The 144,179-nt window shown below is 37.5% G+C and overlaps 1 protein-coding gene across 5 annotated transcripts; it reads left to right on the forward strand.

Moving 5' to 3' along the window:
* Positions 1-14,189: 14,189 nt before the first annotated feature.
* Positions 14,190-89,729, forward strand: LOC149770780 (uncharacterized). Of its 5 annotated transcripts, none has more exons than XM_089949132.1 (13): positions 14,191-14,518; positions 47,094-47,156; positions 50,016-50,092; positions 54,177-54,238; positions 63,325-63,652; positions 65,167-65,469; positions 67,547-67,590; positions 69,786-69,870; positions 72,135-72,254; positions 75,079-75,189; positions 75,842-75,961; positions 81,095-81,112; positions 88,884-89,729. In XM_089949132.1, the coding sequence occupies exons 1-13, from the start codon at positions 14,403-14,405 to the stop codon at positions 88,892-88,894; spliced, it is 1,458 nt and encodes a 485-aa protein (XP_089805258.1). In that variant the 5' UTR covers positions 14,191-14,402; the 3' UTR covers positions 88,895-89,729. The 5 variants fall into 5 exon arrangements, with proteins under 5 accessions (XP_089805257.1, XP_089805258.1, XP_089805259.1 ...); XM_089949129.1 differs by lacking the exon at positions 88,884-89,729 and adding an exon at positions 82,733-84,443 and having other exon boundaries at positions 14,192-14,518; XM_089949133.1 differs by lacking the exon at positions 81,095-81,112.
* Positions 89,730-144,179: the final 54,450 nt, after the last annotated feature.

The raw sequence follows: 144,179 nt of genomic DNA on the forward strand, positions 1-144,179 counted from the left end.
CCTGCCTGCCTGCCTACCTACCTACATGCCTGCCTGCCTGCCTGCCTGCCTGCATGCATGCATACATACATACATACATACATACATACATACATGCATAGGAAGTGCATATGAATTGAATTGTAAGTCCGAGAAATGAGACTTGATTCTTGTGATATTTGTCATCATAAGGCACATACTAAAGTCTCAAATATCTACAAAACCAATACCAATAAAACTTGTGATCCCAGCTTCGTAGTTTTCCGGAACAAAAAAAGAAAAGAAAAAGCAAAACGTAACTAACTTCAAAACAGCAGAGAACCCCCTATAAATTGAAGCACTGCTTTCTAGATCTCACTTTTCTTCCTCTCCAAATTACTCTTAACGCTAGCTGATTCTGGAAGATTCCAAGGGTGACATTGGATGAACAATAAAACTTTTATTTTGTATATTTAGCACTTTATGTGCACAGAATATTTGATCTTTGACCTTTCTAATTGTCTTTTGGATAAATTGTGTTTGCATGGCTCGAGTTTTAATAATTTATTGTGATCTGTCAACTTCGTATTTACACTGAAAACTATATTCATATTTCAGAGGACCATCCCTTCCCACCTTATTATTTATCTTCCTTCCATCTTCTCCGAGCTGAAAAAGACATAATTTCGAACTGACTTCCGTATTCTTTAATCCTGCTTTTCTCTGGAATCAGTTTCTCACACTTGATGCGGAACCCTTGATCATTTTAATTTACCCTTTGACCTTTAATCACAACCCCTGATTTGCTAACCAAAACCTGTTTAAGATTAGAGAACGACCTGAGTTCTGCATTTCACGCACATGGCCTTAAATGAAGCTTCTCTGAGAATTACAAGTGTGTTCATCGGCTAAACACTACAAGATAAGATGCATAGATACAGTAATTACATGATACAAACCATGTATCAGCTTCCGGACGAGGGCAGAGATCTTCCGAATGATTCATGGGCAGAACGCTGCCAACTCCTCAACCTATTATCAGGAAGGAAGCCGGAAATTTAAACTGACAATTATTTTTGCTTATTTCCAGGTAAACTAGAGAAAATCTGTCTGTTTGGATGAAGTCTCAAGGAAGGTTTTACAAGATATTCTAAATATAAATTTAATTAAAAGAAAGAATTTTCTGGCGAGACCTCCAAAGGAAAACTACAGTAGATGTTTATTGTTTTTGAATGTTGTCAGAAGAATTTGAAGAATTCGTTTCACAGTTTTGCTTTAGAAAAACGTCGAATCTGCATTTAATTTGAGACATATATTTAATAAGGTTAATGGCCTTAAGAAAAATTACAACCAAAGCTGTACCGTACTATAGAGTGTCATGTTCGCGACGCAAATATTTTGCGTCCTCGATCATTTGTACTGTGTCGCGTCTTTTTCATTTCGGGTTGCTAAATTAAAGATTTTTAACTTTTGTTGCAGTTTTAGCAGATGTTTTTTTTTTCTTTCTTATCTATGAGGAAAATAACCCTTTATACTGCTTTCACTAATCAACCTATACAAAAAATGTTACTTTTTTTTAAAACACGGGGCTGTATATATATAGATAGATTCCTATTTTAATCAACCTTATGCATACTGGAAAAGTGGCTTCTAATGAAAGTTCATTACTTAATTGATGATCTTTATGGCAAGTTTGGCATACAAAGGAAGACCAGAAAAATGTCTTCAAAATACGTAATGAAGCCACTTTGTTAAATTATCTTTAAGAACAACCCCTATCCCGAAAAACTTTGTTGTTTTAAGTCATACACGGTCAAAATGTAGTCTTAATGTTTGGTTGGAACTGACGTTCGAAACACTAATTACATGTTCTTGTTGCACAGCCTTTGTACTCTAAAACAAATCTGTTATCCGTTGGTCTTATGATAGTGCTTAGAACGAAAATGATGTAGAAGAAAACCCTATTTGTAAATTAACGTAAAGATGTGAAAATCCTTTTCTGTATAGGTCTTTTAAATTTTTTCTTTGCAATTCGCATAGATTAAGTCTACCTTTTATCTGTAGTCACGCTGAGGTCTAAAAAAAAAAAGGAAAAAAGTCATCCTTCTGCTTGTGGCCAATTAAACTCTATTTTTAATAACACAGAAAATTCCAAGCATACTACTGTGCGAATCGGAACACGTGACTTTATGGGTTTCATTTCTCACCCAGCTTGTCCAATCGCCTATGAACACTTACAGTTCATTGAGGACACGGTCTGTTAATGTTAAAATGTACTCAATATTGCATACTTTATATTAAAAGGGCACAGTTTGTAAACTGTCTTGCATGTGTTGGGCATGTTACCGACAAGCGTGCGAGACCACTCGTCAAAATAACGTCCATTTGAGATATAAGAAAGTACACATACAATAATCTATTTTTTGCCTTTAAACTATTATTTATCACCATCATCAGTTTCAATATATCTAAGCGTTACTATAAGACTGTTTTTTGCAATTTTCAAATGAGTGTGTTTTTATTTCAAATCTCCATTGAATATTCCATATTTGAAGTTGATAAGTTCATAACGTCATACTATCATGACACGTGTTCTTATCTACGTCGTATACCGCTTGACCACAAAGAATACTGGCACATATTGTTCAGTTACCGCCTATGCGAATTCTAAGGGACACAATAAGAGTATTTTATAATTATAAGACAGTCTATATATTGATTGATCTAACTTTGTGAATTTCCTTATAAATTAAATGTAAAAGGCGAACATAAAATTGGAAACCAAAACAGTGTTAGCAAACAATCTGAAAAGGTTACTTCACAAACACTTTACGACCCCTTTCGAGCTGAATATGGCAGATAACTTGGAAAACGTTCACATGAACTCAACAGATTTGAAGCTGAACGGTTTTCAAAAAGAACCACAAGACTAAAATATCACGAGATGAAAGAATATATACACATTCAGCTATCTCAAACAGAAGGTGTAACCTTTTACGGTATTTCGTTCATTTGCCATAAAGGCATATATGCTTCTGATTTTAAAGCTGATGAAATGTGAAAGCCTGTAAACAAAACATAACGTCAGAATCAACGAAAACAGCACCATTCAAGAAAAACATAAAAGATCGTATCAAGTTCAAGAAGGTCAAGTCTTCTATGTATATCAAAGACGGTATGAAGTTCACGAAGGCAGAACTAGTATATCAAAGACCATATAAAGTTCTAGTTCGATCGTATGAAGTTCAAGAAGATCAAACCCTATCTGTATACCAAAGACCATATGAAGTTCTAGTCCTATATGTATATCAAAGACCGTATGAAGTTCTAGAAGATCAAGTACTATCTATATATCAAAGACCGTATGAAGTTCTATTCCAATCTGTATATCAAAGACCGTATGAAGTTCTATTCCAATCTGTATATCAAAGACCGTATGAAGTTCTAGTCATATCTGTATATCAAAGGCCATATGAAGTTCTAGTCAGATCTGTATATCAAAGACCGTATAAAGTTCAAGAAGATCAAGCCCTATCTGTATATCAAAGACAGTATGAAGGTCCTTTCCTATCTGCATATCAAAGACCGTATGAAGGTCCTGTTCTATCTGTATATCAAAGACCGTATGAAGTTCAAGAAGATAGAACCTCTATCGGTACATCAAAGACCGTAAGAAGTTCAAGAAGATAAAACCCTATCTGTATATCAATGATCGTATGAAGTTCAAGAAGATTAAGCCCTATCTGTATATCAAAGACCTTGTGAAGTTCAAAAATATCAAGCCCTATCAGTATATCAAAGACCGTGTAAAGTTCAAAAATATCAAGCCCTATCAGTATATCAAAGACCGTGTAAAGTTCAAAAATATCAAGCCCTATCAGTATATCAAAGACCGTGTAAAGTTCAAAAAGATCGAGTTGCTTAATATATCAATAGGACACAATCAAATATGGAATTGATTAATATCTCGAAATGCCCACGATCAAATATGAAATTTGGTCATGTTGGTTAATATCTCAAAATTTTATCATCAAATATAGATTTGGACAAGTTGCTGATATATCAATATGCCCACAATGAAATATGGAATTGCTTCATATCTCAAAACGAACACCATCAATTATGGATTTTAGACAAGTTGTCTAATATCTCAGTATGCCGACCATCAAACATAGATTAAGCACAAGTCGTGCTAAGTATTCCAATTTCAGTTAATCAGTTCACAATCCAGTATACCATATCATATGAACCTTTGCCAGATAAAATTGTTAACGCTGTAACAGCAAATAAAAAAATGAAACTTACATGAACTTATTTGGCAAATAACTATGATTTGTCTGGTAAATAACTATCATAGATTTTACCTGCAGACAAAATGGCAACAATAACGAAAGAGCATCATCAATACAGTGTATAATGCCACATTGAATGGAGCCGAGTTGTCGAAAGATAAAATCTGCGAAGCATGATAATTACACTTTCGGTGCAAACTTAACTGTGCTGCTGTCGCCCCGGGACATGGTTGTTCTCATACACACGCCTATTGGGGCATTGTACATGAGCATTAATGGAACAAAGGACAGCCGGATTTCTGTTTTAAAAACAAGTCAAAGAAAAATGTTGAAGTCATAATTACAACATTACAGCACGAAACGGTTCAAACGGTTACGCATAAGGAATGCGACGAGTAAACCTCGTCACCAGAATTGAGATGTTCCAGAGGGAAACACTGACGATGACGCGAAGTACAACATATAAAGAGTAAAAGAGAACTGGTTATCAATATAAAGATTTATCTTTATATTTTATCGTTAGACAAATGAGCGAAAAGACACCAGTGCCCCATCGCATGAGGCGTAGCTATGGCACACGGATGGCCTGGCCTCAGTGAAACTTCATGTGTGTGGGAAACATGCACCTTTTGTGTAACACCGATAAATCTCCCAATAACGAAGCCGATGGAGCGTGCCCACTGTACAAAGTACTTCATATTTTATAATGATCCTGGTTTTAGGTTGCAAAATGTCAGTGGCGTTAATGATGAGTTGGTTGAATAGGCAGAACAACACACACACACACACACACACACACACACACACACACACACACACACATATATATATATATATATATATATATATATATATATATATATATATATATATATATGGAACACCAGAATTGAGATGTTCCAGAGGGAAAACACTGACGATGACGCAAAGTGCAACATATAAAGAGTAAAAGTACATGTACATGTACAATGCCCCAATACATATATATATATATATATATATATATATATATATATATATATATATGTATATATGTATATATATATATATATATATATATATATATATATATATATATATATATATATATATATATGGGAGGCGTGTTATACATGGGTGGGATGGGGTGGGATGTTTGAAATACATCTGTTTCATCTGGTATCGGTGTTACTGCAGGTGGTTTGGTTTAATAAGAAGAATTGTTCCTTTAGTTTGTGGGTGTTAGTTCAATACTTATAGGTATTGTCGCAAAAGATATTAAGGAAACATTGCTTTTCAATAAAACAAAATAAAACATGATGGCATAACACATCTAAATTTCTCACAGAATTAGCCGTATACTGATTATAGAAAGTGGAAAAAGTGATCCTTAGAGATTTACAATACAACAAATTCAGTGGATAGAGTAGGTCGACCAAATTGGGTTTATTCCCACAGTTTCGAATTGAAACTCATTTTGCAAAGGTTGCTGTGTTATTATTTGATGAACAACAAAAAAACACAGAAATTAGTAACACGAGTGCTCTTAAATTTGACGCTGACATCCACTGGGCTAGATCTGAGAAATAGGCAAGATACAAGATTACACAGTACTGGTCTTACATTAGCTGACTTTGAAAAAGGTATTCACTTGAAGAAACAAAAAACAGGAAAGAAAATGCGGAAGCTCACAAAATGACTATTTATTTCGCTTCAGATGCTCCTGAGAACATTCGAAACATTCAACTAAAACCATTTATGTTTTAGTTGTTGTTAAATGTACCTTAAGGAACGGTGTGTATAAGGTAAATTGGGTAAGAGTTACTGACTGATAGGTGCAGAAAGGTATAAATCCTTTATTAATGATTGGTAACATTGGCTATCTTGACGAAGCATAAAAGAAAGCACTCAGGGGAACCAAACTAGGTTCTGCTGGTTGCGATTTTTTTAATTATTAGTATGGATGATCAAGCAACTCTCTGATCAAAGATTTCAGAGAGAATACCAGTTGTTAGTTTGTATTCTACAACAAGGAAAAAAGGCAGTGAAAACAGTTTCATTAAAAACGATTCATCGCAAATGATCCACACAAAGAAAAATGTTAGATATTTGCATCAGAAAAGAACAAACATAATCTTTCAATGATACTTGAATTTCCTTGTCAATACAAAATTGTTGCAGTCTGAAATTATTCCATCTCGCTTCCAATTTATCGGCTAAAACGACTTGTCTCTATCTCTGTGTGTGAAGGCGTTTTATAAAGTTTTAGATTGCCGTCTTGGACATCTGTCAACGTAAAAGTTCTCCAATTAAAACATTTCCTTTCATGATGAGGAGCTGTCAGAACAAAACTTGCACATGGTATAAAATTGCCAATGTGGATTTTGTATTCCTACAACTTTAGAAAACCCTAAAATTTACTGCAAAAATAAACAAATGTATTCGATACGTTGTGTTGTTTTTAACTCCAAATTTACAGTTGCTTTTGAGTGCTTTTATTATTTTATCAAGGCCTGGCATAGGAATTCTAAAATTTATATAGTTTTCATACTTATATTTTACATGTTTACGTCTATATTTTTTGTGATGCTCTTTGTTTTTCTCTCAATATTCCTTGACATTTTGCAACTTTCTTTCCTTGCTTTTTTATGTTGAGCCTATTTTATTTGCAAGCGAGGCTTATCAGTCACTTTTCCGGCGTTATCGTCGTCATCGTCAACAACAGTTTTTGGCAGGTTTTGTTTACATTTTCGTGATCTGTTTATTCTATCCTCAACCCCTACAAGTACGTTCTTCCTGTTTGGGATGAAAAATTGTGAAGCTAACATAGTTCAAAACTGGACACGCTCGCACCCCGCATTTACCTTGTGCTGATGGAGGCGGTCGTGTCAGGTCTGTGTTAAAGTTTATTCATTTGCTTAGATCTATTTTCTAAACTCCTTAATATATTCTCATCATCATTGACACGAATCATTATGAAGCTGCAATAATTCATACTGCGACATTCTTGTCTCTGTGACCGCAGAGTCAAGGTCTCATACAAAATACTTGCAGTAAAGTTCCGGTTCACATTTGTTTTAAATTTGCTTATATTTCCTAAACCCTTTCATCAATTTCATCATATTTGGCATTACTATCAAGCAAAGACAATTCGTTTTGACCTTAACTAAAAAAATCTCTCCTAACGGAATACTATTCAATTCGTCATTCAAAATATTCAGAACCTTTCTTATTCATATGATGTGGATTGAATAGTCGCTTATGTCATAGAACTTAATGTAATCCTTCGTGTTACTGTAAATTTGTAAAACTTTTCTGTCTCAACATCAATACACAATGAATCAGTATCAGATGTTTTCGCCTCATTTTATCTCGTATATTTTTTCATCTTATTCATATAGCAATCATTTCAATAACTCTATCACCGTACATTCAATTGTTCTGGTTAACTTGATTATCCTAGTTTTGAACCTAACCGGTATTCAGGCATCACCAACAATTATTCTCCTGGGAAATAATTGATCGTTCTGACACTTGAACAATTTATTTGTAACAATACAGAGTTTAAGTGTTTGTTTATTAACTCAGAGTCTCCATTTGTTTACCAAACATACATGTATTCATCAGTATGAGAAAGATTCAATCTCGACTTCATTTTTTTACCCTTTCATGTTGCCGTTTATGTGTGTATCATTATCAATTTATAAACCATATCTGAATGCAAAGTTTTAAGTTTCTGTAGCTTATGGTGCATTTCTCTTTGCATTACAACGTGCACATTTGTACTGGTACACTTGTTATTATCTATCAACTTTTTCTGCAACTGAAATAAATTTATTTTCATCTGGGCTTTGTTTCTTTGAAGCTGACGTGCTGTCGTGGAAATATTCATGCAAACATATGGGAATATCCAAATCCACTCACTGACATAACAATCGTCTACATCGGGGTGGGGGATGGGGGTGTAGGCCAGTGGAAGCCCAAAGCTCCCATCAAACACCTTTTAATTGTGAGGTGGCCCCATAATCTAGCTTTTTGGGGACCCTGATTTTCTAGCTACGTTTCTGAATTACCTTTGAAAATACAACACGTATCATAGTTATCTGTTATTTCTAAGAGATTCCGTTTAAGTTCATCTAATATATTCAACAGTTGCCCATTCAAAGTTTTTCTACCTGCATGCATTGGATTGTCTTCTGTGGAGTTTGCCAGCATATATGTGCATAACATGACATTTACTTTACTTCGCTCTGCATGAAGGTTTCGCAACTGTGCTTGTCGCCCCATATTTGTCCCAGTAGTATTCGTGATTTGCTTCGGCATATCGATGTGGTATCATGCTAATTCCGCCTCTTACTCCACTATGAATTATCAAGAACATATCAAAGTCTGGTAAAGTAATAGTTCTATATCGGATATAGTTAACCTTACATTACGAGTAAGTCCTCGTAGGGAGGGTCTACTTTATAATATGCAATACTAGTATTCCTAAATTCCTCAGAATTATCATAGAGCATCGACATTTCCTTCAAGACAAAATAGCTATGAAGCTCTCCAAGTGTTTCAAACTTAAAATGTTCAGTAATATCATGTACTTACAACATGAGATCATTTGACATTTTAAAGCGTTAAGTGATGAGTAAAACATGTCTATACGTGACGTAGCTGTTGCATAAACCTTTCAAAGATGTAGAAATGCTTTTAATGATACTTGTCTTTTAATGATACTTGTCTTTTAATGATACTTGTCTTTTAATGATACTTGTCTTTTAATAATACTTGTCTTTTAATGATACTTGTCTTTTAATGATACTTGTCTTTTCCGAAATAGTAGGTACCATATTCTCAAAATGTTTCAGTGTATCTGTCAATGTTTCATCACTTAATTTTTTTAATGAAATGTTATATAAACTGCCTCGTGACCTAAAAACCGTCTACACGATTAATTGTTGTTTGAATTATTAATTTTTGTCTTCATTCAAAGCTATCAACTATAAACTCCGTACTGATTGCAATATGTGTCTTATCGTTGTCCTGTGTAATTTGTACCTCTTCATCAAGACCAGGGGTGGGCAAACTACGGCCCGCGGGCCGCATGCGGCCCGCCAAGGGTTTTCATGCGGCCTAGAAACAAATCATTCACAATGACTTTGTTTATGTTACTTTGTTTATCAAATAAATGTGCTTCTTTTGAAGTATAAGTTTAAGTTTTCAAATATTACCAACATATTAACAACTGAAAATGAATTAGATGTTATTTAGAAAAACCTTATGTTTTGCTATTTCAAATATTAATTTACTTAATGAACTATGCGGCCCGCGACAAGGTGTAAATTTGTGTATGCGGCACTTGCAGTAGAAAGTATGCCCACCTCTGATCTAGACACACGTGTTATTACGACTGTTTACGTTATCTAGACGTGTTATTACGTTATCTAGACGTGTTATTATGACTGTTTACGTTATCTAACTTACAATCATGGACAAAAATTATGCACAAAAGTTAACTGAAATATACATAATACAGGTGTCTTGATCAACAGGTGGCTGTCATTACCAGACAAGATACGAAATAATAATGGCATGCATTACGAAAATTTCAAACTGCATTTGTGATGTGTAGGACCTCTATACAATGTTAAATGACGTGAACTTGATAAATGCTGACTTCCTTATAACACACATTTTGCGCGTGCAATTCGCCGTCTGTTACATTATTTTGAGTTACTTCTAACGAGCTAGATCGCCTTCATCATCTTCTATGAACATTTTAAGTCGTGGAATTTTCGATCTTAATTCTTCACACAATTTTTTATCAATCTAATATATATATATATATATATATATATATATATATATATATATATATATATATATATATATATATATATATTCTTTCATAATGAATAGTTGATTTATTTATTTATTTACTTATTTATTTATGTAATTAGTTACTTAGTTAGTAACTTGGGTCTTCAAGTGGTTGAGTGGTCTAAAGAGCTCACCGGTACGGATCACTACCATCTCACCTCTTTCTGCGTGGGTTCGAGTCTCGGATTTAGCCAAAGTAGGCATGTGAGAAAGCTTGCTAGTAGCTTCTCGTGGGTCGGTGGTTCTTTTTTGTGGTTTCCCGGGTTCTTTCTCCACCATTTATGCTGGACGCCATGGATAGCCTATCTTGTCCTGAAAATGGCGTTAAACCCAACAACAACTTAGGTACTTAGTTAGTTAGCTTTATGTACAATATTTTTTGTTACTATATTTTATCATACTTTATATATTTTATTATACTTAAGCGTTAAATATTTACTTATTGGCAAATAATTATCATATTTTTTATTCCTATATTTTCACATGTGTAAGAAACACACACACACACACACACACACACACACTAAATTCGAGAAAAAAATGCAGCTGAAGGCTTTGGTAGGAAACTAGGAGCCTCAGAGCCAATAATCCAAAACGACGAAAAAGTATTCTTTACGCTGTCTAAATGGAGTGTCACACAACAGCGGCTTTGCAATTTTCCCCGTCTAACAATTTTTATACAATTTTAAGCAAGCAATACGAAGACATACACTGTGTGATACAGGTCATAGCTGGGGTTCTTGGACCGATCCGGTGGCTTAGTGGTTAATGTACGATTTTTAGTACGCAATCATTAAAAATATGACTGAATTTCACTTTTATGTAGACTAAACAAAGAATTTTTGTTAAAACTAATGTCGAGATCGCGACAAATTTCAAAGGTCGCTGGGCAGCGATATGTGTGCATTAATATTGTTTCTTTGTAATGATGAATCTACGGTCGTGTGTTTATTTTTAAATACAGCATACATTTAATTACTTTGTTTCTGATAGTGTATTCCGTTATTATTAAGCCTTAAGTAGGAAAACAAAATGAGCTTATAATAAAAAGCTTACTGCATTTGAATGGGACAATATGAACTCGTTTTTTCTGAGTAATACTGTACTCCCCAAATCGTGCAGTACTACTTAGAAAAAAAAATCCAAAAACTCGTTCTACATCTCCTATACAACTGCATTAATCAATAATTATATTTTCACATGAGAAAACTACATCCTTAAATTTTCACCTGTAACAACAAAAAGTAGTACTTTGTGTACTAGAACAAATAAATAGAAACTGCCTTACATTTAAGACATGGAAACTAATCTTTGATAAAGAAATTTTCACAGACGAAGTTCGCGTCCCTTTGAAGTTATTTCCTTTAATTTCCTTGATAACAAAGACAAACACGCTGTGATACATTGCTAAATCGGGCTTGCATTGTTTTCAGACAGGGTCAAATAGTTTACGGAATCACAAAAATGTAGCTTACTGCGACAGATTCGGCCAACCCAATCATACCGCTCTTTTAGGTCACGTATATTTATATGACCATGCTATGAAAGTGAGGTGAATTTACGAAAACCAGTTGGAGTGAGAGTGTTGTGCGGAAGACTAAGTTTAATCTACTAAACTTCGATTTTGGATCAGGTTTGGTATATAATGAAAAGAAAATTTTCGCCACTGGTCAAAATATCATGCTTTTTGGTACCACATAATGAAATATATTCGGAGTTAACGTAGGTAAAGAAAATATCCGCCATATATTTTAAATGCCGTCGTCAATTAGATCATTACAAAGGTATTAATCTTCGTTATTATTATTATTATTATTATTATTATTATTTGCCAATAGCATTGTTTTCAATTTGACATACTACAATTACCAATGCTCGAATTCTTATATGTAAGAAGATAATATTCTCCTTATCGATTTCAGGTAGATATAGTTCGATACGAGGTCATTTAATTATGGAAATCCCTGCACAAAGAGGCTAACCTGATACGCTCCCGCACGATTTCGGTTAATTACAACCTTTGAATAATCAATGCGCTCTTATATGTGGAAAATTTGATTATTTAACCACAAGAAACTCATTGAGCCCTTCCAAAAACAGCCCACAGATTATAATTGTCTACAACCGCTACAGTAGACTAATGGTTGGAGCATCAGGATCGGTTGCGGGAGGTCGCGGGTTCGAACCCCTGGCCGAATCAGACCAAGTACTTAAAAAATGCCACTAACAGCTGCCTCGCTGTGCGCTCAGCATTAAGAGGTTAGTGTTAGGACTGGTGTCAGGATAATGTGACTGGGTGGGACATCATGCTACATGTCTGCGGCACGATGCCCCAGTGCTAGACATCACTATAAACTGCAACACTGGACCCAGAGTGGTCGAGTGGTCTAAAGCGTTCTCCATTACGGATCACTGTCATCTCACCTCGGTCTGCGTTGGTTCGAGTCTAGGATTCGGCCAATGTGGGTATGTGAGAAAGCCAGTAGCTTCTCGTGGGTCGGTGGTTCTTCCCGGGGTTTTCCCGGGTTCTTCCTCCACCATTAATACTGGCCGCCATGTGCTGAAAAATGGCGTTAAACCCCACAACAACAAACTGCGACACTGCAGACATCGTAGCGATATGAGTGAAAAATGGTTAAAGCTACGTTAAAATCTGAAGTACACTTACATAATTGTCTACCGCTCCGGTGGTCTAGTGGTTAGAGAGTCTACATCGGATGCGGAAGGTCGTGGGTTCGATCCCCGGCAAAGTCATACCAGAGACTTACAAAATGGTACTAACAGCTGCCTCGCTTGGCGTTCAGCATTAAGAGACTAGTGTTAGGACTGGTCGGCCTGGTGTCAGGATAATGTGAATGGGTGGGACATCATGCTACATGTCTGCGGCATAAATGCCCCAGTGCTAGACATCACTATAAACAGCCACATTGCAGACATCGTAGCGTATGACTGAAAAATTGTTGGAGCTACGTTAAAAATGAAAATCGCATCACATCACATAATTGTCTACTTTATCCGTCACTGGTACCGAGATTTAGAAATAGAGTGTTGCGCTCTTGCGAATCGTGTATTCTCATCGTTCATGATGTCGAGAACGTGATCGTGACTATCGAGACCAGTTGTCTTGAGAATCGAATGCAGCGTAAATTGAAGCAAACCAACCAGTCCACTCAACGTGCAACCTTCAAATGTCAGGCAATAATGGATTAATCTTTGTGCCCGCTTTTCTCGATCAGAAACTGTCCTCAAGTGTGGGTCTCATAAACTCCCGTTTGAACATTTGAACGCATGTATCGACTACCTTTAAACATCAAGCTTTTGGGAATCTTTAACTATTCTAATGAATCGTTTTATGATACGGTTTTCTCATATGAGAAAGATCCAGAAAATATTAAAAGAAGGACACGGAATTGAAGGAAAACAATTAATTATTAAATGGATGAGTATATATTTTGGGGTCCCACATGCAATGGGACAGCATACTTTCTTGCTACACGTCTGCTTCCAATATCACACATTTGTCTAGCGTTTTGAATTTAAAAAGACCTCCACATTTCGTCAGTAGAAAGCAGTATGCACGTGTAGGACGTTCAGATTAGAATCGGATGTATTAAAGAGGGAAAACATTTGCCGAAGGCACCGTTCCAGGACTCACGGTACTAATTCAACTTCAATAGTAAACATATGGAAACACTATCATATTCAAAATTCAATATTTTAAAATTTGTGGGTGCTGATGATGAGACCTATCTAACCTTGGTGCAAGCTTATGTGTGCAGAACACCATATGAGCCGCGGCATTTTGTTTTTCTACATGTGCATGAAACACGTAATTGATTCTGCACCAAATGAATCATGTGCTACTTTCATTCGTGAGTACTCCTGAGTCAAGCCTGTAAAAATACTAAAATTGCATCAGTAGAAATTTGTCTATATTTTTTTTAAATTACATATAGGATAAGCTCTAAAAAGATATTTTTACTAAATTTTAATTTTCATTATTAACCAATTATGGACCACCATTCAGGTAAATACTCCATTATTTGTTCACCCATTTCTAGACTGGTTCACAGTTCTTCCGTATAATTAGTACCGTGTGTCCTCCAAGCGGGCCCACGATAACAAAAGCGCTTATAAACCACAGCAAAGGCATTTCTCTACGATTTTACCGGTGATTCACTGACTTGCTCTCAAAATGGATTTATGAAAGTCACATGCTATCATCCAGTTCCCGGATTATTTATGATAGCATATATATCTGTATGCATTAGATGTAAATAAAAAGACAGTAAAAGTCCAATAATGTTGCAGTTAACACTGTACTGTACCTTTTGCATTTTATGGTTCGTTTTGGCAATATCGGTGGAGTCGAGCGGTTATTACGGAATCTCAAATTATTATTCCCAGCCAACTGTAAGGTAAGCAAATTTTATTGCATATTTAAAATTTAGAATTGCTCTGTATCTATAATCGCACGTACGTATGTGCAGTTTATCACGTTTGCTTACCGTGTGTTGTAAGATAAATGTTTACTGTCAAGATTCGATATCGTGGTACATCTTTTGCTCTGGCCTAGATGATTTTAATATATGTACACACCTGTTTTAGTCACGGAACAGAAGACAGGAATGTCTCCTATACCTTTTGTGGTTGACATCACTTTTGTTCCTTTTTAAAGGGATGTGTATGATAATCAGATTTGGCCAGCAGGAAACTACTTTCAGAAACTACTCTCTCTCTCTCTCTCTCTCTCTCTCTCTCTCTCTCTCTCATTTGTTTTATAAAGTATTTGATCTATACAAACATTTCACGACAGTGTCAGCCACAAAACGCTCTACATAAGGCGGATATGCGCCTATCTGTGTCTCCAAACCAAATGAAAATGAATGTTAAAATTAAATAAAAGCAAATATTACGATCTTCATTATTACCACAGGGACGAGAAAAAAAACTTTATACTTAAAAAATGTGGACTGAATTTTGTAATTAATTAAAAGTACACAAAATATCCCATTCCCCTTTCATTGGGCTTAAATATTGTAGAAATTGGGTATTTGGATTGTTAATGTTACATAGCGATATGTAGTTGCAAAAATGCTAAGTAAGCATTCCTGGTAGCAGAACTTATTTTAAAGAATATATATATATATATATATATATATATATATATATATATATATATATATATATATATATATATATATATATATATATTGCTTCTTCCACGATAAGGTATTCATTTTGCATTTAATTGTTAGTCCCACTTTCTTTGTTAGCATCATGGGGAAAATTGTTTATTTCCAAACTGTACGCAACCTCTGTGCACATATCAAACTTAACAGTTTATTTGGCCAGTATTTTGGTATAATGACGTCATATGTTCAAAATCTACACACGTATCTTTATGGATAGGTGAACAAATATTTCAGGTATTTTTTGTCACCAACAATTCTCTTGTGTGTTAAAGAATAAAGAGGTTAGAAAAAATGCAAAGTAAAAGAATATAAAATACAAAGCAATCTACAATCGATTGATTAAAAACACCTTGATCCATGCTTGCTGTAGGGAAAGATGATTTAAGCTCCGATAAAAGGACTTTTTTTTTCTGGAGGGAAGTGTTTGGTGTCGATCAAAATCATATAGAGGCTCTCGATCACGCAATGTTGAACAACTTTTGCTCTTTCAGACTTGGTATGCCCGGCATTGTATAAGGAGTCTATTATCAAAGCGAGTAATTCACATTATATGAATTGGTTTGATTGATCATGAATGGGGTTGATTCAGCCAATGATGAGGTGGTACATACATACATACATACATACATACATACATACATACATTCCACATTATAAAATAAACAGTGTAACAAAAAAGAATTAAATATTGTTTTTGCAGAATTAAATGCCATAAGTGTCCATTGTTTCGCAAGTTCATATTATTTTGAAGCATTTAAAAACTGAAGTATAAAAATGCTGGTGAAGATGGAAAGAAAATACATATTGCCAGGACACCCCTTTTTCTAATGTACTATAAAATTCATGTGTTTATTCTCTCCACTTATTTATATAAACACCGTTGACACTAGGCCGCTTTGATAGATAAACACTAGATATACGATGTACCTGATATACCCATGTACTATTGGCGCCAACCGGCGAAACATCATCAACCTGGATCGGCTGTCGCATGATGCGTCGCATAACCAAATAAACCTTGTTCATTTGAAATAATTGTTATAACTACAACATAAACCCTGATTTACCATAGCTTTATTGAGGTCTCAGATGTTCGAAGGTCTGCGAGCAGAATACACGTATAGCTACGGAAAGCATTTTAACGTCTTCTCTCGATCTTAAAGTATGTTTAAATTTGAATACGCATTTATCATGTTTCATTTCTTTTCATCAAGCACAAGGGCATCCTAATTTAATCCAACAAATTAGAAATGAGTTTTGTACGAAGATATTTTAGTCTCACTTGTGGTAATATTTAAAAGGCTATAATGTGTTCGGAACTGTCTACTTCGTATATTATCAATCAAGACACCCATGAATATGTGATGCGAATATGTAAGAACCATTTTAACACGCACCACAAAGGTTTAAACGAAAACAGTAGCAACAACAACAAGAATAACACAAATATGGTACTACTTTGCAGTCATTATCAAGACTCTACATCTTAATCAACTAGCACCTGGACTAAATAAAAGTGCTATTGAACTCTCTGTGAAATATTAGTTGTTTGTTTCTAAGGACCATATATAGCTGATTAAAAATCTAAACACTTGGTTGGCACTTCGTGACCACTTTTGTTTTGAGGTGCCATAAAACAGTACATACAAACACTCGCACATACATACATACATACATACATACATACATACATACTTGGGGCCCCGAGTGGCCGAGTGGTCTAAAGCGCTCTCCGTTACGGGTCACTGCCATCTCACCTCTGTCTGTGTGGGTTCGAGTCTCGGATTCGGCTAATGTGGGTATGTGAGAAAGTTTGCCAGTAGCTTCTCGTGGGTCGGTGGTTCTTTCCGGGGTTTTCCCGGGTTCTTCTTCCACCATTAATACTGGCCGCCATGTATAGCCTATCGTGTGCTGAAAAAAATGGCGTTAAGCCCTACAACAACAACAACTTACTTACTTACAGATCCTATTTCACCTATTATAGTGCAAATATTTTAACTGTCAGCAAAACCCGAAACTTCTTAAATGACAGATTGAAAATCTTATGTACATCTATTTTAAGTCTATCAATGGGCTATTTATGCGACTTCACTTTTATGTAATAGTGCATTTGAGAAAATATAAATAAATAAATAAATAAATAAATAAATAAATAAATAAATAAACTGATGTTATCCTATGGCTACTTGTCAATATTTCTTTCTAAGTACTAAATATGATAAAAACTGTTTCATATTGATGACGTTCGCAGTTTACCCGTCTTTCCCATAATATTTTGTATACGATCTGCTATTAAGTAACTGGAACGAAGGATAGTTAGCCTTGTTAAAAACGGCAACAGGACAGTCACTTTTCTGTCACCGCTAAGACTTTCAGCAGTTTCTTGTGGTTTTTGTTTAAAAATTATTTTTCATATATATCCTAAACCCCTTGATCAGTTCTTCACGTAATTGGCACGAGCAAAGATGAATGTTGAGACATCTCATTCTGCGACATTTTCACTTACTCCTTAACCTTGAAGTCAAAGCTACAGTCATAGGAAATCTGCAATATGGTTCTGGTCAAAGTATTTTCATTTTTTGTTTAAAATTTTCGAAATCATTGGATGAATTGTATCGATACTTGTGAAGAATCATTCTGAAACTAAGACAATTCACTCTACGACATGCTCTCTTTCCCCTTTGACCTAGCAGGTAATAAAGATCTCAAATGTACGTTAAGGTTTGCGTTGGTATTTGTTTTTGTTGTTGATTATATTTGCTAAACCCAAGGATGGATTTTCGTCACAATGTGAATAATTCATTATGAAATTAGGAGAGTTCAGTGAGCGACGCTCACTCGCACCTTTGACCATGGGGTCAATGTCAGATTTATAGCAAGTTTCCTTTAATATTCTCCTTCAGGTTATTTAAAAAAGTGTGATTGTATTTCCTAATTCTCTTGATATATATGGTACATACTTGAGATGATTCAACATGAAGCTGAAACGATTCATTCTGCAACATGCTTGTTAAAACCTAGACTACAAAGTCAAGGTTGCATATTTTACCGTAATGCACCGATTGTGGGCTTGATATAAGCTGCCGTCAAATGGTGCCGATTCGTTGGTATGGTCACATGCTTCTACTTTGTTTACATTTCGAAAAAAAAGCACTTAAAATTGCCTCTAATAACGGTATAATGGCGACAAGCCAGCATATATGCGCCTGTACTATGTATTATTTTTTTTTTCCAAGAATTTTTTTGATTTATATGATTATTATTTCATGGGGTCAAAATTCGGCTGGGTCAACCTTCTGCGTCCGTAACAGTATAACTGGATAAGACTTAGCCATCATAGCAAACCAGACATATAATCCTAGCTAGCAGATAGGCTCATTTTTAGTCGGGATACGCTTTTATTACGTTGAATATTTAGACACCAAAATTTACATTAAAAACGCCGATTTTCTTAAGTTTCCAAAATTGTTGACTGTCCTACTTTTTGGGTCATATTCCATACTAGTAAGTGTCAATAATGCTGCAATTATACCTTTGTTGACCATTCCCGATTTCAGCATATGAGGGTCATCAAGAAATACTAACACACGATCATCTACTGGTCTCTTCTTTCTTTGAAGGCGTCAAGTGCTCTTGACACCTTAGTTCTGAACCCGGTGAATGGCCTTGAAAGTATCAAAGACAGAGATACTATTGTTAATTAAGAAGAAGGCAGTGCACTCATGTCTGTGATTCAATGTGTAAATCACACTTTTTGTGTCCCGATGAATAAATAACCTCCATTCGTTGATGTCAACTTTGAGGACTTCTTCATTTCAAGAGTCAACAGTACCTGTCCATTATTCACCTTTTAGCTTTGAATAACAGAATGTTGTCCAAGTGGAATTTTCTATTCCTAAAGAAGACAGAAACATGTCCGTTATTTGATACAATCTTCTTAACATTTTATCTAGCAACTGTTGATCAGAATGGGCTTCATTATTTCTCAAGACAAGAGTGGCCTGTCATTTATTTGGTGATGTGGTGGTTTTGATGGTGGCAGTGGCGATGTGGTGGGGTGGTCGTATTAGTAGCAGTACTACTACTACTACTATTCGAAGTAATAGCAGTAGACTCAGTGATATATAATTAAAATCTATTTCTAACATAACTAATTTCATTTCCATGTATAATTAAACTGAGAATTGGTGGTGGTAGTAGTAGTAGTACTGGTAGTACATGTAAAATCAGTATAGTTATTAGTAGCTGAATAGTAGTACTAGTAGTAGTTGGAGCAACAACAGTAGAAGTACTATTAGTAGCAGAAGTATTACTAGTAGTAGTAGTAGTAGTAGTAGTAGTAGTAAACGTGTGGTCGAAGCTGACCTTGCTGTCTTTGTGGTATGCTTCCAATTTTGTTTCGTTGTCGTCACAATGATAATAAATTCCCTAACTTTCTTACGCACACTTCGCTTTGTAAGTCATTTCAACTTCGTCGTGACGACAATCATCCATGTCGTTGCTGCCGCCTGTCATGTTTCTAAATAAAGAAGTATTATATGGAGTTGACTAGAGGGACTGGGTCTTACATTTTATCGCTTCGTCTCCTTTCCGACTTGCCACCAACAACTTATTTCTAAAGTCAGGGGCGGGATAAATTTACTTAAATATGCTTACTGATGAATATCTTAATTTTAACTTTAATTTTCCCCCACACAAAGCTCCACACAGTGTTCTTCTACCACACAAAGCCCCACACAGTGTTCTCCCACACAAAGCCCTGCATAGTCTTTTCCCACACAAAGCCCTGCATAGTCTTTTCCCACACAAAGCCCTGCATAGTCTTTTCCCACACAAAGACACATATAGTCTTCTCCCGCACAAAAATCTTACCCAAACAAAACCCAATAAAATCTGATCAAGAAAACAGAAAAAAGAACACGTATACCATCAGGATTTCTTGTTTAATTAATATAGTTTAGCTTATTTGAAATATATAAATGCTGACTTTCTGAAACATGTAAATAACAGAGAGGCCTCCTTTCTTATAAGCTCTGTTGTCAAAGATTTAATGCTTGCAGTTTTGCTTGCTGATTACCCGTGCCATATTGGTTATGTCTGTGTCACACACACACACACACACACACACACACACACACAGATGGTGTACCAATTTCCGAGTCACGCCCACTTTTTCTGAATTTAGATGGTCAAGACCGGTAATAGTTTGCCAGTCATGTACCAGTTTATGGGTTGATTGTCTGTAGGTCATAACGCACTTAAGTGCAATTATTACTAATTTCTGGGTCATTCATGTAGCTAACTTGTCTAGGATTAGTGTTTATATAAGACAAAAGAGGGTTTATCTGAAATTGGTTTTAATTTTGAAACCTAAGTTATTAGTTCGAAACAAAAGACAAAAGTATAACATCGCACATAGACTATTTGTGATGTTACTATACTTCAAATGTGACTCTATCTTTTGCCAAAGTCACTACGCTTTTCACAAACTGCCTGCATGATTGCAAATTTTCTTGTTTTCATTTTAACTTTATAAAAGAAAACTTGTCTGGAACTATTGCGTCATAACGGCGTTCATTATTGTTTGTCATCTGAGTATTGGCGAAATATGCGGCTAACTATTGAACTAAAAGGAACGGAAACATGAAGTGCTTGCATGTGGTCTCGACTAAAGCTATATCTTATCTTATAATTGGTCAAATCTTCTGCACAGATGTAAATCTTTAAATACAATTACAGTAAAGGGTTTGTCCTAATTTTATCAAGTGGCGCATAATTTGGAGGAGACCTCTTGACTTCCGTGATATGCGCATCTCTGGAATGAATGTTATGGTCCATATGTCACCTAATGCCAAGAAAAACGTAGAAAAAAAGACGAACGTTCTCCCTATACTGTGTCATGAAGAAAGCTGAAGAGTTCAGAAATACATTCTAAGCAGCCCAGAAAGACGAATGAATTTCCTATTTCTGCTTTTCCTTACATATTCCTAGATTGTCTGTTTCTCTTTTTTTTTTTAAGTACAAAGTATTATTACGGTTGAATAATGCAAAGACCGGACGGAATCAACTTCGCTACCATACCACATTTAGAAACAATGCTGCCGCATTTACACACAATGTCACTAACTTAACACTCGAAATAGCGCTTAAAAATAGCACGAATACTCGGTCAAATGAGCAAATTGTATTTCAGATGAAAATTAGTACAATCTTCTAATTGCAGAGACAAATACCTCATTACTCTTCACGCAATACACTTTGCCGTCACAAATCCAGAGTTTTTGCTAAAATAAAAGTCACCGCAATACGATACCAATCAAATACCTGTATGATATGTATCATGCGAAACGACATAGCATCATTCCAATCTAATATAGGCTACAAGTATTAGCTTTCCTGTGTCGTAATTTATCTGAACTACCTGGATACATGATTGAAACGCGTTGGTGTATGGGGTAGTTACAGGGTTTAACCCAAAACAATTTCAGGAGAATCCGTATACCTTTTATCGTTAAGTATTTGCTACGTGTGGTCGGGCTGGAAGCATTCGTAATTTGGCAAAGGTTTAATTAAAATACTTTTGGATGGACAGTTATTATGCAGTTCCTGGAAAAGAACAAACTGGTATAGCCTCAATATCAAACAGGGTTAACCCCCTATATTTCACTTAAGCTCCATCTCTAGTGCTGCCATTATGACAGAAAATGCTTCATGCCTAACTGAAAAATGAAGGATGAAAAATGGAAAATTGAAACCCATTCCGTCAGTGAGGGGTGGGGGGAGATAAATATAAGCATGCAACCAGTCTTGCTGCCAGACGGATGCCTCTTTTGGAAAATTAATACTTGTTAAGCATTCGAGGCAGTGCTCTGGACCTCAGAGACATTGACAACGGTGAGATCCGCATAGGAATGCATGTGGGAAAGAAGGCATTAACATTTGATCTGTTCTAAATATTCGAAGAAAATTCATCCTCCTCCCCCATTTTTCTCATGTAACTATTCAACTGTGCGGTGCCAACCGAAACACGAACGCTTACTAAACTACGTAAAATGTCCCTACTTATTTGTTTCTTTTCTTAATAAGATAAATTTATCTGATTATTCTATCCTATAGGTCTAAATACCTAATCTAGTATAACACCCTTTGCCAATTTATCTTCTATTGGAACGAATTAACCTTCAACTGACTTTTAAAATATATGATTGAAATAGAATTGGTTTTGTGGTGTTTAACGCCATTTGTCAGCACAAGATGGGTAGTAAATGGTGAAAGGTTCCTGGCAAGCACGTTGGTTCAATCACATGGACTCGTATCGTTGCTTACAATCGACCTGTCATACATGTACTATATAATAGTTATTGCATAGTAAATGTATGACAGGTCAATTTTAAGCAACGATCCGAACCCCTGTGGGTTCAGCCGAGACTTTAACTCGAGAGGACAGACGTGAAATGTGTGAGTGATCTGTAAAGGAGAGCGCTTTAGACCACTCGTCTCCCAGGGTCCTTAGAAAACTTGTCCCCCAGGGGCTTTAAACCACTCGGCCACCCGGGGATCCTCAATGAGATAAAGATATTTGATTTTTATTTAGAGTTTCACTATGACTAATTGTTTGCCGGAGTCTGATACGACACCATATCTCTGGCACGTTTTAGACAGCTAGATGCAAGATGGAAGCGAAGAATAATTTTATTTCCATAAGTAGTTTTGCTGATAAAACACACGTTTGTAATGGTGTAGCTGTATACTAGATACTTAAATCGTGTAGTCATATTTGTCTTTTGAAAATGTTCTCAGATAGAACGAACGATGATTTATGCTATTTGGAACATGATCTTTGCATTATACTAAAGAAAGACAATTAATATACACACCTTGACAATGTTGATCACTTTGATCTTATTTCTCAAATTTTGTAATAAATTTAAGATATAATTAGTCAAAACTTGAAAACTGGAATACAATTCATGACTTTTAAGTCAGGTTAACACACCTTGCCTGGTATGCACTTAAATGAAATAAAGAATTATATCTAAATTGTAATGACTCTTTTTGTAAATATAAAATTGTAAAATTCATCATTCACATGAAAGAGATTTATTTTGTCTTGAACTGAATTTTTGAAGACACTGTTTCAGATGTAACTAAACCGAATGTTTTGGTCCATTTTACACACACGAGGGTGGTGTAACTCCAGCGTTCTTATTACGTTTTTTTTTTCTTTCTTCTTTCTCGCGGGATCGTGCGCTTTGAACAAGTCACCTCGGTTTATAACTGCACGAATGCACACTGCTCTTTTTTTATTACTAATTTTTACTTAACTTTCCAGAGTATATACTGTTTGGATCGTACATATCTCTTTTGCAGGTGTATAGAAGATGGACGCTTCTGAACTTTTCATTTATTGTCTTTAATTTATGCTGTTTAAAATGTGCTTTATCATTACATTTTGAGGGAAAGCATAAGGACAAAAATACATAAAAGCTTCAGAAAGCAATGAAGAATACCGCTAGGATTGGGTTGGTTTTGTGGGTTTAATGCCATTTATCAGGATTTGACAAGCTATATATAGCGGTCAGTATATTTCGTGGAGGAAGAATCAGAGAGAAGCCTGGGAAGTACGACCAACCCAAGGGAAGCTACTGGTAAGCTTTCTCACATACCCAGGTTGGTCAAGCCGAATGTCAAGCCCATGCGGACACTGGTGAGTTGATGGCGTTTTCTATTAAGGCGAGCGCCTTGGACCATTCGACCAGCCCCATAAGAATGCCGCATAAAAGAGCAGAACTCTAACAACTGGGCAACATGAATTGGATTGTTGCTTTATTTGAGAGATCTATGTACACTACAATAACATTTAGTTTCCGAGACTGCTTGATACGGTGACAGGTAAACGAAAAATTAGCTGTACCTTTCATCAACAGCAGGCAAATACTGATGTTGAAATCTGTATAGCAGATATTGTTAAGGTTTTAAACAAAAACATAAACTACAGGCATATTTTTCAAGACTTACCTCTGTTGATTATACGTGTTAAAATAAATAATTTTTCGTGCAGATTACCTGAAAGATGTTTCATTTAATTCAATCTTTTTGATTATTGACAACATCCTAGTAAAGAGAATTTCCTGGCTGTTTGTAATGCTTGCACATGTGGAATGCTTGCACATGTGGTCGTTGGATACAGGTGACGGTGGGGCCCCGAGTGGCTGAGTGGTCTAAAGTGCTCACCGTTACGGATCACTGACATCTCACCTCTGCGTGCGTTCGAGTCTCAGATTCGGCCAATGTGGGTATGTGAGAAAGCTTGCCAGTAGATTATTTTGGGTCGGTGGTTCTTTCCGGGGTTTTCCTAGATTCTTCCTCCAACATTTTTACTGGCCGCCATGTATAGCCTATCTTGTGCTTAAAAAGGCGTTAAACCCTACAACACGATGTGACCGTTAAGTCAAGAAACTGCTCACTCATGAAGCTATTTATTAAAAAATAAAAAATAAAAATTTCAGAATACAGACCATATATACGTAACGGCACAATTTGTTCACAAACGGTCGCTTGATAAAGTTATTATTAAGCATGAGTAAGGCTTTAAGCGTTATATAAAATTACACGCAAAAATTTCAATAACTGATTAATTTTTATTTTGGTTATATCAAACAAAAACTGCTTTTACCCCCACCCCCAATCTAGAGCATTTGTTAGGTGAAAGGTATGACCTATTTATATAAAAGGAATCAATAAATATTAATACCCATGAATTAAGGATTTACTGTGAAAACACCCGTCCTAACGTTATGCAATTAGTTCAAAGTTGGACAATATTTACATTTATCTCAATCTTGTACCATGGTTTCATCGGTTGATCAATAATCTTAAATTACAACAACAAAAGTTTATTTTACCGTCAAGTGGATCACTTGCACTTGCTCGTCGAACAGATCACTATTGTTGTATGTATTTAACATAATCTCCCTTGTGTTATGTAAACAAAGATGGTGCTGTTGTGATTCATTAGATATATTTGTTGTTGACTTAACTAATACATGTAAATAGTGTATATATATGTGTTGAAAAATCTAGTTGTGTGATAGACGTCGAGCTGAGCTCCCGTTCATCCCATGGAATATTGTATAATGGTGTCCAGTTAAGTTAGGCAATATTGTTTTCAACAAAACATGCTTAACATATTAACATTAAAACTGACCCAAAGTCCTACAAGAAAAATCTATCACTATGCTTTTGACTACTTGGTCGTTGTCGTCAACGTGAATTTTGTAGTAATTATTATCGCCATGATGATTATGATGGTCATCATCATCGTCGTCATCATCATTATCATCATCACCACCATCATCGCTTCCTTAAAGTTTCTTTATCCATCATCATTCACCTCCTCCTTCTCACCAACATGATCATCTTATCCTTCTTGTCTGTTTTTGAATATTTTTATTATTCGATTTCTTTAGCTGTCGCCTTTTCATGAGCAGTTCTTTTCCCTGGGTATTAACGGTGCTGCGGTTCGGTGAAGTAAATAAAATATATTTTACTAATACCGGCGTCATCTTCGGCGTATATGCATCGAAAGGTTGTCACTGACTGATAACCTCACTGCGTGTTTAGGATTATTTCTTCCAGCGTCAGGGGCAACATTTTTGAGTTCTGAGGATGGAGAAAAGTGGGTTACCTTTATACATAATTGCGTATTATTTATACATTCTTGTAATGGTTCTGCACTTAGTTCTGCATTTTATTGCTCCAGTGGCCTAGTGGTTAGAGCGTCCGCCTCGGATGCGGGAGGTCGTGGGTTCGATCCCCGGCCGAGTCATATCAGAGACTTTAAAAATGGTACTAACAGCTGCCTCGCTTGGGGTTCAGCATTAAGAGGTTAGTGTTAGGACTGGTCGGCCTGGTGTCAGGATAACGTGACTAGGTGGAACATCATGCTACATGTCTGCAGCATGATGCCCCAGTGCTAGACATCACTATAAACTGCCACACTGCAGACATCGTAGCGATATGACTGAAAAATTGTTAAAGTTAAGCTAAAATCAAAATCACACACACACACATACACACACACACACACACACAGAGCTCTGCACTTATCACACTGTGTACATAATGTTATATCCGGAATCATACACCATGGTAAGGGGACACATCTTGTGTTTTAAATGTATTTCTCAAGCACTGTTCACGCTAGAAGCATCGAACCTGATGACTGTATGCATCACTATAAGTATAAAAGGAATCATAAACGTTAATACCCATGAATTAAGGATTTACTGTGAAAACACCCGTCCTAACGTTATGCAATTAGTTCAAAGTTGGACAATATGTACATTTGTCTCAATCTTGTACCACGGTTTCATCGGTTGATCAATAATCTTAAATTACAACAACAAAAGTTTATTTTCCCTTCAAGTGGATCACTTGTACTTGCTCGTCAAACAGAGCACTATTGTTGTATGTATTTAACATCATCTCCCTTGTGTTATGTAAACAAAGATGGTGTTATTCTGATTCATTAGATATATTTGTCGTTGACTTAACTAATACATGTAAATAATATATATATATATATATATATATATATATATATATATATATATATATATATATATATATATATATATGTGTGTGTGTGTGTGTGTGTGTGTGTGTGTGTGTGTGTGTTGAAAAATCTAGTTGTGTGATAGACGTCGAGGCGAGCTCCCGTTCATCCCATTGAATATTGTATAATGGTGTCCAGTTAAATTAGGCAATATTTTTTATATTACAAAACATGTTTAACATATTAACTCTCCTGGTCGGTGGTTATTTCCGGGGTTTCCCGGGTTCTTCCTCCACCATTAATACTGGCCAACATGTATAGCCTATTGTGTGCTGAAACAACAATAACATATTAACATTACAACTGACCCAAATCCTAAAAGATAAATCTATCACTATGTTTTTCACGACGTGGTCGTTGTCGTCAACGTAAATGTTGTAATTATTATCGACGTGATGATTATGATGGTCATCATCATCGTCGTCATCATCATTATCATTATCACCACCACCACCATCATCGCTTTCTTAAAGTTTCTTTATCCATCATCATTCACCTCCTCCTTCTCACCAACATGATCATCTTCTCCTTCTTGTCTGTTTTTGAATATTTTTATTATTCGATTTCTTTAGCTGTCGCCTTTTCATGAGCAGTTCTTTTCCCTGGGTATTTCAGGTGCCGCGGTTCATTTATAAGCGTGCCAGATTCGTGGCCAAAAGGGTGATAGCTCGAATCTTTACCATCAGATCTGCCCAGGTCGGTAGACGTGGTACGTCTTTGCTTAAAGCCTTTGCTCCAGTTGCCTCGAGACTGCTTCTGTGCCATAAGATACCAAACTAAATCATTCGTCGCATAAATGTATGGCTGCTGAGAGCTAGGATACGTTGTTAGGACATGTTTCACAATCTGCATGAAATACGTGAAGCTGGCTTCTATTTAAACTTAAAATAATTTTGGCAATAGATATTGAACAAGATGTGCACAGAATACGCTATGTATCTGATACTTTGTCATCCATGGAAAGCTGAACTCTGGAATCATAGAGTGATTCTTTGATGTAGTAAATATCGAGTGACTTGTTCAACGTATATTTCACAACTTTTGCATCGTGTAGACCCGTAACGGCCTTAGTAAACGCGCGGTCCGATTTGGATCATTTTGGCCAGTCCCTCTAGACTTCCACGCGGTTCCCGATTTGGATCATTTTGGCCAGTCCCTCTAGACTTACACGCGGGGCCCTCTATGAGCATGGCCTTTGGATATAAACTTTTAAACAAGTTTTATATGATATTGAACTTCAACTCTTTTCCCATCGCTTTAAAATGACTTTCTCTCTATAGAAAGCACATTTGACATGACGGAGCGAGTTGGCCAAAATACTGTTATTCAACCACCCCAAAGTATTAAATTAAGTCCAATTAGAGACGTATGAATAAATCGGTAGCAATGCTAAAATATAACTAATTTAGTTTATTTTGTTAAAAAAGTAAAACACCGAGACTTGAACATAGACAAATCTAGCGGAGAGCAATAACCTTTAGTAAAGACAGATTGAAGGATTGTGATAAAGAGAAACGAACACGATTTTAAATGACATGCAATAAATAGACAAGATCATGACGTTTGTATACAGGCAGTTGTCGGAACAAACGGGCAGTCGGATTAACTGGATCAGACTGTAGTAGGAATTATGAAGAGAGGAAGAGGTGTCCTTTTAGAAAACCTTTAGTGTTCCCGTCCTTCTTACCCGTTCATCTGTCTCTCCTATTCTCACCATGTGGTGTTATGGGCATGAAATACACAAAGATACAAATGTGTATGTTTATCCTGTCCATCTAACCATGAAACCCATTTTACAAAATGTGCCAATTATCCCATTTACCACCTGGTTCTCTATTCTCCATTGTTTCTTGATTATAATCGCATAAACGATACCCCCGGCCATAATGACGCTTAGATATGAAATATCTACACCTGAATATTGAATTTATGCCAGGGATTCTCCACACGAACGACAGTTTTATGTATATGGTAATACTAACTCGATTTTATCTGTGCAAACAGTGTTTTAAATCCCTTCTATTTACTCTAGCAGTTTAATCCCCCCCCCCCCCACCAACCCCAACACGTCCAATGTGGAAACTCCAATTACTTCAAATGAGGACTAGTCTGAAACACACTCAGTAATGAAACAGATTTATCGTTGTTGTCAGAAAACCAGGTAACGACCCTAAGCCCAAAGACGTTATCTGGTAAGATAATCTTGTTGTGGTTAGCAACTTTTGTCGCCACTTAATTTATCGAAGCAATCAACTTAAACTTGTACCCAATGATCATGCTTGAAGTTGAATGAAGTTTCGAAATTTTTCAAAATTAATTGGCCTCTATGAAGTAAATGAAATATATTTTACTAATACCGGCGTCATCTTCGGCGTCTAAGCATCGAAAGGTTGTCACTGACTGATAACCTCACTGCGTGTTTAGGATTATTTCTTCCAGGGTCAGGGACAACATTTTTGAGTTCTGAGGATGGAGAAAAGTGGGTTACCTTTATACATAATTGCGTATTATTTATACATTTTTGTAATGGTTCTGCACTTAGTTCTGCATTTTTCCACTCCAGTGGCCTAGTGGTTAGAGCGTCCGCCTCGGATGCGGGAGGCCGTGGGTTCGATCCCCGGCCGAGGCATACCAAAGACTTACAAAAATGGTACTAACAACTGTCTCGCTTGGCGCTCAGCATTACGAGGTTAGTGTTAGGACTGGTCGGCCTGGTGTCAGGATAATGTGACAAGGTGGAACATTATGCTACACGTTTGTGGCATGATGCCCCAGTGATAGACATCACTATAAACTGCCACACTGCAGACATCGTAGCGATATGACTGAAAAATTGTAGCGCTAAAATCAAAATCACACAGAGAGAGAGAGAGAGAGAGAGAGAGAGAGCTCTGCATTTATCACACTGTGTACATAATGTTATATCCGGAATCATACACCATGGTAAGGGGACACATCTTGTGTTTTAAATGTATTTCTCAAGCACTGTTCACGCTAGAAGCATCGAACCTGATGACTGTATGCATCACTATAAGTACCACACCATTTCGCCAAAGAGGTCCCTGAAACCCACATTTTACATTTTACAGGCTTAGGTTATATTTCTGCAAATAAGATAGGGACACAGTTTTTTGTATGATGTACACTGTGAATATTAATACCGATCTAAATCTGTTTGCATTATACAATAATGTTCTTCTTTATTATTGAACAATATGTCAGTGTATCCCCTCAAAGTTACTCTCATGAACCTCTGCGCACTTTCTCAGTCTGTTTTTCCAGTTATGAAATGATATTTTGTATTCACTTTTGGCGTGATTATTCATAGACAGGAAAACTGCACTTCCAGCAGCATGATGGCTTTCAGATCGTCTGACATCAACGGTTCTTTGATTACTAGATTCAGCCAAAAGTCATTTGGAGACAACGAAAAATCAGGGCTGTACGGAGGAAGCTTCAAAGTTTCAGTGTCTTTCTCCTTTAGAATGACACGACGACAGATTTATCTGCCTGTGCATTGTCATGGAGTAGATTGATATATCGGGTACCTTTGCACGGACGGGTGGTTGTTCGCATCGAAAAACTAATCAAGTAAACTTCCCTAATAGTCCGTCTATGTCGAGGGATTTGTGGCTTCTGATCGCTTTCGTCTTGCTGAAACCTTATTTGCTTTCGAATCGGGTGTAAAATGGTAAATCCATGTTTCATTACCCGTGACAATCTTATTCAAACGTCGCTGGTCGTTCTGTTCATATGTAGATAATAGCTCTTTTGCGATTTCCCTCTGAATCTATTTTTGATGAGCCATCAACAAACGCCAAACACATATGGCACAAACCTTTCAGAGCTTCAAATGATTCTTCAGTGCAGTATATTCAAAACAGCTGACGAATTAAATGCCCATGATAACATAAATATTTTTTACTGTATATCGAACATCTTCATGAACTGACTTCTTCGCAATAGTCACTTTTCCGTTCACCAATTGATATATGAGCATAATGCATATACCACCATGTTTGTACGAGGGGTAATTGAGAAGTTCTGAATATTCTACTATAATTTTCTTGTTTCTTTGAACCTGTCATAAAATTTAATACTGATCGATAGACAAAATACGTTTCTCTAAAATGATCTTGAATCTGCAACATGTCAACCGCCTGCAGATATATGTCTGTGACGTAACATATGTAAATTAAAGCGACATAAGAATGTTAGAAACGTAGAATTAAATTAAATTCTGGCGCTCTTAGGGTACTCTCTGACTGGTTAATGTTTACGGATGTCATAGTCTCTCGTATTCTAGAACTTGGAGCTGGTTTCATCGTTTTAAAGATGGTCGTGAATCCATGGAAGGTGGCCCATGTTACGTAAGCTCGATGTTACTGCTCCAGATTCAACTTTTATGATTAATGAAATCCTAATGTAGTACAACTTTTGTGTTTGAACGTAAATATTTGGTAAATAAGAACTAACATTTATTCCTGATATAGTTCATTTTAGTTATTATGTGATATAGATTTAAAAAATATAAGACACATTTACGGAAAGTATATTACTTATCTCCCTTACATCGCCATCAGAATTGTGACACCAAAGGGAAACGGGACTCTCGTCAATATGTACAATTTTTGCATACTCCCAAGACTTATTAAAATGTGCGTGTTTGATTGATATGCTTGGCAGGTGCCCCCAACCCAATTCCTATACTGGTGTGATGCAATATTTTAAGGACGCTCCGTACATGGAATCATAGTGGTTTATCTTAAACAACTACTGATCTGGCTATAAGAGCATTCATTTGTTGATCTATTGTCGCTAGAACTCTTTCAGCGCCCCTCGATTTGACATTATTCGTGCCTAAATTGGACTAACTACAACTCGAAATTTTTTAACTAATGCAGATTTTTTTTTATAAATTAAAATTGCAATGCAATATCGCATCTCCCATAACAAATTAAGTAAACTTGCATCGTCATTTCCTTAAAATATTTTAAGATAGCTTGTTTGGTCCTCGGGAATAGTTGATATTAATGCGCTTCTAAACAAGCAAACTTCTGTCTTATAACGAGTGTGATGGATATTTAAAAAGTATATTCTTTACGAAATTAGACTCGACATCCACAAGAAAAAGAAATCGGATCCTTTGACAGGAAGCGACTTGCGCATGTAATATAAAACGTTGCAAAGCGTGGGAAATCAGATGATCACGTAACCTAAGGCAGACGCTGTTTTTTCTTGTATGTGCTTACCACGGAAATAAGAGAATGACATGTTCTTGTACTTGCATAAGGTTTTCAGTGTGAAGAAAATTGGCTAACCTATATATTAGTTAATATTATGGGGCTCATTACATTTGTATTCATTGCCATTTCTACCTACGTATTTCTATGAAATGCAGGCCTTAAGTGGAGTAGAACTGACCGTAACTCAAAATTGACCTAAGAATTATTGAATGAAAACTGTGAGTAATCAGATAACTGTTATAGCGATTATCGCCGTGACATAATTTGGTCAAGTGGCGGGGTTCCCGGTCTGGTTGGCAGAAGAAAAATAGTCATACATCATATCTGATTACAGAATTCGCGTATTTTCTCTATTATTTTACTACTAACAATGGTCGTTAACACATTAACCCCTGGAGCGTTTTGTTATTTTCGCCTGAAAATCAAGTAGGAAACATATTTTGAAAGCTATTTCTGAATAGACTCGAAAACACCAAATCCCCGGTCATCTTTCAATAACATACTGCCTAGTTGTGTTAGAAACATAATTTTTTATTGGCTATTTGACTCGCGCATGAACAGAAGGGTAAAAGTTTGTGTGTGTGTGTGTGTGTGTGCTAAACGGAGCCATTATTTTTGTATGGAGACCACTCTTTTTTCCAAATGCCCATCTTATCCTACTTTTTGCAAAGGTTCATCTGTCTGTTTGCAGTTCATACCGGTTTGCCTTGGATCTGAGACCAAAAAGTCTAAAATCCGGACACAAAATCGGATTCCGACTACCACGGGCGAATTTTGGGTAAAAAAAACGTCGGGTAAAAAATGAGGTTTTTTGATCTGTATTTTGTAGTGCAACTAGATATTCCAGATTATTTGGTATCATTGTAGAGCTACATCTGTCAACCTTTCTACAATACCACCCACTTTAGTGTATCATGCATGACCATGACGCTACAGAGCTCGGCAGTAGGCTACCACCTCCTGCCCCGTTAAGTCGTAGCTAGGGGTTAATGTGTTAACGTGTTATGTCTTGAATTGGCTGGTTCGGAATTCATCTTGGTGCTATAAATAGAATTTGACGTCATTTACCCACAAGATCTTGCGTGTACTGCCATACTGTATTCGGACAAACAGAACAACATTGGAATGTACACAATGTTGATGCTTACGCTGAACAGCTTCATATACTCTGTGAAGTGTGTTGTTCTACTCATATCACTGTGTACAGAATAACATCGTTTTAGGCTCAAAGATGTTCCGTTTTACTGTTTTCCTTTAAGTGTCATCAAAAAAGTTTTATATGTTGTAACATTTATTATTCTCATCTTGACTTGGCTGTCGCCATCTTTCGGGTTAGTCTCGACTGTTTATATCATTTTCGCAGAGAATGGTATTTTTTACTGTCCAACCGCTATATCGTTTATTTATAAGGAATTCCCGGCAAATTCATTCTGCCAGGACTTGCCTCCTTAGAAACTATTCGTATCCCCCGCCCCCGCCAAAAAAGTTACAACAACAACGCGCATATACGAGCAAAGCAATATAGATTACTGTCAATATTTTTGTTTTATTGCAATTGAAGAATAATTACAACCAACAATTTTATTTACTTCCTTTGAAACCGGGAGCCGCGTTGGTTAAGTGGTTATTGTGCAAGACCCAGGAACGAAAGGGTTCAGTTTTAGTTCGGATAGTTTTAAAGGCACTTTGTACACGTTAATGACTATATCATGCGGAGGAAAAGGGAGTTAAGCGCCCAAGGAAACACAGAGGCAGGCGACTAGCCTGGGCGGGTATCGAACCCGCGATTCATGGATTACGAGTCCGACGCCCTACCAGCTGAGTTAGCGTGGCTCATTATTATTGATAGAAATAGAAATAATAACTTGTTGCTCACGTCATAGAACAGGTCTAAAGAAATGTCATTCAGCTTGCTAATGTTATTAGATACACTCTTACTGCAATAGTTTTTAAAGCAATGTATTTCTGTTCACGACGTCTCCAACTCCGTCTATACTCGCGTACAAATTAAATCCAACCGTAAACAACATGGGACCGAAATCTTCCGTCCCATTATGCACCGTCAGATCGGGATCTATGGTGTTCATTAGGGCTAATGAGTAAAACTGCAAACTGCACAGACCCAGATCTTCCGCCGCCGACAGATCTATATCTATGCAGTTTGTTAGAAGTAATTAGTAGAACAAACAGCATAAACCCTCATCGAGAAGGCACAAAGTTTTACAGCAGAACATGATCTTTGCTGTTTGTAGTTTTACTCGACTTATAAAGCAAGTATATACGGCACCCCGATCTGCCTTCGTATTATGTGATGACAGATCGGGATAAGTGTTTTTGGCAGCTGTTAAACGGTATATAAGTGGATGACCAACAAATAACCAAAAGTTATCTCAAGTGAGGTAATCGTTAAAGGCTGTGAATTCATATGAACAATATAAATTGAATTTCACGTTTCATCACACAAAATGACCGCGTTAATCCAGTGGCATCATGATTTCAGGTACAGTCTTGTTCCCATGTACATCTTTTATAGACCATGACTTGACTATTCTCATTATCCACACGATAGCGGCGATATAAGGCATGCTAGGAATTTAATGTCAAAATAGTCTAAAATCACAAAATCCACATGTGGTACAGCCGATGGCTTATATTTTACAAAATGACCATTAGAAACATAATCACCAAAGTCTTGCTGTCCGGGATACAAGCCGCGATACATCGATATATCGATACATCGACACGGTCATTTTCCGTAATACTTCAACAAAAAAATGTTACACACTGTCCAGTGACGTACGTGTTGAAAATAATAAGACAAGAGCTAGATATATCTTGAATTAAGTGTGATTCGGATTTTTAACGTAGCTTTAACCAATTTTTTAGTCTTATCGCTACCATGTCTGCAGTGTGGCAGTTTATAGTTATGTCTAGTACTGGGGCATCATGCCGCAGACACCAGGCCGAACAGTCCTTGTACTAACTTCTTAATGCTGACCGCCAAACGAGGCAGCTGTTAGTACCATTTTTATATCATAGAGTCTTGAATATTAGCTGAAGGTGCGATCACCAGTTATTGTGTACTTTTACGAAAGTGACGTATGTAAGGTCAGGTTGTTTGCACTTGAAACATGCACAGTGGAGAGAATTTTGACATATCTCTATGATACTTTCATGTAATACGGCTGACATTTCCTTGGATATTGTATTTATGGAAACTGCACTTGACCGAAGCACACTGCTAACTAAAATGACTGCTCCATTGTGCTAAAAAAATCACCAGGAATTAGTCCAAAGTAAACTATCATTAGCACCTATTAAAATTGGGAAAATAAATTTTGCCCAACTAGACAATACCAGCTTCTGAAAGTGCAATGGATGAATAACCACATATATAAAATGTGAACGAAGTTATCGGCTCTTCTTTTTACAATTTACCTCTGAAGTCCAGGAAGTGAAAATGGCCAAGTGGAGCTAGCAGCTTTTTGAAAGGTGCAGCAAAACCAAGCTGTATACTCTACCCATATTACACCCATCAATCATACACCAAAATAAAGGTTCTTGGAACAATACCTAAGATATACAAGGTCTTTTTTAAGTAGCCAGTATAACCAGTGAAGACACCTGGGGAAAGTCTTTTTCTTTAAAATTCTAACCCCTATGCAAAATACGAAATTGTAGAGCGCCACTAGAACAAGGGACCGCAAATTATCGAAAGATATACATCAAACATGGCGCTAGATTTGCATTGATAGTGCCTACATAGTTTTGAATTAGCATACACCACATATTCTGATGACGTTTTTTTTTTGTGTGTGTGTGCACATGATAATAACACGAACCGATAGCGGCAAAAAGTTTAGCAATATGATTGCCCTTACATAGTGATAAAATCTACACTTTTATGCATATTGACCTACATCAATGAGGGATCATTTAAAGAAATAAAACTAATTATTTAAAAATGTACCAACGATGGCGTAAAATGGTTATTACTTTACAGTCCATTTGCCATTAAAATGAATGAGACGGACTAGCGTTAAACGTAACCTATTTTTATGACTTACTATTATTATTTTTTTTTATTCTTATTTTTTTTTTGGGGGGATCTGTTTATTTCACAGACAGGTAACGTTTACGTATCTATGATAGAACGGCTCTGTCAGCCGATATTACCATTGGTGGGAGTGGAAAAATCCTGACAAATACCAGCAATTTAAGATTTGTTTATTTTGGAGGCATGCGAAGTAGAACCAATTTTTCTGTTCCATTTGGAGTGTAACTGTTTCCTGTCCATTTCGACTCTCGTTTCTTTCGAGTTTTCTTCATCTCTATCCAATAGAGTTGGCAGTTTTAAGCTGGTTTTCTTCAAAACATGCATAAACCTGTCTTATATTTACTAAAATATGCCTACCTTTTGCTGAATTGTGACACAACATGCTGACCTCTTCTTGAGACGTATGACGTCTGCATTGGAAAATACGTAAATGTGTATCCTAACTAGAAAAGCCAGTAAAATAACTCTTAGATACAGCAAGGCATAAATAGGAAGCATAATGGAACTCTGAATCCCGCACAGAAACCGGTGTTTGTTTGATTTATTGGCAGTGAACAGAGATACTCACCAGGTATAGAATGATGGAGTCTGGCAAATGTGTATTGCCTGACACTCTATCTAGTTCGTGCTTTACATTCAATTTCGTTGCATTTCAGTGTTGATTTAAAAATGCATTCAGCGTCAGCAGTGGTGTATGCATTTTCCATTGCTATGATCTGTTACGAGATGATCTATTCTGAGACCTAATTTGACATATTTATAAGCAGCCAATATAAACTTCATGCAGCAAATTTAATGCCATTCTTAATTTGATTATTTACATTCCGGCCATAGTTATCATCATCGTAGCCATCGTCATCATCATAGTCGTAAAGAAGAACAAGAAATAACTCTAAATTGGGTGGACATAAAAGCAAAATGTCTCAGATATATCAGAAGTGGTCAACTAGATTATCTTTACTCCGATTGTGAATCGTCTACATTTTGCGGAAGATATCCCTCATCAATTCTTCTTTGTAATCTATTACTGCATTTTAGGATACTTTGCCAGGAGTGTTGGACGTGGTAAGTTGTGAAGTCATTAATTTATATTTTTTTCTGTCAAAATGCATATATTTCACAAGGAATAGTAAAACATTCATTTCAAATAGTCAACCTTCTGGTTATCTGAAAACGGCTATTATCAATTCATTGTTACTACTTCAAGTTGCCAGTTGGACTTCAACGACAGCGCTGCGAAGACGCTTGATTAGAACAAAATCCCTAATTCTACTCCTAGGCTTGCTGAAATTCAACCAGTCAGAAACCGCTATATGACTTGCCTGGAATTCAAGCAGTCAGTATCCGCTGTATGGATTGGCTGAAATTCAACCAGACAGAAATCACTGTTTGGATTGGCTGGAATTCAACATGTCAGACTGTATAGATTGGCTGGAATTTGAGCAGTCAGAATCCGCTATATCAATTGGCTGGAATTCAACCAGTCAGAAAACGCTGCATGGATTGGCTGGAATTTGCCAGTCAGAAACTACTGTATGGATTGGCATACAAGCTGCTCTCTCTCTCTCTCTCTCTCTCTCTCTCTCAACGCTGCTGCCACCAGACGTTTATGAGTTCAAAAATCTTGTTGAAGCGGTTGATCTTTTTTGTCTTATTTTCAAAAGGAATTCACAGAGAATAAGCAAAATGTAAATAAATTAAGGATTAAACCAGCAGATCTATAAATGTAATTCTTGATTTTGTTATCATTATATTTATAGGAATGGGGTAAAATTTCAAAATAAAAGTGATGTCACTGACAGCTCAGAACTCATTCGAAGAGGTAGTTCACTGGTATAAACCAATGCTGAAAACGGCTAAAGTGAAGAAAGAAATTTCTGCAAATACTGTCTATACCAAAACTAGCATTACATGGCCAGAAGGTCAAAGTACACAGTTAATAGATTCAACGCCAACAAAATGCATGTTAGCAGCCACCCAAGCAGACAGTGAAGCAGATAAAGCAAATGTGCAGTTTGAGAGTGTAGTAAATATCAGCTCCACCACTTCCATGCTACAACGAAAGAACATGTAAATCCAGAACAAGAAAAGAACAGCAAACCTCTTACCAATATCAGTATGGAAATTACGATTCCCAACTCATCTAATGAATGTCGCTTAAATTTGACACACTTAAAAAGCAGCCAACCGCTATCGTCTTAGATTTCCCCAAAGGATCAGTTTTGGGCGTCTCGATAGTAGTGTTTGCCTTTTTCGTGATAAGCTGTATAACTATCTACAATCCTGCCACAGGATCAAACTCGTTCTTCAATCTGACTATGTGCAACCCATCTCTTTTATTTGACATTTCTTTGAAGTTAGTGTGGACCTGTGGTGTGACCACTTTCCGGTGTATTTAAAAAGTAATATTCCCAAGTCTCAAGTGTTCGGGCAGAGATGGAAATTGAAATAGCCAGATTGAAAATCTTTTCGATCCTTCTCTGATTCAAGTCTGGCAGCTGATCGTTTTGACAATGTAGTTGATCCAGTACTCTATTTACAAAGATACTCCATGCTGTTGCTGGGGATTCAACTGTCCCATACATCAGCCCCCCCCCCCCCCCCCCCCCCCGGCCTGTACTGATACAAAATGACCGTTTAGGTCTGATATTACCTAATCATTAAATTGAGAAATAGGTGCAAAAAAATCTGTCTCAACACATCCGCGTACAATTTTCTCGCGGCTGATCTTGTGTTTCGGTCGGTTCAAATGTCCATTCGGCGACGTGAGCAGATTATTTCCGGATAAAATCGTACGTTTCACGACTTACCAATTCACATGGAATAACACAACCTTACATCCGGTCAAAATTTCGAATTGCATGGGTACATCTGGCTGCTACAACAGAAACCGCAACCAATCAGCTCCCACTTCCGCTCATTGGCTCAACTAAAATATTTGCTATTCCCAAGCGTGTCCATAATTGATGATGCATGCGATGACGACATCAGGGAACGGAAAAGGGTCATTCAACTTTTCAATGCCATTCCAAGAACTGAACAATCTGAATCTAAACAATACCGTATACACCGGTTTAAAGCTCTTCGTACGTTTAGAGATAGAAAGAGGAAAACATGAAGATTTTGTGTTTCTGTGTTGAACTCTCGACTCAATATTACATTAGTATGGAATATGGTACGAACAATCATTGTCAAAAATAAAAGCAGTTATATTAAACATTTAAAGACATCTGATGAAAGGCCGACAACAGTACCGGAAATCACAGATACATTGGCCGAAACTTTCTCAATCATCTCCTCACAAGAGAATTATTATAAAAACTACTAACGCTGAAGATCACAACCAACCTTCCATTTTGAGAGAGTTACAAAACTCTTTCGATTCAGCCCATAACACGTCAAAAAGGAACAGATGATATCCAGTATGAACGTCTTGAAACACTTAACTGACATACCATAAATGCACAAGTAAACATTTGCAATACAAATGAGAAACTAGCGACTTTTCCCAGTCTCGGAGAGAAGCAGATGTTATACTGTACACAAGCCTGGATAAGACCAAGTCGAACCTTTCATACTATAGTCCTATATCATTACGAAAATATGTAAGTGAAACCATGGTACGGATAATACATGATATAATAATCTGGCAGTTCGAAGCCAACAAACTACTTCCAGACATTCAGTGTGGATTCAGACGCCAGAGAAGCACAAACGACAGTCTTGTCAGATGAAATTCATTCTTGAGACTTTTATAATGAAAGAATGTATAGTTGCCTTCTTTCTTACTCGGAGGAAGGTGTAAGGGGCCGCTGACCTAACTTTCTCTCCAAGCTTTTGAAAGAAACTTCCGAACTAAAGTGAACAGCGCTCTTTCGGACAGCTATCCTCAGGAATGGATGTAGGGCAGATAATTGATAATTTTCAGTCGCCCTATTCAGAATCATTAGCATAGTGAAATACCTTAATCCGGGTACTGACTGCTTGTTATATGCCAACGACATTTTAATCTTGTATAGATCAACGATTTTACATACTATTTGACGTTAGGTACAGATAAGCATCAACAACGTACAGAAATGGGCAGAAAAATTTGTTTTAAAATATTCCCAAATAAAATCTAACTGTTTACGTCTTCCAGTTACATTGCTTGGCTTATTCCTGTTGTGGAGGAGAGCCAATTTTAGTGCCGATATTCGATGTCTAATAATCCTTCTCTCGCATATTAGATATCTCAGGGACAACTGTAAAAAAAGCCATGGATTTAATACGAGTCCTGGCAAACACAGATTAGGGAAGAGATCGGAAAGTCTTGCTCCGGTTCTTCATGTCATTAGTAAGAACTAAACTTGACTATGGTTAATTGTGTGCGGATCAGCTGGTAGATCTCACTCGATGATGCTTGATGTGAATCACTTACTTTATGTCTTAGTGCATTATGCTTGTTGCGATCGATACACAGTGAAAGACTTAATTTATGTCTTAGTGCATTTAGAGCTTCTCCTTTCCTACGCATCTATGGTTTAGTAGATGGAGACAAATTGTGAGTGGCACAAGGACACCCCATAGCACCATCTGGAAACAAATTACCAAATAAAACCTAATTTTTTACTCCAGAAATCGCGGCTATACTCATTGTCTTGAGATATATTGAAACCTTTCAAATAATTAAAGCAAAACAAAACAAAACAAAACAAAACAACAACAAAAAAAGAGGAAAAGACAAACAATTTTCAAAATATTTTTGTTTCTGAATCCATTTCCGCATTAAAAGCCTTGCAGAACGTCAGATTTGATAATCAGCTAATTTCCCAGATCTTACAGAAACATAATGTTCTTACACAAAGTATGAAATGTACTTTGTGCTGTTGGATGTTTAATAACATTGATATAAGGTGTAATAAAATGGCAGATAAGTCAGACAAAGCTGCCGTGCAGTCACCCATTTCCAAATGGACGTTTCCATTTACTGACTTAAAATATTATATAAATCAGCATGTTCATTATACCATGCAATACATGTGCAACGAAAACTCCACAAACCCACTATTGGAGAGTGGCATACCTCCTGTAAAAGAAATCGGAGAGACGAGATGGTATTGTAGCCGATCGTGTATCAGAATCACATACCTGACTCACGTATGTCTCTTGACAGGCGAACTTGGACCAGAATGCATACAATGCCAGTGTCCATTGACAGCGGAGCACATTCTGTCGAGTGGATCTATTTCATCCCTGTGGGACGTTAGTATTTTGACGCGAGCTGCTTGTACAAACTGTTAGAACCTACCACCACAGAATATTTTGATCTATAAGAAATTTTAATGTTTTAAGAATAGTTTAACATCTTTTCGTTATATATTTTATCTTTTCATAGTTAATGCTTACATTTATTTGGAAGAATTTAGCTTCCTAAATTATTGTGAAGTTCAGTTTTACATTTTTCAAACATGACCTTTAGTTATCACTACATAGCCACGTTTGTGTTATGGTGCCGTAAAAAAAATTACCATACATGCATGCATGCATGCACGCACGCACGCACACACAAGATGGATAATATCCATCTAGAGTGCCATTTTTGTTTTAAAATTAAAACTTCGCGAAAAAAAAAACATTTTTCATTTTTAACAAGATTTTAAAAGGATATATTAAAGAGTCTACTATTTTACCATTTGAAGACTTAAAATGGGATACTTAATACGATTTACTTGAAATAAATAGTTTCGCCTGTCGGAAGCGGGGCTTTAGCACGTATATTAGTATATTATGCTTCGTTTGTAACAGTCAGTGACTGTAGTCGAGTAGTTTCTTTGTGTGGTCCCTGGTGGCCGACCGGTTTAAGGCGTTCAACTTAACAGATCACTACCACAAATCACCTTTTGCCAGTAGCTTTCCGATGGTGGAGATGGTTCTTTTTGCGGTATTCCCGTGGTAATCCTCCACCAAATATACTGTCTATCGTGTATAATCTGTCATGTACCGAATGATTGGGTGAGAACCCACCACCACCAGAAAAGAAACACACTCAACACCCCAACCCCCAAGAACTAAACGTTTTTTTTTCTTCTTGCGATTCTTTAATCTTGCTGAAGACTATGAAGACAATGACTCTATTTCACCATTTTACGAAGATTCTATTGGACCGTGTAAATATATGTATATATCCTCTCCGTTATGGCATGTAATCCAGCTTAATAAACTCGTAACATTTTCCGCCTGACGAAGCGAGACCAATATAGAGTTTGATAGATAGGGCAAGTGAAATGAAGTACATGGCTAATTTACATCTGATCATTTTCAAATTTGTCCAGGGAGTGTAAAAAAATATTATTTAGAATGTGAATACTATCCTTTTTCATGCTAGATACAGTGTGAAAATATAATATAATAAACTATCAAAGCATACGGCAGGACCTCAATAACTACATTCCTTGATTTGCGTTTACTGCAGATGTCTACGTAAAACTGTAAATAATGTGAATTGTGACCTAATTTTTTTTTTGGACGTGATAAGAACAGCATGCTTGTAGATATGGCATGATCGTGGTTTGTACGTTCCTTGTAATGGTCTGGATAAATGTTTTTGTAAAGACTCATTTATAAAAATGTCAACACCATGTTTCCTCACCTACATTTCTGACAGAAATCGGTCGAGGTCAAGAACGTTTGAAATAAAAGGTTGAAAGAAAAGCTTTTTGGGCAGATTTGCTGAATTTGAGACGTTTAGTCGTCTAAGCTGGTTTATGAATCACGCTTAATGTTTCTCGTTTATGTATGCTCAGATAGATGTATGAATGTAGATGACTGTCAGCTTTTATCTCTCGAAATCCGTTTTCGGTCTGCAAGTCCATGTATTATATTTATGTCTCTCCACCAGTCCGTACGTATACTTACCTTTAACTTACACTGGCGTCAGCGGTGGCTCAATGCTTAGCGTGCTGAACTCATGATCGAAAGGTACGGGTTAGAACCCTATCATTGGACCAGCCTAAGTCAGCTACCGTGGTGTGTCCTTGGGCAAATACACTTTACTTCCATTGCCTCAGCACTAAATGGCCTACTCGTGCTGCTGTGCCGGAAAACACTAACAGACCAAACCAAAACCTTGAACGCACACATGTCTTTGTGTGTGGTGACTTATTACCTTTCAATGGTGGTTATCGATGTCTAGAGTATGATAGACCATGGTGTTATAGTCCGGATCGAGAGAATATTAAAATATGAAAGTGATGGATGGAATAAATTGAGACCTGAGCAGCGATATAGAATAGAGCAACATGAGCCCACGTATACTGAATACGAAAATGTAACTAATTAGGTGAACAAAATACAATTGTTTAAGACCATTTGCAGGTATTACAACTCTATGAGCTTAAACTTAGTAATAGAAAAGAGCGAAAGAGCGAAGGTCAAATTTGGTAACATAATTTGCATTTGCAATTTTGTCAATGCAGCCATCGATTCTTGACCATGGAAATAAATATGTTTTGGTCACAGTGTTCATTTTTCTATAGTCTTTGCACATGCGGAAAGTATTACCTGGTTTTGGTACAAGATTACATAGTGAAGTCCAGTCACTTTTACTAGGTTATATGAAATCACTATCCAGTAAATACTGAATTGCTTTTTTTCAAACATTCATGTTTGATATGTTTCATCCTGTATGGATGCTGTTTCAAAGGTTTGGAATCTACAAGTTCAACGTAATGGTAGATTTTATTTGTTTTTGTTGGAACATCTGGAAACAAATTATCATATTCAAATAATAAATGTTTTAGTTCATTCTATTCTTGTGGATGTAGATGTGAAAGTTTCTGAATTCCGAAGATCGGTTACTCGAAATTCACTACAGTCTGATTTCATTCCATCACTTAAATCCTCGCTGTGTTAGACAGATACAACTAAATTGACTGCGTGAGTACTAGGGCTATCTCTTTTAACATATTCCTTTAACATATTTATATGGCAAAAGTGTTTTATTTTCGCCTCCCTGGAGTATTAATGATAAAATATAAATCACTTTTTTTTCCAACTGTATAAGGACCATAGTACCTAGCTTGAAGAGGATTTGTAGCTATAGACAAGAGAACCAGAACTCTATCAACAGGTTGAAAACTCTTTTCGTTTTTATTTTTGTTATACCTTAACTTTTTTTGACTGAGTAGAGTGCAGATTAGTACTTGCAATATCACAAGCCTTTGACAACTTATATTTACAATTAGAAACAAAGTCTAGAAGATTAATTTCTGTGTCTTTATTTGAAAGAAGTTTCTCTTTTAACAACTTCAATGGTTAACGGAATACATTTCCAAAAACTGGTTCAAAGGTCATAAGGATTATTGAACTGATTCACTAACAGCAAACTCCAGTAAATGAACATCTTCGTTCCAATCATTTCGAGCATCAAACCGAATCATATGTTTCGAAGTTTGATGAAATCATTCTAAAGCCCCTTGGCTTTCAGGGTGATAAGCAGAAGACTTAAATTGCTGAATGCCTAATTCACGCATAACTTGCTGGAAAATTCCAGACACAAAATGTGACCCCTGAGAAGATTGGACAGATTTTACTATGGTTTTAGTTTTAATATTCCTCAAAGGAATTTCCTCTGGGAATCTTGTGGAGAAACACACTATGGTCAACAAGTATTGGTTGCCTGACTTGGTCTTAGGTAAGAGGCCGACACAGTCTACCATTATTCTGCTAAATGGTTCGTCAAATGCAGGAATAGATTGTAGATGAGACGTAGGCATCTCTTGATTGGATTTTCCTACCCTTTGACTAGTGTGATAAGATCTACAGTATATAAAAACATCACTTTCAATTTTCGGCCAATAAAAATGACTTAAGATCTTGTGATAATTTGTATTGATCCCTAAATGACCAGCCAAAGGAGTTTCATCGGCTAGACTAAGAATCTCCTCTGTATATGACTTAGGAATAAAAATTTGATAGTTCCTTGACCACTCATCACCAGCGGGTACCTCAGGTGGTCTTCAGCTTCTCATAAGGACCCCATTGTTAACCAAATAGCAAACAGGTATTTATATGGCTTCAGTTTCGCTAATAGCCCTCTGAAACAAACAGGAGATCTCGGGCTCTTGTTCCTTTTGAACGATAAGTGATTTTCTTTTGTCACCCTGATTAAAATAAAGAGAAAGATTTGTAAGAAGAGGACTACTGTAAATCAATGTGTCAATATACATACATACATACATACATACATACATACATACATACATACATAGATGGCCATTTTAACTTTCTTGACTTGAAGCGTAAACTATATTCAAAACAAATAGAAAGCCGATAAATTCTTTTATTTGTGAACTTCGTAAGTGCGTATACTAAATAAAGCATGTAAATTCATCTCTGTATTATTTATTTCAATGGAAAGTAAAGTTAGTGTACTGTGTTTGATTTCATGCATATTTTCAGAACTTACAAAAGCAGGCATTTTTAGCAGCTGTCTGCTCTTGACATCACACTGTGATCCTAATTGGGATAAACATAAATGTTAATTAAAGTAGATGAAAGAAATGAAAGTATGAGTTAACTTTTGCTACACTAGGAAAGTTGTTGAGAAAACAACTTTGTCCTGTGCCTTCCCCATTTTTAGCGGTGTTTCGGAACTCAAGAGCAGAACCCAGTGAAAACAGGCAAAATTAGCATAAATTTCATGAATCATTTTTGACCTCAGGTAGCAAAGTGTATTAGATAAAAGCTATTATATGTCACCGATTTAGAAAGATTAATCATTATTATCCGGGCATAAGGTCCATAAAATGTAGATGCAAGTATTTACATGTCTATCTTACTACCTATCATTTTACATATCTGTCCTTCTTTCGGGATTTTAAGCACTGTTGAATTCGAAACGAGTAAAAAAAAAAATACATACGCTTCTGTAACCAGCTAAAATAGTTTTGAACATACTTCTTTGGGAGTGATGTATTTATATACAATATCGATAATTAAAAAAATCATTCTGAAACAAGATTTGAAACTGCAGTGCATCTAAAATAATTAACATGGAAAGAAATGAAGAAACAATGAAGGCAAACCATTGTGATGAATGAGCATTTGGAAGAGATGTTGAAATGATGTTCAGTGATAATTCAAAGTCCACGTCCAAGTGTTGCGCTTAAACAAGAAGAGAGTTTTAAAACGGGTTCTGTGGGAAATAATATCAATGTGGGTACTGCATTTGAATGTCAGCCTTTTAATTTTGAAACAAGATCGAGTATCGTGATTTACCACATCCCCCCGTGTTTAGTTTATTAATTTCATTACTATATATATATATATATATATATATATATATATATATATATATATATATATATATATATATATATATATATATATATGCTTAAAGACAAAATCACAAAATACGCCGGGGGCCCCGAGTGGCCGAGTGGTCTAAAGCGCTCTCCGTTACGGATCACTGCCATCTCACCTCTGTCTGCGTGGGTTCGAGTCTCGGATTCAGCCAATGTGGGTATGTGAGAAAGCCTGCCAGTAGCTTCTCGTGGGTCGGTGGTTCTTTCCGGTGATTTTCCCGGGTTCTTCCTCCACCATTAATACTGGCCGCCATGTATAGCCTATCGTGTGCTGAAAATGGCGTTAAACCCTACAACAACAACAACAACAACAAAATACGCCGCATGGCCAGGAAACCAGTCAATGAATAGCTTTTAATGTGGCAGAATATACACATTTTCCACAAACATTTCTTGATAGTGTCAGTGTAGTTGAAAATGTACCATTTTGCTGAAACTTACATTTACGTTAAAGATATTTCTGAAAATCCACAAAATTAATACTCTATGAATAAAAAAGAATTCACAGTGTATATTTATATATCTATTTCAGAAATAAATGCATACGTTGTCTGAAAGAAGATGAAAAACCGTGCTTCGATTATCAAACGAGAAGGTGAGTCAGATGTCATAGACCTGAAGAACTTATTGGAGGGCCTGTTGTTCGTCGCCTGTCCGTCCGTTAGCGTAATTTTGATATAGTTTCTCCTCCTAAATTACTTGGAAAATTTTCCATGCAATTCCACACACACATTCATCCCATGATCTATTTTATCCTAAATTAAAATAGCATTGTTCAAAAATCAATAGCTACAGCAGCCATGTTGAAAATCTTGTTATGGCTACTTCTTCCGAACAGCAAGTCATATCGGCATGGGGTTTTCACTAGAAGATTTATTATGATATCTTAGTTGGTTCTAAATGAAAATGATGACGCCCGGACGTCAAATGTGGGCGCCAGTCACCATCTTACAAATCTTGTTATTTCTACTGCACCTGAATTGATAGACTTATCAATATTGTGGTTTCACTCAGATGCCCCGGATGATATATATTTGGTCTTAAATAAAAATGTTTCCCATCTCACATCTAATATGGTCACCACAGCAGCGATCTTGAAAATCTCTATGTAACGTCATATAAACTTGGGGTTTCCACAGAAATCCTTCTACTGTGTCTATCTGGTCTTACGTGAAAATTGTGCCAATTTGACTCCAATATGGTCACCACAGCGGCCGTCGTGAAAATATTCCTGTCGGTGCTCCTCGTAAATGGAAAATCGCTTCAAAGTTTGGCTTCTAACAGAAGACTTCTTAAAATATCTAGTTTGTCCTAAATGAAGATGGTGCTGATCTGACATCCATTATGGACACCATGGCAGCCATCCTGAAAATCTGGCGTCAATATCATCTCAAATATGACCGCTATAGAAACCGTCTTGAACATCTTCCTGTCGTTACTACTATTAGATGGAAAGTCGTATCGACATGGGGCTCACATCAGAAGATTTCTTATGGTGCGTAGCTGGTCCTGAATGAAAATCATGCCGATCTGACATCCAAGATGGCCATCATGGCTGGGAACTTGAAACTCTTGATATTGATGCTTCTCCAGAATTGTGGGTCATATCGACCTTTGGTGTTTATTATGGAACACCAGAGCTGTCTTTGGTTAAAATGTAATTATATGTTATATGTTTGTACATAATATAAGATCGAAAACACCTTATATAAAGAGGTTTAGATGTCGTCTAATTACAAAGGTACCGCATATAAAGGCGTTTGCACATAATTTATGAACAAAAGTACATCATATAAAGAGGTTTGTACATCAAATAATTGAAAGTTTCACCGTAAGACAGCTCTGGCGTTATATAGTTTACCAACAGACTGCTTATGCTATTTTGCTGGTCTTAAATTAAACTTGTGCCCGCAGACGTCCAATATTGCTGCCACACTGAATATATTGAAAACCGTGTTGATACTAATTTTCCTGAATGGATGGAATGCTCATATTAGCATGGGATTTACAACAACATTTATGATACGTGGTCAGCACTCGTGACACCTTTTTTAAAACACATCATTTCAAATCTAACCCATTATTATGGAAATATTTTTTTCAGCGTGAGACTTCTAACTTAAAAATCTGAACATTTGACAAATTCAAAACCTGGTCCAGAAAACATGTAGGTTAGAAGATTGTGTAACTTGTGCACTTCAAGGTACTGTTTATAGGTTACGGTTTTCATCTTTATTACTTCAAGGTACTGTTTATAGGTTACGGTTTTCATCTTTATTAGATTTTTAAGCTCAAAAGGTTAAGAAAAAAAAGATTTGCATGTTATCTGTCCAGGAATGACTCGGGTTTTCGGAGTAGTTATTTTACACCAGGTATCTGGTCCCTATATTTTATAGTTTATAATTGCTATATTTGATAGCAACGGTTCCACTGAACATGAATTCATTTTTCGAATCGACTGAAAGGACCACAAATATTCAAAGTTAAAAGAGTACTTTATATCTTTAGAACGTATCAGGAAAGTGAACTTTTTTCTTTAATCTCCTTCTCATTGCATGGAATTTATACCTAGTGAAATGAATTAAACAGCGCAATCGTACTGTCAATAATTAAATCTTAAAAAACGTAAATGTATCACAACCAGAACATTCACACGAAATTCGATATTTTCTTATATCTTACTCAATTACAAAGTCTGGAAAATCTATTTAGAAAGTTGTAATGAAATAATTTTTCTTTTGAGAATTTCAAGGGGGGGGGGGGCTTGTGTATGTTAACTCTTTTATCTTTATCGTTTTCTCCGTCACGTTTTGTTTCCGAACTGCCAACTAAGTTGAAGGTGGGAAGTCCGCAATCTGAGAAATACGCATTGACCCAGCATAATTGTTTGATGAGATGGATTTATCTCAAATGAGCTTTAATCAGGAATATATGCTGCTCCAAGGGAAAACATAATAGGCAATCCTACTATAAACGCTGATCAAAGTTTTATTGAATACAGAAATATTTAAGATTAAATATCCAATTGAAGTTGCAGATTAGCTGGATCTTCTATCCCACCCACCCAAAAAAAGAAAAAGTTTGCCTACTTTTTTCCCTTTTCGCGATTGTTAGTCCACAAAAATAATTGATGACATTATTTTAATTTCAAAAGCGTCACAATTGTATTCTCATTTCTTCAGGTTCCCTACAATTATAGGCTTGTGTTTCTAGTAACTGAGTAAATCGCTATTGATTTTTTTTGTATACTTGTCATACATTGCCTCTCCAATATCACTCAACGAACCAAGCAACCAGTCAATCGATCGATCAATCATTTAATCAATCGATTGATCGATCAATTTAGACAGACATATTTTGTTTACAAAAACAGTCCAAAGAATGCGATAAAGATTTTGTTCGCAGGGAGACAAAGATACATTCTATTTCTAAACTCTTCAATTTTCTTTTTCAGATATGTCAAGAAAAAAGTATGCGTACAATACCATGAGAGTTGCTGTCCAGGTTTCGAGGGTTCAAACTGTGAAAAAGGTGCGATCAAGACTTTAGATCATTTTGTTCCGAAATTTTAATTTGCAGATACATAATCAGAGATTACATTTTCATATTTTTGTCAACAAAGAAAAGTATCACTGAAGAAAATAAACATAGCACCTATAGAAACAAAAAAAAAAAAATGTTTAACGAACGTCATGTCTGAACCATGTACTGTGTTTGATTGTAAGGCCCGTCTGGGTCGGCTGCCTTACTGGTTGTTACGCAAGGCACTTTACACTCATTTCCCAGCGAACAAATCAAAGCCGCTTGAAGAAGAAAAAAAAAAACCAAAAAACGTCCTTACGGGGCTGAGTCCAGCTAAACAAAAATGGTATGAGTCTCTGATACACACAAAGCAGCAATTTTTCTTGTTATAGCTCTGATTGCACAAACTTAGCTGGGCAAATCGCCTTAAAGCAGACTTCGCCCAACCTAAACTGGGCAAAACGCCCTAAATCATATTTCGCCAAACCGAAAACCTTAAGGTTTTTGTGTAACTACGATGCATATCAGTACTTCTTACAGACTTATTATCGGGGTTTTAGGCGTTGAACCTGGACCCCTTGGCAAGTTATGCAGTTCTACAGATATGCCAGCAATCAGTGATGAGCCACAGCCAGTTTTTTGTTGTTGTTGTCATATTGCGCTTTGTTGCCATGAAAAAGTTGAGCGATAGTTATTAATGCAGAAGTTTGCTGCGTCCTCCAAGGCAAGTAAGCGTCTTACTCTGGGGTAAAGAGATCGAACACAGTTAGGTCATCTCAGTCAGGTCGTGAAATAATATCGGAATTAGCTGTAGGAAAATACACCAATCTGATGTGTTTGGTGATTTGTCTCTGCCTGAGTGCACTTCTTATGTTACGATAGCAAAGTCCGAGATTGTTTCAACTATGTTTTTGTTTCCTTCCGCCGCCATGTTGTTCCATGAGAACTGAAGTAGTAAGAACGAAGTTCTCAGAGGCGAGGAATTACGAAGAGTTTTCTTTCTCGATTTGTCGGAGAAGGCCGAGGTTATTCTGATTGGGGTACAGCAGCTATCTGTGCATCTTAAGAACTGGTAACGCGAACAATTTTTGTACCGTGGCAAACCGCGGTATTCTGAACAAATCGCGATACGTACCATGGTATACCGCTATGATATCAGGGACTGATAATGTAATCTTCTGACACTATTTAAAAATTTTATCTGCCAATAACTGCAAATATTCTTTGCAGTAATTTTTAGCAAAATAACATTATATTATATCCATCATATTATTTGGTAAAAATTAATTATCTTGAGATTAAAGAAAGAAAAACATATAAGGGCTTGAAAGAAATAGCACCCCTCAGAAAATTAAATGGTCAGTACCTTACAGCAGATGAATTTGCTATATATATGTTAATTGCTGAATAAGTTGTAATCTTAAAACTGCATCAAAAGTGGGATGATTAAGCGCACACTAACATCTGAAACCCTTTGAAAGACACTGGGCTGACATTAAATAGCATGTTCATAAAGACAGGAAGTGTTGACACTGAAGCCGACAATTTACTAGCTACGCTATTGATATAATAGGCTGGAAACATCCAGGCAATATATTTATCAGAGAGGGAAGTAAACATAAAACGCACCTTCTCAAGAAACGAAAACGTTTTAGTGGACTTGAGAAATTGAGTAAACAGAGAACAGAAAATAGCCGCTCTCTTATAAACAAAATACATGTACCAAACATATTGAAATACCCCGGTAAATAACTTAAAAGAACGATTTTTAAAAAAAATCTGAAATAGGTCCATCAGTTGGGATTATGCCCGAATATTTTTCACAATATCCCGATTTGTCACCAATTTGGCATACGTGACACGTGTTAAACGTGTGATTAAAGGGTAATGAATATAATTATATTTAAAATATTCAACATTAATTTGTGAAAAATACAATTTTGCTGTAAAAACAATAATTATTTGAATTATTTTATCACGAAAAACTGAAAACGTGCTGTTAAAATCACTAAATTCTTAGCAAGATTAATTGGGAATTTCCGTAAATTTCTTACTTAAGGAAACTATTAAAGTACCAGTACAGTGAAAATGTATCGTGGTACGTACCACCGGACAAAAAAACAATTCCGCGGTAAACCGGCAGTACGAACCATAACTGTGATAAGAGTATTAGGATGATCGGTTATACTGACTTCCCCTGATTCAGTTAAAAGAAAAGGTCTCACTGGACAGTTTATCTGGTGAATTTTCATCCGACGATGACCAATTACAGAAAAATGAGAATAATTTTACACTGAAGATACAAATAAAAACAAACTAATGATTTTTGTAGAAAGCATACATGTGAGATTTTGACTGCAGTAATCAGGTTAATTCCTGATGCAACTGGTGGTTTTTATACTGAACCAACACTGCCACCAACCCCTAAATTTTACATTCATTTTTGACAAGAAATAGCTATTTTGAATATTTTTCTGTGACAAGGCAGCTAAAAGAATCAGTATGTACCTTATGCATGAATAAACTTCACTAGTACTATAACAAATTAGCATACTTTTCATCACCCCTCAACCATGTAGATTTTTAGATATTTACCTCTGTAGCAGACACACATAAATACGTAAGCCAAGTCGACAGCTCATTTGCAGCCCAAGTTACGCATTTGATCTCCAATGCAAATCTAACTGTGACAGGCAGTCACCAACAAGCCAACCTATTTCCAAGCCTAACTCAAAGTAAATCTGAACCACATTATAGATTTAGCTTATGTGTGAATTTATAAATGCTAGGCATGTGATAATTAGGTTCATGCCTTCTAACTTAAAAATTAGTGGGGTGTCAAAATACGAAACTATCCAGTGAGACCAAAGTATATGTTGATTTAGGTCGTGCGTCACTGATACTGTCACGTGTAAGGGGGCGTCATAACGAATATTTACAGCTTGGTATTCGTACTGTTCGTGTTGTTTTTACTCAGGGATTGGTATCAGTGCTCGATAAACCTTTTTGTACCATGGCGCTTGCCTATGTGATTAAAAACAACGAATCCCTTTATCACCTTTAATATCGCTAGAGTCGTGGAAAGTCTTAATCAGGCACTTCACCTCTAGTATATGTATTATAATTAGCTCACGATTATGTCTTCAAGACCACTTGGAGCAGCAACAAGAAGAAAAGAAGCAATAACAGCTTCAAAAATGACATCAGTGGCATCAGCAATAATAATGACAACATCAACAAAAATAATGATATAAATTGACACTAGCTTCATGAGTAAAAGATCTGGAGTTCTTAAATTGTCGCCAGACACTTGAAATACTGCGGTAGTCTGGTTTATGGCAATATGTTTTATGTAATTATATGTTAAGCTTCTCTGTGTGTGTGTGTGTGTGTGTGTGTGTGTGTGTGTGTGTGTGACATATGCAAAATCGTTTACATATGATTCGGAAGTAAAGATATGTAAACATAGATGATTAAAACGTTTTTTTCGTTTTTTATTTTACCTCGAAAAACGCGTTTTTTACGTTTTTTTTATTTTTTTGCGTTTTTTATATGACTTCATTCACACGAAAAAGCGAAACCGTATGCAGTGCAAGAGAGTGCGAGATGTAGTGTTTGTGCATGCAAATCTTCGCCTAAAGGAAAAGCTGGACAATATAAATTACATGGAGGAAACCATAGAGTGGTCAGATCAGTCAGATGGTGATAACGACATTGAGTGAAAAAAATTTCAATGTTATCTGGACTACGGTTTAAAACTTTTGACATTTTTTCATATTTGTATCACTGAAACTTTAAAACTGGTATGTAGCGTGTAAATAAGTAAAATATTGACTTTTGTGTTGCCTAAAAACTACTGGAACGTTTTTTTTTCGTTTTTTATTTATTGAGAAAAAATGCGTTTTTTACGTTTTTTATTTTAATTTTAACGTTTTTAACATCTATGATATGTAAAAACTAAACAGCCAATAATGAATTAAAATCCAATATAGCAAAATGATACTGGCACTTTACCAGCTTTGTCTGAACTAGTTACTGTTATTTTCACTCATGTATTGCTTGACTATTAAGACGAAAATTTCTTCCTTTGTAGCTTGTTTTTCCTGCGAAAAGCTGAAGGAAATTGAACAGAAACACACGACCGTATATCAAAAGGTAAATAAAAGCTGCCAAGGAAAATCTAAAATTGAAGAATTCAACGAGTCAGTAGCTATAAAAAAAGAGGAAATTACACTTCATATGTTAACATACGGTGTAAGCTCTCATTTGCGATTTCTAATTTTCGTATGCTTTCAGTTTTGTAAGACGAGTGATATTTTACTGATCTTAATGCTGCCTTTTACACACAGTTATGATCAAAGGCTATTCATGGATTTTCTGAGAGAGAAAGAACACCTACTAAAGTAAATATTTGATACTGACCCCTGGAAATTCCTCTATAGGCTTTGCCTTCGGATTATTTCAAAAAATGGCTAACGGATAGGACGTTCGACCTTGACTAGAACAACAATAAAAAAGATATATATATATATATATATATATATATATATATATATATATATATATATATATATATATACGCTTACCATGGTGTATTGGAGTAGTATAGCCAAATATCAGTTAATTACTAATAAGTGAAAAGTGATAAATAAATTATTAGCTAAGCTAAAATTTGCAATTTGATATTGTATTGTACGCGCAATAAATCACGGCATTGAGATAGTACTGAGTGATTGCATTGAATTATGTTGATGCATGGGGACTAAGCAAAATACAACGAGCGTAACATTTTTCATATACATTAGATCTTGCGTTCAATGCACGTGGCAATATCACTTTGCCAAATAATGGGGACTGTATGGCTGATCTTTTCCAGTCAACCCGGTCTCTTGACTGACGGTCATATAGTTCTCTACCAGGCAACCCGGTCCCTTGACTGACGGTCATATAATTTTCTTCCAGTCAGCCCGATCTCTTGACTGATGGTCCTATAGTTTTCTTCCAGTCAACCCGGTCCCTTCACTGATGGTCATGTAGTTTTCTTCCAGTCAACCCGGTTCCTTAACTGACGGTCATATGATTTTCTTCCAGTCAGCCCGGACCCTTGACTGACGGTCATATTGTTATCTTCCAGTCAACCCGGTCCCTTGACTGACGGTCATATAGTTTTCTTCCAGTCAACCCGGTTCCTTAACTGACGGTCATATAGTTTTCTTCCAGTCAACCCGGTCCCTTGACTGACGGTCATATAGTTTTCTTCCAGTCAACCTGGTCCCTTGGCTGACGGTCATATAATTTTCTTCCAGTCAACCCGGTCCCTTGACTGACGGTCATATAATTTTCTTCCAGTCAACCCGGTTCCTTGACTGACGGTCATATAATTTTCTTCCAGCCAACCTGGTCACTTGATTGACGGTCATATAGTTATATTCCAGTCAACCAGATCCCTTGACTGACGGTCATATTGTTATCTTCCAGTCAACCCGGTCCCTTGACTGACGGTCATATAGTTTTCTTCCAGTCAACCTGGTCCCTTGGCTGACGGTCATATAGTTTTCTTCCAGTCAACCTGGTCCCTTGGCTGACGGTCATATAATTTTCTTCCAGTCAACCCGGTCCCTTGACTGACGGTCATATAATTTTCTTCCAGTCAACCCGGTTCCTTGACTGACGGTCATATAATTTTCTTCCAGCCAACCCGGTCCCTTGACTGACGGTCATATTGTTATCTTCCAGTCAACCCGGTCCCTTCACTGACGGTCATATAATTTTCTTCCAGTCAACCCGGTTTCTTGACTGACGGTCATATTGTTATTTCCAGTCAACCCGGTCCCTTCACTGACGATCATATAGTTTTCTTCCAGTCAACCCGGTCCCTTGACTGACGGTCATATAGTTTTCTTCCAGTCAACCTGGTCCCTTGGCTGACGATCATATAATTTTCTTCCAGTCAACCCGGTCCCTTGACTGACGGTCATATAATTTTCTTCTAGTCAACCCGGTCCCTTGACTGACGGTCATATAATTTTCTTCCAGCCAACCTGTTCACTTGATTGACGATCATATAGTTATATTCCAGTCAACCCGGTCCCTTGACTGACGGTCATATTGTTATCTTCCAGTCAACCCGGTCCCTTCACTGACGGTCATATAATTTTCTTCCAGTCAACCCGGTTTCTTGACTGACGGTCATATTGTTATTTCCAGTCAACCCGATCCCTTGACTGACGGTCATATTGTTATCTTCCAGTCAACCCGGTCCCTTGACTGTCGGTCATATAGTTTTCTTCCAGTCAACCCGATCCCTTCACTGACGGTCATATAGTTTTCTTCTAGTCAACCTGGTTCCTTCACTGACGGTCATATAGGTTTCTTCCACTCAAACCGGTTCCTTGACTGACAGTCATATAGTTTTCTTCTAGTCAGTCCGGTCCCTTGACTGACGGTAATATTGTTTTCTTCCAGTCATCCTGTTTCCTTCACTGACGGTCATATAGTTTTCTTCCAGTCAACCCGGTTCCTTGACTGACAGTCATATAGGTTTCTTCCAGTCAACCCGGTCCCGTGACTGACGGACATATATGTTTCTTCCAGTCAACCCCGCCCCTTCACTGACGGTCATATATTTTTCTTCCAGTCAACCCGGTCCCTTGACTGACGGTCATATCATTTTCTTCCAGTGAACCCGGTCCCTTCACTGACGGTCATATAGTTTTCTTCCAGTCAACTCGGTCCTTGACTGACGGTCATATAGTTTTCTTCCAGTCAACCTGGTTCCTTCACTAACGGTCATATAGTTTTCTTCCCGTCAACCCGGTTCCTTGACTGACGGTCATATAGTTTTCTTCCAGTCAACCCGGTCCCTTGACTGACGGTCATATAGTTTTCTTCCAGTCAACCTGGTCCCTTGACTGACGGTCATATTGTTATCTTCCAGTCAACCCAGTCAATTGACTGACGGTCATATTGTTATCTTCCAATCAACCCGGTCCCTTTACTGACGGTCATATAGTTATATTCCAGTCAACCAGATCCCTTTTCTTACGGTCATTTAGTTTTCTTCCAGTCAACCCGATCCCTTGACTGACGGTCATATAGTTTTCTTCCAGTCAACCCGGTCCTTTGACTGACGGTCATAGAGCTGTATTCCAGTCAACCCGGTCCCTTGACTGACGGTCATATTGTTATCTTCCAGTCAACACGGTCAATTGACTGACGGTCATATTGTTATCTTCCAGTCAACCCGGTCCCTTCACTGACGGTCATATAGTTATATTCCAGTCAACCAGATCCCTTTTCTTACGGTCATTTAGTTTTCTTCCAGTCAACCCGATCCCTTGACTGACGGTCATATAGTTTTCTTCCAGTCAACCCGGTCCTTTGACTGACGGTCATAGAGCTGTATTCCAGTCAACCCGGTCCCTTGACTGACGGTCATATTGTTATCATCCAGTCAACCCGGTCCCTTGACTGACGGTCATATTGTTATCTTCCAGTCAACCCGGTCCCTTGACTGACGGTCATATAGTTTTCTTCCCGTCAACCCGGTTCCTTGACTGACGGTCATATAGTTTTCTTCCAGTCAACCCGATCCCTTGACTGACGATCATATAGTTTTCTTCCCGTCAACCCAGTTCCTTGACTGACGGTCATATAGTTTTTTTTTCAGTCAACCCGGTCCCTTGACTGACAGTCATATAGGTTTCTTCCAGTCACACCGGTCCCTTGACTGACGGTCATATAGTTTTCTTCCAGTCAACCCGGTCCTTTGACTGACGGTCATATTGTTATCTTCCAGTCAACCCGGTCCCTTCACTGACGGTCATATAATTTTCTTCCAGTCAATCCGGTCCCTTGACTGACGGTCATAGAGTTATATTCCAGTCAACCCGGTCCCTTCACTGACGGCCATATTGTTATTTCCGGTCAACCCGGTCCCTTCACTGACGGTCATATAGTTATATTCCAGTCATCCCGGTCGCTTGACTGACGGTCATATTGTTATGTTCCAGTCAACCCGGTCCCTTGACTGACGGTCATATTGTTATCTTCCAGTCAACCTGATCCCTTTTCTTACGATCATTTAGTTTTCTTCCTGTCAACCCGATCCCTTCACTGACGGTCATATAGTTTTCTTCCCGTCAACTCGGTTCCTTGACTGACGGTCATATAGTTTTCTTCCAGTCAACCCGATCCCTTCACTGACGGTCATATAGTTTTCTTCCAGTCAACCTGGTTCCTTCACTGACGGTCACATAGTTTTCTTCCAGTGAACCCGGTCCCTTCACTGACGGTCATATTGTTATCTTCGAGTAAACCCGGTCCCTTCACTGACGGTCATATAATTATATTCCAGTCAATCCGATCCCTTGAGTGACGCTCATATAGTTTTCTTCCAGTCAACCCGGTCCCTTGACTGACGGTCATATAGTTTTCTCCCAGTCAACCCGGTCCCTTGACTGACGCCCATATAGTTTTCTTCTAGTCAACCCGGTCCCTTGATTGAGTCATATTACAAGCAGAGCGGTCTCACAGCAACAGAAGCTCGTTCTAATTCTTGACAGCAAACTCAACGTATGTATCGTTTACGAAGAGATACAATGCATATTTAGGAGGATATATTAACGTAGTTTTTATTATCATAAAACGGGTACGATTTACCGGATGATATCAAATTCGTTGTTAGACACACGTACATGTATAGTATGTACAGAACTATTTGAGGTAAATCGACAGAGGACAAAGAAGTGACATGTACCCAAAGGAATAACTTAGCTGACTGTACGTTTTTCACAAATATCTCGGAATTTTCTTCTCCACTAAGTGAACAGACCGCGACTGTACTTACTATATGCAAGTTTTGATAGTACTCGGGTTACAAATATCCACGTTAAATAACTTCGTGTATGCAAAATGTAATGCCCGTTTTATTTTTTTTAGTTCACTTTATGCAATATGATAATTACAATACTTTCACTGGATTCTATCTTTATGTATTTATATATTGCGCGGTTAATACATACAACAAATTGTCTAGTTTAGCCCTTATGAATACCTTGTCCTCAATACTTGTTATAATTGTACATTCATTAAGTTTTCTTAAAGTAAATAATGTAGCATTTTCCACTTAATACTGACTATGTATTACATTTGGCTACACCACACCTGCCCATCCTATGAAGCCTATTCGCATGACCAATACCTCTTAATAATTGAGATGCCTCTTGCAGATTTTTGGGCTGAGCTCCCATATAATGCATGTTTGTATGATTCAAAGTATTGATGATAATACTGAAAGAAAATTGATGGGACAAACTACAAACCACGTGTGAGAAATTTAATTTTTCAGATAAGTTGCATGTGACACACTGAAGCTTTAGGCTGTTTATAGCAATCAACGTGTGTATACAGTCCATACTGTTACGAGTCTAGGCTCTTACAAAAAGTAACAGAAAAGAGTGAAGACAACAAGCGTTTCCAAATTGAACAAATAATTTATATCCCTAGAATATCAAGTGAAAATGAGAAACAACAATTTACGGTTTTACGAATCGAATCCAAAAATAATCCAAGAATTAAAAAATAGAAGTCCTAGTAATAAAAAGTCCTGAATGAAACTGAGTTCGAGTCCCGACGAATTTAAAAATGGAAGACGATGACGTCTGTTGTAACCTGCGAAGTACTGTTGTGTCAACAGTTCCTTGTTGAGTCACAGAAAATATTATTCCAGTTTTGAATTCAGTATAACTTCCAAAAAATGTTTTGATCCAAGAATTTTGTTGCAGCACTTACGTATTTCCACGGAAAAGAAGCACTCGAAATTCAATAAAATAAAATTTCAATTCAAACTGGTCACAACATACTTTTGGGGCCCGACCGACAAACTTCTATCAAAAACAACAGTTATACGCTAATTAAGACACCAAAACAGATTCCCGGATGTGGGTCAATCTTCTAGAAAATTTAGAAGTTTGTAATAATTGATACATGCATTTGTCACGTAATCCAGGTATGGCCTTAGTTCTTCTTAATGAATCTTACTCTGAGAAAGAATAACAAAATAGAAAAAGTTGTTTACCAAAACTGTTACTGGTTCTGAATCAAGGTCAGGAATTAGATACAGTGTTTCTATTATTAGTTGTTTATCAAAGTCAGGTCAAACAGAACAGAACCGAATTTCTGGAAAATGTCAAATCCAGCAAATAAAGTTAAATTACAATAACATGTAATGGAATTAAAAAATTGAAACTAACAAACAAATAATTAAATAAAATATACATAACAATACGGATATCGTCTCGTCAAGGCTTGAGAACAGAGAAACACTAAAGGTTTAGGCTGTTATAGCAATCAACGTGTGTCTACTATCTATTTCTGATGTTTGACAGCAGAGAAACACTGAAGGCTTATGCTATTTATAGCAATCAACGTGTGTCTACTATCCATTCTGACATCATCTGGTTCATCTTTCAAAACATATAAATGTTGAAGGTTTAGACTTTATATCAATCAACGTGTGTCTGCTATCCACTCTGACATCAACTCGTTCATGTTTGACAACATATAAACACTGAAGGTTAGGGCTGTTTATTGCACTCAATTTGTGTCTATTATCCACTATGACATTAACTCGTTCGTGTCTGACAACATATAAACGCTGAAGGTTTAGGCTGATTATAACAATCAATGTGTGTCTATTATCCACTCTGACATCAACTTGTTCATGTTTGACAACATAAACAATGAAGGTTTAGGTTGTTTATAGCAATCAATGTGTGTTTATTATCCACTCTGACATCAACTCGTTCATGTTTGACAACATTTAAACACTGAAGGTTTAGGCTGTTTATAGCAAGCAGCCTGCGTCTACAATCCATTCTGAAATCAACTCATCCATACCTGACAACACAGACACACTAAAGGTTTAGGTTTCTGATCGCAATTAACTATGTCTACTATCCATACTGACATAGTCTCATCCATGCTTGACAACATGGGCATGAAAGGCGCAGTGCAACTACAAAGCCAACCAAAGGTGCGTTTTGGAACAGTGGTCAGAATATATTTTCAGCATTCATTGTCGATCGGATGTGTTGGCGACCTTGCTTTGACGAAAATAAATGTACATGTATTCATGTTTCGGTTAACCATGCGATCCATAGCATCTGGCTTGGAGATCATAAAACTCGGAGTCTGAGTCCGAGAATGACCTTTCATTATCAGACAATCCGAAGTGAGCTTTCGATCTCAAGCTTTAACACAAATTCAGAAATTTTATTCTTTCCTGGCTTTGCCTTGCGATCATAAAACTCGTAGCATAAGTTTGAGTTTTCAGTATCAGCCAATCAAAAGCCTGCTTTAATAAGTGACGTCATTCGTGATAGGCAAAATCAAGATCTCGAGCTCAGACTGGACTTCAGGAGTGTTGGTGATTTATTCCGAACCCAATTTCTCATCAAAAGCGCCAAAAAAATAAGCAGAATGACATATCGGCTAAGGCATTCAGTGGAATATCCAAACGGCACAACAAATCGGTTTCACATCTTGCGCATGTGGTACGAAATAATTTATCTTGGTCGCATCCAACAAAGCAAAATGCACGAACGCCATTTCATATCGATTTATTATGAGGACTAGTCTAAGACTAATATATGTTGCTAATGAATGGTAAAACTAACAGCTTATGTTGGTCAGGTTTTATTCTTGTGATCATTTGATTCTTTGACCCACATTTTTACTGGATTTTTTTAATATGAAGAGGGAACAAATTAATTTTGCAAGGGCTGTGACGCCAATTTTGTATACGATGCATCGTTAGAGCTAATATAACCACATTAACTTCTTTCCATTACATGGTATATTTTTTTATTTTCTTTTGAATATATTGCCACGCAATTACGAGTACATGTTGGTATTATTGTATCAAAGAGTGACACGAATTGGATAAAAGATAGTGAAGTCGTTATACATGTAAGATAAACTCATTTACACCATATTGTGAAAACTGTCTAATTGTCTAACCAAAGTGGTTCAGAGTAGGACCTAATACTCCAGGTTCAAGAAAGCAAAGATTGTAATGAACGTTTCAAATAGAGGTTTGTTAAAATAATCTTAAACATTCGAATTAAGCTAGTGATAGATACTGTAAATTGTTGGCTGATGTATTCTTCCTTGTTTTATAATCAGATAAAACATCTATCTGTATTCCATCTATTTTAGTCGAGAATAGTCTACACACGTGTATATCGGTGGATCTAGAGGGTGTGGGTGCCCCCCCCAAAAAAAAAGATAATGAACGCGAAACAGTAGGATCATTTCCTTGAGCAAATTTTCTCTACAGTTTAAAAAAAATGTGTATGTAAACGCTTAAAATGCAAGAGCTTAATGGGTGCCCACCAGAGGGTCCATCCCACAGATCCCTTGATTACTTGTTTAGCCCCCTCTCCCACCATATTTCTGGATCAGCTCTGTGCGCAATACAGAAAAAGACACGTGACTTGAATTCACGAGAAACACTGAGATAGTTTGTATCATTTATATCAATTAAGATTTATTTTAATATAAAGTTTAACGAGCAGCGATCAGCGATCAGTGATTATATATATATATATATATATATATATATATATATATATATATATATATATATATATATATATATATATATATACATATGTGTGTGTGTGTGTGTGTGTGTATGAAATTATAAACGATCATTGCAAATTTAATTAAGGTATATACTAGTATAGAAAGCTCACCATGTATATGGTTTGGAAAACACTGGATTGATCTAAGACCTGGAACGGTCGATATCCCTTGATATCGCTCGCAACATAGCAACCATTTGTTTTTAATGCACCAAACGATCTTTTTCTTAATAAAACAATACCATTTGATTTTTTAACTTGAAAAGTCTCCGAATATGGACGGGTAAATATCTGATAAGGTTCAGTCCATATCGTGATATTTCATTGATACTCATATGGACTGGTAAATATCGGATATGGTTCAGTCCAAATCATGATACTGCACTGATACGCATGTATCGCAGGATAGTGTATACCACATGATCCCTTTATGCTCATCAAAGTCAAGATATGGCATGCAGTACGATCTATGAGCCAATAATAGAAGGCATTCTACTATATTACGAACATAATTTTGACATTGCTAAGATAAATATTATGCATAAACTCTAATCGAAAATTATGTATGCAAGGAAGATATAATTTTTACGCAAGGTGGTCACATTGGAAACCAAGATTATCAACATAACATCGAGCAAAGGGGGTTCCGGTGGAAGCAGAGAGTGCAACTGCCCTGCGGGTCCAAAGGGTCGTGATGGTCAGCCCGGACTTCCCGGTCCTTCGGGGCCACAAGGACCGCCTGGCAGGGATGGATTCCCGGGTCAAAAAGGGTTAGATGGCTTACCAGGGCTTCCAGGACCAGAGGGGCTACCGGGTCAGAGAGGGAATCTCGGTGAAAAAGGTGACAGAGGGCCGAGGGGAGAAAAAGGAGAGATGGGAGACATGGGTCCGCAGGGTCCCCCGGGACCTCCAGGAGCAAATGGTAAATACGTAAAATCCCTTTTGAGGACTTCTTTAACAAATGTCTTTGATAATGGTCACCTTATTTTTGCTTTAAACAGTATGTTTGAAACATGTATGTACATGTGTCTAACAACAACCTCCATAACAAATAAAATAATTAAAATCCCAGTGGTAGTGTATATTTTTTCTATTTTACCATAGTCACTGACGTATGAAATTTTTCACCCGTGTGTAAAAACTTTTTGTTCCTTCTTTTGATGGCTTTAAACTCTATCGGCCTTGCATAAACTTCAAGCTTATACTATAGCCTAAGAAAATACTGAACACATGCAAAGCTGTGCCCAGTCTTCTTCCATGGTTGCAAGAAACATCTGACTTTTGAAAACTTTAGTAAACTCTCTCTCTCTCTCTCTCTCTCTCTCTCTGCGTCAAATACACAAAAATCTCGGATTTGACGCACAAAAGTCGTCGACGATACGCAAATATGACTCACCCTAATGTTATGTTTTGCTGATTAACACAAAAATGAGCTCTGTTCTAATTACTTTATTTGCTGGATTACAACTCTTCCAAACAGGGAAAACATGCGTACATCAGTTTCTTACGCTTATGCTATCATAATACACAGGGTTACAAGTGAGTGTGGAGCTTGGATCTGACCTTGTGTGAGCTGTAACTGTCACTTCATTTGTAGCAGCATGACGTTAGAACCGTATAATCACCACACACAAGAAAGAGACGGGAAAAAAGCGTAATTTGAAAGTCATTCTCACGAAAAGTAATTATTTAATGTGCATCCTTGACACGAAACGAAGCAACAAGTTCCATTCATTCAAATGAATGCCTTACATTGTTCCAAGATACTGTCAGCGTTCGACTGAAAATGGCGTCCAAGGCAAACAAATTAAAATTGATCCGAAACAAACCAAATTATCATCTGGATCGCGCTTTTACAACCGACCGTCGATAATATTATTGTTATCGAACCAGTGGAACCTTCATCATCTAAAGATAAGGTACCGGTTACTCATAAGATAAAACGAAATTTTGTGCAGCAATAGTTGAAAACATGCAGCTGGCTACGTTTTCAAAAAGGATTTAAGTCGAGTACACACGCACAAACACGCACTCACGGACGCATACACAGACACACACATTATTGTCTCCAATCGTTTAGTCTTTTTAAATTTTCTAATTCCTGACATTCGGCCGCCTAATTTTTACATTTACATTGACGAATAACCAACTACAAGCGAAACAATGGCAAAAGTATTCGTCAGTTCTTAGCCATTTTTGTTCGATGTTTCCATTCTGTAGACAATGGGATATCATGCTACGTTTCTGCGGCATGATGCCCCAGTGCTAGACATCACTATAAACTACCTCAGTGGAGTCATCGTAGCGATATGACTGAAAAATGGTTATTGCTACGTTAAAAATACAAAACACACACACACACACGCACACATTCAGTAGACGCTTTCGTCTGTCTGAATCGTTCATATATTTAGTACATTTTGTTCTTTTTTACAGTTTCAGTGACAGGGGACTGTAACTGTCCAGCTGGTCCTCAGGGTCCACCAGGCCCAAGGGGAGTTCCAGGAATCAAGGGCGACGTCGGGGATCCAGGGTTGCCCGGTCGGGACGGACTCCCGGGGCAGAAAGGAAATCCTGGCGTATCTGGCCCAGCGGGATTGCCGGGGTTACCTGGCGTACCTGGCTTACCGGGACAAAAAGGAGAAAGCGGTCCAGCGGGATTGAATGGTCTCAAAGGAGATGTTGGACCTATGGGATCAGCTGGTACGCCAGGAATTCCAGGTCTTCCTGGCATACCAGGCAAGTTTGGAATGTGTTGTATCTATCAACATCTCGGTTTAAATGTTTTTGAACTACTTTTAACAGTCTACATATTCTTTGTCGAATTTTTAATTGTATTAGTTCCGTCCCATATCTACAGTAAATACGTGTCTTGCTTCCGGGTTGAAGAAATTTTTGGTTAGTCCGCTTGTTTGAAACGTTGTGTGCAAGGTGTAGGTAAGGATAACTCACTGGAACCTTGGTTAGCGAAGATGAGTCTGGGTATTATCAATGATGACTATAAGCATAATGCAGTTCCTTCAACCTATGCAAGTATTTTATATTCACCAATCTGTCTCATGCATAGTTCGAAGTTATGTGGATAAAACAGTGAGAGGAAGATTTCAAAGGCATTTCTTGACTAACTTTGACAAAATCTAAAGTAAAAAAATTTTTGATATAATTTACATGGGTGGGGTTGCCATATATTTACATATAATACCTGACTTTTTATGTATTTGTATAACATGTGACTTCTCGTTACAACAAAATGTGGCGCCAAATCTTCACAGTTACGTTTAGTTTAGGGCTAATCGAAAAGTTATGAGCGGTTCAAATCCCATTATTTGACATTTTAAGCATGAAAAGATACACGTCTTTTCACTGGACAGAACACTATGTTGTCTCAATACTTACTTACTTTAATGCATAAATATAAAGTCTCTATTTCATTCACACGGTTTTATTGAGACAACATTGTACTATGCATGATAAATAGTGACTATTGTAAAACCATGACTAACTATATATATATATATATATATATATATATATATATATATATATATATATATATATATATATATATATATGTATATATATATATATATATATATATATATATATATATATATATATATATATATATATATATATATATATATATAACTATAACTGAGATTAATGAATCATATTAAAATTGGGCTCCCCGACATCACGGAGATATGACGGACAACGCTAAAAGGTCATGTTCCGTCAACCCGTCGATTCACCAATGAAATTACAGCTTTAACATTCTGAAATTTTTTAAAATGTTATTGTGGTAAATAAGCTATTTTACGATATAAAATGTAATGTTCTCTCTGATGGTTACTAAAAATAAGTCGACTGGAAATCCCCAAGGTCATCAGACAATGAAGATTTTTGGTGCATGTAAGACTTCATTATTATAAGTAGATTACGTTTAAACAGATTGCACAAGTCTTTAAACGTAGAGTTGCTGATCAAGACCGAATCATATTGAACAACCTTCTGAATTACCGATATTGCGAATTAACAATGTGAAGTAGCTGGCTCGTTTGTATTCAACTCAAAACCAACTCGTCATCATCAGGTGATGAATGGCATGCATACAGGGGCGTATTAACCATTAAGCAGACTAAGTACGTGCTTAGGGCACCAGGGCCAAAGGGGGCACCACAAAGTTGAGAAATGGGTGAAAAGAAAGAAAAAAAAACGAATGAAGATTTTTTTTAAAAAAATTGATAAAACTAGTGCAAATTGATCATAATGTTCTGTTTCTTGATCATGGTGCACCCTAGGGTTATCTTCCCAGGTGTACGTGGAAAGGAGGGGGGCACCATGATTTGTCAGTGCTTAGGGCACCAGTGAGCCTTAATCCGCCCCTGCATGCATAAACGCTCTTGCTTGTACTGTACAAAGACTTTGTTTTAGTAGAAGTAATGTTATTTTCCTTTTTTATCCTTTGAAGTGATTGATTCAAGATACATAGGAACAACACTGTCGAGTTTTTCTTCGGCACATTCAAATCTGGAACAAGCTGGTGATGTTTTTTTGGTTCTTTTATTTCCAGTTATGCTTAGTACAAGGTGAAAATAACACAATATATAAATATCATTTTATAAAAGTTTCAACAAATTATTTGGGAAAAAACATGAAATAACAATTTAATACTGTTATGTCACATTGAAAGTCAGTATGCCAACAAGATTTGTTAGAACTGTCAGAACAAGTTTTTCGTTCAAATCCACGAAACCGTTAAAAACAAGTTCGATCAATGATACTAATTAATGAACAAAATCTTTTTTTTTTACAGGAGACGAAACAAGAAGTTTTAAAGAACTTCGAGAGAATTTCACGGTACAGTTGTCATGGTTATTCCATTCAGATATTACTTTTCGTTCACTTGGCCCTGGCCGCTCCGGTCGTGTAGTAGTTAGAGCGTCCGCTTCTGATGCTGGAGGTCGCGGGTTCGAGCCCGTGCCGAGTCATACCAACGACTTATAAAAATGGTACATACAGCTGCCTTGTTATGAGCTCAGCGTTAAAAGATTCTTATTAGGACTGGTCGGTCTGGTGACTGGGTGAGACATCATGCAACATGTCTGCGGCATGATGCCCCAGTGCAAGACATCACTATAAACTGCCACATTGTAGACATCGTAGCGATATCTGAAAAACTGTTAAAGGTACGTTAAAATCCAAATCACACTCACACTCACTTGGACCGCTCCGGTGGCCTAGTGGTTAGAGCATCTGCCTCGGATGAGGGAGGTCGTGGGTTCAGCCCCCGGCCGAGTCATACCAAAAATGTATAAAAATGGTACCAGCAGCTGCCTCTTTTGGCGCTCATCATTAAGAGGTTAGTGTTAGGATTGGTCGGCCCGGTATCAGGATAATTTGACTGGGTGAGACATCATGCTACATGTCTGCGGCATGATGTCCCAGTGCTAGACATCACTGTACACTGCCACACTGCAGACATCGTAGCGATATGACTGAAATTTTTTTAATGTTACGTTAAAAATCCTAAATCACACTCACTTGACCCTAAGATCAGTGAGTTTAAGGTATGGACTTCGTCCTTCGTGCTCTCATCCTTCGTTTGTCGTCATGATGACTGTTTAAACTTCTAAAAAGAGAAACAACAGAACTAGAAGACATTAAAAAGAAACCATTCTGGCATGAAGCTCTTTTGAATTTTTTTATAAAGTTATGCTGATCCGTCAACAAGTATGATACCTGTTACTAAATATAGAAATAACTTTTTAATGACTTCTAAAATGCGCCCAACAGAATATTCAGCAAATGTGACATAAAGCCTCCCGATATGAAGGTCTTTGAGATGGCCTCAGTTGCTAAGAATAAAAAAACAGGTTAACGACATCTTTTCAAAACTCGCTGAACCGAGTTTGACTAAATTTTGATGGGGTGCATCCTAGTGTAAAGATCTTTCAAATTTATTCCAATACCGCCGATTCGCCATAAAATCTGGTTTAATAAAAGAGAAAACAAAAACATTGAAATGACCTCTTCACAAGAATTTCGAAACAGAATCTGACCATATTTGATAGAAAGAATCCTGGCTTGGATGGCTTTAAGTTTTATATATTTGACGCCAATCCGCCATTAAATGCGGACGCACTTACTGAAAATAGAAAGAAAAGAGACCAAACTAAAAATGACTTTTCTCAAACATCGCTCAGCAGAATTTGGCCAAATGTGTCAGTTAGTACACGAAGGCATTCCGATGGATAAAAAGCATGCTAATCCACCATGAATTATGGTTGATATTACTAAAAGTAGACAAAACGTTAAACGACTTTCTGTTCGCAGCAGAAATGTACCAAATTTGACAGAAAGCATTCTGGTAATGATGACATTTACATTTATGCAAATCATGCAAATTTGTCGTTATAATGGCAACCATTACTACAATTGGTGACTTCTTTTATTAAACTACTGAATAGAATTTAACCAAATTTGATAGAAAACATGCTTGCATAAAAATGAAGAGCTTTTGTATTTGTAAACAAGGTGAGCGATATCAGGTCCACTTAGGACTCTTAGTCGTACTCTTATTTAAAGTTGGTATATAAGGTCTTTGGGATCTATGTTTTGTTTTGATGTATCTAGCTTGAAAGCTATGTATGTATGTATGTATGTATGGATGAATGGATGGATGTATGGATGGAACGTTGTGTTGTTCAGTTCAAATTTTCCTTTCTGATGACATTTTAGTGTAGATTTTTCTCACTTTTATGTAGCTCACAAAATTATTATTTTTGTCAACAACCATCTTCTAAAGATGTTTCCAGATTATTTTCTTTAAACAATTGCAAGCGAATATTGATTATAAGCATGCTTATCCACATTGACATTAAAGGATCATTAAGGGATGCAATCTTGACAGAGTTCGATTGTCATTATTTATGTAGGAGCAGTCGTAAAAGTATTCAGAGTACTAGTACCAGTAGTATTCGTACTTATTGTCATTGTTATTATTATTGTTGTTGTTATTGTTATTATTATTATTATTATTATTATTGATTCAGATCCTAGAGCGACGGTTTGACAATTCAGAAACAAGGATAAGAGAGCTGGAAAGAACAATTACAGAACTCACAACAAAATATTTGAGTATGTGTTGGTTTGTATAAATATATATATATATATATATATATATATATATATATATATATATATATATATATATATATATATATATATATATATATATATATATATTCCTTTGAATGGCATGCAGACTGAAAATGTAATCTGGAAAAATACAATTCGACACTAAATGCAAAATACACAATGAAAGCACACTGAACATATTTATTTTAATGTGATGACATGGTTTCCATGGTCATTTTCCATGGTCATTTTCCATGGTCAGTCTGAAGACCATGATTTTCATTTAGTGACCCATTAAGAATTCTCCCAAGCATCGCTCTCTGCTACTACCGACCCATACCAATATGTATTGTGGAAGTTAATGCTGGGTTTCAAATGTTATTAAATTACCCACCAATTGTTAGGAAAATCTCATTACGAACCTATGGTGTAAGCCTAGGCTTTGTGTTTTCAAAGGTTTATGAGCTGAAAACGTGATATCAAACGAATGGTGTAGACCAAAGCCAAGTGTTACTATCAATGGTTTAATAGCTGAAAACTTGTGACCAAACATTTGATGTAGCTCTATGGCCTAGTGTTATCAAGGGTTTATGAGCTGAAACCTAGACTTGTCCACAAACCTATTGTGTAGACCTAGGCCTAATGCTATCAAAGGTTTATGAGCTGAAACCTAGACTTGTCCACAAACCTATTGTGTGGACTTAGGCCTAGTGCTATCAAAAAGGTTTATAAGCTGAAAACTTGTAATTAAAGTGTACACATTTTCGGGCTCTCAGTATAATTAATTTTGATTTTTCCCATTCTTCTAATTTCAGTGACATAGATAATTCACAATATTTTGATGTTTTAAGCTCAAGTTCAAGTTTCATTTATGCAAAGTTTAAAATTTATGTGAAGTGCTGTCTCACTAGTTCTCATAATAATATACATACATTTGAGTTATAAAATATAGAGAAAATTAGCTTAGCGAATAAACGGCTTAAATATATTCAAACACAAGCATTATCTGCATAAAATGTTAACCAGGGTCAGAATGACACAAGTAAAAGGTATGGAATAGGTATATAATAATAGGCATATAATAATAGGTATATAATAATAGGTATATAACAATAGGTATATAATAATAGGTATATAATAATAGGTATATAATAATAGGTATATAACAATAGGTATATAATAATCTAGAGACAGAGTATTTTTGTTCTTTTAAACTCATCTAGAAACATTTCAGTTTTTTCAACTGTACAAGTTCATATCTATTTTTACAGGAAGACCTGTTTTGAGAGACCACCCCTTCAGCTTTCAAAACAGGCGTCTCTCTAAAGGTCATCATAATAGATAACAAAATTGGTCTATGCATCATGAATCTGGTCATAAGTTGCATGTGGTCATCCAAAAACAGTGATCATTCAGTAAGGTTTTATTGCAACAGCAAGGGATTATACTGTCTTTCAAACGATCGTCATATCATGTTTTATCAAAGAATCCTTCACACATTGACGGAAGAAATAATTCTGTACATTTCCTAGAGACTCCCTTTTGTAAACTGTCCGTTACCTGTGTAAAATTTTATTGTATCAACTGTATAACGTCTTATTGTATCACCTGTATAAAGTCTTATTGTATCACCTGTATAAAGTCTTATTGTATCACTGTATAACGTCTTATTGTATCACCTGTATAACGTCTTATTATATCACCTGTATAACGTCTTATTGTATCACCTGTATAAAGTCTTATTGTATCTCACATCAAGTTCTTACTACATTATGACAAATTTGTTTCAACTGATCAATGTCTAGTCAAAACTATAATTAGGAATGTATAGACCAACACATATAATAACTTATATAAGATGTTTACTTATGGATGTCATGTAAATGTCGATGTGAAGTGAGATATTCGGATGTCAATGTCGATGTGAAGGGAGATATTCAGATGTCAATGTCGATGTGAAGGGAGATATTCAGATTACAAAATGAGATGATGGGAAAGCTATTATTAGCAATTGATCATTTTAACTGTCCGTTTTTTCTGTATCAGTTATAAAGATATATATTTTGTGAGTTCTCAGTCATGTTATGTGTAACTATTTTTTGCATGCATGCATACATGCATACATACATACATACATACATACTTGCATGCCTGTATGCATACATACATGTGGTTACCCATGAAATTAAATTTATTTTTATGTATAAGCATGTATTTTTTAATCTGAAGGTTCCATGGATATTCGTTTGATCTACTGCTTTCAGACTGTAGATTTAACTGCACAGAGACCAGTTTTACCTGTGCATGTGGGATGTGTATTCCAATCCAGATGAAGTGTGACGGGTTTCCACACTGCCCAGACGGTTCAGATGAGTCGAATTGTGGTAAGTATGCATTACCTATCTTTAATGTACATTCTCATTTATGACTCTTAACCTTTGAACATGCAAATAAAAATGCATTTTTTTTTGCGTCACATTCAGATCAATAGAATGATTATGAAATCTTTCCAAAATTATTATTTTCTATTTGGTCGGGAACATTTTAATATTTATCAGATGAAAAGCATACAACGTAACTCTAATGTCTATTGCGGTAGTTGTTGGATGTATGGCAGATATTCGCAAATAAGATTTTTTTCACTTTGGTTTGAATTTTCGTGAATGCTAGTGTGTGACTGTGCCTTTACAATCCAGTCATGGATGAAAGGAAAAATGTGCAGGGTGAGATCAGGGCCGTAGAGAGCGATCACTGGCCCTGGGGTAAGAAACACCCTGGCCTCTCCTAGTACTTGTTCAAACGACATTTTTCTTTTGTAAAATTAAAAAGTGTTGTTCGACCCAGGCCCCTTTACGGGCCCGGGCCACGACGATATATCCCCGGTTGCCCCCTTCCCCCTTGTCGGCCCTGGGTGAGATATTAGTTTGATTTCTTTACCCAAGATTATGCTTCAGGCACGGAAATGAGTATTAACATCAGTCCAGTAGTGCTCAATTCATTACAAGGTTACAAAATTATAGCTATATTAGAAACTTAAAACATTTAGAGATATAATTTTGTTCATCGTCATAAAGATCTTCAGTTTGTTAATTTTTATCTCGTGGTTTTGAGAGACTTCCATCCCCTCATGTATATGGCAAAGTATCCATTCAGTTTTTACCACGCATTGTAAATTTATTTATGATCTTTCAAAACTTAGCAACTTTTTATGCAACATCCTTATAAGGAGTCTTGCATAATATAGGACATAATTGATAAAACATTGTCATAAATGCATTTGATGCACAGTCAGCTATCAGACAATTATCAGAACAAATTTGTCTTTCCACCACTGCTATTTAGTGATGCAGTGACGAATTTATGATTTTGAAACCTCTTGGCACTGTCAGAGTTGTCCCGCCTTAACCAAAACAAAACCTTAAAAGCAATGCCTGTAAAGGCCTTTACGCCTCTAAATGCTGTTAGCATTTTTAACTAGAACTCTTTTCTTTTTCCATTTTCTTTCGTTTTTTACAAAATAGATATAAAAAATTGAACTAAGCCAGATTTGTATACGTTAAATTCAACCGTCCCCTGAATTTTGCCATCTTTGGCAGCTACATGCCTTGTCTGATTAATGGAAAAGCTGACATTGCACTGACGTACGTAGAAAAAACCCCTGTCGAAAACCGACAGTGAGACCTAGAGTCAGCTTTGTCCGCCTAATGGGAAATCTGACACTGCAGTGGCGTAGGTAGACAAAGTCCCTGCCCAGAGATAGTTAGACCCCGAGTCAGCCTTGCCTGCCTAATGGGAAATCTGACGCTGCAATGACGTAGGTAGACAAAGCCCCTGCCGACACAGACAGTGAGAGCCCGAGTCAGACTTGTCTCGAGTCATTTCATTCATTCTAGCGTTGAAATATGGCGAAACAGATAAAAGGGTTATCAGTAGCAATGCTAATGTTATTCACTTCTAGCTTACAGTTTATGTTTTGTTCATTACTTATGGCGAATCCCTTCAAAACTGAGGTATAAGAAAAGCATGTGTTTCTGCAAGAAAGCTTCTGGCATCACAATGTTGTAGCAGAGGCGTTTTGAGAAAAGCGAGAGCGGCACCTTAGGATGAGCTTGCGGCACCATGGGAGGAGCTTGTCAACCTTTATGCATCTGCTGAAATGCCCAAACAGGAACTTGAGCATCTCCTTTGGTCATCATTTGGACACAGCACGTAAATTGTCAGGAAGAACTATTTATCTTCAAGCTTTTATACAAAGTTAAACACTTTTGAATTTGTTTCAACTTTAGAGTTTTTATTTTGACACTTGCTATTCTTATTACACACCCACGCTATACACGCTATTCGGTTATGGCGATTTTGCAACATTAAACCATTTCATTTAAATTTGTATGATTTTGATCAACCTCATTTTATCAGTGAATGCCTCCTGCCATTTTGGAACAAGGCTTTCTTTAACTTAATGGGGGGGGGGGGAGAAAGATACAGACAGACAAACAGAAACAGAGTTTATATGTGTGTGGGACCGTCCTTGATAAGGTTTTGCAAAATCAACATACTTAAGGGCATTTCTTTATTTTTATTCCGAACCAAATTTTTAAAAATTATTTCATGGTTACACATCTTGCTTGAATGACTTTTATATTTGATATTATTACAAACAATACTGCACTACTGTCTGGTGGAATGGGATAATTACACTGGAGTGATTTTTTTGGTATTTTGGTAGTTTGGTAGTTTGGCTTTAAGAGTTCATTACGATATGACTGCAATCGAAATCACCTACACTGCCAAATGCAGACCTCGATTTTGATCCGATTGACTCTAGGTTTCGTGACCTCATCATATTCTTTACTACGAGTGAAATTGGTCTGGTTGAACCAGACAAGAAATATTGTTTCACGCATTTCATTTATACTTATAAATTGTATTTGTACCGCTGACGTACAATCACAGTGTTTTTCAACTTTATTTGTATCTTTCTTTATGACTTTGCGAGATGCTTTGCACTTGTGTCCAGAGACGCTTATCTGACCACTGTCTTGACATTCTGTACATAACATAGGGAAAGGATTGGTTATCCTTAAGCTGGAACAATGATGTCATCTTGTAATGACTAAACTCGACAATACAACCAAAAAACAACGACCAAAGACGAAACCTATTCGTTGTATCGGTCATTGAGAGATAACACTGCTTTTGTTCAAACAGGATGTTCCGGATTTGAGTGCAAAGACGGAACCTGTCTTCCCCTTAATCGGAAGTGTGATGGATTTCCAGATTGCACCGATGGGTCAGATGAATCGAACACAGATTGTTTCCGTAAGCAAAACAGATAAATAATATATTCTCTTTATCTCTATCTATATATCTATATATCTATCTATTGAAATGTTGCTAGAACAATCAAAATGATGTTGATTTTGCTGTTGCATTCGTGTAGTAAATAGGACCCGGGAAGACGAGGAAAATATCCGAGGAATATGTCTAAACTTGATAATTGAAATTGATAAACAGTTTAGAAAAGAGATTCTTCCGTGTCCACACCATGAAGCATATATTTTTAGTTCCACAGATTAATTCATGTCCACGCGATGAAGCATACATTCTTCATTCCACGGACAACTGATAGATAAACAGATTGCTGTCACCCAGTGGGGAGATGTTACAAATAGTGTTTATACAGTAAACAACATTTAGAAAAGTTTGTATATTTCAAAAAGATAAAATAATAGGTTATTTATTAGATCTGTATATATTTCCGACACATGAATTTGTAGCATAACGGTCAGAGATAAGTATGGAGTCTTCAGCCCAAAACGTGTTAAGGTTTTCGTTGTTCTAGTGAACTGTTTGTTGAACTTATCATGCATCAGATTATTTGTTTTCCTCTGAGGCACCGGTCAGGTTTTAAAATCAAATTTATTTTAAGATATATTATTTGAGATGTCCAAACATTAAGTTATATTTTCAGCACCAATTTCATGCAACGAAGGGAAGTTTGGGTGTGCTGATGGGAGTAAATGTATAGACAGGGAAAAGCGCTGTGATGGATCCACAGACTGCCCTGACAACTCGGACGAACATAATTGTAGTAAGTATATGGAAATCATATATGATGCAAATTGAACTAAACTGGCATTTGAAATGAATGAATCTTTGATGTTGTCAGTATGTTGGAAATGTTTTCCGATTTGTTTGCATCCTTGTTTTTATGGAATTAATTTAAATATGTGACAACGGTATAAAAATAAAGAATGTGAAGAGAGATGATTTACTTGAAGCTTTGAATTTTCACACCTTTGACCTAAGAAATACCCAGCATATGACTTTCATTTACAGATCTGATTGTACAACAGATTTTTTTGTTCGTGTGGATGATATATCAGTTGATATTCAGCATAAATATTCACTGTTCCTTTACGTTTGTTTGCTTTATTCACTTAGTTTTCGTTTAGCACAGCATTAATAAAAACTCATAATTTCATAATTTATGGAACACATTTAACATAATTTTATATGTGTCAGTTACAAATGTTGTTTTTTTTATATATATTTCAAAACAGTGATAATACAATATGTTTAATTGATGATATTAATAGTACACTACTTCAAATATATTTTTCTAGATCATTTTGCCAACAAGAATACAATGATTATTGATTATTTATGTTTGATAATAAATTGATGTTTTGAATAATGGGTTGCAATGGATAACATTGTTTGAACGTTTCTCACTTATGAAAAACAAATAAAACTGACATCCTGCTACATTTCTCAAGAAATAAATGTGTAGCATTAAAGAAACATTTCAGGCATGAAAAATCTGGAATGATAATTACAGTTGAAAGAAAAACTCTTGACCTTTCTTACTAAGCTTCTAAAATAGTCCTTTCCCAGTATGTACATTACAAGTATGAATTAGTTGCCATTTAAAAATTCGTTTATCTCAAGACCCTGTACGTTTCTTCGTCTTGCTACTTACGATACTCTTTCTCCCTTCGTAGAATGAAGATCAATGTCGTCCAGCAAAAGGTATCTCTCTTAAAAAATCGATGCCAACTATTGCTGTTCAACAAATTAGCGTGCTAAATATGAAGTGTGTAGCGTGCTAAATATGAAGTGTGCTTTTTTTATTGAATATTGAAATTAATGATTATATTTGGTGTATGCAAATGCGTTCTTAATTGATGCAGTGGCTCAACGGTTAAAGCGTCGAACTCGTGAGCACAAGGATGATTTTTTTTTTCATTTTCTCCATCGTATCAGCCTAGAACGACAACTGTTGTGTATCCTTGGACTGGTCACTTGTTGGTTTGCCTATGCACAAAATTAACATTATGTGTAGCAGTACTGTTCAATGCCAAAACCAACAGCATTCGGGGGTGTGGACCCACGTTAGCCTGTTAGAAAGTCAGACTCGTAATTCAAGGATCTCGGGTTCGATATCCGCCCAGATGAACCCGACTTGGCTGCCTCGGTATATTCTCCCATTTCATTGGCGTCACACAGCCAAATTAAAAGCGCCGTTATAAGCCAACAAACAACAACTCGTTTAGATTGCACTCTACAGTTTCTTATTTTGCATAAGGGTAGATTTTAAAAGAAAAAGAATTTTTTCCCAGGATTTCTTCACTGGTTATCCTGGCTTCTTTATAAAGAAAACCTTGTATGTCTTAGGTATTGTTAAAAAAAACCATTCAGTTCCTTTATTTGGTGTATGCTTTCTTCATTTTGCGCGTTGCAAAGGCAAACAACGTCACCTTCCACCTGGCACTCGCTTAGAAGTACGTAATATCTGTAGACCGCCACCTTACCGTCATAATGCGTGCGTCACATCAATGACCTATGGTCAGGTTTCAAGCTATAGATTTTAATCAATTGTTGTCTGTTTGGGACGTGTCTAATTTGAAATTAACTTACGATATGGAATAGAAACTTGTTCGTAAACTTTATGGAAGTTATGATTTCTCAAAATAAAGTTTATTTGGTGATACCGATGCGCACGACAGTTATTATGAAACACATTCTTCTTTTGTTGTTCTCAAATTTGAAGAAAACTAAAACACACAGTATATTGTCCCGTCTTATAAAGAACATTAGCAAAATAACACGAAGTTACCATTACTTTGACAAGATTATAATATGTTCCGATACTATGACGCCCACGATTTCACATAACAGGAACACAAGCCTCTCAAAAGAGCATCTGCAAAGTTGAAGTTCGGTCAAAGAAGGCGCAGCAATGGCTCAGTGGCTATCGTGCTTACCTCGCGATCGAAATGATGTGGGTTAGAATCCTACCATCGGATCAATCTAGATCGGTTGCCATTGGTGTGTCCTTGGGCAAGGCACTTTACTCTATTGCCTAAACACAAAATAACCTACTTGTGTCTATGTGCCTAAAGCATCAAACTAAACCACATCATCCAATAAAGCGGCTGCATAAAGTTAAGATCCAAATATGAGCCTTTACTTTACAAGATGCACCAGCAGTACGATGAAGCTTTGATTTGATATCATGCTCTTCCATGGTGTAAGCATTACATATGATAGGCATTGTCTGAATATATCAAGCAGGAATTTAATTTATTTATTAATGGAAATATATAAGCAAGACGTTAAAAGAATTTTATTTTAATCAAAATATGGATATTGTCAAAAAGCCAGCTAGTTAATAAAGATGGAAATGAAAAATGCTGAAAATAGTGTCACAGTACTCTATTTAACCATGCCGAAATCGTAAATGATATCAATGTCAGTATCAAATATTGTATATCATAATATTCTTGCGTTATAAAATTTTTGCGGATAGTCATTTTAAGCATCATCATGTTATATTGTCTCAGTTAACAAAATTACTTGACGAATTTCAAATATAAATAAATAATACGCAACTAAGAAAACTACTTGTACAAATTGAAAAGCCTACAACGAAAATAATTATTTTCTGTAAAAAGTATAAATTGAGGAAAGACTGATAAAACATTGTTATCGAAAGCATAAAAGATCGCCCTTTCATCAATGCAGAACAGACCCTTGTTCCAAATTGTTGCAATTTCGACATCATCATTTTTGTCACAACTCAAACTTGGCCTTCTGTTTGGCATCGAGAAGCTTCCAGCAAACTCTCCGTTCTAAAAGAAGTTTGGACAATACATCTAAAACGACGTAAAACGCCTATGTATTTCTTAGCTACCTTTCGTTTCTTTTAAGGTGTGAAGAAAGGTTATATATATATATATATATATATATATATATATATATATATATATATATATATATATAATTTAAAAATAGCTTTGGACACAAAATCAAGCGTACTTTGTTCCAGTCTTTGTATATTTATTTAACCTTTGCCTTAATTCCCTTTTTATGTTTAGAGGAAATAACCAGATTTTTTTAATTGGAAAAATAACCCTACAAGTTAAGCTATAACGTAACGAGGCATACCATGTACAGCAATACACTAAAAGTCTGTTTTATTATACTCTATCTGTCAATTTAGTTACTGAAAGAATGCTCAGAAAGATCACAAATTATACATAATGAAGGTAACGTTGTATCCAAAGATAAATGTCTTACAGCTGAGTTGCTTGAGGATTGTTGGTCACTAAGTCCAATAACACAAAGATTTCCAATGATTTAACATTATAAAGTATATTTAAAATACTATTTTAATCTTTACACGACGAACACAATCATACACTCACGCACACGCAAACACACACACTCACACACACACACACACACACACACACACACACACACACACACACACACATATATATATCATCATCATCATCATCATCAATGTCTAGGTCAATACAAATATTTTCTAGTACCAGCAACAAGCTGAAATAAACTAGTTGACACATAATAGATTTAAAAGGTTGAATTCCTGAAGAAACAGCCATGTAAAGTTACGCTAACATGACCGTTTTTCAGTTTTATTTGTCTGTCTTGTTTATGTTTTGTATTTGCCTTTGACTGAAGAGTTGAAAGCGCTCAGGCTAGCTAGACACTACTTTCGCACTGTTCGTTGTTGTTGTCAGTTTATTGCATATATATATATATATATATATATATATATATATATATATATATATATATATATATATAATAATAATAATAATAATACTAATAATAAAATCCCTCTTCCTTCATGTGGAAATTGAGCTAAAGAAATTGTTTATTACATATACATTTTTAAACACTACCACCTAATATGTTTGCTTTTAAGATCAAAAACATTCCTCCCCGAAATAGTCGGAATATTCAAATAAAGTTACTTATGATCAGGTAGGTCTGATGCAAAAAATCAAATTCACTATATGTCATAAGATTTTTAAACATTACATATGGTAGACGAAAAAATGTTTGACAACTTCTTCCTTTATCATAGTTGGCATAATTTTCCTAAAACACGGCGTGGTAAATAAAAACCAATCACGATTTTAAGTTTTATTGAATTTATAAACTACGGAAATGGTTTACCGTCAAAACAGGACCTAAACATGGCAACAGCAGTATATTTTACCCTAAGTTTGATATAACCTCTCTTTCATTTATTTGTTTACCAGATAGTGTCGTGTTACAGTAGTGAAAAAATGTGAATGTACGAAGCACAAGGGTAGGGGTGTGTGTGTGTGTGTGTGTGTGTGTGAGAGAGAGAGAGATTTGGATTTTTAACGTAGCTTTAACAAGTTTCAGTCATATCGCTACGATGTCTGCAGTGTGGCAGTTTATAGTGATGTCTAGCACTGGGGCATCATGCCGCAGACATGTAGTATGATGTCCCATCCTGTCACATTATCATGACGCCAGTCCTAACACTAACCTCTTAATGCCCAGCGCCAAGCGAGACAGCTGTAAGTACCATTTTTATACGTCTTTTGTATGACTCGGCCGGGGATCGAACACACGACTTCCAGCATCCGAGGCAGACGCTCTAACTACAGGACTACCTGAGCGGTCATGATTGGCTTTATGGCACACTAAAAAAAATCACCCATTAGGTACTTTGTTCTGTCAGCCATATTGTGATTGCCAACGAGAAACCACTTCACACCAGATGCGTGATACCGGCACAATATCAATAAATGATTGGTAGAGAAATGTGATCGACTATTATTTCACATTTCTCGCTTACGTACATATTAGTTGAGTAACTAATATCATGTAGAGTGTTAGAGTAATTCTTTGTTTTATTTATTAATTTTCGCAGATCGGATCGGTAAGGCAGGTGAGACCAACTTAGAAATATAGGATATACGTTTCTTTTCGTATATTTGGCTTTGGTTATGGGACAACATTTATATTCCCTCCCCACCCCGTTTTTTTTTTTTTATAACACCTCTGTCTATTAGACAATACAACCATCGTCCCTCTTTTGCCTTCAAATAAAGCAAATTTGAACCTGACATAACCCTTTCTCTGTAGAAGTAATGGAGCACATACATGCTGGTCAGTTATATTTTTTTGTTGTAAAAACCCACTGTACTTTGTTTCCCTAGTTACATTAATATGGCTACCAGCTATATCCTTTTCCTCATCAGCTCGTTCATTTTCATTGTTTATTATTTTAGTTTTTTAGACGTTTTCGAATCATTTATCTGCATTAGTCATCAAAAGTTCTATTCGAATTATTTCAATTAGTATATACTTTTGGCTTGGTTATATTAAATGATAAAAAAATTCACGTACAGAGACGTACATACATGCATGGATGCATGCATGCACACACACACACACACACACACACACACACACACATACATACATACATACATACATGTGCTTATATTAACATACGGTAATGGGTTATTAGTTTGCTTTGTGTCGAATTCGTTTCCAAAATGCTTAGACTTGCTTTTCTGCCTACAAATACATTATGTATGTTTCTTTATATATCTATTCAGACCTTACTAAATGTCAGCCTACCTACCAGATAATAATAATAATAATAATAATAATAATAATAATAATGATAATAATAATAATAAGAAGAAGAATAACAATCAGAAGTAGCAGCATGTACGTGGTCAGCAAATTAATTTATCAGATGATAATATGAAAGATTAACACAAGCTTCACATATACACACAAATATATATATATATATATATATATATATATATATATATATATATATATATATATATATATATATATATATATATATATATATATATATTTTTAATTATGGTTAAAAGATGCTTCATAATACCATGATGATATTAAATTAGAAAGTAACGTTTCTAAGCGTTTCAGTTAGGGGCATCGATACGTTCCTAAGTGTATTAGTAAGGTGTATCGATACGTTCCTAAGTGTATTAATTAGGCGGATCGATACGTTCTTACATGTATTAGTTAGGTGTATCGATACGTTCTTAAGTGTATTTAGACGTATCGATACGTTCTTAAGTGTGTTAGTTAGGCCTAAGTAAGAAACAAAACTTTGATCAGTCTCAAAAATAAAACAGTTCCCAACATACACAGATTAAAAAGCAAACACGTCTCTGATTTGAGTAAATACCCAATTTTGTACAGAAAAGTGAAAGACATCGCAAAAATACCCGGGGATATAATTTGGGTTATATTTCAACAAATTGTATGCATGTCACTTCATTTCTTGACACTAGTTTTGCTAGCAGTCGACATACTGAAGATATTTGTTTCTCGTTGAGGAAAAATCATTATATAATCTTGGATTAGCTTGATAATAATATTGTTCTTTACATTTTCTGACTTGCTAAATACCAATACTAGAAACATAATGCTCTTCGTCTTCCTTTCCTTATGGAGTGCATGCAACCGTTTCTACTAAAATCTATAGCGTAGATTACCCCTATATATTATGCAGGTGTTTCACCCTCTCCCGCTACCCCCACTCCAAAGGAAACTCCAAAACCAATCACAGAAGTTGAGCTGAGCACGATGGAAGGTTCTGGTACCGTTGTCGACGATCAGGAACCCGTGACTATAGTTCCTAACGATGAGCCGTTCAATTGTACCGCAGAGTTCTTAAGAAGGGTTAAGGAGGCTGAGCAGTTTGGTCTCCAACCTCCTCCTCCTCTTGTCTCCGAGGGACCAATTAGAGAAAGGCAGTGCCGATCGCTGGAAGAAAGCCGGTCAAGGGGAAAAAGAGACAGGCAGATCGCGCAGTCTGTTTTGGGAGACGATAGCGAAGACTTTATGATAGATGTTGAAGACTTGGCGTCACTGTCTAGCGCAAAACTAACCAGTGCAAAGGCCAGCAAAGCTAGTGCAATGTCTTTAGCAAGCCTTTTCATCATTTGTTTACACTTTGTTTTCGTTGCTCTTCTCTGATTTCTTAGTATCTGTGTATCTGCATGCTTGATGGATTGTTAAATATGTTGTAAATCAACTTTTTTTTACTGCTACTAAATTTTTCGCTGATTCTTGTTGCAAAATAAAGTTCGAGGTTGATTCATAATTTTATCAGACGGGCTAGACCGTTTCCGGTAGGTGAAAACATTTGGTTTACTCGGATCTCACTCTTCATTTTGCCCAAACATTTCCAAATTCTGCTACCGTAGAATTTCTGAAAAATAACTCGGACAATCTCTGGAATAAATACCAGCACGTCATTTGCAGTAGATATTAGGTTCTAAAACAAATATTAAGTCTACTAAGTATATGGTTTAAACCAGCCAGTCATCACTGAAAACGAGCCTTACAGCAGTGTCTGGTTGGTTGAATGCTAGTTGTGACGTAAGAATAAAATTAGGGTTACATTACGGAACGTGTATTGTGAAAACCTATTTCTGAGGCTATGAATTTTGCGAATGTGTTTCGTTCTTTAACTCGGAGAAAAAAATAGCAGAAAGAAAAAGTTGTTTTACAGAATGCAATTGCTTACCTTGATATTATGTACAAATGTGCCAAATATTTCATAATTTTGTACATTAATATATATATATATATATATATATATATATATATATATATATATATATATATATATATATATATATACTCACTGAATTATTCTAATGTGCCTTTGTTGTCATTTGTATTCACTATGATTGTCAGCATCTGCATACAGAACTTTCTTCATTATAAGTAACTACGTATAATAGTAAACTATGACAGAGCAACATTTTTGTTGATATATGGCATTTTCAAATTAAATAAGATATTTAACATTATAAATTCACTCATCATGGGAAATATTTATACAAATATGCATTATTCTGTCTTCTACATGAATAGAAGAACATGTATTGGACGTTGGAATCTTATCATTTTTAGATGATTTTCAATTTACAGTAATGGATTCATTTTACGATAGACTTAATGTGTAATTTTGACAGTTGTTATTAGTGCTAAAAAAATCTGGCATGACTCTGTGGTAGGTGGAATTCGAATCCTTTTCCATGAAGTTATTTGTGTCGGTCTGAAAGTTTATTTGTAAGCATGTGATCATTCTGTAGCATCATTATATCGAAACTGACTGAAATAAATTTTCACAATTTGAAAATTTAAAAATTTTGAATATGCATTTATGGCATCTTTATATCGATTTCAAAGAATAAAAATGTCAAACAGCATTTCTGCTTCAGTTTCTTCAGGAATTAAACCTCATGTCATCTTGTTTTTCATGATTGTCTTTTGAAAGAAGCTCTCTTGAAAGAAGCTCTCTTTCTGTCTCTGATAATGTCTAACATTTAAAAACGAAAGGATTGGAAATGTTATCAAACACCCGATCATGTTATCCACTTCTATCAAGAAAAATTACCCAGAATGAAAAATAAAGTCATAATGCTCATATTTCACAAAATACTCACAAATACTGCTAAACATTGATGCAAACATGTCATTAGAGAAGACAAAGACGAAGGTAACTATTTTGTTTCAGTTACTTATGTAGATGACGAATCTTTCTTTACCGTAAGAAGAGCACTATGTATGTATGTATGTATATATGCATGCACGCACGCATGTACGTACGTACGTACGTATGTATGTGTGCATGTATGTATGTGAGTGAATGATTAAATCACGCTAAATATAAATGATTTAAGATTTTAAATGTTGAAAACTACAAAATGATTGTTTTTCAAACCATTACTTACCTCCGCATCAAGCTATGTTTTGTGGGTTGTTTTTTTTTTACAATTATCTAGAGAACTATCTGATGATAGATATAACATTAGCTAATCAGGCTGACCATGGAAAATCAATCATCTGATATTTGTTATTTTATCATTTCAAAGCCGTTAATGACATTAGCCCATAAGATCGCACTTATTTATGAAACAAGATGGTAGTATCAAGCTGAACAATGCAGATAGCCCAATGATAATGACGACATTGTATTGCCCATTGTTTAGAATACGCTCTATTTACTAGGATATGTAATTGGGGAATTCAAACGACTATCAAGGGCTTAATGTACACACTATAATTACTAAATTTAAGATTGAATGTGCATCGATATAATGTGCTTTTGTATGCAGTCAAATTACAAAAAAATTGAACTCGATGACATTTAAACTTCTTCCAGTCGATTGATGAACTTGTTCTAATATTTAATATGTGAACATCCATTTTATATTTATTTAACAGACTATTCCCCATAAGCGATACGACTCTTTAAAACGTGTTCACTTAAAGCAACGTCCTTGGTTACTACAGATGGCCTTTTAAGATGAATTACCACCTTCTCCACACATATTCCCATAATTTCATGCACTAGTGTAATTTTTGTCTGCTTTTGTTTTAACTATTACATGACCATGTGTTACCCAATAACTGTATTCAAGATGAACATAAAATTACACTGAATGAGTAAATCCGCGTCAAAATGAAATATTTGACTCGCTTTATTTTCGTTATTGTGATGTCACTCGAGTCCGATCAGGATGAGATGGTTTACAACTTTACGTAGTGCTGATATTGTGCTAAATATAACTGTGTATATAATTGTCTTGTGTCTCTTAATAGAAAACATTGAAACTTGAGAACAGCACATGCGTATTTGTTTCCTCGTTAATTAACATTTTCGCTGGTTATTACATAAAAGAAAAAAGGATTTTCAGCTACACTTCCAATAGGATTTGACATATTTGAGCAGTGTGGATAGTCTTCGAAGTCGTATGTTGTGTGGATCGCTTTAAAGTCGTATATTTTGTGGATCGCCTTCAAAGTCGTATATTGTGTGGATTGCATTTAAAGTCGAATATTGTGTGGATCGCATTAAAAGTTGTATATTTTGTGGATCGCCTTCAAAGTCGTATGTGTGGCTTCTAAAGTCGTATATTGTGTGGATCGCATTCGAAGTCATTTTTTTCCGGATTTCCTTCAAAGTCGTATATTTTGTGGATTTCCTTCAAAGTCGTATAATGTGTGGATCGCATTTAAAGTAGTATATTTTGTAGTAGTCTAAGTATTTTTAATAGAGTAATTTTCAAAAGTGATAACAAGATTTTTCCCCAGTTATGTTTATGTATATTCTGCATTGGGAAAGAAGTGTTTGAAACTTTAAACAGGTATATGGTTGTCAAAAAAAAAAAAACAAAGTTACTGGCAAAAAATTGAACATTTGTTCTACCAGAATTGACTTTTAAATTATCATTTATGAGACGGTATTATAGTTTTACTACTATATGCGCTATTTAGTGTTAAAGGTAGGTTGTAATAGCAAAATTAGAAAGTCCCAGTGTTTTTCAACACAGATGGCTTCAATTATGAATTGCAGAATGCATGCAAGGGCTACTTAACCCCGAATAAAAACTGAAGACTTGACAACATACAAGAACTATTCACCTTCGATTCTGAAGAATTTAACAAGGAAAGTGATCCATGGAGCACTTTGCAAAACCATATGCTAACAAATTTACAAAGAATTCTACTGTTTTCTAATTACAGTCAAGACACAGGGTGACTGTTAGGAAGTCACAACTAGAACCAAAATATAAAATGTTTGGAGCTATTTTCGAAAACTCATACTTGTGTGTCCGCTGAGCTGGTTGGCGTTGGGATAACCTACAAAATTGTATAGTACATTGACAATTAGCATTATTGATTACTTCTTGGCAAATGTGTACAATGGTTGTAACGTAAAGGACTCACGTGACGTCATTGTCAAGGGAGATAAGAAGTACAAGACCATTAGTTGAGAGGCTATGAAATGCGTCAAAGCTTATAACATAACTATTTTACTTTTTTCTCCGACAAAAGCAACGTTTACTTTTATTGTAATATATAAATATGATAAAGTGAGATTCCTTATCGGTTCACCTTTGTGGCGTATTTTATTGGTTTCTCCTTTCTTGAAGAAGAGTGTAGTATTTTGGTAGCTACCACCCTACACGAAGCAAGACACAGGAAAATGATGTAACTATAGCATTCGCGTCTTGTTTGTTGTCAGATGCATGTACTTAGCATTTTAGGCAATATACAAATAGAATATCAGTATATAATGGTGATCATTATTTTGCGTTTATAAAACCAAACATGCATTGTTTTATTCGCACTGTTTTTCCTTTCTTCTTTATTTGAGTGAGTGTGTAGCATATTATTAGTACTATAATACCCTTGCATTACGAAAATATGACGGTCTTATTTAACAACACAGTAGTTGAATATAAGACCCCAATTTTCAGGCATGCTTTTTCATATACTGGTATATTATTGCATTTATTATGCATACAGACCAATAAACAAATTTCAAATTATTTGCATTGTTATTAACTTTTAAAATAGTCTCTTTTACAATAGATAAAAAAACGCACGGTGTTCTACATGTAAAAAGACTTTTTATTTCCCCACAACTTCATGAAGATGAAAATGGATATAATCACGAAACACGCATGCTTCATGCATACGTATATGGCTCTCTTAAAGGGAATTTTAAAAAAAAAACAAACAACAAAAACAAGTAGGGTGCGGATTGTTATTTTGTTTACATAAGATCATGCTGTTTATCGTTAAGAAGCTTGCAATCTGAAATGGTTAACAATGCAATTACCAATGTAATCTGCAAGTGTACATAAAGTGGTCGGCAGTTGTGTCTGGGCTCTCGTTCTACTATCTTCTTTATTTGTTATAAACATATTTTATTAGCTGTATTATCTTAAAATGTCAAGACGGTCTATACGTTTATCATGAACTACGCACGTCTAAACAATCATGTCATGACGCGAATTTCCAAAATAAAATCTGAGAAATGGGTCTTCTGGATCAATCCTGTAAAGCGTTATTACGTTAAGAATTATTTAAAGGTATTGTGACATGTTGACGATCATATAAATCAATATGATTTCATTATGATTCCGATATGTCAAGCAAGTGAATGCGAGTTATTAGTTAGCAAACAAGAGCGATGTTACAGGAAGACAACAGAACTCGAAACTTTTTGAGAGCTTTAAACTGATCGAAATATAAGAAATCTTTAAACGCAGGACAAATTGTCCTCAAGAAACATACCTTACGTAAAACTCTTGAAATAACCAAGATGTATGTTTGTCCCTGATATAGAAGAATGTAGAAAGCAACATTGTGAAGGCGATGTCCAACACATACGAAATTACATATTTGATATATATATCTGTGTAACATTTCTGACTCATATGAACAATGCAACGTATGACTTGCAAGTGAACTTATATATATATATATATATATATATATATATATATATATATATATATATATTTATGTATGGACAATACGTTCTGCATATGTTTAATGCGTCGCAAACTTGCCTGTGTAGATGACGGATCATCTTGCGATCAAATTGCTATTGTCATCGAAGAGAACAGGTAAGTTCGCATTTACATTTCGTAGAATTTAGTTACAAAAATAGTTTGTTGTTGTTTTCTTCCTGCTTTTCTTTGGAATAGGAATTAAGAAAAATACAAAAGGTGATGAATAAAATGAAACATTGATGCTAGTAATTTAGGCTGCATATTTATAAAGTGATACATTCTGAATTACACATTTCTGTTAAATTATTTGAAAACAGTTACATCTGTCTCTTTTTGCAGGTTTGGGCTGATCACGCTACAGTAAATAATGAACATCAGGGAAAAAAAAGATATCAATTTGGATTCCAAGGCAAATGCATGTACTTTTATAGGAATGAAGGGCGAGAAAAAGTTTTGCGTTTTGTGACTAGTTATGGAGAGAATGCAATGTATTTACATTAAATTTGATTTCCACTCCACTTCAAGAAATCAAAGGATTCATCGATTGTGAAATATGGAACAATGCTTATTGTTTCTGTTTGAAAGCAAAGCATTATACGAAACGACAGACCCCGTAGGCCCGAAACTGTATGTACAAAAGACTTGAATTCATGTTCAATTTTTAATCATATTTGTTCATCTATAACTTTGCTCCAGACAAGATTAGAATTTTAAAATACACCAGATTATCTGACTATTAGTATATCTACATACACATCAAATTATATTAAAATATTCCGGATTATCTATCTATCTATCTATCTATCTATCCCAAATTTTAAAATATTCCGGAATATCTATTTGTATATCTACATACACACCAAATTTTAAATAATTCCGGATTATTTAACAAATTGGAATATCTAAATATACACCCAATTTTAAAATATTCCGGAATATCTAATTTTTTTTCTACATACACATAAAATGTTAAAATATTCCGGATTATCTATTTGAATATATACATGCACTCAAAATTTTAAAATATCGCTGATTTTCTAACTATTATTATATCTACATACACACCAAATGTTAAAATATTATGAATTATCTAAGTATTAATATATCTACATTCACACCTAGTTTAAAAATAATGTAATAAATTTGGAGTATGCGCATTTGGTTATAGCGCCCCGTTTTAAGGAATTCTTAGATTTGTGTGATTACTTGTGTGATTGTTGGAATTCGGCGCAACGGAAATATCCCTAGCCCGAGATAATTAGCCAATTACTAGGAGCAAATGTCACGGAGTGAAGTGTTAGTGAGTTTCCATGATGCCATGGTTCACTAGGGGTGAATTCCCACCAAAACCGAATGGATGTCCCTGTCGTAACATAGTCCATGTTAAAATCTAGTGGTGTACATTGGTGGTGTGACTGCAGTGGCAGTATTTACGGTAGGAAACCGGTAAATTACACAAAGGAATAAATAAGGGACTCGGCAGATACCGTTTATGTAGTCATGGGGGCAAATATGGCGCAGTTATATTGGCGAAATGTATTTGGAAAGCATACATTGACTGGCCTAAGGTGGCGGAATTAAAATAGTTCCCAGTGTTAGGGGATACTCGTATCTTTTCTAAGGCGTCAACGGCTGGCGGTACGGAAACCTGATAAAGATGCAGATGTGCGGTTGACAGATATGTGGCAGGTTGTTTTTTCTGTGGTCTTGCATTAATTAGAGTAAAATTTGGTATAGAATGGACACGTCGGGCTTTCTAATTTACAATTGAAGTTGTATGGAAGTCTTTGGAAAGTTGGTGTAAACTTACGACTTTTAGCGGGAATCGCGCCAGGGTTTGACAACCGCTCGGTCAAGTAAGGACCCTTGGCATGTAACAATATGAAGGAATATCTAACTAGTTGTACATCTAAATACACACCTAAATTTATGAGATGGAGCAACTCTGCTTGCTAATATTAGAGCTTTAAGCCCGAGTTAAAGTTTTGTGCTCATGTATATTTGTGATTAGAAGCCCCGGTCAGGCAGTTTCATATGTTCTGGGCCGGAATTAGTGTTTTGTCACAAACCTGATCGGTTAAAAATCACTCTGTTTATGTTAAACGATATTGCCGATTGTGTGAGCTCACTTATTTGTCTGTTTGCAGATGACTCATCTCTGCATTTTCCATACCTTTATTGTACTGAAATAGAGCTTGTCATGAATAACGATCAAATAAAAATGAGTAGCTGGCTCTTAAAGTTAATCCAAAAACAACATACAAAAAATAATAAAGAAAATATAAAAAGCACAACAAAATAATGGCAATATTTGTCACGAACAAAAACGTAACAAATAATCCTGAATTTGTTTTTGACAGTATCAGACTATAATATTGGATTCTCATCGCCATCGACGATTATTACTTTTCACCAAATACCAGATGGAGTTGTCACATTGATAGCAATTTGAAAACAGAATTCTCTCTAATAGCCAATCTTCGTAAACTAAAATACAAACTCGGCAGTCAAATTTCATAAAGACTGTATATAACCTATATCAGACCTACCTTGGAGTATGCCAGTGTAGTTAGTGACGGATGCTGATTGATCGATTAAAAAAAAACTGGAAAAACTACAGCTTGAAGCGGCATGAATAGTTACGGACTTCCAAACTACACTAGTAGGAAATCTATCTATTTTGAAACAGGGTGGGAAAGTCTGCAGTCTAGAAGAAAAAGGCAAAAGTTACTAACATTCTACATCATTAAAACGAGCCACACTCCGGACTATCTCATTGAATTACCCATCCCCCTTGTCCGAACGAAGAAATTATAACCTTCCGCTTCTAAACAATATGGTCATTTGCAATTTTAGGCTAATTTCTACCAAATCATGTTTTATACCCTAAACAGTACCTTTGTGGATAAACCTCGAACAGGATACTCAGTATAATATGACATACTGTACTTTGAAAAAGTGTTTATGTCCAAATATCGTATCTAGAAAAATGCCAAGAGTAGTTAGGTGGGATACCCTAGGGACAATGGGAATTCCACTCAAAACAGCCCTGGGACAATCTGGGGACAACGGAAATTTAACATGGAGAAAAATCGTGGGACAATCTGGGGACAAGGGGAATTAGCATTACATGGGAATAGAGTTTGGGACTGTCTAGGGACAAGGGAAAATTGAACATGGGGGAAATAAAGTGTGGGTCTGTCTAGGGACTAGGGGAATTTAACATATGGAAATTGAACATGGTGGGTCTGTATAGCGTCAAGGGGAATTGAACATGGTGGGATTGTCTAGGGACAATGATGGTAGAGGGTCAAACACAACAGAGACACAGACATACATACACTAGTACAAGCGTGGGATTTATATATAAAGCATTACCAAGACCTGAAATCTTGCTGGGGTGTTCAAAAATTTGCATAATTGTAATGATGCTATAAATAGCTATAATCAAGGAAATGCTCAACTACAAAATGGATGTGACTAAAAGTAACGTTAAAATGACGAAATTGTCCCAGAATTTAAAGGAAAATAAACATATCCCCGAAAATTAAGTTACAATGGTTTAGACTAAAATGGATAAAATTAGTAACTACTTACAATATCAACTTCTGTGACGATCGTGGATAAATACCTATGTATCTATAATCAACTGAAATTCCTATGAAATCCCACTATCTATTTATAGCTCCAACTTGTGGGTTTTTCCTTTGGAAAATCCCACTATCTTTTTATAGCCTCAGCTTGAGTGACGTTCCTGTTTATGAATTCTAGTATACATGTATAGCTACAAAATGTGGAAATCCCCAAGTCGATATTTATAGTCTCAAAATTTCCAGCGTCAGTGACGTCACTGTACTGAACACTAGGGGATAAATGGCAACAGTGTTGCAAGTGGCTGACCTGAATACGCGCTACTGTAGGTAGGTAGGTAGAGTGTATCTGATAGGGATAAAGTGAGTTTTATAGGGACAAACAGAGACCAATACACACACACACACACAACATACGCGCGCAGACACACTCACACACACACACACACACACACACACACACACACAGAGGGAAGAGGAAAAAACAAACCCCAAATACACTATCAACACAGAGGGGAGATAATACAAACCCCAAATAAACTATCCACACAAACGTACCCGAACGCATACAAACCCCAACTATACTATCCACACAAGGTCGCTAACGCATACAAACCCCAAATATACTATCCACACTCGGGAGGAAGAAAAAAAAAAACCAAATATACGATCTACACAACTTTCGCTAACACACACACACACACATACACACACACACGCACACCACAGAGGGAAGAAGAAAACCATTATACACTATCCACACGGAGGGAAGAAATAACCCTTTATATATATATACTATCAACAGAGAGTGAAGAAAATAACCCATTATATTCCATCAACACAGAGTGAAGAAGAAAAAGTCTTTTGAAAGCACCTAAGCCCTCACCTGCAATGACCAACTCTGCCAAACACCTACACCCCACCCCACCCCCACTCCCAACACTACAAAACCCATTTAACCCGTTATTTTATGGCATCAGTGTGTGCTTTAGGAAACATCAAGACACAAAATGATGGATGAATAGACTGACTATAGTTTACGGACTTGCATGCCTAAAGAGCGTGCGTGAAGGAAAACATCCTTCCATTTCAATTCTAACTAAAACATGATCCAGAGGGATAGAGAGAGGTGAAAGAGCACAATTTCATAAAGTGTGAGTAAAAACAAAACACGCCATCCTTATTATACAATGTCAAGACCAAGAGACACTTACGTTTTCTTTCTGGTTTATTCTCTTTTAGAAGGTAGTATGAAATTTCACATCAGGGCCAACGCATCGGCTCACATTGTCAATTTTTCCATTTCCATGTCTTTACTGGCGCAAGTTCTTCATCATCTTCTGAATCCCTCTTCTCTGTTTCGTCTTGTTTCTGTTTCTTCTCTTTTCTCGTAGGGCACTCTGAATTCCAGTGTCCTTTCTCCTGACAACGATATTAGGTATCTTGACTTTTGTCTCTCTTTCTTAGACGAAGCAGGTATTTTGGAGACAAATACCCATTTACCTTTGCAGATATAGCAAACTTCATTAGCACACACTTTCGTATGACTCTCATCAAATCAACGACCAAAAGAGTAAGTTTTGTTGCCACTTTCGCCTGTGAATTATGCTTTCGTATGACTTTTAGCAAATATTTGACCAGCAGGTCGATCTGTGCTGACTCTTCCATCTTCTTGATCGTTTGAGAGTGGGATGAATACTCTGACGCTAAGACACTCTCCTTATATACAGGGACCTGCTGCGTATGAAACCTAGTCAAATGTAATTTTGCAATAAGATGAAACGATTTCATTGAGGAAGTAAAAGGCAATGATGTACCGTATCGCCTCACACAAAACCTGAAGTGTTAGCTCAGATCTGTGTCAGCGATTTCGAAGACGACATAACTGAGCTTTCATCAATGCTCTCCATTTATGCAACAAAACCACGAGTCCTGATTCACGCCAAAAGAAATTTCGTTCGGTCCATAAAAATAGTATCACATCTGAGAAACGCAAAAACGAACTTCCAGAAAACTGAGAACGACGGCTTACACCTACAATGTGAAATGTATGAGTTCAAGTAGTGCGTAAAACTTAGTCAAATTAAATTTTTATAGTCAAGACGAAACGATCTCTTTTCGAAGAAGAAAGCAGACACCAAGCGACAATGGCGATCTGTGTCACACAACACTTTTCAAAATGTATATGATCAGAGGTTTGTTCTAGCGATCTGCACGGTTAAATTAAATGTTGATGTATTTTGTAATAAGACGGACACAATTTCCATGGGATCGCCCATGGAACCATTGTTCGTGCATTAGTTTAATTTTTTAAAATATTTTTTTAATATAAATCGCCTATAGGATAGACCCAGTAAAGCATGGCCATTCTCGTCACTGTGTGAATAGCTACTCAAGTCAATTCGAAGTGAACGCGGTAAGAAAATAAGTATAGCCAATGAAATGGCTTACAACGGGTGATGCATTGTTTTGTTCTAGGACTGTGGCATAATAATCCCTATGTTCTTGCGTTGTTACCATTACAGTGCAGACAGACTGAAATTTGAACTTACAAGCCCTCTTTGTGTGTGTTGTACCATTTCTTCTTACCACATCAAAATACTGAGCGTCACAGTATTGGTTCGCGTTTTCAAGCTGACCATTTTTTTATATCTCACTTAAACATTTTAACATAAACACTCACACTCACGTCGGTAGAGTCAGAACAGACGTGTTACAGTACTGAGGGGCATGTTATCTTTTTTTTTTGTTTGTTTGTTTGTTTTTTAAACTAATAAATTTGGGGTTTGTATGAAGTAAAGAACCGAAAGTACAGTGAAACTCAAGGATGATGACCCAATCTGTCTGTCTATTGATGCGTGTATTTACTTCAGAAGAAATATGACCTCTAAAACACAAAGAGATACGGCAAGCATGATTAGAATGAACACAACGATGTTTTCCTTCACGCCCGTGTAATTTAGAGCTTCAATCCTCTTTGAAGACAAACTTGGTCTTCTTTTGTAGGGCTTGAAATAATAAAAAAACCTGAAAAAATCTTAAGCACTTTGCTATAGATAATTTCATCAACAGACTAAACAACATAAATACCGTTACAACACTAGAAGCCTTAAATCTTCTATCAAAAAGAAATGCATCAAAAAATTAAAGATTAACGATAACTAACCAATGAAACCGAATTTAACAAAGGCAGTGACATGTGAAGAAATGGCTCTCACTTTGGAAAGGTAGGCGAATGTACTCTGTCATGCACCATCAACTTGAAAAAAAATTATAAACAGAGAGAAACCTGAATTCAAAATTCAGTTGTTTTTTCTTCAAAATTGTTTCGTTTCTTTTTTCTTTTTTGGAATAAATCTAAGCACTAATATAGAGTGGAAAAGGGAAAATGCACATACAAGCTTTGATATTTCTGAAAAAATGAGGGGATATTCCTAACGTTCATAACCACCTATATATGCTTGGACTTGTCTGTGACTCATCCACAAAACAAGATGTACATATTTCTGGTCAAGCTGCAAGTGTGTGCGTGTTTTTGAAAATGGTAAAAATTGGATATACAATTTTCTCGTGACACTTATAAAGTGAAGAGTCTGTGCAAGTGTCAAAAGCCAAAGTCATATAAGTTTTGTATTTTGTACGGCTTGTAAAGATTTCCACTTTAGAAAATGTGAAGTATCACAAGTTATTATCACAAACAGAAGTGGAACATAGGGGCTTGCAAGAAAGAAAATAACCCAGACAGTTGGTGTCATCAAGAGTGCTAGAGACGGTACCCGAACTTGCTTGCTTGCTTACTTGAATTAAAGTGATTTTCGCTCTAATGGAGCATATATCACTGGTTTAATAACGCACCGCGTGATTTTTAATTACTCCTGGGGAAGGAAAGAGAGCCTCATCCCCCAGGCTTTTATGTACTCACAGACTACTTTTAAATTTAGCCACTCAGGTGTAGGACTAACTAGTCCTTAACAACCTGACTGAAAGGCTTTAAACATGAGTGGGAATAGTCTCACCACACACTCATTTTTCTGTCCGAGCGTGGTAAAGGAGGAAAAAGGTGCTCAAAAAGACAGCCATGGGTGTTAAGTACTCAACAAAACGCTAGCCCGTACTTATTTCAAATCAAGTCCCGTTTTTGCTAATGGACGGTAAAAAGTACCAATAATGTGTTAACCACTTGTGCAATTAGTTCAAATCTAACGAGTCTGTTAAATTTCCTACTTCCTAACATATCTATCTAATATTAGTACTTAGTGTACATAAAAATAGCCGTACTGATCTTATTTAAAGTATTATGTCTAAGAGACATATACCAGTTTGGTCACTGTTAGGTTTAAAAAGTTAAGTTTGTTGCGGTGTTCCAATGGGTCAAGTTTGTTTCGAGAATAGTTTAGTCAAGGAGGGATACCAAGCCAAATATGGTTCCCTAGTTAATAAAAAGCAATCTTTTGGAGCCCTAAAAAAGGCTGGTTTTTTTCTGTTAGAAGGTAACACGTCTCTCTTTTGCTTTCACGTTCTTTCCCGCACTCCTAGTCTCATGATTCTTGATATCAGGAAATGCGTAGCCATGATGCGCGGCAATGTAAGCAGCGGCTTCTACCAGTTGACTGAGGGGGTATCCAGTGTAGGTTTGTCTGTAGAATTGGGGAAGAACTCTGACCCTAATCCCCATTGAGAAGGTCTTGGTTTAAAGGTGTCTAGAGATTTGTAGGCAACGTATTGTATGGCTCTAATAAACTACCCTGCTTTGTTGACGTCATACAATGCTTGATCTAGTCCAATTTCGGTGTACTTCTCAACGAGGGTCAGCGTCCCCCTCCTCCTCCTCAACCGCCTCAATTTCCTCTTCCGGTTCTGATACTAATTCTTTAGTTGAGGTAGATAGTTTCAAATCCACTGCTATGGTGTCTGTCGCTGTTATTGTTGTTGTGGTTGTTCTTTCAGCTGAGATTGCCTGTAGTATCGGAGTGAGAAAAGAACGTTGTTGTTGTTGTAGGGTTTAACGCCATTTTTCAGCACAAGATAGGCTATACATGGCGGCCAGTGTTAATGGTGGAGGAAGAACCCGGGAAAAACCCGGAAAGAACCACCGACCCACGAGAAGCTACTGGGAAGCTTTCTCACATACCCACGTTAGCCGAATCCGAGACTCGAACCCACGCAGACAAAGGTGAGATGACAGTGATCCGTAACGGAGAGCGCTTTAGACCACTCGGCCACTCGGGGCCCCAGAAAAGAACGTAGTGCCTCCGATAATTACATTTGAGTTTGCCTTACCGTTTGTCTAACATAATTGGCCCTTTGTTTTTGCCACCACTCTTTCCGGGGCAGGTTGTTTGTTAGGTATAGTCGGATGTTGACTAGATGTTATTTGTGTTCTCGAGGTGGGTGGAGTGCTAACTGGCTAGGTCTGCATTTCTTGCTCCCGCTACTGTTGCGTATATTTCTTCCCTCCACACCGAGTTCTGGGCCTAATTCTTTTAATTTCGTTGTACCCGAACTTACATTATCAATATTATCACCAACAAAAAAAAAACCGCACAAACCTAAAAGAAACACTCACTCACTTTTTTTACTGAACATTACTATTTTTAAAATTTTGGTAAGCGACGGAAACGAAGGACTTAGAGTCACACTTTCTAACCAAGATAAAGAAATCATGTGCTGATAGTCTCTTCTGTATTTTTTCTTCTAACTGACTAACATATCATAGGCAATGGAATGTTATTTCTTTTCGAGAGTATGGGGTAGCCCTGAATTTTTTTTTTTGGAACTTGAAGCTATGGCGGTCGCTTAGGTTATAAGATGGCGACCTCCTCTAACGACAGGCTTTCTCACAGGATAAGGTCTGCTTCTTCGGAAAAGAGAAGAAGAACTCTTTGGTGTCGATACAACTGTTGACAAAGCCTCTGTCAGGTTCATGCTGCTGCTGTTGCTGCTCTCTCTGCTGTTTATGAAGTCGGTACTTCTCCATCCATTCTTCTTTCTCCTTCTTGAATTCCTCCTTGAAGAGCTCTTCTTTCAGGTCTTCAGTGACTTTTAGCATTCTCACATTTTCTATCTCTTCTGGCTTCGGTATCAGACTGTGTCTGACCCTATGCAAATTCACGTAGGCTTCGTTTAGCTTAGTTAGTTTGGAGCACATCTTCGTAGGAGGATGAGTTAACAATGGATGGGCAGACTGGAAACTTCCCCCGGTTCTTAAAGTCAAAGCGCGGACGTGAAGGAAAACATTACTACACGGTTTTCTAGCCGGAACGTTCAAATAGTGTTATGGAAGGGATAGAGAGAAGTCAAAGAGCATGAATCAACATTCCTATAGCCAAACAAACCACAAGGGCATTTTTTTCTTCAAAACACAACATTTTTTTATTCATACTAACAAACAACTCTAAAAATTTTTAACAATAATCCAACACTATAACATCAAACATTTTTTCAAATACCAAACATTTTTTTTCAATTCACACTCTACTTTAAACAGGGCTGACAACGTTGTGTATGAAATTGTGATTTCCGCTGTTGGAAATCATAAGGCCATTGATGGACACTACGTTTCCTAACTTGAGACAAAAGATAAGCATAATGGTCACAAAACCATCGATCTACTTTCACATCGTTTCTCGAAGAAGAACGAGGATCAAAATGAGTCACTAAATGTTCTAAGGAATAACCCTGGCTGCGATGATGCAGAAAATACACACAATATTGTCCACACACCAAGGAATATGTGCCTTGTTATTTCACATTATTGAATCGTGTGGTCTGAGCATTTCTTCTCATAAAGTCAAAGATATCGTCTTCCAAAGGGGGCAGTCCATAGGAATCAAAATATTCCACACATCCTTCTTGAGGAAAGTAGACGGCTACCCAGTGGGTTCCTGGGAGATGACTGTCGTCCGTGTTGATCACATAAGCTTGATGGTTTTGAGGTGTGCAATGAGGGAGTTCATCTTTAGCACAGACGACAGGATTCCAAGAAGCAGTGTACAAACTGTGGTTCAAAAGGTAATAAAGTTCCCAGGTATCCATTTTTTGTTTTTTTTTCTTCTTCACAGGTAATGATAAGTGATCAATTCGATCCTGACTTTTTTGCTTGAAAATGTCTGACAAGTAACCGTTTCTTCGCCTTGTCTCCCAACTCTGATCCAACAGAGCTTGGATGCGATGGATCTCTTGAGTTGTTAATGGAGGACAATAATGTTCACGCAAGCCTTTATACCACTGTTGTAACACGTCTTCTTCCAAGCTTCGTCCAGATATTCGTCCAATTTTTCTTCTTGACTCAGCATTAGGCATTTATCGTGTTGAATTTGACTGGGATAATCGTTATGACATCCATAGCAATCTTTCTTGATCAATTCCTTAATTTTTTTCTGTCAAGACTATAGCATAACAGGAAACTAAATGTGATTCTTGTTCTGGCCATCTAGACTTCATCATGATGACTTCTTCGTCTTTGTCTTGGGGTTCTCCTTCCTCAGGATCTTCAAATTCCATGTCCAAAGAATCCCTACTATACAAACATTGATAAAAGTCTTCCATGACTTCTAATAGTGTAGAATGACTTCTCTCAAACTGTTGATTTATATCGTATTGTCCAATTCAGCATACAGGAGGACGTTCACCGTATTATCTGCGCGTAGATTTTCTGCAAACTGAAATTCCACACGCATCTGGCCGGATTTTATAGGGTGAAAATGTCACTCGTAGCTGTCTTGACTTACAATTCGTTAAAGAACCGTTTTCGAAAATGGAGTTTCACTGTAACTTTCCCTTTGGAGAAGGGAATATTTTGTCCCAGATCTCCTTTTATAGCAATGTTGACAGTGTCTAAATACGACTTACTGACGGGTAAATAGTGAGGATGTACAAATTCACGGTGTACGTGATAGGTGTTTGCACCTTCCTGGTCATTGTTTGTGGTACTATCCACTTTGAAAAAAATGACACGCAGTAACGGCACAGAGGTGTGTCCCACCACGTTGTACTCCACCACATCGGAATACACAAAGATCAAATTAAGTCCTTGGTTCAGTTCTACCGGGTTTCCAAAAGCTCTGTAAAAATCCATATTACTTTTCATCTTGGGGCTCATAGTGTTTGCGACCATTTCTGCATGTCCACCCAAAATTTCAAACAAACTACCATTGAACCTGAGGGACAATGTGTCCGTATCTTGAAATTTGATCACGAGACGATGAACCACTTTATGGTACTCAATCTTCACACTTTTTTTGGCTCTGTTCAGTGCTTTGCCAAAGGCTAAGTTGAACCTGTCCGCAATAGTGTCCACCAAATGTTCACCACTAAAATAATAACCTGAAGGAATTTTCAAGGTGTAGATAATGAAGGCTGGATTGCTGGCTGGTCTTGTGTCCCCTAAAAACCCGATTTTGTTGATTTCTTCCTCCAATTGGGCATTCAGGATTTCCACCTCGAAAGTGTTTTTCTTTTCGGTGATGTTTTTGATTTGTGTTGGGTGAATGATTTCCACTAAAGCCACTTCCCAATGGGCTTCGTGATCTAACTGGATGGCCTGAGGTAATTTGACCGAGTAACAGCACAACGTGCTGTTGGGAAACACCTCCATGGAACTGTCACTGGGTAAGGTTAAGTAAAATTGGTTGTTATTGCTCATAATTCCAGAGTTTTGTGGCTCTCCGAGGCGATACTGGAAGTTAGAGGAGTGTCTCCGCCCAAAATGGGGTTGTTGTTGTTGTTGTTGTGGTTGTTGTTGTTGTTCGACTGGTGACTGGCACTGGCACTGGACACTAGGTTCCCGTGGTTCCCGTTCGAGGAGAATTTCAGGGAGGGATTAGGAAGCAGGTAACCGATGTAACTGCTCAATACAATGGTCCACACGTGTTTGTCTCCTTGTTGCAAACTCAAATTGGCAATGGATGCACCGATGACACAATACACCACAAAGGTTTGGCAGAAAAAGACGATTTGCGTTTTAGGCACACGTTTTCCATACCACACCCACAAGGGTTGTGTTTGTAAATCTTGCAGAGAAGAATTGGGTGAAGGAGTGATCGCAGTAGCTGAATCTGTGTGAAAGGGCATGATGGTCACTTCTTTTTATAGTGCGAAGCGTCGATGCAAGAATCAAAACTGGGTGGATATCCTTTCCAACGTACTTTGACTTCTTTGACACGTCGTTTGCCCACTTTACGGTTTCTGCGTTTGACAATGCCTTTGATGTCGTACACGTCGTTTTTCTTTTGGTGACACGACTTGATTTGAAATAAGTACGGGCTAGCGTTTTGTTGAGTACTTAACACCCATGGCTGTCTTTTTGAGCACCTTTTTCCTCCTTTACCACGCTCGGACAGAAAAATGAGTGTGTGGTGAGACTATTCCCACTCATGTTTAAAGCCTTTCAGTCAGGTTGTTAAGGACTAGTTAGTCCTACACCTGAGTGGCTAAATTTAAAAGTAGTCTGTAAGTACATAAAAGCCTGGGGGATGAGGCTCTCTTTCCTTCCCCAGGAGTAATTAAAAATCACGCGGTGCGTTATTAAACCAGTGATATATGCTCCATTAGAGCGAAAATCACTTTAATTCAAGTAAGCAAGCAAGCAAGTTCGGGTACCGTCTCTAGCACTCTTGATGACACCAACTGTCTGGGTTATTTTCTTTCTTGCAAGCCCCTATGTTCCACTTCTGTTTGTGATAATAACTTGTGATACTTCACATTTTCTAAAGTGGAAATCTTTACAAGCCGTACAAAATACAAAACTTATATGACTTTGGCTTTTGACACTTGCACAGACTCTTCACTTTATAAGTGTCACGAGAAAATTGTATATCCAATTTTTACCATTTTCAAAAACACGCACACACTTGCAGCTTGACCAGAAATATGTACATCTTGTTTTGTGGATGAGTCACAGACAAGTCCAAGCATATATAGGTGGTTATGAACGTTAGGAATATCCCCTCATTTTTTCAGAAATATCAAAGCTTGTATGTGCATTTTCCCTTTTCCACTCTATATTAGTGCTTAGATTTATTCCAAAAAAGAAAAAAGAAACGAAACAATTTTGAAGAAAAAACAACTGAATTTTGAATTCAGGTTTCTCTCTGTTTATAATTTTTTTTCAAGTTGATGGTGCATGACAGAGTACATTCGCCTACCTTTCCAAAGTGAGAGCCATTTCTTCACATGTCACTGCCTTTGTTAAATTCGGTTTCATTGGTTAGTTATCGTTAATCTTTAATTTTTTGATGCATTTCTTTTTGATAGAAGATTTAAGGCTTTCTAGTGTTGTAACGGTATTTATGTTGTTTAGTCTGTTGATGAAATTATCTATAGCAAAGTGCTTAAGATTTTTTCAGGTTTTTTTATTATTTCAAGCCCTACAAAAGAAGACCAAGTTTGTCTTCAAAGAGGATTGAAGCTCTAAATTACACGGGCGTGAAGGAAAACATCGTTGTGTTCATTCTAATCATGCTTGCCGTATCTCTTTGTGTTTTAGAGGTCATATTTCTTCTGAAGTAAATACACGCATCAATAGACAGACAGATTGGGTCATCATCCTTGAGTTTCACTGTACTTTCGGTTCTTTACTTCATACAAACCCCAAATTTATTAGTTTAAAAAACAAACAAACAAACAAAAAAAAAAGATAACATGCCCCTCAGTACTGTAACACGTCTGTTCTGACTCTACCGACGTGAGTGTGAGTGTTTATGTTAAAATGTTTAAGTGAGATATAAAAAAATGGTCAGCTTGAAAACGCGAACCAATACTGTGACGCTCAGTATTTTGATGTGGTAAGAAGAAATGGTACAACACACACAAAGAGGGCTTGTAAGTTCAAATTTCAGTCTGTCTGCACTGTAATGGTAACAACGCAAGAACATAGGGATTATTATGCCACAGTCCTAGAACAAAACAATGCATCACCCGTTGTAAGCCATTTCATTGGCTATACTTATTTTCTTACCGCGTTCACTTCGAATTGACTTGAGTAGCTATTCACACAGTGACGAGAATGGCCATGCTTTACTGGGTCTATCCTATAGGCGATTTATATTAAAAAAATATTTTAAAAAATTAAACTAATGCACGAACAATGGTTCCATGGGCGATCCCATGGAAATTGTGTCCGTCTTATTACAAAATACATCAACATTTAATTTAACCGTGCAGATCGCTAGAACAAACCTCTGATCATATACATTTTGAAAAGTGTTGTGTGACACAGATCGCCATTGTCGCTTGGTGTCTGCTTTCTTCTTCGAAAAGAGATCGTTTCGTCTTGACTATAAAAATTTAATTTGACTAAGTTTTACGCACTACTTGAACTCATACATTTCACATTGTAGGTGTAAGCCGTCGTTCTCAGTTTTCTGGAAGTTCGTTTTTGCGTTTCTCAGATGTGATACTATTTTTATGGACCGAACGAAATTTCTTTTGGCGTGAATCAGGACTCGTGGTTTTGTTGCATAAATGGAGAGCATTGATGAAAGCTCAGTTATGTCGTCTTCGAAATCGCTGACACAGATCTGAGCTAACACTTCAGGTTTTGTGTGAGGCGATACGGTACATCATTGCCTTTTACTTCCTCAATGAAATCGTTTCATCTTATTGCAAAATTACATTTGACTAGGTTTCATACGCAGCAGGTCCCTGTATATAAGGAGAGTGTCTTAGCGTCAGAGTATTCATCCCACTCTCAAACGATCAAGAAGATGGAAGAGTCAGCACAGATCGACCTGCTGGTCAAATATTTGCTAAAAGTCATACGAAAGCATAATTCACAGGCGAAAGTGGCAACAAAACTTACTCTTTTGGTCGTTGATTTGATGAGAGTCATACGAAAGTGTGTGCTAATGAAGTTTGCTATATCTGCAAAGGTAAATGGGTATTTGTCTCCAAAATACCTGCTTCGTCTAAGAAAGAGAGACAAAAGTCAAGATACCTAATATCGTTGTCAGGAGAAAGGACACTGGAATTCAGAGTGCCCTACGAGAAAAGAGAAGAAACAGAAACAAGACGAAACAGAGAAGAGGGATTCAGAAGATGATGAAGAACTTGCGCCAGTAAAGACATGGAAATGGAAAAATTGATAATGTGAGCCGATGCGTTGGCCCTGATGTGAAATTTCATACTACCTTCTAAAAGAGAATAAACCAGAAAGAAAACGTAAGTGTCTCTTGGTCTTGACATTGTATAATAAGGATGGCGTGTTTTGTTTTTACTCACACTTTATGAAATTGTGCTCTTTCACCTCTCTCTATCCCTCTGGATCATGTTTTAGTTAGAATTGAAATGGAAGGATGTTTTCCTTCACGCACGCTCTTTAGGCATGCAAGTCCGTAAACTATAGTCAGTCTATTCATCCATCATTTTGTGTCTTGATGTTTCCTAAAGCACACACTGATGCCATAAAATAACGGGTTAAATGGGTTTTGTAGTGTTGGGAGTGGGGGTGGGGTGGGGTGTAGGTGTTTGGCAGAGTTGGTCATTGCAGGTGAGGGCTTAGGTGCTTTCAAAAGACTTTTTCTTCTTCACTCTGTGTTGATGGAATATAATGGGTTATTTTCTTCACTCTCTGTTGATAGTATATATATATAAAGGGTTATTTCTTCCCTCCGTGTGGATAGTGTATAATGGTTTTCTTCTTCCCTCTGTGGTGTGCGTGTGTGTGTGTATGTGTGTGTGTGTGTTAGCGAAAGTTGTGTAGATCGTATATTTGGTTTTTTTTTTTTCTTCCTCCCGAGTGTGGATAGTATATTTGGGGTTTGTATGCGTTAGCGACCTTGTGTGGATAGTATAGTTGGGGTTTGTATGCGTTCGGGTACGTTTGTGTGGATAGTTTATTTGGGGTTTGTATTATCTCCCCTCTGTGTTGATAGTGTATTTGGGGTTTGTTTTTTCCTCTTCCCTCTGTGTGTGTGTGTGTGTGTGTGTGTGTGTGTGTGTGTGTGAGTGTGTCTGCGCGCGTATGTTGTGTGTGTGTGTGTGTATTGGTCTCTGTTTGTCCCTATAAAACTCACTTTATCCCTATCAGATACACTCTACCTACCTACCTACAGTAGCGCGTATTCAGGTCAGCCACTTGCAACACTGTTGCCATTTATCCCCTAGTGTTCAGTACAGTGACGTCACTGACGCTGGAAATTTTGAGACTATAAATATCGACTTGGGGATTTCCACATTTTGTAGCTATACATGTATACTAGAATTCATAAACAGGAACGTCACTCAAGCTGAGGCTATAAAAAGATAGTGGGATTTTCCAAAGGAAAAACCCACAAGTTGGAGCTATAAATAGATAGTGGGATTTCATAGGAATTTCAGTTGATTATAGATACATAGGTATTTATCCACGATCGTCACAGAAGTTGATATTGTAAGTAGTTACTAATTTTATCCATTTTAGTCTAAACCATTGTAACTTAATTTTCGGGGATATGTTTATTTTCCTTTAAATTCTGGGACAATTTCGTCATTTTAACGTTACTTTTAGTCACATCCATTTTGTAGTTGTGCATTTCCTTGATTATAGCTATTTATAGCATCATTACAATTATGCAAATTTTTGAACACCCCAGCAAGATTTCAGGTCTTGGTAATGCTTTATATATAAATCCCACGCTTGTACTAGTGTATGTATGTCTGTGTCTCTGTTGTGTTTGACCCTCTACCATCATTGTCCCTAGACAATCCCACCATGTTCAATTCCCCTTGACGCTATACAGACCCACCATGTTCAATTTCCATATGTTAAATTCCCCTAGTCCCTAGACAGACCCACACTTTATTTCCCCCATGTTCAATTTTCCCTTGTCCCTAGACAGTCCCAAACTCTATTCCCATGTAATGCTAATTCCCCTTGTCCCCAGATTGTCCCACGATTTTTCTCCATGTTAAATTTCCATTGTCCCCAGATTGTCCCAGGGCTGTTTTGAGTGGAATTCCCATTGTCCCTAGGGTATCCCACCTAACTACTGCCAAGTTTTATTAATCGAACCCTGGATATTATCAATACTAGATTATAACATAATTTAAGTTCATTAAGAGCTGATCTTTACCGCGTTCAACTTGCTGACACCCCTTTCTGTTCCTGCGGTGGGATCGAAACCACCACATATTTCTTCATGTTCTGACCCAAGTGCAGTGGACAACGAACGAAGTTGATAAGAAAAATACTTTTAATGTCATATGCAACATAGCTTAAATGTATTGCTTTGGAAAAAGGGCGATGGAAATGACAAATATAGAATTTTACACCATTTATGCAAATATATAACCGCTACAGGACAATTTCAATAACTTACTCAAATCTTGATTACTGTCATTGTCTCTCTCTCTCTCTTTCTCTCTCGCCAATCATTTTTCATTATTATTATGTTGTTTTGTTGAATATGTTGTCGTACTTGTATTGAATAGGAAGAGGGCTAATTTAATTTGTTAGATTGTGTGCCCAATACCATCGTATCCTATTGTGACAATAAAATATGTTCAAACAAACAAAAATCAGCAACGAAAATGAGATAGGAAATACGTTTTAAGTAGTTGATTATCTTTAGCATCAAACAAATTGACGGATATTTTCTGTTTATCTAGTACTTTTCTGTTTATCTAGTAGTTTTCTGTTTATCTAGTAGTTTATGCCAAAATATCCAGAATGTAAATCGTTTACAGAAATAATTGATAAAGGGCACAACAAAAAAGGTGTAAAACACAATCATGCTATATATATATCGAGCGAGCGAGAGAGAGAGAGAGAGAGAGAGAGAGAGAGAGAGAGAGAATGTGTGTGCATGGGTAAAATCTTCCATGTGTGAGCCAGGCAAGGTCACGTTCCGAACCACAAAGGCACAACCCTTGGGTCTGTGCTTGACATTAGTAGTATATAGGGACGATCTGGCGACAATGGGACTTATCATTAAAAACACCCCTGGGACTGTCTAGCGACAATGGAAAATTAACATGGAGAAAAATCGTGGGACTGTCTAGCGACAAGGGAAATTAACATGGGAATAGAGTTTGGGACTGTTGAGCGACAAGGGGAAATTAACATGGGAATAAATCGTGGGACTGTTGAGCGACAATGGGAAATTAACATGGGATTTTTTTATTTTTTAAAAAAAAAATATAAAAATAAAAAATGGGTAGGCAATGGAAAGTCAATCTCTTTTCGAGACCTATGAGTGGCCCTGAAAAGGGCCTTTGGGTTTATGTTAATGTATCCATTAACATAAAGGGCACCGCATTGATCTTCTTCTTGTCCTTAGGCTGCGTCTCACTGTAGGACCGTAAATCAGGACTCTTTTGAGGCATCCTTGTCTTTCTACGTAGATCCTACGTATCCACAGACTGGTGTCTGTCTTGTGGACAACTGTCCACTTGGATCGGACATACATGGGTATGTCCGTCCGGAACATCATTGAAGACACAAGCGTAGAAGATTGCACATCGGTCCACATCTTGAGGCACCGAGAACAGGTGAATCAATGCAGTGAACTGCACTTATTTATAGGTAGAGGTAGGATTGAAACGGATTGAGTTTGTTGACCAATCCAAACACGCGTTACAAAATTCAGTCAGCCCGCATCCAATCCGAAGAGAGCAGTCTGTGACGTCACGTGGTCTATATAGATTCGCTAGCGCCTGTGTGCAGTCAATCTATGCGACAGTGATTCAACATGACGGAAACTCAGAAAACGATCCATTGGGGTGCACCAGCAGTGGAGACCGCCCAAGGGAACCCGGACTTACTTTCAGAAGAGGTAAATTGGGATTTTCTGGATTTTCTTACTTCGCAAGAATTTGTTCCGGAACCTTCGTCACCTTCATTACCGCAATTGGAGAAGTTTAGACAGAGACAGAAAGAAGAATTGGAGAAATTTATGCAACGACAAAAGGAAGCGGAACAAGCTTTTCTCCTACAGCAACAGCAACAAGAAGAAGAGGTAAGAAAAAAACAACAACAAGAAGAAGTAGCAGCAAAGAAACAAGAGGGTGACAATCAAACGGTCACGGTACTGTTGGACATTTTAGCGGAGTTAAGAAGTCTGAAACAAATGTATCAGACTTCTTTATTACGACCTAAGAGAATACGACCTTCCCGAGCTAAACACGTCAACCCTGTGACTAAGCCTACCGTACCACCCTTAGTGATTTCAACCAAATCATCATCATCAACAGTACGCAGTCTAGAAGTAGGCCTTGGCCGTGGCAAAGGCTTAAGGCAGTTAAAGTTGATTGCTTAAACTCACCCCTACACCAAAAACCAAAGGCCCTTTTCAGGGCCACCCACGTCTCTCGAAAAGAGATAGACTTTCAATTGCCAATAACTCAAAAATCAACAAAAAACTCCATTTTACCCCTATAGTACGTGTATATGTGTGCGTGCGTGTAGCTTCTTATTTAAAATCAAAACTCAAAGACACTTACCTTATATAATTAATTTATTCTTTTATCAATAGTTACAATCCAATTCACAATTCACAACAGAGCACTTTAAAAAGTTCTTACACTCCTTCTGTCTCATTGTTTAGTCTCTCTGTTTTCTAAATTTCTTCACCGTCACAGTCTTTTCCTCCTCTTCCTCTTCACTTTCTTTCCTTCTTCTTTTCTTCTCATGTTTCTTTTTCTTTACCTGGCTGCTTTCTTCCTCTGAAGAATCCCTCTCTTCCTCTGAAGAATCCCTCTCTTCTTCTGAAGAATCCCTCTTTTCTTCTGACTCCTCTTGTTTCTTTTTTGGGCAATCTGGAGACCAATGTCCTTTTTCTTGACAATAATAACAGGTATCTTGACTTTTGTCTTTTCTAGCCCCTGTTTTTCTTTTTTGACGGTCTGGACACTCTGAAGACCAATGCCCTTTCTTTTGACAGATATAGCAAGTATCTTGACTTTTATCTCGAAAGGAAGGAGAGTAGTCCGTCGGCTGGTCTGAAGAGAATTTTCTAATGACCCCTCGCAAAGCTCTGATGAAACGTTCGATTTGGCTAGTCTCTTCCATCGTTGTGCTCGGTTTGAGAGTGAAATGAATAGTGAAAGGACAAGACACACACCCTTTTATATACGCTTGTCTGCCATGACTATAAATTAGTCTATGGTGTTTAAACTTGAGTCATTTGACGTTTTGCACTCAAGATGAAACGATCCTATTCATTTGAGAAGAACGAAGAAGAAGTAAGAGGCAGAAACGTGATCTATCGCCTCGTACCAGGGCTGAAGTCTTGGCACAAATTCATGCCAGTGATTTTGAAGAGGACATGAGTGAACCAGAATCCGAACCCTCTAAACCAAGTTCGCCACCCTTAGTCAACCCTGAAAAATACTATTCCATTCGAGAGACGGAAAAGCGCTCCTCTACAAAATTTACAACCACGGCTTACAAATACACGGTGAAGTTTAAAGATTTCAAGTCCGAAGTACCGTTAGAGAAAGCAGAAGGGTTCATCACTGGGGTGTGGGATTCTTTGCTCACCACACTCAAGCGACAATGTCAACCCAAAGAAGACGATCGCTTGAGACTCTCCATACAACACGACGGTTTGAAATCCCCTGTTTGGATCGAGTTTAGCAGCCCTGCAGAATTGACTGCTTCCAAAGTCATGGACAAGAATCAACACGTACAACAATCCAATGACCAGTTTGACATCACCGATGGAAAAGCCACACTGGACATGACCCACGTCTCTCCTCCTCAAGGGACCGGACAACGCAATAAGGTGTTACTGATGAACGACCTTCGCAGCACCAAAACGAGTCTCGTCCAAATTCACAATTCTCAAGACCAGATGTGTTTAGCCCGAGCCATCGTGGTGGGACGAACCTATGGCAACAAGAACGACACGGTAGAATGGAAAAGAACCTGGAAAACTATTCAACGATCGGACCGAGCCAAACAACGAAACGAAGCAGAACTCCTGTTGCAACAAGCTGGCCTGTCCAAAGACACACCCTGCGGCATTCCTGAAATGCAAAAATTGCAAGATGTCCTAGCTCCACGCTACACCTTGAAAGTGCACCCTCAAGAAGTGTGTGGGCCTCTGTTGTTTCGAGGCCAAGACTTTAAGGACGGAAAATACATTCATGTCTATTATCACGATGAACATTTCGATACCATTACCAGTATCACTGCTTTCCTGGGATACGGTTATTACTGTGAGAAATGTGACCATGGTTATAATAATCGAGAGCAGCACAAACATTGCGGATTGAAATGCCCAGGATGTTTGGCCTCTCCACCCTGTCTGAGCGAAGGACAAGAAAGAGTACATTGTCCTGCTTGTCTGCGCACGTTTGTCAGCCCTGCCTGTTACCAACAACATCTGAAGACGCAAGGTTCACAGCAGAAATGTGCTTGTCAACTCCTGAGATTGTGCCCTACCTGTGGACAAGGCCTATGTACCAATACTGTCAAGGCACACGTATGTCGAGGAAAGAAAAAATGTCACATCTGTCATCACATCGTGGACTTGGAACACCAGTGCTACGTGCAAAAATACCAACCCCCGCCAGAGAAAGAGGATGGTCACAAGAAGAAGAAGAAGAAAGGCACTTTCATCTTTTTCGATTTCGAATGCATGCAAGAGACCGGTATTCACATTCCTAATTTCTGCGTGGCTCATCGAGCGTGCGAGAAGTGCATTCAAGAACCTATCTTCAGTCATTGCCCTCACTGCAGCAAGATTCCTGGAGGACGTGAAAAAATCTTTCGAGGGCCGAACACGCTAGCCGATTTCGCTCGATGGGTCTTAGACCCCATCGACAAGACGTGGAGCCAAGAGGACATCGAACGTTACGGAGATTGTCATCGTCATGCCACGGTGATGGCTCACAATTTCTCTGGATACGATGGACAGTTTCTTCTCAGATACTATACGGAACATGGCACCGAACGTCCTAAAGTGACTTTGAACGGAGCCAAAATCATTTTCATGCAAGTGGGACAAGTACAGTTTAAAGATTCGATGAGTCACTTGGCCATGCCTTTGAGTCGAATGCATAAAACGTTTGGAATGACAGAAATGGCTAAAGGGTACTTTCCACACTTTTTCAATACGGAAGCCAATCAACACACCGTTCTACCCCATTTACCTGAGGCTCACTATTACAACCCCGACAACATGCGTACCGAACAACGAGAAGCTTTCTACGCTTGGTACCAAGCTCACGGCTCGGATCTTTCGACTTTCAGGAAGAAATGCTAAAGTATTGTCGTTCCGACGTGGACATTTTACGGCGTTGCTGTGGAAAATTTCGAGAACTGTTCATGGAACAAGGAGGGGTCGATCCTTTGAAAGAAGCTTGCACCATTGCCAAAGCGTGTTCCTTAGTGTACCGGCAACGATTCATGCCTGAAAACACCGTGGCTGTCATCAGTCCTCAAACGACCAACTATGTCAAACGTCAATACTCGGTCAAAGCCCTACGCTGGTTACATTACTTGTGCGACAAGGAAGACAAATGGATTCAGCATGCCCGCAACAGAGGAGGCGAAAAGAGCATCGGAACGCATTCGGTCGATGGTTGGGACTTAGAAAACCCCAAGATCGTGTACGAGTTTAACGGTTGCTTATTTCACGGATGTCCCGTCTGTTACCCTGACCGCGACACTAAAAATCAGTTTTTACAACGAACCATGGAAGACTTGTACCAGGACACTTGTCAGCGACGCTTGAAGTTAGAACAGGAAGGATACCAAGTGGTGGAAATGTGGGAACACGAGTACGATCACCGTTTGAAAACCGATCCCGAGTTTAAACGCCTCGTGGAAAGTTATCAGTTCATGGACCCCCTGAACCCGAGGGATAGTTTGTACGGAGGAAGGACCAATGCCACCTGTTTGCTGTACCAAGCCGACGAAGAGAAAGGAGAAGAAATCAAATACTTGGACTTGTGTTCGCTGTATCCTTACGTGTGCAAATATTGTCGCTTTCCTACAGGGCACCCACAATTTCTGACGGAACACATCGACCTGAAAAACATTCGACAATATGAAGGCTTGATCAAGTGTAAAGTTTTGCCTCCCACTGACTTGTACCATCCCGTCTTACCTCACCATTGCCAAGGCAAACTGACGTTTCCTTTGTGCCGTACTTGTGCCGTTACGTGCAACCAAGACCAGCCTTGTTAGCACACCCAGGAAGAACAGGCCTTGACGGGAACCTTTGTCAGCGTAGAATTGTTCAAAGCTCTGGACATGGGATACCAACTGTTAGAAGTGTACGAAATTTGTCACTTTCCCAAGACAGAACAATACCACAAGGCTGACCCCAGTCAGAAAGGCATTTCCCCGACTACGTGGATGCCTTTTTAAAACTGAAGCAAGAAGCCAGCGGCTATCCTTCCTGGTGTCACACTTCCGAAGACCAAATACAATTCAAAGAGAAATACTATGAACAAGAAGGCATCACTTTAGATCACATCGAGAAAAACGAAGGCAGGCGATCGTTTGCCAAAGTGATGTTAAATTGCTTGTGGGGAAAAATGGCACAACGTCCGTGTTTACCCAAGACGGAATATTTGACCGAACCTTCCCGCTACTTTCAGATGATTCACGACAAAACCAAATTCATGAAACACGTGGACGTCGTTCGCGAGGATTTGATCTTGGTCAATTACGAAGAAGATCTGGACTTTGTACAAGACGACCCCTTTGGAAATGTCATCATTGCGGCTTACGTGACAGCCCATGCTCGCTTAAAATTGTAGGAAGCTTTAGAACTGTTAGGGGATCATGTCCTGTACTTTGACACGGACAGTTGCATTTACATCCATCACCCGAGTCAACAGCACCCTGACATCGAAGGAGACCGTTTAGGAGCCTGGACAGACGAGCATCCCGACGACAAGATTCTAAGTTTCGTCAGTGGCGGTCCCAAAAATTACGGCTACGAATACCGGGACCCACAAGGAGAAGTGCACACGACGTGTAAAGTGAAAGGATTGACTCTGAATTATCGTACCAGTCGAGTGGTGAACTTTGGGGTATTGAAAGAAGCCTTGCAATCTGGAGAGGATGAACACTTTAAAGTGACCACCTATCAACCCCACAAGATTGTACGTTTACCCACTCACCACATCGTCAGTCGACCCTTGGAAAAAGTCTATCAAATCGTGTACCAGAAGCGAGTGCAACTACCCAACCACTTTACTTTGCCGTATGGACATGTTGGTATAAAACATTGGTTGTAAGCGGATAGCCACCCACCAGAAGGATGACAAGATGAATCTTTTGAAAGAGACAACATTTCAGTTTGGGGATTGTACAAAAGTTTTACCTTCCCCTAGTGTGACTAATATTGGATGGATAAGACCCAGGCATTGCGACGGAAAATATCCGGAAGGAAACTGCGATTCTCCATGTTTTTTACCATTATAATTGCGTAACGGAGTTTGCAGACGAGTGCGATTGTGAGCCTTGCGATGGGTACGATGCTGTACGCTGTGACCTTAGCGATGCCGTAAAGCATCATGGGAACTTTGTTCTCACTACCCCTATGATGGAAAGTGATACTGTGCGTGCCAAACTTGAGGGATGCGAAAGCGATGCCGCTCGTCCTCTTGGACACTTTACTGGGTTTAGTTTTAAAGGTGGATGTTCACCTTCACCTCTACCCCCCTACGGATGTCATCCAGCTCTGAGCAAACTCCTGTCCATGTCACCCATCCCTCATCGAAACGAACCTTTGAAAGACGAATATTCGTTTCCTGTGCGTTTGTCGGAATACTGCGACTTTGAAAATCGTCTTCAATCGTTCAAAGGAAAATGGCCTAAGTATCTGGGATGAGCGACCCCCGAAGAATTAGCCAGAGCCGGATTTTTCTACTTGGGCGAAGGAGATAAAGTCAAGTGCTTCAGTTGCGGTGTGTCACTTCACCACTGGGAACAGCAAGATTCGGCCTACCTAGAACATGCTAGTTGGTCACCGAATTGTCATTACTTACCCTTAGTCGGACCGAGACATTGAAGGAACCTACCATGTCGTTGACGAAGAAGAAACCAGATTGGCTAGGAGTCAAATGTTGGACATCACCGAGACCAGTATTTAAACTTCATTTCAAAAACGATATTGAATCATTACCTAAAGAACTGCAAGAGAAGATTTACAAAGAAGTTTGGCAGGGGTTTGCCAGAGTGAAATCTCAATTGGTCACTGTAGAACTTTTATGTCGAGAAATTCACAAGAGGAAAGTGAAAAAAGTCAACCAGTGTGTTAGATTTCTTTGGGTCAAGGGTGCATTCATCCTATTATATCGCTTTAGACCGTTTACATCAAAAAAGTTCAGTGACATTCTTGGACGTTACCCTGAATGGTAGTGGTCAGAAATTACTCACTATGTGGATTACTTTTGCTCTAGGAGAAGATTGTGAATTGTACGGACTGACCTATTCATGGATACTTTACAAGAGAACATTCGTGCTTTGCCTGTGGAGTTGAGAGAACGCATTTACCGAGAACTGATCAAAATACAAGTGAAACGCAAACGCAAAGTTATTCATCCGTTTTTAAATTACGCTCTGTTCCAAAGTATAAGAAGACTGATTATGAGTGGATATTACATCAGTCACATAGGTAAACGAGGCTATTGGCCACCACCCAGTGATTCCAAAAACAGCGTATATACTTATGGATACTTTACAAGAGAACATTTTGGGCTTGCCTGAGGAGCTGAGAACGCATTTACCGAGAGCTGGTGAAAATACAAGTGAAACGTAAAGAACAATTGCATCCGTTACGTCACCAGATCTTTAACCACTGGTACCTGAATGGTATAAGAGAACTGATTTGTCAGAAATTGTTTCAGTGGTCAGACCTTGTTAGTGAGTTAGTGAATGAACGAAATGTTCATCATTTTGGTTACGTCGAGATTCACTTAGAGCAACGCATTGAGGAAGACGCGTTAAAGGATTACCAACATATGTTACGTGGAATCTGCTTAGTAGAAGAGAAAACTTCTAATCGAAGTTTGAACTGTAGGTTACAGTATTCTAGATTTCCTACTGGAGAACGAAGATGTCTGGGTAGAATGTACGTGTATTGCTTCCGAAAAAAAGAGAGTATAAAAACAGGAATCCATGCCACGGCTTATGTCACAAGTGATTGAACAGATTCCGTGGAAGGAACTCAATGACCATATCCAAACCGTGGATCATTACCATCGATTATTACAAGAACTGTATCCATTCAATTTGGGTCGACAAGTGGTGTGTGTCTTAGTGACTTGTTTTCTGGGATTTCGTTTACCAGCCGATTCTGTGTGGACTCTTTACGATCAGTTCTTACCACCCAATGGCCTTAAATGATCACGAAAGACTCCTTTTGCTCAAAGCCTTGAGTTTTCTTCTGGATACTTCTCGACCTCAACAGGAAAAAAAGATTCGTCAACTTTTAGCTACCCAAGACGTGTATGACGATGTGTGTGTAGCTTGTGACCTACGCCCTCATTGGACAGATGTTCCTGACTGGAAAAAGTGGGGTTTTGAGGCTTGGACCCAAGAAGTGGCCCAGTATGCACAAGAGTTGTTCAAGGAAAAAAGTTACTTTTCAACCTGTGTTAGTGACGGTGCCAGAAGAACCCATCACCGAGAACAACCACTCGCTTCAGGACAGGACTGTCATGGACATTCCTGAAAGGTCATTCCGGGAGGACACATGTGTGACAATACCTCATGTAGAGACTGTAAGAACATTACACACTGTCCCTAGGACATCTTGGTTACCCAAAACATGTTGTACAGACACTTGTTTATATTCGACTTTGATCGTTTTGCTGTGTTTTTTATTCCTGTACATCACTATTTGGGTTGTATGTATTTTTGTCTTTCGTGTTGTTCAGATTTGAAACATTCAATAAACGTGTCCTGAAAAACGTATATAAACTCTCGTCTTCTTTGTTTTCGTGTCACAAGTGACATTCCTGACACTATGGCTACTTCTGCTGTTTCTGCTCCCTCTTCCTCCACTGTCAAAGTCATCGACGAACACTTAGATCGTGCCAGTTGGGAGGCTTTGTATCTTCGCCATCCCTTTAACATGCTCATTGCTGGACCTAGCGGTTCAGGCAAAACCGAATTCGTCAAACGTTTGATCGAACATAAACATCATTTGATCGATCGACCACCTCAGCGGATCGTGTGGTGTTACAAAGAGTGGCAATCGGCGTACAGCCTCTTGCGAGAAAGTCATGGCGATTCCATCGTGTTTGTGGAAGGCATTCCTAAAGAAGACGATGGCATCGTCTCTGACTCCCATCAAACCCATTTGGTCATTTTGGACGACATGTTAGGAGAAGACGAAGAAGAAATTAAATTGTGGTTCACGCGCAAAGGGCATCACCGTAATGCCAGTGTTGTTTACATCACCCAAAATTTGTTTCAACAAAGTAAAGCCCATCGCACCATCAGTCTCAATGCGCATTACGTGGTCTTGTTTAAAAGCCCTCGAGATAAATCGCAAGTGCAAGTCTTAGCCAAACAGTTAGGAACGCCTTGGCTGACTCAGGCGTACGACGATGCCACTCAAACTCCACACGCCTATTTACTCGTCGATTTGAAACCTACGACCCCCGATGATTTGCGATTTCGTACCCACTTGTTTCACCACTGGTGCCAGGACGGAGGGCCTGTCCTGTACACGTCTCCGTCCTCGACTTAACTTCACTCCACAAAAAATCTATAAAAACCTGAGACCCTTTTCGTCTGTCTCACACATTTTGAACATGACGTCCCTTCAGTCGCATCTTCCCGTCAAATTGATTCGTGCCTTGTATGTCATCAGTCGAGAAAAAAATCCACAAACACGAGCTCGTGTCTTAGAAGCTAGTCTCAAGAATTCTTACGATGGTTCACGGTGACGGCACGTCAATTACTCCAATGAATCATTCAGATTCCTCATCAAACCAAACGCTTTTTTGATCGAAACAAGGTCGCTTTGACCCAACTGGCCGATCCCCGCGTCGACACTCAAACCAAAAAACAAATCATTTTGAAACCTGGAGGGAGCGGTACTCTAGGAGGGGTCATCATTCGCTCTCTCTTAAGATGGGATCCTAATGCCCCCAAACTTCTCCCCAAGAAAAAAGTCAAACGAAGCTCCAAGAAGAAGAAAAAGACCAGGTCCCCAAGGAGAACTTCTCCAGTGGCGGGACCCTCCTCTTACCAGACACCACCCCGGAAAAAGAAAAGAAGCCCCCAGAAAAAGAAACAGAGAAAAAGTCCCCAGAAAAAGAAAAGTCCACAGAAGAAAACTACTTGCAAGAGAGGCACTTCGGCCAGAACGCAACCTTGCACTCGCAAACCACGACCTGCCACGGCGGTGACCGCGTCTCCGGCATCCTCACGTGCATCCACTTCTCCGTTGATGACACCAAGAACTGAAGAGTACTTGGAAACGTTGATCACACCAAGAACTTCTCCGTTGATGACTCCAAGAACTCCCCCAGTGGCAGGACCCTCCAATTTAGTGGCAGTGGCTGCTGCTCACAAAGTACCTTCTCCCAAAATCAAAGTTCAAGAAAGATCGGGCATGTTACAAAGTTTACTGGATTTGTCCAAGCAAGAACTGGCTCGATTTAGTCCGTTACGTACCCCTGCACGACGTGTCATGCCTGTCCTGAAGTTGATACGCCGTAAAGACAATCAGTGGCGACGCGTTCCAGTATAAAAAAGGCCTGTGACCAAGTAGGGGTATCAGTGAACTTGTAAAAGATGTCACCTCCAAGAAGTCAAAAAAGAAAGAGACAAAGGCAGACGCGTCATCCGACAAAGCGCTTAGCCAAGCATCGACGTTACCCTAAGAAAAGACACAGTCGTTCCAAGAAAAAGAGGCATCAACAAAGGGGAGGATTCATTGGCGATTTTGGGAAAAACATTGTCACCTTTATGACAAAGCGATAGTCCCAAAGAAAGATAAAAGGGTGTGTGTTAAGTCATCGACGTTAGTGTCTGTTTGGTGAATGTCCCGGAACCCACATGCAAAGATGTCACCCTCCAGAAAACATTCCTCTTCTAAACCCCAAGGAAAGAAAAGGAAAGGACTGCTTCCACGTTTAGTGAAACATGGGGACATGTTATCTGTCCTGTCCAAAGCCTCTCCGCCCCTACGAAAAAAACTCATTCAATCAGCCTCCAAAGAGGTCATCGATACCGTGTGCGAATGTTGTTTGAACGTCTTGAAAGGCACGATCCCTTTGTCCAAACACCAGAAACAATGCTTAGGCAAACATCGTCACGTTCTTCGCCAAATGGTTCAAAAGAAAATTCCCAATCGTCAAAAGAAGAAGATGTTGGTCCAACGTGGAGGTATTTTACCCCTCTTGTTAGGCCCCTTACTGAAAGGAGTCTTGGGAACCATGTTGGGAGGACTGGTGGGAGCAAGATAAAAAGGCGCTCTGAGGTCCCAAGATCTCAGAATCGACCCCTGACAACCCCATGGCAGGACGAAAACTAGCTTTAGTGCCTTACAAACAATGGATGGAATACCATCGGTGGCAAGAACAATGCACCCCGCATTTACCTCCCAATCCCAATTTGAGTGAGATGTCCCAGTTACAACACGAACTGCAGTCCTTGATGGATCGCCAAGATTTGTCCGAAACAGAAAAATCGCAAAAGTACGGTCAACTCTTGCAACGACTGCAACTCTTTCACCAGCTTTAGACTAAACAGCTCTACCCACTCTGAAAGATTTTAAGACCTTGATGAAAAGTCCAGCACCATTACTAGTACCACTACCACCACCACTACCAGTGACCAACACAGAAAAAGGAGAAGAAGAAGAGGAAGGGTTTCAAACTCCACCAGAAAAAGTACGCAAGTTAACAACACCACCTACCTCCAGAATTGGATGGATTAAAAAGATGATGACCACCCCTTCTTCATCACAAGAGAAAAAGAAAGTGAAGACAGAAATGAAACAAGAAAAAATATCCCCTGTTCCGACATCCTCCTCGACACCTATTGCCGGTCGCACACGCAAAGCATTGTAATCCAAGAAAGTACCCCAAGAGAAAAAGAGTAGCATCTTCCAAGAGTGGGTGCTTATTAACACACAAACAAACAAAAAATGGAAAAATTGTTAGCCAGCATTTACTACGATCCCTCCCATCCTGCAGGTTACGCAGGAGTTCAAAAATTGTATCGTGCTGCCAAAAGTCGACTGAAAAGTCTCCGTTTACCTCAAGTGCAACGATGGTTACAAGAACAAGCTACCTACACTTTACACAAACCCATTCGACGCAAGTTTGCCAGAAGTCGCACCCGAGTGGAAGGCATCCATCATCAATGGCAAGCCGATTTAGCCGATGTCTCTCATTTGGCCAGTTACAATCGTGGCTACAAATATTTGTTTTGTATCATCGACGTTTTTTCCAAATTTGCCTGGGTCGTACCCTTGACTTCCAAATCGAGCAGCGAGTTAGTGCGAGCCCTGCAACGGGTGTTGAAACAAAGCGGTCGTCACCCTCTTCGATGGCAAACAGACAAAGGTACCGAATTTCTGAACCAAGTTTTCCAAAAGGAATTAAAGAAACGTAACATTCATTTTTTTACCACCGAGAATCCTGAAACCAAGGCCAGCATCGTGGAACGTTTTTAACGCACATTGAAAGAACGCATGTGGAAATATTTTACGCATCACCACACTCTGAAGTACATCGACATCTTACCGCACCTGGTGCAAGCGTACAACCAATCTTACCATCGAAGCATTGGACGTGCCCCGCAAGAAGTGACTCCCGACAACGAAGTGATGGTGTTTGAGCGCCTGTTCGGTACGTCCTCGACGAGGGCTGTCCCCAAGAAAAGTGGAGTGTTGACCGTAGGAGATTGGGTGCGCATTGGCAAAACCAAACGCACTTTCGACAAAGGTTACTTACCTAACTGGACCACCGAATTGTTTCGTGTCACTGGACGAGTGCATGGCCGTCATCCTGCCGTCTATAAATTGGAAGACATGAACGGAGAAGTGCTCAAAGGAACGTTTTATTTGCCCGAGTTACAACGTGTCACCAAAAAGAAGACGACGTGTACGACATCGAAAGCATTCTTGAACGCAGAACCCGTAAAGTGGGCAAACGACGTGTCAAAGAAGTCAAAGTACGTTGGAAAGGATATCCACCCAGTTTTGATTCTTGGATCGACGCTTCGCAAGTCATCGACTATGAAAAGAAATGACCATCATGCCCTTTCACACAGACGCAGCTACGTCGACCACTCCTTCACCTAGTTCTTCTGTGCAAGATTTACAAAAACAACCCTTGTGGGTGTGGTGCGGAGAACGTGTGCCTAAAACGCAAATCGTCTTTTTCTGCCAAATCTTCGTGGTGCATTGTGTCATCGGGGCAGCCATCGCCAATTTGAGTTTGCAACAAGGAGACAAACAATTGTGGACCATTTTATTGAGCAGTTGCATCGGTTACCTGCTTCCCAATCCCTCCCTGAAATTCTCCTCGAACGGGAACCACGGGAACCTTGTGTCCAGTGCCAGTGTCAGTCACCACTCCAACAACAACCACAACCAGAACCCCATTTTGGGCGGAGACACGCCTCTGACGTCCAGTAACCCCTCGGACAGCCACAGAACTCTGGAATTATGAGTCACCAAAACCAATTTTACTTAACCTTATCCAGTGACAGTTCCATGGAGGTGTTTCCCCACAACACGTTGTGCTGTTACACGGCCAAATTACCTCAGGCCATCCCATTAGATCACGAAGCCCATTGGGAAGTGGCTTTGGTAGAAATGATTTACCCAACACAAATCAAAAACATCACTGAAACTCAAAACAATTTTGAGGTCGAAATTCTGGACCCGACAGTGCAGCAAACCATGATAACCACTCATCAACATAAATCACTTGCGAAGACCCCAATACCCCGTAGCAGCAGTGACACTTCTCCTCCTTTTTACGTTTATGAATTTAAAATTAACCCAGGCCATTATTTTAGTGGTCAACATCTGGTGGAGGCCATCGCTGACAAATTCTATGCAGCATTTGACAAAGTTCTGACCGGACTAAAAAAACGTGTCACCATTGAGTACCACAAACTGTCTCACCGTCTACTCATCAAATTTGAAAGTGAGGAAAAAAGTATACGTATTAAATTTTGCCCTGAATTGTATGACATTTTGGGTGGAGACCTCAATACGGTCACGGATAAAAAGGCCAAAAAGATTGGGAAAGCAGACATTGACAACAACGGGCATTTTGCGAGGTATTTTCGTTTCCCGGTAGAACTGAACCAGGGATTGAATTTGATCTTCGTGTACTCCGATGTGGTGGAGTACAACGTGGTGGTATACACCTCCGTGCCGTTACTGCGTGTCATTCCTTTCAAAGTAAACTCTGCCACGGCCACTGACGAGGAAGGTGGAAACACTTACCACGTTCACCGCGAATTTGTACATCCTCATTATTTGCCTGTCAGCAAGTCTTATTTGGACACGGTCAACATTGCTATAAAAGGAGATCTGGGACAAAATATTCCATTCACCAAAGGAAAAGTCACGGTGAAACTCCATTTTCGAAAATGGTTCTCTCACGACTCGTAAGTCATGTATCCAGTGTACCGAGGGGTTGCACGAAAGCGAGGACACGGTTTAGGAGATATGTTGAAATCCGCCTTTCGTTCGGTGGCCCCGGTGTTGAAACCGATGGTGACACGCGGATTGCACGCCTTGAAAGATGCTGCACTGACACAAGGCAAAGAATTTCTCCAAAATGTCATCATCGACAAACAAAACCGTAAAGAAGCCTTCATGAGGGCAGGCAAAAATGTCTTGCTGCAAACGGGCAAAGACCTTTTGGGCCGACGAAAAACACCTATAAATGCCCTGCACACTACCGAGTCAGGCATTCAGCAAGGACAAGGCAGAAAGAGACGACCAAGAAAATACCCTTCCACCAGACTTCACACTTCTAAAGCTAGAAAGGCAAAGAAAAGAAGAACCGTTCGAGACTTAGACGTTTTTGATTATTGAGACATAGCAACAACAAAAAATGATGCACCGAGAGTCTTGCGCCTGTTCCAAGTCGGAACTGGATCTGTTTGCCATGCCCCCCACCATGATGACGATGCAAGAATCCCAATGGGTGGAATTTCACCCTGTCTTCTCATTGACAGATTCCGCTCCCATTGAGTTTGATATCAAGGAACAGCCCGAAGATTACATCGATCTGAATAGCAGTTACTTGTACTTGAAAGTCAAAGTTCTAAATAAGGGAGGAGATACTATAGTAGACGAGAAAGTAGTTCCCGTCAACAATTTCATGCATTCCTTGTTCAGCTCAGTGGACTTGTACTTGAATAACAAACTGGTCAGCAGCAGCATGGATACTTACCCTTACCGTGCCTACCTGGAAAATCTCTTGACGTACGGAATAGACGCCAAGAATACTCATCTCAATGTCTGCGTACTATGGGAACCTGACGATGCGGGCGAGTTTAACGAATTCGAACCGGATGCATCCAAAACACCACACAATGAGGGATTTGTAGAACGAAGAGACAAACTATTAAATGGACAGAGTCTAGAACTAATGGATCGTTTGCATTTGGACATGTGGTTGCAAGAGAAATATTTGCTGAACGGTGTCAATGTCCGCTTGAGACTGAATCGTAGCAGTACCGCTTTCCATTTGTTGGCTGATAGTGCTGGCGTCAATCCCAAAAGCAAAATCGAGGAGGCCAAACTCTACGTACGACGCGTGGAAGTGTTACCTAAAGTGGGAAACGACATCAGTCAGACGTTGAGCAGAACGACCGCCAAGAATCCCATACGACGTGTGGAAGTGAAAACGTTCACCATTCCCGCTAGCCATCATTCCATGATCGAAGATCATCTGTATCAAGGACAGTTACCCAAGCGTTTAATCCTTGGTATGGTCGAGAATTCAGCCTTCAACGGAGCCTTCACTGAAAATCCTTTCCACTTTCAACACTTCGACGTTAAGAAAATCGAAGTCAGTCGCGATGGCAAGACCTTGTGTACCAGACCTTTCGAACCTAACTTTGACAAGAAGAATTACTTGAGGTCGTACTTGTCCCTGTACGAAGCCACCGGTCAGTTAGGAACCAACACCAGTCACGGCATTACGTACGAGGATTACGCAGGAGGCTACGCTTTGTGGGCTTTCGATTTCACTCCAGACCAGGGCAGCGACGAGGGACATTTCCACCCTATAAAATCTGGCCAGATTTTTGTGGAACTTCAGTTTACAAATCCTCTGCCAGAGACAGTGAACGTCCTCCTGTATGCCGAATTCGATAATACCATAGAAATCAACAGTTTGAGAGAAGTTATTCTAGACTATTAGAAGCCATGGAAGACTGTTATCCCTCTTTATCTAGTGGAGAAACTTTGGAGATGGAATGTGAGGAGACCGTGGAAGGAGAATCCCAAGACAAAGACGATGAAGTTATGATGAAGTCAAGATGGCCAGAACAAGAAGCCCATTTAGTCTCCTGTTTTGCCAAACACTTGGTCGAAAAAATGACGGAATTGATCAAAAAAGATTGCTATGGATGTCAAAACGATCATCCCAGTCAAATTCAACACGATAAATGCCTGATGCTAAGTGAAGAAGAAAAATTGGACGAGTATCTGGACGAAGCTTGGAGTCTCATCTCGGACGAAGTCGTGTTGCATCAGTGGTATAAAGACTTGCGTGAACATTCTTGTCCACCATTAACTACTCAAGAGATCCATCGTATCGAAGCTCTCCTGAATCAGAGTGAGGAGACGAAACGAAGAAACGGTTATTTGTCAGACATTTTCAAGCAAAACGTCAGAATCGAATTGATGACTTATTATTACCTGTGAAGAAGAAAAAAACACAAAAAATGGATACTTGGAAACTTTATTACCTTTTGAACCACAGTTCGTATACGGCTTCTTGGAATCCTGTCGTCTGTGCTAAAGATGAACTCCCTCATCGCAAACCTCAAGACCATCAAGCTTATGTGATCAACACAGACGACAGTCATCTCCCAGGAACCCACTGGGTAGCCGTCTACTTTCCTCAAGAAGGATGTGTTGAATATTTCGATTTGTATGGATTGCCTCCTTTGGAAGACGATATCATCGACTTTATGAGAAGAAATGCTCAAACCACCCGATTCAATAATGTGAAATTACAAGGCACAAATTCCTTGGTGTGTGGACAATATTGTGTGTATTTTCTGCATCATCGCAGCCTGGGCTATTCCTTAGAACATTTAGTGACTCATTTTGATCCTCGTTCTTCTTCTAGAAATGATGTGAAAGTAGATCAATTGTTTTGTGACCATTATGCTTATCTTTTGTCTCAAGCTAGGAAACGTAGTGTCCATCAATGGCCTAATGACTTCCAACAGTGGAAATCACAATTTCATTCACAACGTTGTCAGCCCTGTCCAAAATAATGTGTAAATTGAAAAAAATGTTTGATGTTATATTGTTGGATTATTGTTAAAAATGTTAGAGTTGTTTGTTAGTGTTAAGTGATTTTGAATAAAAAATGTTGTGTTTTGAAAAAAAATGCCTTTGTCTTTTGTTTGGCTATAAGAATGTTGATTCATGCTCTTTGACTTCTTACTATCCCTCTCATGACACTCATTTGAACTTTGCGGCTCGAAAACCGTAGAGGAATGTTTTCCTTCACGTCCGCGCTTTGACTTTAAGAACCGGGGTAGTTTCCAGTCTAACCATCCATTGTCGACTCATCCTCCTACGAAGATGTGCTCCAAGCTAGCTAAGCTAAACGAAGCCTACGTGAATTTGCATAGGGTCAGACACAGTCTGATACCGAAGCCAGAAGAGATAGAGAATGTGAGAATGTTAAAAGTCACTGAAGACCTGATAGAAGAGCTCTTCAGAGAAGAAGTGAACAGGGAGAAAGAAGAATGGACAGAGAAGTACAGACTTCAGAAACAGCAGCAACAACATCAGCAGCAATAACCTGAGCCTGACAGAGGCTTTGTCGATTGTCGTATCGACACCAAAGAGTTCTTCTTCTCTTTCCGAAGAAGCAGACCTATCGTCAGAAAGTCTATCCTCAGAGGACGACGCATTCTTAGAAACTAAAAGATTGCCATAGCAAACAAAAAAACAGCCCTTTTCAGGGCTAACCAATACTCTAGAAAAGAAATAACAATTGATTTGCCAATGTGTGAATGTAGAGTAGTGTGAATATAAACACTGACTCTTTTTTATAGTGTGAGTGTGTGTGTGTTTGTGTACATGATTGTGTGTTTGTAAGTGCTCACGTACGTTTGTGTGGATAGTAGATTTAGATCATGTTCTTGGCTGTTTGAGGTGTGGGGAGAGTAGCTTTGGGGTTTGATTGGATTGATTTGCGTATGTGGATAGTATATTGAAGTGATTAATGAAAATTTTTAAATTATTAATGGGTAGTATAAAAAAGTGAGTGAGTGTTTCTTTTAGGTCCGCGCGTTTGTTAGGTTATGATCTAGGTAAGATCAATTTTGTTTTAGGGGATGTTTTCCTTCACGTCCGCGCTTTAAGTATAAATTGAAACTCGCTTGGCAGTCTAGCTACCCCGTTCATTCGTTAACAAGACAATGAATACCAGAATTGTAAAGCTTCTAGAACTCTAGATGCACCTGGAATATGCCAGGCGCATACTAAATGAACTGGCCGCGGAGGCCATTGTCGAAGAGGGAAGGATGAAAGAGGAGGAGGAAAGAAGAAAAAAAAGAAGAGGAGGAAAAGGAGAGAAGAAATTTCAGAATCCCAGAAACAGAAAATTGGGATTCTGAAGCCACTTATCCCGCCTCTGCACTCCCAAGAAAAAAGGTAAAAGGTGACTGGGGAAGAAGATGTGTGTGCGGTGCCAGGCCTGGAAGGTGCCATCATTAACCAGGTGTCACTGGAGTTCAAAAAACAAACAGCCCTTTTCAGGGCTACCCAAACCTTTGGAAAAGAAATAGTAATCAATTTGCCATTGTGTGTGTATGTAGAGTAGTGTGAATATAAACACTGACTCTTTTTTTTATAGTGTTTGTGTTTGTGTTTGTAAGCGCTCACGTAAGTTTGTGTGAATAGTAGATTGGGGTTTAATTTTAATGATTTGCGTGTGTAAATAGTAGATTTTGGGTTTGTTTATTGCTGCTTCACGTATGTGAATAGTAGATTATATGAAATGAGAAAAGTAGGTGATGTTTTCCTTCACGTCCGCGCGTTGTTTGGTCATGATCTAGGTAAGATCAATTTTGTTTTAGGGGATGTGTTCCTTCACGTCCGCGCTTTCACTATAAGAACCCACAGTATTCGTCGTTCAAACCATTCTACAAAGAATAAAAAAGAAGATGGCTTCGAACCAGCTTGATAAAATGAAAACATTGCAAGACGTCCTGGACAATTTGGGTATGATGGAGCAAATGTTAGTGAGGTTAAACGAGGATCTCTGTTCTTATAGCCCCCATCGAGTGAAGATAGAGATTAACAACTTAAGAAAAGTAAAGGAAATGATAAGTGCTGTGATGAAAGAAATAAAGGAGGAGAAGGAGGATGAAGAGGAAAGGATAAGGATAAGAGCATGGAATGGAACAATTGAAAAAGAAGAAGAAAATGAGAAGAAGAAGAAAGAAGAGGAGGAGAAGAAGAAAGAAGAGAAAAAAAGGAAGAAAAGGAAGAAAAGAAGAGAAAGAGTGTAGGACAGAAAATAAGAAGTTGGTGGAGAAATAGAAGAAATTAAAAGAAGAAGAAACCCAAAGGCCCTTTTCAGGGCCACTCATAGGTCTCGAAAAGAGATTGACTTTCCATTGCCTACCCTTTTTTTATTTTTTTATTTTTTAAAAAAAAAAAAGAATCCCATGTTAATTTCCCATTGTCGCTCAACATTCCCACGATTTAGTCCCATGTTAATTTCCCCTTGTCGCTCAACAGTCCCAAACTCTATTCCCATGTTAATTTCCCTTGTCGCTAGACAGTCCCACGATTTTTCTCCATGTTAATTTTCCATTGTCGCTAGACAGTCCCAGGGGTGTTTTTAATGATAAGTCCCATTGTCGCCAGATCGTCCCTATATACTACTGACATTTGTCTAATTTTGTTTCCTCTTTCCCTTCAGAATCAGATACAGTTTTAGGCTGGGATCTGAACAGATTCCATGTGATGGCCCGAGAACCAGTCTCCTTTTTCAGGGTCTATACTGGAAAATGGTCTGAGTTCTGCTCATGTCCTTCAAACAGTATATTGTCAGAAGGCGTGGGTCTCAACTGGTACCAAGTTATGGCTCGGAGACATGTCAACAACCTAAGAACCATGACCTACCGTCTGTATTTGATATGGAGTATGTCTAGTTAAGTCTCGTGTCCTTAAGACCCAAATATGGTTGTTGACTTGGATCTCAGTAGTTTTCAAGTTGCGACACAGAGGAATAATACCCATGGGGACCATCCCTGGGCAAACCCAGAGAGTGTAACCCAAAAGCTAAATGAGAATGTCATAACACTGGCATTGAATATGGCACAAACCAACCTTTATTTTTAAACCTAAAAAATTAAAATATTTAGATTTTATATAATTATTAACCATCCATTTGAAACCACTGTGTACATCTAAAAACCCCCAATCATATTCCAAATTTTTAGACTGTGTCTTTAATGCTGTACGAGATACATTACATTGCTAAAGTAGGAACAGACAGACAAGCATCCACTGGACTTTATAGTACCATCTAGATTCTAGAGCAATAATAATCCAGCGTTTGTATATTGGTTTTGAGACGCCCCTTGTCCTCTCATCTCAACTTTAGACTATTTTCACTTTTATTAGACTAAACAAAGAATTTTTGTTAAAACCAATGTCGAGATCGCGACAAATTTCAAAAGTCGCTGGGCGGTGATATGTGTGAGCAGCAGAGAGGGCGGCCAGACCACTTAAGGGAATGGTCAACCCCTGTTTTTAGACACAAACAAATAGTGACCTTGCATAGAGGTCAATACCACGTCTACGGTTATTGTTTGTCCCAAACAGAATTGTAGACAAAGCCCTCTCTGCTCCTATTAATTAAAAAAATTGTTATATTAAAAATAATGGTACATCCAGAAATCTCATTCTGCAAGAATGGCACGAGAGAGACTAGAAGCAATTAAAAAATTTCTTCCCGTGCGAGATTCATTTAGAAAAAATCTACAAGCGCAGCAAGAAGCACAAGTTGAGTACGAAGAAGACACTAAAAAACCGTTTAAACCCGTCACTGCAGCTACTGAGAAAGTTACAACAGTCATCAAAGAAGAACTTCTTCCGGTATCAAAACAAACAGCAGAACAAACCGAAAAAATAGCAAGAAGAACTAAACAGACAAAGAAGATTTTACGAGATCTTCCACCTGGCATAGCCAGGGAAATAGCTGCGGCTCAACCTCCACCTGTCGGCGAAGAAATACTTGAAGGTATTGGAAAACTTCGTGCTGAAGCCGCCGACGTGCAAAAAGAACATACACCTAAATTCAAGCCAGTAAAAGAAAATATAAAATTAATTGCAAAATTTAAGGAAGGGGTTGTTGAAGAAATTAGGAATACTGAAAGAGAAAAATTACCCGAAAAAATATTAGATTATATCTGACAAATCTGGTATTTTAAAACCCTGTCATGAAAAAGTAAAACATGAAGATCTTATTAAATATATTTATGGCATACATGCAAACAAAAGACGGGTTGAAGGTGATGATTCGAAATACAAAGATCTTTATAAAAAAGTAGAAATACTTCGAGGAGAGAGACTAGAACAAGAACAAGAACAACTCTCCCAGTATCAACTTCCTCCACCTTTACAACGTAAAATAATTTCTGCGCCGGTAATGACATATTCACCGGTAGATTCACCACATGGATTTCGAAGAAGTGACTCACCTGACATATCCCTGGTCACCACTGAAGTACTTTATCCGGTGATGCAACCACCAGTATTTAAAACACCTCAAGATGAACCTAAAACAGGATCTGGTTTATGTCCTGATAATATCATTAATGATGTGTCACGGTTAGAAGTTCTCGTAGGAGGAAATAATTAATGAAGCATCTGATATTTGTCGGCGATTATTTCAAGGTGGTATTATGGATATCGGAGTTTACCGAGAACTTATCGATGAACTTGTTGATGACTAGTTGTTAAATAAATGGTAAATTAAAAAGATGATCATACATAATAATCATCGTAAACCCGTACAGGTCAGGGCCGTAAACTCACGATTACCAATCTATAAAGCTACTTACGGAGATGGACTTGGTGATGTTATACAGGGATTATTCACAAGGATGGCTCCAAAAGTATCACCTGTTGCAAAACAATTATCGATGAAAGCTATCGATGTTGTTCGTGATAAAGCTCCTGGAGCAATTGTCAATGTTGCTGGTAAGGCGTTTTCGGCAATCAAAGAAAGACTAGCACGATTATTGCGACGAAAACAACAACCACCAGTAAAATTACCAAGTACTGAGGTGATGGCAGCAGATGTCAGTAAAATAATAAATCAGGCTGCAAATAAAAAATTAGCAGAATTATCTGAAGAAGCAGAAAGAAATATAACAGCAAATTTAATAGCAGGAAGCGGTCTTCGTCGACGATAATTTAGATCATCATTTGGTAAAATGGTAATTATAATAAAATGTTCAAGCGTGAATCAGACACAGCATTTGATATGGAAGCACCTGTCCTTAAGTATGAATCGGTGCGTGATTATCAGTTTTACTCCTATGACGCAAGACAACGAAATCAGCGAGGGAGAATCGAATTACAGGTTCATGATACAAGTAGATATATCTTGCCCGCTGAGGCGTTTATTGAAGTAGAAGGTGAACTTGTAAAGGGGGATGATACGCCATATGCTGCCATTGCACAAGTTGGTTTTGTCAACAACGGGATTATGGCGTTGTTTGATAGCGCCACATACATGATTGATGGAAAATATATTGAATCAATTCAGAAGGATGTTGATGTTGCTACAACAATAATTGGTCTAGCGAGATATTCTGACGACTTTACAAGATCAGCCGGTCCAACAATGATGTTTGCTAAAGATATTACCAACAACGCTGATCATATTCACTATATTAAATTACGGACACCACAAGATACTGCAGTTGCTAATCAGGCAGAAGCTGCCAACCCCGATCTTGAACCAAGACCAGCAGGTGAATTTGAAATCATAAAAAGTGTTAATGCAACTTACAACTTAGGGTTTACAACACGTCGAGCATCATTGTCAGGAAATAATAGAAATTTTTCATGTGCAATTCCATTATCTCACATCTTTGGATTTTGCAGAAATGTTAGAAAGGTCATCTTTGGAGTTAAACACACAGTTGTGCTCGTAAGAAAAGGTGATGATAATGATGCAATCTGGCGAGTTGCTGGTGCTGCTGATGCTGGTAAAGTAAATATAACGAAACTTTCACTGTGGATGCCAGTAATGACTCCATCTATTACTGAAGAACAAAAATTAATATCTTTTATGGATCAAGGCGGTAAATCATTACTATCATGGTTAACAGTAACTACAGATGCTATTCAAAGCAATGTTAATGGTTTATTCACATGGCATATAGCAGCACAACAAGGTGTTTCTGCACCACGACATATTTTTATTGCGCTACAAAATATCGCTAGGACGAATAATCAAGAACGTTCACATATGATATTTGACAACCTTGGAGTTAATGAAGTTTCCTTGCGGATAAATGGACATCAAGAACCAGCTGAAGATATATTATTAAATTTTGATCAAAATCAAGTAGCGCGTGCATATCATCGTTTAATGTCATTCATGGGACGTGATCAAAATATAGATACTGGTTTGCAAATATCACAATTAGATTTTACAGGTCTATATCCGATTTATTATTTTTCACTGGAACATCTTGATTTGTCCAAACAGTCTGTCGTTGATATACACTTTCGAGCTCGAGTTACTAACCCGCCAGGTGGTGGTGCCTTCTACAGAGTAATCGCGGTTATACTCAGCGATAAATTCATGTTACTTGAAGGTGGTAGTGGTCGAATGAGAGTCGTTGCTGCACCAGTGGAAAATCTTTAATTATTCAGAAAAATATATTTTATATAAAAATGTCGTATGGTCATGTTAATGTTACTCTGACTCCTGGTCAGGTCAAAAAACTTCAATCAAAAACCACCAGCAAATGCGGAACTAAAATATCACTAAAACGAGATCAGATGGGTGGTGGTCCAAACAAATTATCGTTGACAAATAATCAGATTAAACATTTCAATAAAGCCCTAGAATCAAAAACCGGAGTTCAATTTCATCTTTTTCCGAGTGACATCAAGGACATGGTAAAAACGGGTGGTATATTTCCACTTCTTGTGGCTATTTCAGCGTTAATAGCTGCTGCCGCTCCAGCCGTAGCAAAAACAGCCGCGTTAGGTGCTGTTGGAACAGCTGCTGAAATGGCTCTAAAGAAAGCAACTGGAAATGGATACAAAAAAAGGGACGCGGCCTAAGATTGCCGGGATCTCGTTGGGGGAGAGGTCTAAGGCTTCCACGTTAGATGTTCTAGCATCAAATTTTGATTTACTTGATGCTGCTAAACGATTAAAAACTAAAAGCCTTTAGAGGTGATTTTATGCGAGATCAATTACCAAAACAACCAAACAAACTCGAAACAGGTATTATTAATCTCGACTCGAATTCAGGACCCGGTACTCATTGGGTATCATACGCGGTTGATCCACATGGAATCGTTTATTTTGATTCGTACGGGTTAGCTCCACCTGTTGAATTTATCAAGTATGTCGCACCACTTCACGCAAGAACCTCTGGTTGTAAAGTTTGGTATTCAACGCTACCCACACAAACAATGACAGATCCGCCAATATGTGGCCGTGAGGTAATTAATGTACTTAACGCTATATCAAAATCATCCAAACCGCCACATAAAGTCGTGCATCATTATACAAGCAACCGATTCGTTGCGCGTAAAGCGTTTTAAACAGATCTTGGATCTTAAAATATAATGGTTGATATTTACGGAAGAAGATCTTCCCTCGTTAAGAGAAAATCCGGCGATGTTGATCTGTCGAAGTATGCGACTAAAGATGAACTTGCTGATATTATGAACCTCTCTGGAGTTGATCCAGATGAGGTTGTTATTTTTCAAGATCGATATGGTAAACTTAAAACGAGCAATATCAGATGGAATGATATAGTTCTACGAGTACTCGGTGCAGCTACAGATAATATTCCTGTGTTTACTGACGGTGGTAGAATCAAAGATTCAAGTGTATCATTTACAACCATCAGAGATCAAATTACAGCAAGTGTTGCTAATCGCGTGAAAAATACGGGTGACACAATGACAGGTGAACTTAGCATGAACGGGAACAAAATAGTAGCTGTAACAACTCCAAAATCTGACAACGACGTCGCAAACAAACTATACGTCGACACCGTAGATGGTAAACTATCCACGTTGCGGGCTGAGCATGACGTTCACGTAGGCGCGTTTACAAGATTTCGAAGAAATCATAAAAAAACCGATGAATCTATGGATCAATTATTCGGCACTCCGCACTCCGTTGACATAAAACTTTCTGATATCAAGACGAACATCGACACGACTAAAAAAACAATTGAAGATGTTGTAGCGGGGATTCCTGAGATCGTTAATAAAACCAATTTGATTAAAATTTCAGCCGGAATAACTCCCGGACATATCACAAATATCGTATACACGGTATCAGCGGGATTATCAAATTGGTCGCAGAAAAATAAAACTATCAAATATATCGCAACAGTCACTGGCGTGTACAGGCTGTCTGTGTTCAGTGCTGCAAAATTTGAAATATTTACAACATTTCCATGGCGTCATTCAACTGATAGGTTTTCCGGGGTTGTATCTGTTATATTAAATAGCGGAACCGAAGAAATATTTATTCTGGAAGCAGATGATAAGAAATTAATCGGAACATATTACTGGTGGTGTTTGGAATTTGTAGCTAAAACACCTCAATTATTTACTGCCTAAAAATATATGGACGGTGCACAATACAGATACAATCAAGCGCGTGAATGGCAGGCGGCTCTAAAAGATCAAGTCGAACAATATACAGTAAAAGTAAATAAATATCGACGACGATTAGTTATCGTTGATGTGATTGTTTATTCAGTATCCGCTGTTGTTGCTGGAGCAGGTGTTATATTATCAGCGGTGACAATGATGGCACCAGTAGCCGTAACTATTTGTATTTCAGCAGCAACAACTATTGCAGGTGTGCTCAATATCATCACAAAAACAATATGTACTTGCATGAATGAAAAATTATCCGATTACATGATAAGATTACATACAGCGACGGTCGCATAATCGAAATTGTCCTCGTTGTTATCAGCGAGTCTCAGTGATGGAATTATATCTGATTTCGAGTTTTCAATGATGACTAAAATATATGACGAAGGTATCGGTATTAAAGATACAAGTACTAATAATGACGGAATTACTCCAGCAGATCGTAACTAATACAACTCCGTCAAAGATAACGATGATCTCGGTAAGTTCAACTAATCCTGAATTTAGTATTAATTTTCCTACTGCAATTCCAGTAAAGGAAATAGCATTAGCTCAATTACGGGTATATTACAGCTGGCCAAATATCAGATCAAAATCATTTCATGGTACATCAGCAAATAATTTGCTTGTATTTGCTAACAAGAACAAACCAGATGGCACTCCTGACTGGATAAATGTTGGAATACCCACTGGTAGTTATGAGATCGAAGAAATCAATGAGGAATTAAAACGTAGAATAAAATCAATAACCGGAAAAGAAGCAAAAATATCGATTAACGTTAATGAACCGACGCTGTCCTCGGCGGTTGAGATACATTCTCCTGATTATGCCGTTGATATCTATCAATCCACGATAAGATCCGTACTAGGTTGGCCGGATGTTCCCCCGGTGTATGAAGGGCCACCAGAACCAAAAAATCTGATTATGTCACAGATAGACAATCATATCATGAAATTAAATCATCATACAAAGATCATTTACTAAAAATAGCAAGCGCAACATTACTCAGTGGATTTACATTCAGTGATGCGGACCATATGCGGTGGAGTTTTATTTATGAGGAAGACCTAGCAATCATAAAATCTTATTTTATTCGCCTGATTGAACTAAAAAAATATTTTGAGATCATTAATGAAGAACATGGAATATATTTAGAAAAACTACAACAAGCTTTCCAGGTACATCTACTTAATCTGCTATCGGGAGATAAAAACCCCCATAACGAAATTATCAAACACCTAGAAATATTAAATCAGCTGGTATCCGATATGGAATATCTTCACCTGCGAGTAATTCAGGCAATAATTAATCATGTTGATGATGATATAAATCAACATAAACAAAAATTTTTAACCACTTACAATATAAAACAAGGTGACCTGGTGAATTTTAAATTTCCTGGGTATAATGTGCTCCAGCTAAGAAAATCCACCAATGATCTCATCGATAATTTTTTTCCTAAAACACTCGATGCGTGGAAAAAAACTAATGCCACCTCCAACTGTTCTCAGACATAATAATGATCCACATGGTGGCGGTAGACACGTATCTCCCGGAATCGTTAATATAACCAGCACGATCGTGGTCAATCTGGTTTGTGACGTAGTCGATGGCAGCTATCAAATAGATCTCGGAAAATCGAATCAGGCTCGACAAGGATATATTTTATATACATTTACACTACAAGTTTCCCCTGGAAGTTTAATCGTGCAAGAACCAACTAATCCTGTGTATTTGCGGTGTCACAATAATATGTTAACACGAATAAATTTTAAGTTCACAGATCATCTTAATCGCTTAATTGACATACGTGGAGAAGAGATTGTGATAAATCTGTATGTGAAATCTTAATTAATCCTGTAAATATTATAAAATGTACCAGCACGTGAGTGTTTTTATACAAGACAAAGAAGCACTTGAAAACGCCATCAGAACAGTGTTTTCACAAAACATAGAGCAATTTAACGTTAATTTAGTTATTGATGAATACGGAAGCGAGGATTTCTTATTAACACAAGAACAGTTAGATGAACTCCGTCAAAAACATATTATTGAGATCATTTGTAGCAGAGATCAGATTCTAAATTATGCACACTCCTGTATTAAAGTCGATCAACTTAAAAAAATAATATTCCAGAATAAATAAAACAAAGGGTGGATCAGAAATATTTTAGCTTTATTTTATTTTATCAGAAATATTTTATTTTATTTTATCAGAAAAATTTTATTTTTTATGAATTTTAGTGAAAAATCAACAAATTTCGTGTTTTTCAGGGGTATTTTACTGGTTTTGGGTGATTTTGTCTAATAGATCGTCGGGTAAAGTTGCCTGATTCTCTAATTGATTTTAATTGAATAAAATACCAAAATCAATAAAAACCAGTAAATCAGTAAAAAAATTACATATTTTTTGAGCTAATTTTACTGATATTTGAGCTAATTTTGCTGATATTTGAGCTAATTTTACTGATTTTTTGTCATTTTTACTGGTTTTTATTGATTTTGAATCAGGCAACTTTACCCGACGATCTAATAGGCAATTCAGAAAATGAAATAAAATATTCAGAATAAATAAATCTGAATACCAACTAACCCATCAAAATTGCAAATTTGATCATTTTACATAAATCTGAGTACCAACTAACCCATCAAAATTGCAAATTTGATCATTTTACATAAATCTGACTACCATCTAGCCCATCAATTTCAGAAAAAAAATATAATATTTCAGAATAAATATATAATATTTCAGAAAAAATATAATATTTCAGAATAAATATATAATATTTCAGAAAAAATAAAATATTTCAGTATAAATATAATATTTCAGAATAAATATATAATATTTCAGAATAAATATATAATATTTCAGAAAAAATAAAATATTTCAGAATAAATATAATCTCAGAATAAATAAAATATTTCAGACAGGGTTGCTTTGGTCGTTTCCTAATTTTTCTTAAGTATCTTATGCGGGTACTGATTGTTTTTTTCGTTTCGTACTCGCTGGATAATCCCGATCTGAACTTTTCTATTGCAACAGAAAGAGGAATAAATTCATTTACTTGATCATCGTTCACCATAGCTGCCTGAATCCGCTTTATGAACTTATATTGAGATGATAGATGATAGAACATACTTATTTTCATTTTTAATTTCTTCTAACGTTTCAAAATCAGATATCATTTTTTCAGGATTTAGTTCATCAGATATATTAATTACGTTTTCTTCTAGTTTTTTAATAGCAGAAATAATGTCATGGTTCATTATATAATTCATAAATCTTTAAAATAAAAAAATTATCCCTATAGAACCCCTATCGAGTCTTTAGCGAGTTCATCGGGATGTTTCAAGGACAGCACAACATATACAATATACATGTCTTAGTGAGCTCAGATTATGAATATATACAATGAATGAATATATACAATGAAATGGGCATGTACAATGAAATGGGCATGTACAATGAATGAAGGACGGCACAAACATATAATGAATGAAGGACAGTACAAACATATACGCTCAGCAAAACCCCACCCACAATAATCAAGCCCGTGGGTGATGCGAAAATATGTATCAACCACCAGTTGATATGTGGTTGAGTTTTGCTGAACGGGAGGATTTGGCGGAGCCCCCAATTATTATAAAAATCGCAATTATGCGCAAACCACCGACATGTTGTCAGCCATGGGGATTCGATCCTGGACCGCGATCGTCACAGTCCAATACGATACCGATTGAGCTATCGAAACTTTTTACAAACATATGCTTCAGAAGTTAATATATAGCTAATAATCATTGAAAAGGAACTAATTTCGAATATATTTACTCAAAATACAATTCTGAATTCAAGAAATACGTTTATACAATATATTCTCACCAAACAAAGCTGAATTAAGGAATTTCCTATTTACTATACCACGCCATCTATGATAGAACATCCGGTCCAGATCATCTAACTGATAGATTTTTTCATCCTTCCTATAACATAACTGCTAGATTTTTTCATCCTTCCTATAACTGTTCAATGGAGAAATATATATTACGAGATTTCACACTCGTAAATCTGTATCCATGAACATGGTCATGGGAGTATTTAGTTGTTAATATTACTCGATAAATAAATAACCACACATACGTACATAAATACATAATCACACATACGTACACAATCTCGCATTATATTTCTGCACTGAACAAGGAAAATGCAACTGATTTTTAATTCCAAACACTATATACACGTATTTCTGTAATCGAGCAAATACATGCAGGATACCTGTGCTGTACTGTAGATCTAAAATTAACCCGCCACGATCGATACAGACTAGACGCTGGATTCTGCACTCAGTAAGCTGGAATATACATGTCGGTTTTCTGTGTAATGTATATGCTGTCTATGTGTAGTGCGCTGTTCTAAATATTTCACGAATAGAACAGAAAATACACGAACTGCATATTTTTGTAAGTTAGAAACCGTAGATAATTATGACCATATACCGAGAATCATAAAACTACCTCCCTTTCGTGAGTCAAAAAATAAGTAATGTATGGGGGAAATACTGTGACATAAATTAAAAAAAATAATTCGAGGTGGTGATGATAGTTAACAATACTGAAAGGTGATTTTCTGTTTATATTTTTTGAGAAAGCAGATCTGGTTATATTTTCTGCTATTTTTTGTACTGAAGACGGGTGAATATCAAAGTATTTCGCAGCAGAACATATCGAACGAAATATAATTTCTACCCAGTTTCTGTGTTTGTAGAATTTGCTGCCCTTCTAGAAACTGTCTTCATCTTCCAGTATTACCACGTGCACAGTTTTCGCTATATGTAATAACCTGAAGGTTGGATAAATTATTGTTTTGAGGATCCCCGTCAGTATGATCGATGACAAGACCGTCTTTGATCACTCCAAAGAAACATTCGTAGATCAAACGATGACAATGATAATGTTTTCTCTTCCCAACAGTAAACATTAGATAACCAGCATTAGTAATATAACCAACCGGTCTTTTAGCTTACAGTGTCTAATGACACCATTAATATTTGATTCATAGTTTGTTATGACAGGATGTGGGACAAATATATTTTGCTCCATACATACAATAATATTATTTGTTTAAATCATTGTTTGTCTGAAATCTTGATATATAATCCTACACGGATTTTATAGCGTTTTCACCATTATTATTTTTTTTATCATAATATCTTTTAAGTTCCCTGAACCGTTTTCCACCGCCCTTTCCACATAATTCTGTTTTTCCTCGCACTCCAACACCACATCGCAGTCACGGTATTAGTCCTAGCCTTCCTCGTCGTATACTTTGTAAGTGCATCCAGCAAAATTCACCTCTACAGGATTTACTGCATCTATTTACTGAACCGATCATGAGCCATCTGCATTGAGACATTGTATATATAATATTCTTTATTTAAATATTTGTTTTAATTATATGAATGAGTTTGAGAGATTATCCCAAACTAGGCCTTCTAAATATAAATTCAACCTCGACAGATTATCTCCAGACTTACCAGTACAAGATTTGGTTGATCCGAAAAATAAAAGTTTGATCAACAAAATTCATGACGCCAAGAAAGAATTTTACACGGATGGTGCATCTCATACATGGTCAACGTTCAAGATTATACGCAATACTGTCAAGCACGCTACAATGAATGACATGCGAGCGGCAACGATCATTAACTACATCGCTGAGTACGAGGGCAATCAAAAATATTTCTTCAGAGTAAAATTTATTGTACTAACAGAAACAGGTAGTTGGATTATCCGTGACAAATATGATCCTGTCCTTGGTAATAATAAAATTGCCATATTAAGTAAAAATTCCAGACCGGGTCTGTTGACGGGTATTGAGAAACCGTATTATGAGCGAGCGTATCCTGTAACAGCGGTTATTTATGGAATCTATGAGATAAATAAAAATCCCAACGTTGATAAACTGTCACCCATGAAATTTTCAAGGTTAAATTGTGTAGCCGAACGAGTAATAGAACACTTTACAAACGCGATGCGTGGAAACGGATTAACTGATTTAAGACGTGAAAAAATAAACTCGTGGGCTGATTCAGTTAAGGATACCGGTGCTACAATAAAAGATGTTGCTGAATTAGGAAAAATATTAAAATTTCCAATAACCGTAGCGACAATAACGGGAGAAATACTGTACGAATCGAAATATAAATCGAAAGGAGCTTCAATAAATATTATTGATCATAACGCGCACGCATGGACCAGCGCAGTAACAATATTTCCACGTGATCGAACTGTTAGATTTTACCCCTCAGATATGAGTATGCTTGATTTTATCAACGAAATAAGCAAAAACGATCCTGTATCAGTATGGTTATTTAAAAGTAATGAGGAAGGTGGATTTGATCAGTTTGTTAGAGCAAACGGTGAAATATATCGAACAGAATTTCTCCATGACGAGATGAAAAATCTCGCGGAGAAGTTTTCAGAGTGCAAGCACGCGGAAAATACTGACAAATTACTAATTGCTTTACCGTTCCATCTGTTGCGGCTCATTTCGCTAGAGAAAAAAATTCATGGAAACCAACACGATTTGATTTACTCGAGGACGTACGCGCAAGTTGCGTCGAATACGGACACGGTGGATTATGGAATACCAAATATAATTACAATGATGTTATTTCGGTTGATATGGTTACATGTTATCCGGGAAGTTTTCTAGGATACGGAGATTGTTCTGTGTACTTTAAAAGATTTGGTCACCCTAAAAACGAGATGACGCGAGTGGCAATTAATGGACCATTGCCTGATTTTGATCTGACTGGATTCGCTTGTGTTGAATCATTCGAGTTTAACGAAAATCTCCACCAAATTTATTATGTTTGGTTTGGTAGACATTTTTGTGAAAAACGTTGGGCGCCTATGGTTTTATTACGATATATGCTTGATTGTGCGGTACTAACATCGTTGGTGTTAGTGAGGCAATTATATCATATGATGCACAGACCAAAGTTTGGTTGCCCATGTCAGATTCTATCAGTGCTGATGAAGTTATTAGCGAGTTTAAGGAAAAATGTCCTGGTGTTTCCGAAGATGATATTATCAAAGAAGCTCCTAAAATTCTCGAGATTAAACTTAAAACCGCAAAAGAGCTAGGTAGAAAAATTATAGGTAAATTTACTCAAGGTGGTGCATATGATCATAAAAGACATCACGCACGATTAATTCTAGATGATGCCGAGTACGATTTTATAATCGCTGATACAACAGCGAGAAATATATTTGTAAATCGAGAAAGTGTTTATTTATCCGACGGAACAAAATTGGGTACGATCGTTAGTTACATAAATGATATCTCCCCACAGTATACTCATCTAAGATCTTCCATGTTGGCTTATGTTTGTATAAATTTATTATCGATGATTAATAAATTTCCTGAGACCGCAGTCCGAGTCGCAACAGATTCGTTTTATATTTCGAGTAAATATTTAGAGTCTGTTATGAAATTTACAAGTAATGATGAACGATGGAGTTCATGGAGAATAAAAAAGGAAATATTACACAATTATTCAGAATCAGCAGATGTTCCAATGAGAGATTTTTATCGTAAGGGTAGTAAAATATCAGAAATGTCGAAAGCGCCATCGTTGAGTGATCCAGTAACTAGATATAAGACAGTATATCTCAATGGACCTGGTGGATGCGGCAAAACGACTCGAGCAATTAATGTTTTCAGAAATTCAGATATGATCGTGCTGACACCCACACATAGACTTGCACGGGAGATGAAACAACGGCAAGTACAATCGTGTACGTATCATAGTTTCTTTCGGTGGCGCGGAGATACATGGACTCCTGAGCGAATGGGAGAAAAATATACACCTAAAATAATTATTTGGGACGAGATATGTACGGTGTCATTGGATACATTAAAAATGTTTCTTGATTGGTTGTTGACGAAAAATACCGCAATAATAATGTGTGGCGATCATGGTCAACCGCCTCCTTTTGTTGGACCATCTCCACATGATTGGTTTAAAAATTTCGTTGATTATTACGAAGAAATAGTTGATGATCATAGAGCTCTCGATGAAAATTTAAAGGAATTTAAGAAATTAATCAGATTACAATCAAACAAAATTCAGTGTGAAATAACACGTGGAGTGATCTCAGAGACCTCAATGAGTGATTTTTTAAATTTATGGAGACCCACCGATTTGATAGTAGCAAGCAGAAAAATAATCAGAGACGATTTACAACAGCAGTTATTTCAGCTGCATAAAGAAAAATATTCAGAATTGCCTGTTCCGTTATGTTATAGACCATCAGATACACGAAAACAGAATATTGATGTTGATATTCCAGGACAGACTGAGAAGCAAAATCTCGTATTAAATGATATTGTCGCTGTTGATATCAGTGTGGTCGAAGATGCATTACGCGCGAACAAATCTCCATGGGTGTTGGGATACGCTATGACGATCCACTTGTCTCAGGAATTAACTATTTCTGACACACGAGTCTGGATTGTAGACGATCGTATTGACTGGTCAAATTTAGTCTATTTAGCGGTATCGAGGGTCAGAAAAATATCTCAATTACGGAGAATTATAATTCCTGAAATCGTTAATAAAACCAGCATCATCATCGATGATGATATAATAAGAAAAAAATTAATCGGATACAAACAATCTGATAAAAAAAAATAAACGCGACTTTGATCTTGATGTTGAATTTATTATTGAGTTAAGACAGCAGCAGAATAATCATTGCGCAAGTTGTAATTGTATAATGCTGTGGAGGTATTCGAGTAATGATTCAAGACAATTTACCGTAGACAGAAAAGATAATAGTCGCGGTCATACACGAGAAAATACCATGTTGACCTGTCTTGAGTGTAATCGACGTCGGGGTGCTGGCACTAGTGCTAGTTAAGTGATCGCGGTGGTAGTTGTGTATCCGTGGGAATTATTTGTAGTTGTTCACGTGTAAATCCACGTTGAGGAGCAGCCGAATCTAATCTGTAGATTGCAGGTCTACCTGAGGACCTTGTCACGGTGGATATTTTGTGTGTGGTAACACTCCAAATAGGATCAGTCACTCTCGCTTTACCACCTTCAAGTTCACCCGGTTCATATAAATATCTAACTGTAACATCACCCAATATTTTTTGTTTTTTAATATCTTTTCGTTGTGTTGGTATATTTTTTTTGTAATTGCATTAATGGGTTTCATGTTGGTTGTTCGTGTAATCTCATTATTTAATGCAGCTATCACGCTTGGTAATCTTGCAACCCATTCGCGAGATCTTTTATCTTGAATAAATTCCTTAGCGTATTGATATCCAAATAACCGCTCAGCAAGTGTTCGATTAAATCGCTCAACAATTGCCTGATCACGGTGAATTGCAGTATGACCTCGTCGTATTTTGGTATTATGTTGTTTCATCAACGATGATACTGGGCCAAGAAATTCCTTACCAGGATCAACCTGTAGTAGCTGTAGCCATCGCACACTACCTTGTGGTCCGGGTCCTCGTTGATAAATTCGTTCAAACGCATCGGCTACTTCAGATGCTGTTTTCGTTGATAGCGGCTCTGCCTCTTTATATCTACTTGCAACATCAACTACAGTTAACGCGTATTTGTATGTTTTTCCACGCACAGTATCATATGGTAAAAATAAAATATCAGCTTGATGAACTTCATTAGGAACACTAACATCGAAATACGCGTACTGAATTCGTTTCGGTGGTGGTAGGTAAATTTGCCATATTGCTTGTTTGGATAACCACGCTTTAGCAGTAGAATGTTTAACCGCTGCTGCATCAGCAAGTTTACCAATTGCTGCTTTGCCTCTCCAGTATCCTCTTGGTGAATAATAAATTAATTCCATTATATATTACCAGACCCAAACGTTAATTTACCTTTCATCGCAGATCTTACTAACCAATTAGCTAATGATTCTCTAATAATTTTATTTTTTATAGAATTTAATGCATGAATTAATTTCACATCCGCAATATGCCTGTCTTGTAGATTTTTACTCTTATACGCAACATCATGAACATGACAAGCTCGATCAATAGCGTTTACTGGTTCCTCGCCTGGTTTTGGTTGATCTTGATTATCAAGTCTGATATCGAGTCGAGTACCAGGACCGCAAGAATTATATCCTGGTAGATGTTTTTCTCCTGAGTATTTAGCCCATGGAGTACCTGGAAACTTTGACATCAAATTAGCAATATCACCACCGCGTTTATTAGATAAAAATGAAAATTTCTTTCTACCGCACACAGAACATTTTCCACCATACGCTATTTTTTTATTTTTTGTTGTAACCGTAGCTAAATCAGTAGATGGAGTTTTGACTCTACAGCGTAAACAATATAAATTCATGTTATAAAATATATGGATATAATTGATTTCTCAGCGACAAGAAAACGAGAACCTGTTAAACACCATCCTGCGCTACCGAATTCCATCAGAATGATTATCATAGGACCATCTGGATCGGGTAAGACGCAGTTATTACTTAATCTGATAATGAGATGGTTGAAATGGGATAAATTATATCTAGTAGCACCATCCGCTGATGATCAACGATGTTATGATGTACTTAAAGATTTCAATGAAAACGCAAGATTACAGGACGAAAATAAAGATGTTATAGAGTTTATAACAGATATTGATGAAGCACCGTCCGTTGATGTTTTAGACGGATTTATTAATAATTTAGTTATATACGACGATGTGATGCTGGATAAACAATCAAATCCAGACAGAATATTTTCTCGCGGTAGACATAAAAATACAGATGTGATCTACGTTACTCAGCGATATACACAAATACCAAAAGTAATCAGGGATAACTAATATTTTAGTTGTGTTTAATGGCGTAGACACACACACACTTAGAAATTTTCATCAAACCTGGTGCAGCGGTGACATGGATATAATTAAATTCAGAAATTTCTTCTCACGAGCGCAAGCTACTCCGCATGGATTTATAACAATAAATTTGCACGATCCCAGAAC

This window comes from Sinohyriopsis cumingii, unplaced genomic scaffold (assembly GCF_028554795.1).
Source record: "Sinohyriopsis cumingii isolate HCF-2022 unplaced genomic scaffold, ASM2855479v2 utg002371l, whole genome shotgun sequence".
Lineage (NCBI taxonomy): Eukaryota > Metazoa > Mollusca > Bivalvia > Unionida > Unionidae > Sinohyriopsis > Sinohyriopsis cumingii.

Bases quoted from the DNA above. Each gene is read 5' to 3' on its own strand.
- LOC149770780 (XM_089949129.1), top strand. From the start codon at position 14,403: ATGTTGCAGTTAACACTGTACTGTACCTTTTGCATTTTATGGTTCGTT. The intron at 50,093-54,176 runs GTGCGATCAAGA...CTTCCTTTGTAG, and splicing joins GGGTTCAAACTGTGAAAAAG to CTTGTTTTTCCTGCGAAAAG. The intron at 75,190-75,841 runs GTAAGCAAAACA...TTATATTTTCAG, and splicing joins ATCGAACACAGATTGTTTCC to CACCAATTTCATGCAACGAA.